Below are 144,179 nucleotides of genomic sequence, written 5' to 3'. Positions count from 1 at the left end.
ACGATGATAAACGAATGCAACTTTGTCAAACAATACCACTACTTCTACAGTAGTTAATATCTATACCTACCTAACCTAGTTATTAATTACGTTTTGAATTTAATTTGCATCTTCTAACTATACCGCTGGTACAAGTATAAAAGTAGGTATTTTATGAAAATGTACATTCGACACTTACTGACTTACTATAATACAGCAGACTCGCTGAAAACGTTTCTAAGTCAGTCGCGCTTCTCCCAATTGGCTCACTCAATAGGAAACCTTGTAGAAATGAAATTTAAAAATAAAACGTTGTGGAAACATTGTAGAAACATTGTAGAAACATTGTGTAATACACTAACCGCGACAGATTAGAATACTTGTAACAGGAACGTATGCTGTTTTTGTGATAGGTAGACATTGAACGAATGACTACTGAGTACTAACTAACTACTGACATACTGCCGCCCGTTGAACCCGAAAAGTATTGACCGTATAGTCTATGCGACCCTGGTACCGCGGACTCCGTAACGTATAACCCAGCAAACATAATTTGACCACGGACCGAAAAGCAATTTTCGTACTAAACATGTGACGAGTAACGACGACGTGATGTAAACGACAAACGTGCTCGTCTTTTTAAATTTTAAACATGAATTAGAAAAGTAATAGTCAATCGAAATAATAATAACATAATATTATATGTAACTATATAAATTAAAAATAATATGTATGATTAGTTAACAAATCACATTTTTAGTATAGTCGAGAAACCGGAGAAAAAAATACCAATACCGGCAATACCAATGGTATGTGATATAATTTTATAAATTGTAATTGTGTATATTTTGAGTGAAGCAGTTTTATGTATTGATGTGTGTTTTTTTTTTAGTCTGAACGTCGGAAAACTAATTTTAAAAGTAAGAAAAATTCTCCGATGTTCAACCTTGAGAGTAAGCCAAATAAGCTGAATCTAATTTGTATTTTGGGCGATCAAAAGTAGAAAATGACCAATAAAAAAATAAAAAAAAGTAAAAAACATAAAAAAAGTTACGAAAAACTGGGAATTTAAAAGTACTAGTTACCTATTATAAAATCGAATTTGTTTCATTGTTGTAAAAAAATATATTGTTCAAAATTCAAAAATAAATAACCGTAGACTAAAAATGTTTACAACATTTTAATATTATTATATTTCCTATTCAAAATAAGGTTTTCAAAATATTTTGGCTTTTTTTGACCGATGATGGTCATTTGATATTTTCGACGTTTTCACTTTTTCAGTTCTTATTTTATTTCTATACATATACATGATACAATTTTTATTTGTTAGTAAAAATCTTATAAATATATTGTAGTTGAAATGTATTTATTTTTTTCAATTTTAAGAGTTTATAGTCTTGAAAATGTAGGCTTATGGGCTTATCATAATTCATAACTAGATTTGTCATACCTTTTTTCATTGCAATTAAAAAATATTATTAGTGTAATGTCAAATATATTTTAAATGAACAATTGAAATTAACATTTTTATGACAAATTAAATTATACAGGTAATCAAACGTGTAATAACGAATTTTGTTATGATTAGAAAAATATTAATTGCATTAATTGCAATAACTCATACCGTTTTACTGTATATTGACTTAGACAACATCAAATATGAAATAAAAATTTAATAATTTTGTAATTATTATTATATTATTTGGTATAAATATAACTAATACAGTAATACGTCATGCAACCTATATCAGCTACCGTATAACTAGAAAAATATTATATAAATTAGGTACTAACAGTAATTTTCTAACAAACTTCCAGTAATTAAACATGGGTTGTAAGATTCGTTCCGTTTCTTAATTTTACTTTCACGTTTTAAACGTAATTTAATATTTAAAATTTTTTGGATCAAACTCAGAATCAATAAGGGTGTAGTTGGATTAGGTTGGTTGTAAACTGTGTTTAAAATGTGAATTAAAAAAAGGTGTGTAATGGGTATCGTTCTGCTGTACATTAGGTGTCTAGTGGGGCATGGCAATGGATGTGATAAATTTGAATTTAATTTAATATGTCATTCAAATACTGAAATATTTCATACTTGAATAAAATGCTTTTGAATAAATTAAAATAATAACATCGCTATTCATTGTTAAAGTACGTAATTTAATCTAAATTTGATTTACAAAAATAAATATAAAAATAATTGTGACAATAAGTAAATAATTGTTATACAATTTTTACTACAAAATAAATTATATAGTTTGTAAATTTTTGTGATTTTGATGAATTACGCAATGACGACGCAACGGTATGTCATCTTGGTAGTTACGGATGAGTATATGGACAGAAAACAACTAGGTAACTTTTTCTATGCATCAAGATAATACATAAAGTTAAAAATTTTAAATCACTACGTAATGATGATGTGAGGCGAGAATATTTAATGCCAAATGTTATAGATATAATGTTTAAATGCGTATAGAATAATATGTATTAAATTTAATGTATTAATATTATTAACCTATAGAATATATTATTTTTTTATTTACCTCCAACTTTGGCGTACAAGTTAAAATTAAAATCGTGTGAATTGAATTGATTTTATAATAAATATTAAATCGAGTACATATTATTGATATATTTATTTAATTTAAAAATCTTGCTAAGTCTATACTCACTAGTCAGTAAAGTCGTCAAGAACTCAAGACGTGTAGGTACTCACCTCGTTGACCGTTGTTGAACATTAGGTATGTCACTATTGTCACTGTAATATTATGTTCAATTCGAATTGATTGCATGAAAAAAACGATTTTTAGCTGTCTCATTTTCATTTCTATCATTTATTTCCGGGGATATTTTAGAAAATTCATTAATTTGTATGTTCAATTATTTTCGTTTTCATAATTGAATAGTTATAATAAATAATAATATTTCGTATGATAATTTATTAAAAATTAAAATTACAGTTTGCACTACTGCGTATGCTGGAAACTCACTGGTTACAATATTTTGTCGCGCAACGTCTCGCAACGTAGTACGATCTGCATTTTTCGTAGAATCGTAGAAATAAGGCACATTGCGCACTGCATTTAACTCTGACTCGCAACGTTGCGTAGCGTATCGCAACACGAAGACAATGTTACACTACCAAAGACCTCTGTATTTAACAGTTTGTCCGTTTCTTGACTTCTTGAGCGTTTTGTCGCAACGCCCATAGATTTTAGTCGTATTTTATGTGTCTCGCACGAAGCGGATGTAGAAATTAATAGTGTTTGACTTTAAAGTTTAAAGTTTAAACTATTGCAATCATATCGCGTGTACGAGCATTCGCTACGCGTGAAAATACATTTATCATTTATATTATTATGTCTACTATGATGGCTTTCAGGCCGATAGCGATAAACAACAATATTTATCACGGGAAATTAACTAGTACCTATACTCAACAGCGTCCATCGCCAACATATTCCAGAGTCAACTTGAAAACCGGAAGCTATTTTTTGAATCTTTGATAATATAATTAAATATGTAGGTACATCGGATGACGTAGATATGCCAAAACATTCTTTAATATGTAACATAAGCTAAAATATTCTGAAATATTTTTATTTCTATTAGGTACATGATTATAAATTTAATTAATAAGTGTTAAAAATTTAATATTCTATTCTATTCGTGCTCAAAAATAAGTAAATAAATAAATTAGAACAAGTGTGTATAAATAAAATATTTTTTACGTAAAAAAAAAAAAAATGACGTATAATTTATGTTTACTGATTTTTGTCGACGTATCAAACCTTGGTCTTTGCGCCTGTTTCATAGAAAACGGATGTTTTCGTCCGTTAATTTTTGTTACTAAATCGTTTATAATACAAATTATACAGTAATACACCGTACAATGGTGTAACTACGACCGCCTTATGAAACTTTGTCTTTATTTCGTATTTTCGTCTTCCGTCGTTTTAAACGTGAACAAAAAACCCGCCAACATTTCAAACGATGTCGGTTAGTAATGGTGATAGTACAACACGATAGCGACGACGTTTCGTGGAAGAAAAATGGCGCCTGTACGCGACGTGATGTCGTGACTACGACGTTCGACCGCCAACACAGATCGTGATTATTATCACTAAAACTTCAAACTGTTAAACCGTTCGAACGTTACGTTTTTCTGATAAGTTATAATTTTGAACATAGGTATTTCACAAGATGCTGTTTAATTAAAGCGATAGCATAGGTAATTACTCGTAACTGTTAAATCTCGTTTTTTGTTTATTCGCTACACGTTTTAAGAAACTAGGTCATTGATGTTTTACCGCATCGTCATCAATAGTTGTCTACTTCCGAGACGTGAAGTGGTTCAGTCGAAATACTTTTTATTTTTATAATAGTGCGAACAGTAACGGTTTCGTGATCTTCGATTCCAATCAGTAAGATTATCATAGGCCCGATCGCGTTTCGATTAAAGTTGTACATATTTTATAGACACATCGTTGTTGATACGACTGCGTTGACCATGGCAACCTGTGATGTATGCGTTCATTTGTCTGACATCATGACACCACTGTCATTTTCCAGCTTAATCACAACGCTAATAAAATATTTGGTCTATGAAAAGCAACTGATTCCTTATCCTTACGACCGTCTGAAGTTATACGTGCAAAAATACAAAGAACTGAACTTTGAGGTAAGTTGTATGCAACAATATTGTGTTACTGTGACTGCTATCAATAATTACAATGTACTATCCAATACAGCTTACAGAGGGTTAAATAATTGAGTTGCTCATTTTTGTTTGTTAAAGCAGGAAAACAGTCGCTGTAATCAAAAAAGTAAATACAGACTGGAGTCTGAGAAATATTATAAAAAAGTTTCAGATGCGGTACAAAGTCTTGAAACTGTTTTCCAGGTAATCATCACTACTTACTATATTTTATATACTTATAGTCTACACCCTATATGATGATAAACAATCGTTTACCATCAGTTGATTTTATTCCGATAACTTTACTTACTAAATATATTACAGAACTTTGTTAAGTTGTCTAATATTTATTAATTTTTCAGTGCATTGAAAATGAATTTCTTAGTCATGTCGAAAATCATATAGAATCAGTTGTAATATTAATTGGATCAAGTGTACTTAATCCTTTGACTGTATTTAACATAAATGTACCAGAATTAAGTTATTCACATTGTGAAAAACAACATTCTTCTAGGCAGCACATAGATAATGTATTTAGGTGAGTGTTTATTATTTATATATCATGTTATTATTATTTATTATACTTATTGTTAATAAAATGTATGGACATTTTAAGATCAAACTAGATAAAAGGTATATTAAAAATTGATGATCATATTAGATTTTAAAATAATTAATAACACTGGGATTGACTTTAGTGATGGGCATAATCAAATGATTAGTAATCGAGAGTCTCTCAGAAAATCACTCGAAATTAAAATCATTTATTCATTTGATAAAAATAATTGAGAGAATCGAAAAAATTACCTACTCGAATATAGTTATAAACCATTATAGTAAATAAATAATTTAATTTTACTTTTTTATTTGTAGATATACTCGTAATATTATTAAATTATTATTTAATTAAAATAATTTTAGGACCATATTATATATTAATAGTTAATAGGTACGTGTTTTAAAAGACAAATGTTTTATTTTTTTTTATTAATAATTAATGTCCTCAATTTACATTAATAAATCTATTTGTCTAAAGTACTCTAAATTATTAATTATAATTAAAATATACCATATTTAAACAATAACAAATTAAAAATATCAGATTATTCAGATTAAATGACGACTATCTCAATCGTCTTCCTTGAATTGTTAATTGTGCATTGAATTGGTCAATAATTATATCAAAATCCAGCCAAATCCTTTAGCCTTTCTTGGCCAATACTATTTTTGAGAATAAGTTTTAAGACGGCGTAACGACGAAAATTAACACTCTGATTAAGCCACTCATAGGAATTGATAAAAAAGTTTGAATAGTTTATATTAATATATAAATTATATATATATTATAGACATGTTCTAGAAATTTTAAATGATTATGTCACATTACCACGGCCTTAGGATTTATGCCACAAAAAAAATATTAATAAACTATTATATTTAGCCGTATATGTGTAGCAAATGAACATAATATTAGGTACGAGTGTGCTACGTGCCTCAGAACAGCCTGCAATTAACTAATAGTATAGTTCAGTTGGTGGGGGGGGGCAATGCCACCACCAACTTTTGGTCGTGGGGGCAGTTGCCCCCATTAGCCCCCCGCCAAGTTATGCCTATGCACATAATAATATTTGGTTATTGCATTTTTGAATAATGTAATTTAATTTGTATGTATAAAAAAAAACTTTATAATAGTAAATTTTATTTAAAAAAAATGTTTTATAAGTTTTTTTATCTGATATCTGACATAGGTTTATAAAATCTGGTACTTACATAATTATAAACAAATGTTCTTAAACTTAAATCCAAGTTATTTCATACTTGAAAATGTCATATAAATAGTCAAGTTTAATAAAAATAAAAATATGTTAAGTGCGATGTCTCATAGATTTGAAAATTTTTGAGTATAATATATGTAAGCTTCCAAATTTCTAATGTCTTTGTTTTAATTAATTCTGATATGGTTTAATTATTTCTTAAAAGTGATAAATATTATTAAGTTGTATTTATGGCTTTATGCTAATACATATAATAATACTTAAACAAAGATGAAAATAGGACTGTATATTTTTCTACCATTGATTGAGGCCCAAAACCAAGTATCGGCCCCTGAGCCCCAAAAGCAGAGCCGTACCGAGTCATTTTTTATCCTGAGGCAGAACTTAAGCAATGTGCCCCTCTGGTTGGGGGGGGGGTTGACACACTCACAGTTTTTAATATTTTTCAATAAAATAATAAGATTAGGAAAATCAGTAAATTTTTAATTAGGTTTTGAGCTAAACAAGAAATAATATTTTTAGCCACAAGTTTATAATTCTCAACCTTATATTATAGGAAACAAATCAATTCGAATTTTACAAATTTATTTATAAGGTATTTCAAAATAATAATTAATAATAATAAAAATAAAATAATCATTATTTATAACGATATTGCTTTTATGTCGGCAAATTTGTCAATAACTTCTTCGTAATCCAATTTACTAGCGATTTCTGTTTCTATTGAAAGTATGGCCATGCTTGATAATCTCTCTTGAGCCATTGTAGATCTTAAGTATGTTTTTATCAATTTAAGTTTGCTGAAACTCCTTTCACATGAAGCTGTTGTAACGGGCATTGAGAGAAAAATCCTTATAGCAATTTCAATATTTGGATACGATTCTTTAAGCTTATAATCGTGAATCGTTTGTAATAAATCTAAAAACATAACTGATTCAATACTTGGCAAAATTGATAAAGCTGCATGTTTGAAATCTTTAATTTCTTCAACTATTTCCGCAGTATTTATATATTATTATATTATTATTATTATTATATTATTCAATTCAAAGTTAATACCTATTTTTGTATTGCACAGTAAAATTATAAACCCCTGTGATCATTGTTCTTTTTAACAAAACACTTAAACTAATGGGTAAAAATATGTATATAAACACAAAAATGATTAAATAATTGGAGACATATTTTAAGTGTTAGTTCAAAATTGTTTGTTCTATATTTTGTTCATATAAAAATCTTACTTTATAGTCTTAATTCGGGCTTGATATTGAACAATTATAATTAGGGAACAGATTTCATTGTAAATGCATATTTTTATAGGAATGAGATATTTTTAATCTGATTAAAAATTTGCATAATTTTTGTCATTTAGATCATTCTCATTAAAATGTTCAATTTTTTTTATATATTTGGGTATTATAGAATATAGATAATATATTTTTACATATTTAAAAAATATTTTAGTAATTTTTGATTTATTCTGATGTATCCGTCAAATTTTTAACGATGACATATATATTTTATGTTATTTAAATGGCTATTAATTTGATGGAAAATTTTTAATTTGAAAAATAATTTAACTTACATTTCTGTAAATTTTGTCTTTTTTATTTGTACTATAAAACCCATGGAACTTCAAAGTTCAAAATATGCCTTTGTCAAATAATCCTATGTATTGTTGAATAGGTAATCACAAGTTCACATCATAGGAAATGTAGTTAAAGAAAAATGTGCATAGGTTGTATCCTAATAAAATTATGAACTAAAATTATAAAATAAATCTGATATAATTATTGTACATTGGCGATGTAGCTAATATGAAGTATGCCCCCCATTACATTGTTTGATGTGGAATGTTCGTTCAGTCGATACAAAAATACGTTGCGACCAAATCGTCATCACTCACAATTTTTAAATCTCAGAAAATATGAAGTTTCACATCATTTTAAGAATTATATTTTAGAGCAATTAATTCAAATTATTTTGATAAGCTATATTTATGTATATCGTTTTTTTTACATACGTCAATACAAATAAGTACATATTTCGGTTTTTTTATTACATTAAAATCCGTTTATTATAATGATAATATATGAATAATAATTTGGCAATAAAACATCAAATCTCTGATACCTGTGTATAATTGTTGTCACCGTTTCTTAGTTTTATTATTTCATATTAATTTAAAACTTAAAGATTTCTTATGGGTCTGTTTATTATATATATTCTAAATGTGTGTGTTTTATTTATTTTTTTAAGGAACATATTGAATAATGACAAGTTTAATGATATATTAACATCAAATATAATGGTTGAAACAAACTTGTATGTGATGTTCAAAGTAAAGAAAGGTGGAAAAATGGCTACTAATTGGTGTGTGCCCAAGGAGCAGTTTCGTAGTTTCCGAGGGAAGCAAGTAGTCCTGAGATTTGACCAACCACAAAATGAGATCAATTCGAAGAAATATGAAACATGTTGCATCAAAGATTGTTTGAATTTTGAAGTATTTGTTGATTTTGACAATCAGGAGACAAGTGTACAAACATTGCAAACATTAAATAATACATTCACAAACAGTGTTGTTGATTGGTATTTAGGAAAACATCATATAACTGGATTTAAAAATTATAAATACAATGGAATTCCTATATCAGATACTTGGTTGAATCCAACTATCATTGATCGTTTGGTATCATAACCTAATGGTTAAAGGATAGGAATTTTTTAGACAATTTTATTTTTACATAATTATATACTTAAAGTTGTCATGTATGAATTTTGATATTAGTTTAATTATTTAGTTTTTTTTTTTTTGTATGTATTGTTTGTTTTTGTAAATTCAATTTATAAACAACTCATGTATTAAATTATGTAATTATTGAAAACTTATAAACATATTTTTTCTTACCAATACAAAAATTATTGACAAAAATAAAAATAATCCAAGATAAGTATCATTGTTAACAAATGTATATACCAATTAACAATATTTTAATTTTTCTTTTCAATATATTGCATTATTTATTTATTGTTTTTTTTTTTACAATATTTTTAATAAAATACTTGCCGACTACTTTTTTGTTTATAAATTCATAATTCAAATTATTTGTTTTTAAAACACAATTTGAAATTGTATACTTAAATTGTAAGACTTGTGTAATATTTAATTCATCAAAAATAAAATTATGTTCATGTTACATCAGTTTCTGACATTTGTTTATTTCAGGAGTGGTAAACTGAGTCCCAGGATGGATATTGGGGCTAGGTAAATTGATTCCGGAAAACTTTAACGTGCTAGGTAAACTGAGTCCCAAGTAGTAATATTTTTCGAAAGAATAATTTATAAATAATGACAATGTACCTACTTAAAAATAAAAAGTCTCTACATTCAATAAGTACTGTATAGTGACTATAGTCATCAATTAGTCATTATCGATTACCGATTTGCTTACTTAAATACATTTGAAAAGATATGTATATATAAATACGTAGCATCAAGGTAGGTAATTAAAATGAAAAAAATAACAATAGAAAACAATTTTTTTTGAAACAAGAAATGTTGAAAGATGAAAACAAAAATAGTTCAAGATTTGAATTTGTTAAGAATATATCAAACAAATTTTTACCATGTATATAATAACAATAAATAGTAATGAATAAAAAAAAAATTGACTTGAATATGTATATTATATATTTAATTAATTGTGATTTTTATGTACAACGTAGTGAATTTATATTAGGTATTAAAAACAAAAAAAGTGGGCAAGTGGGTATCGCTCTGCTGTATAGTAGAGATGGAGAGTAGGTCACTGGTCATGTGGATGTGTTAAATTTGAATGCAATGACGAGTATCATTGTATACGAAAAACGATTCTGAACGGAGATGATTTGTCAGTCAATGATAATTAGTTTGATATATTATATTATTATTATACTTATATTTAAATTGTAATATATCGTTATTTTACGCGATTTGGTAAAAAATAAAATTTCATACGCTCATAAAATGTTTTCTATATTGACGCTGGAATTTTTTTTTACAATTACTTAAAGGAAAACTTATGGATAACCTTGTATTGGATTTTTGAACCTTAAGTATAAATCACAAAAATTTTATGAATTTTCAACTTCAAAATTCTTTGCAAATTTTCGTGATTTTGATATATTTTGTAAACATTTGAACTTTAAATGCTTATAACCAAAAATTGTGACTAACGATTTTTGATTTTTTTTTACTACGATAAGTACAACTTATAATAAACTTTGTATTAAATTTTAAAGATTTTTTGGATAGCCAAATTTTTTTTATCGGCATTTTAAGAAAAAAAACTTAAAAATGTCGAAAATTTCAATTGTCTATAAGTAGCTTAAAAAAGGTCAAAATATTTTGAAAATTTAATCGCAAATAGAAAACCATAATATAAACATTTTGTGAAAATTTCAAGTATTTACAATGATTCGTTCTTGAGTTACAGCAAAATCAAAAAATCGATTTTGTCAAAAAGTGGTTATGTGTAAAAATTCCCGTTTTTCCGTAATATTTTTTCAGGGTTTTTCCCGACGCTTTTGAAAACTATTGGAATTTATTTACTTTTGACCCCCCAAAGTACCAACTAGATGAATTTTTCTTTTCAAAGAGGGGCTGAAGTCAAAAATCGAAGCATTATTACTACTCCAAAAAGTGATGACAGACAAAAAATAAAAATAAAAAAAAAACACACATCATTGTAAAATCAATACATTCATCAAAACAATAAGATTAATTTAAAAAAAAGAAGAAGAAAGTAATTACAGAACAATTAATAAATATAATAAAAATTGAATTCATGCATAAAATCTAATTTTATAAAATATTTTACGTTTCACGATAACAATGGTTGATAAAGCCTAACAACTAATGGGTTATTCTTGGTAATTTCGTCCGAGGGTGTTAGCGATAAAAAATAATTTAAAATATAAATAATGAATTACATATTATTCAAATAACACCATAGCTATATAAGGCCTAAGACTAGCTAATATAGTAATATGTTTATACTCTATACCATAATACTGCCTCTCTTAATCCAGACGCAGTGTACCTAAGCAACATTGTAATAGTTTTAAGAAAAATGACTTTTTATGAATCATCTTGTTATTTTTATCACATACTCAAAATTAATTAATAAATAATTAATGATCCTTAAGTAACTTTTTATGTAAATTCTAATAAAAATCACGGTTAAACACTATGAAACTTTTAATTACCTCAAAATATATATGCATAATTTTAGTTGAAGAGTCAGTATATGAGACATCAATAATGTTGTTTACTAAGGAAAAATGCAATATGAGCATTTATATACTTTTTGCTTATAAATACATAGTTTTTTTAGTTTTTTTACTTAACTAACTTGTTAATAAATTACTAAACATATTTTAATAAAACATTTATTAAATAAAACAATAATTAAAGTCTTCTGAGTGTATAATTTTTAACAAAATAGGTTTTCATTAAAACTTTTATGAAAACCTTATTATGATTATTATGTATCAATTCAATATTTAGGTATATATAATATCTTAAAACTTTTAGAAATACAATAAAAAAAATAATAAATTAGGAACATAAATAATTAAGGAACAAGTCAAATAAAGAATTAAAAAATGATTATAAACAATAAAAAAAAAATGAAACAAAATTGACATTTTTCAATAATTAGGTTTAAAATTTTTCTAAAATTGTTTTCTCATTCAAATATCATTTTATGTTAAAACTTTTCGAATAACAAGAATAAATTATAAATGATTGCTAGTTTCTGGCTGTTGGCAGCTATCTTGTAATAATTTCGAAAAATGTGCTTTTAAGCTTTTGATGTTAAATGGAATCAATTTTGTGGCTAAACATTAAATTAAATAATTTATTAAAATAGTGAACAATATTACAAGTGCAGTTTTATTAGTTTATAGACTTACTTGTATGGTTTGTCACAACCATTAAAAAAGTATCAAATGTTAATTTATGTATGAAAATTGTTAACCTCGAATGTCGAATTTCAAACATGTCATGGGATATCCTGTTTCGGCTGCAAAAATACAGTTTTTAGTATAAGCATATATTTATACTCAATTATGAACATTATATATTATCAGGGCCCAGGGGGTGGATTCAGATTTATTTAACGGAGGGTGAATATCACATACAAAAAACAAAATTTGTGTCAAATATATGTATTTATATGTGTGTTAATAAACAATAACATAATATAATACAATTATGTTAAATACGACATTGACATAAATTAATAAATACCAAACAGTATTTAACTTAAAACAAATATTAAAAAAGAATAAAAACATACATAATCACTAAGTAAGTCTAAATTTTTATCGCGTTGCGACTCATCGTTATCGTCAATTTCAAGAATAGCTCAGAACGTAATTACTAATTACATTGATTCGTGCGTAGGTACAATGTAGGTACCTACATAAATATAATATTATTAAGATTACACTGTAATACTATATCATTAAAAAAAGATTTTTGAGTTTTTATTAGGAATTTTTTCTTAATATTATATTTTTATATTATAAATAAGGAGCGGATGTTTATGCATTTATCATATTTTTTAATAACATCTAAATTAATGCGGAGTACGATAGAAATTTGTTTCATCACTCAAAGAATTCAAATTTATCAATTTAATTTTTCATATTTTTGCATATTTGTTAAATTTTCATCATGCTTTTAGTGCATATTTGAGGTTTTTCGCATTATATTAAGGAAATTGGCACGACTAATATTATTAGATCAAAATATTCGCGGCTGCAGGCCTATGTAATACTCGCGCAGTCGCGCCAACCGGGAATAGCCGGTTTTCGCTCGTATCAGTCCTTGGTTTCTAATATATACCTATGTATATTATTTTCAGATTAACAAAAAATTCTACAGCAGTTTGCAAACATCTTTATTAATTTTTTATTTTAATAATAATAAATTTTATTTATTTTTTAAATTATTAAGAATTTATTATTTTAAATTTTTAATAAATAAAAAATGTTATTGATGCATATTTTTATACTTTATAGTGCATAAACTACATGTATATTTTTAAGTTGTTTAGAGCATAAGCATTCGCTCTCTAATTATAAATGTGTTGATAAAGCATTAATCAATGAATAATAAATTGCTTGTTTTATAATAAAATATTACACTATTTTCTTTTATATTTATTAGCAAAATTAGGTATACCTAGGTAGGTATAAATGGATAGATGAGTAGATAATTACTAATTAATTATAGTAACATATCATGCTATTGAGTTATTATGTAAATTTTTATACTAATATTTAATAAAACAAGATACTATTGATACTAACTCCAATTTTGCCTTGAAGATTTTTATCGTTCTTGAAACCTTTTGAGTTCTATTTACGTCATTATGAGGTACACGTAAATATTTAGCTATTACAAGAGCAGTAGTCCGTTCAAATAGTATCACCTCGTCGCATTCCATTTCCTCGGCAAATAATTTCAATGTATTTTCCAATATCTGAACATTTGATATTAATCCGTATACAATTGAAGACCAAATCTAAAGCATGAAAAAATGTCAATAACAACTGTTGTGTATATTTTAAACACATTAAATGTAATTAATTACCCCATATAATGATTCATCCCAAATTGATGACATAAAACAAGAAATCTTTACAGGTTTGGAAATGTTAATTAGTTCATTTTCACGATCTCTGAACAACTATTGAACAAATATTGTTGTAGTAAATTGTTTTAACTCAAACCAACTTGAATATATAATAGAAGTATCAAGTCTAAAATACCTTTTCCTTTTGGTCAGGTTCTACCAAATCCATTTTATGCATTAGACAAAACACGTTGACAAAAGGAGAACCTTCGCAAATAACACTTAAGAGTGATTTGAAGTGTTTCAGATCTTTTGCAAATTCATCGTCGCGGTTATTAACTTCAAACAAGTAAACAAAAACATCAACGTTGCGAAATAGATGCTTTCGTTTATGATCAAAGTAATTGTTAACACATTTGTCTTGTCTGTAATGTATATAAATAAATTATAATTTTTAATACTAGAATTTTTGTACTTAATTAATTAAAATATAAATATTATAGACAAGTACCAATAAAGTACCTATAAAAAACATTTGATTAATTACAATTAAAATTAGTAGGTAATATGATATAGGTAGGTATGCATAAAGTTTTATGTTGTATCACTTATTCACTTGTATAAATTGTATTAAAATATTATAATATTGTATTAAATTGTATATGTGTTGTGCAAAGTCGTTAAATTATATTAATATTTTTAGATTCTGAACGAAGCGATGAATGTATTATTTTTACAATGGTGTGCTTTTTTTATGTTTACACGATAAGTAGTCGAAAAAGCGGTTAGCAAATTGAATTATGATTTATGTTTATACTTTAGAGCTTTTCGGTTAAAATTAAAAACTATTTTAGTATATAGTATGATATACTAATGAAAAATATTTTTCGTAATAATTGGTAAAAACAAACAAAAAATCCATAAATAATAGGAATTTTTACATGAATTCAGTTTTTGACAAAATTTCATTCAGTTTTTTTTTTTGTAAAAACTTGAAATTTTAACTACTCGTATCTAATTGTTTATATAAGTATAATAGTATTTTATATGAATGGTGTAATTATCTAAATATGTTGAGTTATTAATAGGCATTTGATTATTTTCAATTAGTTTTGCTTTAAATAGCTATTGTAAAAAGTTGTTGTTCTGTCAAATAACTTGAAAATTTAAATCTAAGTTTAAATTGTGTAGACACAATTTGGTTTTAATATAATCAAATGATTATTGAATAAATGACCATTTGAATTAAATAGAAATTCATAAAACAATTTTTATTTTTTTTATCTAAGATTTGAAAAATTGAATACTAAGTTTTTTATACATTTTGAAATCTAAATTTAAAAAAATTTTCGACCAGTCAAATTAATTTTTTATGACTGTATGAAATTTAAATTTTTATAATAATGAATATTCACTCATGATAAAAACTATTCATACGATTTTGGGTTATTGTTGTTATTCAAAAACGAATAATCAGTTACTTGAAATTTTTACTAAATATATAGGTATTTGTATTATATTTTTCCATACATGGTTTAATTTTTATAATATTTTGAATTTGTTGAGATATTTATAGACACAAGAAATTTTTAATTTTTTTCTTTAAATGTCAAAATTCTTGAAAGTTTAATTCAAAATCCTACATATAAGTTGCTCTTAAATCTATATAAAAATAAAACATAATAATAAAAGTAAAATAAATAATTTAATAGTTATATCAATAATCATAATATGAAATATACTATAGTGATATAAGTACGACACTCCGTTCATAATCGTTTTTCGTATACTATAATATATCATTGAAATTTGAATTCAAATTTAACATAATCATAACAATGAGTAGTTAATGCCCTGAAAAAGCAAATGCGTCTCTTTTTTTATTTTTATATCCTAAGTGGCTGAGTGCGTTTACAGTGATACTAGCAAATTATATTGAATAGCTCATAGCTATTTATTGTGTTATCGGTTTGAAGCTGTAGATTTCTATGTAATTAAGAAAAAGTGAGTGGTTAAAAACTTTAAAGATACAAGAAAGACTATTAAGAGGACGTCATACCTGCATATGTTGTCTCTGTCTTACGAACGTAAGACATAGCAAATTTGTGTTCAACAGATTCAATTTTATGCTGTTAGCTTTAATATTAGAGCCAATTTACCAATTATAAAACTTAAAAGTAATAATATTATCTAGGGAACCTCATAGGCTTTTATTGATATCTTAATTTTTAAGTGAGTTATAGTTATGTAAAATATTAAAATTTTAAAATGCTCGTAACTCACTTAAAAATTAAAATATCAATAAAAACCCATGAGATGCCCTAAATAATATTATTACATTTAAGTTTGATAATAGGTAAATTGGTTCTAATATTAAACCTAACAGCATAAAATTGAATCTACTGAACGCAAATTTGCTATGTCTTACGTTCGTAAGACAGAGATAACACATACGGGTATGACGTCCTCTTAATCAAAATATTTCAAATGTAAATCTTTAATATTATAAATGTAATCTGAACAATAATGACTGATGTGACTGATGTGAGTGATAGTGAAGAAACCAGAATACCAGATTTTATTACTCAAAATCAATATTAACCAGGGCTCGGGACTTATAACACTCAAAATCATTAAAATAAGTGCTTAAAACATCATTATAAGCATTTAAAAACTTAAATTTGAGCAAAAGTATTTAATAAAAAAAAAAAAACTTTCTTTTTACATAATTAAGTAGGCACTAGACATAATTTGTAACTGTGCTAAAAATAACATAATTAAAGATTACAAAAAATATTGAAACAAAATGATAAGGAAAAGTTTCTAACTAAAAAATTATAATAATAAATGTTTTATTATAAAAAAATCAAACTTCACTTTCGAGACATTTTGCCTTATTGTTTATTGATTGTCCGAACCATAAAACCATAAAAAGTAGAAAAACTGGTCAAAAAAGCAAAAATAATTAGAAAAACTAAAAATAAGCATCTTTTTAAAAAATTGTTTAAAAAAGCAAAAAAAAATACTTTAAAATTTCATAATTTAACGTGTTGTAACATGATATACACTTTCATAGCACTCTGCTACATTTAAAGTCAATCCATAAAAAAATAAGCAAATGCTCGAAGTCCTGAGTCCTGATAATAACTAAATTTACTAAACGCAATCATGACTCATTTAACGTCAAAAAGTGTAAGCGAATTTGATTCGTAATAGACAATTCATATTATTAATTTAAAAAAAAAATGTTTGCTAGAAAACGTGTTGTCTTAAACTAACATGATGAGTAAGTTAATTAAAAAAAAAAATAAAACGTTTTTCTAATTTAAAAAAACACGATAACCCAATGATCGGGCTATGTAAAAAACTAAAAAATATCACCTTTTTTTCTTTGAATGTATTCCGACGATACCTTATTGTCTTATTCCAGATGCACTTAGGACATTAAATAAAGGTCGTTTCGGAAGAGCACTCGAGACTTTCTTGTCTACAGCGCATTCCCGGTAGTTAGTCGTTACACACCCTAATGACCAATTCGATGCCGAGTTTGGCGAGTTTTATAGTTGTTTTATTGTTATAGGTTCACTGTATCATTGTGTATAGTTTATGAGTACATCTTCCACGAGTTCATTGCCACTCGCCGTGGTGACCATTATTGTATATAATATTATTATAAAGTATTTACTATTTAGTATTACAACATGATTGTTTTATTTATTGAATGTTACTTGCACACGTTGTAATACAAAGTTCTAATGAATTCGGTGTCATTTTTTTAAAATTTTAAATAGTTTAAGTTAAGATAATCGTACGAATCATCTATTAATAAATTAAAATCTAACATCATATTTAACTGGTCACTAGTCAGATTGTTTGAGAAAAAACTTACCCTCCACAATCCTTAATGTTGAACAGCATATGTCCGAGGAATGGAACGTGTGTTGTTTCAACTTCATCTAAAAATTGTTAATTATTATTGTTTAATAATATATTAAAACATTCATCCATAATATAATATTACTTGTTGCACATAATCTTTTGGTATCAATGGGTTCATAGTTGTCAAAAATTATGGATCTCATGCTAGTTTTCCCGGAACTTCTTCCACCCATTATCAAAATCTGTTAAACCAAATGAATAAATTCATCTTCATATAAGTATCAAGGTAACAGTTAATATTAAATAAAAAATAAAATTATTATTTGTATTTGTTCTTGTGATTTTAGTTCATCAATATACGACGTTTGGAGTGTTTTGGGACACAATTATTACGTACATGTAAAAAACTCGAAAAACTAAAGATGAAATAAATAACGAAATATTTTTTTAAAACAAATCTTTAGTAATTATTTACCTATATTTTAATATAAATGTGTATTTTTTCAGAACATTCAAAATCCAATTTTTAAAGATTTAATTTTAATTTTTTGAAATTTATTAATTGATAATATTATAATTAAATTACAATTTTTTTTTTAATATTTATATGAAAAATCCTTTTTTTTAATAATATTTTAAGTGCTTTTTTCATTTGTAGTGCATATTTTTAAGTTTAACGGGTAAGCGCATATTTTAGTGCTTTTTAGTGCTATAAGTCCCGAACCCTGCCTATAAGTATTACTGTATTAGGCAATATTAAATATTATACTATTATAACATAGTTATGATTTAATTATATCGTATAATATATTACTTATGTTGTTATTACTATTATTAATCAAACTGCGGAATTCACAAATACCTAGTCCCTAGTCTGTAAAAAATAAAAATTATAAGAAAAATTGATCGATTGATAAAATATTGCTCAAACACATCGCGGATTGCAGAATATTATAAAAATTAAAAGGTGTCCCAACAACTACACTGAATTTTGTATAAACTCTCCCAAATCATTGAGAACCAACAATTTTATTATATGTTTTAGGTGAACAAATTAAAAATTAAATTATTATCGATGTATGTAAATAATAACTTATATCAGCGGTCCCTAATTTGTGCACCGTGATCTCATTTCAGAGGCACCACGGCTCATCTGACTATCTGAGAATGAAAAATAATTCATTAGACATTAGTTATTAGTTTTTCTTATTCATTTTTCACTTTTAAAGAAATATTTTAGTTTACTTTAACTATAGTATTCATTTTTATCACGTTCCTCGTTATATTTGCAGAAGATTGAACTAACCAAAACGCACTACCGGTTCAAAAGGTTGGAAACTGCAAATCTATATAAGTCTAACTATCAAAGCGTACCGAAAAACGGACCACGAACATTTTTCAATGTCTCCCCATGACATTTTAAATAATTATATTTTTAATCATTACAGATATTTGTATTTATAATCCGAGTAAAAACAATTACGAATGATTTGGTTTTTTTTTTTAATTGTGTTCTTCAAAAATATTTATAATTAGTATAGGTAATAGGTATAAATGTACAATGTATAGGTACATATTGATATTATAATATATTTTATATCCTACATACATCATTTATTATGATACTAGTATATTATGTATAGGTAAAGATAATAATGTAATGTATATATTATACCTATTATTTTTATGATTTATATAGTAATACATCAAAATTAAAGCATTTTGATATATATATACTAAATAATAAGACGTGTTCAAAAGCATTTACCGAAGTCCCATTATCAAAAAATCGTATTCCAATTTATTACTGTTGGAATTTATATTTACTATTTAGTCGACAATGACATTTACTTCACCGAATTAACGGACCATGTTGAATTTATCAGTGGAATACGATTGCGCGCAATGCTGAAATAACAAAGAACATTTTGACTATATTTAAAGGTGTACGATGGCGCGTGAAATTGGGTGCGACGTTGACAATTTTTTAAATCATAATTATTTTAATATTTAAATACAGGTACAAATATATCATTAAAAACATTTAAATATTAAAAAAACCTTCATTTTGTAATTACCTTGAATTGTCACAAATGCCATGTAGGGTTAGCTTGAAGTTTAATTAATAATATAACTTTATTTAAATTTATTAGCCGCTAGATACGGAACTTGTAGCTTTACGTTTGCAACTTTCTCGTAAAATTTGTCTAACAATTTATTTTAATTGAATCTAGGAACAGGGTGGTTATAATGTTCACTGTAGACGTACACTGTCTTGTACAGCATTTTCATCGGCCCGCTGTCTGAAGTATCGAAATTAGTGACCATTCACTACTAACAAATCACTTTCCTTTTCCGAAGTTATATGGCGAATTTAATAATCCATTTAAAAAATGAATATAAAATGTTTACACTGCGAAAAAACGAACGTAGGCTGATACAGTTTAAACGCGAACACAACTGACAGTAAATAGGTAAATAGGTATGTGGTGCGTGATTATAGTTTAGGTATATTCGTACACATGTATGGGAATTTACATTAAAACTGTTGTAGTATTAAGTATTTTGATCCAATATACAAGTATCAGTATATGTATCTAAAATATATAACCAATTATTTTTTAGTGATTGGAAGCTTGTCTGGTAATAAATAATCTACTATAGTAACGTACGGATTTACCGTAAACTTATATACTTGACAACGTTGATTAGAAGTAAAAATAATTTATAGCGCGCGTTATCGCACGCCTAAAAAGGTACCGCCGATAAGGACCACGCGCAATCATATTATTGCGAATTTGTTATTCAACGGCATCGTCGTATTCAGTTCCCAATTATTAAGATTTAATTTAACTTTTCATTTTGTCAATGCCTCATTAGTCATTTTACTGATTTTTTATTTATCAAGTAATTATAGTATTTAATTATACAAAGCGGTTTTCAGGTAAAAACATTTGCATGTATAATTAAGTTGGTACTTACCTAAAAATCAAGAATAAAAATAATTCAAAATATCATTACAAGTCAAATGAGTCGATGTTACGGTATTACATTATAATTTATAATAATTCATTTAATAAATTTAAATTTGTATAAACATATACTTAGCAGTGCGTTTTATAAGTACCTATTACCATTATCAAAATTGATCGCGTTGTACCTACTTGTACCTCACGTCATTGATTATAGAATAATAATTTAACTGAATATTGATGCACAAAAGGTGATAATAATATATAATTTTATTTGATAACATAAAAAACACACATGTTACTATGTTAAACTGTTAGATACACATAGTCTTAAAAGTTGGTGTCTTGTCAAAAAAACAGATGCACATATTTACTCAAATTGTTTTCGAAAAAAAGTGTTAAATTAGTAGCACAATTATTGAGCTATTCCATGACAGCATCGATCTGAACATTCCGAGCTTTATACAAATAATTGTATGGACATTTTTAAACTAAACTTCTTCAAATACCTTGAATTTTATTGAATTCATCAATTATTTATTCGATTGTCTTAATAGCAGATCTTTGTACAGACATAATCTATATCTATGTGCATTAATTAATTCATCAGGTACTGTACGCAAATTCTTAAATTTACAAAAATTAAAAAAAGAAAGATTAACCGCCCTTTTTAAAGGTTTTACACAGACAATTGTATTGTAATTTTTCGAAGAATAAAAATCTAATAATATTATATTTTTAATGACTAATCGATTAAATAAGGACATGTTAGAAACATTTTTTAGTATTTTTCGACAAAATGTTGGTTAGAAAAAAAACCCAACAGTCAGATCAATTAGGACTTTTATAAAAAGGAATGATATTTTTCCTTTGTGTACTTACATCTTAAAATATAAATTGTGTGAAGATCATAGGAGATGAAAATCCTATAAAATTTAATTTGGTAAGATTTCTATAAAAAATTAATTCTAATAGTTCAACATTGTCTTTTTATTATGTTATTCTGACATAATATGCATTTCTATTTTTTTTCTATATCATCGGATGAGGAATCTATTAATAATGATTATAGGCTATAAATGTATGAAAAAATTTAAATGTGACAAATTGTCAAAATAAATTATTTGTTGATAAAAACGATAAAAATCAACTGTATCTATTTAAGAATTAAAAATTATACTTCAATTGAAAATAAAATTCGACAGCATCATCAATAGTTTCAATAATACAGTAAATAAAATTTTAAATATTTTTATTAACTAAATTTACATAAAAATAAAGTAAAATTTCTATTAACTTAGCGCGTAAAATATAATAATACACTTAAAAAATGGTTTGATAAATTATTGAAAAACTGTGTAAGAGCATAAAATGTACATAAATCAACAACTATATTAATGTTAACTATTAAAACCAAAATATTTAATAAAACAAAATTATTTTCAACTACCTACCTTAAAATTAGCATTTTTTTGAACATAACTCTTATTTTAAAAACTATTATTAATTGAAGACTGTTAATTTTTTTAGCAGCAAGGGGGTGAACAAATTAATTACATTATATTATACGTATATGTATAAATATAATCAAATTATAAAATGAAATCAAACTTTTTGTTCTTATTAGTTCAATCAATCCCTGTTGAGGAGTGAGAAACCCCATAACTCCTACTCCCATAAATACACCACGGATATTATAAGTAGGTACAACGCACATTACAATATTATATTAGGAATATTATATATTCTAACTATACGTCATACACAAGTCCGATAATCTACAACTGAATAATAATAAAATTATGAAATATAATGATTAACAAAATATTGTAGGAAATAATCCAGGCGGGAAAATAAAAAATGAGATGGTGGGTCGGTGGCAGCGGAAAAAAAATAAATTGGCTGCGAAATGAAACGGTGGCGAAACGGGATACGGCCATCATTGACTACTCGTTAGTCGTTAAACAGGTTGTAGTACACTTACGGTCAGGACCTTTTTCGTTCCATTTTTGGTTAATTAATTTTGATCTACCTACGCATTGAATTAAGGTATGTAATATATATAATATATAGATGCTGTATTCCTTTAAATGGATTTAAAATTTTCCTTCGTATTTTTCCAGATTTAGAACTGACAGTACTTATTTTATTTAATGGTTGGTTTATTTAAACATGTTTTTCTGTGAGAAACAATCTGTCTACTTTTAATTTAACATGACCTATACAGTATAATAATTGTATTTTAATTTTGATCATTAAAAGATAATAAAAATCTGAAATCTCAATACGTGTAGTATTATCTGCCCTTAAGTTTCCAAGTGATTGTAAGTACAAACGATTAAATTGGAATTTTTATCACTAGATATATTCCTGATTTATTAATGGTATAAACTCTTGAACAATTGAGTAAGAATTGTATTAAATATTTTGTATATAACTATATATTAGTATTAAATATACAAATTGGACAAGCAATTTGGTTGAACTCAATATAAATGTCGTAAACAATTTTACAAGAATTTGAGTTTTGGTACTCAGATGTAATTATCCAATGTATAGTAATAATTAACTACTAAAAACATACTAATTCAGATAAATAGCAACACATTTTTATAAAATATTAACTATATAATCTATAATTATATAATATATATAACACTTAAATTTGATACTCAGATAGATTGAAATGAATTGACTGAGAATGGCACGAAAAAGGAGCTGACCACATTGGTGCCGACAATGGTGTCAAAAACAACCTTTGTCTTAGTCGAAGACGTGCATTATAAATGAATCCATATTCTCAACGATTCAACCCCATCCAATACAATCGAGTAAATATTTCTAAATATAAATGTGACATTTATAAGCTATATGAATATTTCTATTAAATATGTTTGTTTTTATACTTTTATCTAAGATCTATGATTACAATTAAACTGATGTTACCAACAATCCAAACACTGTTAAGCTAGTCAACATTCCGATAGTTTGTATTTAGCTTTATACAAATATATTTTTATTTTATTTTAAATATGATTATATATTTTTAGGTTATTTTATGATTAATTTAAGTAAGAAATAAAAAAGCAGCTATTTTATTTTTCAAGCCAATATGTCTATGACAACTGAGTAATTATTTATTTTTAAGCCCCCCTCCCTATTTTAAAATGACAGCGTACGAGTACGCCACTACAGTATAATAGTCGATATTGGATATAATTTACATCATAAATACTATTCCGCCAATGTCAACTTAAACTGTTAAAATCCATTAATTACCCCTGTTTAATAAAACAAATATGTAATTCTTCTATAGCCAGAATTTAAGTCCTAGCTGAGATATACAAACCTACGAAAAAGTCAAAACTATTATAATAATTGACATATGATGGTTATTCAAAATTTAAATAATGATACATTATAGATAATATAAATACTTACGTTTACTTTTCGTTTTCCTAATTTACGTAATGAATGTGTAACTGTGCCTGACATTTGTTCAGATATTTCGCCGTCTGATGTGTATTCAACTGCTGCGCCCTTTAAAGCTTCCATTTTTTTTTTAGAATTGCACGGATAGTGGATATTCTGTGCAAAAAATGACATATTAATAATTTTTTTAAAACATATAGTTTAAGTTTAAATAACTACATACAGTTTAATTTTCAATTTGCACCAGTATAAAGTTTAAAAAAAGGTTTCATGTAAATTAAAATTGTTTAGCAAACATTTAATATATCAAGAACACAATGCGGATCATTTTTTTTCTAATTTATATTTTCGAAAAATAATAGTTCTAAAAACCTTATGAGTACCTATGTATTATTTTAAGAACTACACAAATACAGTCGAGTTGTGATAACTCGAATTTTTTTTATTTCCCTAACAATATAAATTAAATATAAATTCGAGTTAAATTTATCGAAGGGAATTTTTAGCTCCCTCTTTTTCGAGTTATCGCAACTCGACTGTATGTGATATAAAATCAAAATCGTATAATGTATTTCCTTATATACGAGGGTACGAGGGTAATATGTCTGTAACATATGCATTAAATATGGTTTTTGGTGGGGGGGAGGTAATATTTTTTTACATTAGTACATATTTTTATAAAAACATTTATATTAGTATAATGGTATTTTAAAATATATTATTAATTTTAATCTATTTTATAAGTGAACGCCTATAGCTTTCAACTTTCAAGATTGACTTATAAATATAAAGTAAAATTTAATTAAATATTAAGTATCAAAACAAAATCAGAAATTTTAATTTTTTGTGATTATAAGTTTTACGTCACAGTTATATTCTTACACATCTTATAGGCCATAGGAAGGCAGGTCCATCTGGCCCTCTCCTTAAATCTATCACTGTATGCAGATATACCGTATAAACTGTATATAAACTTATAAAAGTGGAATTGGGATTAAACTACCACAGAGCATAATCTATAGAGTATACACTGTATGGATAGACACTCAACTGAGAAGAAGTTAGTAGTTAGTACGTACTTTAGTAGTCACCATGGCACAAGCAATTGAAACTTTCCGTGGACATGAACAATTTGTACACGATGGTTATATGACATATACTGATATACTATATGTATATTTTTGATGCATTTAATGCAAATAAATTAAAAAAGTTTTAGCGATGTCGTTAAAAAGATTCGTGTAAAGCGTTATAATTAATTTAATTAAATTATATTATATTATAATAAATAGACAAAAGAGAAAGTTTTTTTTAAACTTTTTGACAATTTCTTGAAATGACCCTACGCCAAAATGGTCACGCCGAAATGACCTAAACCGGATAGCTTGCGAGAACCAATTCGTATGTTACCTGTTGTAGACAACCCGAGACCAACTCGTATGTTACCTGTAGATAACCCGGCAACCAATTGGATAGTCGGGAACCACCTCTAGTTGTCCGTGGTTAATTTATTTCGATCTACCTGTACATCAAACTTAAGGTACTACATAATATTATAAATATATATATATAAGTAATTAACAGCGGTGTTTATCTTAAATTATGTATGTATTATGTTTAAATATAAGAAATTATTATTTATTAATTCATTATATAATATGTAAAAATGTAAAATATAGGTAATTCTTTATCTTATTACCTATACACTAAAATCAATTTTTTTATTTTATGGATGAAGGAGTAGTTAAATGAAAAATGTGCGAATAATAATTTTTAAAGGATATTTAATTAAAAAAATATTTTAGACTAAAATTATTACAAAAATCGAAAACATTCTTCTTTGAATTTCAACCCTCTTGAAACACGCAGTTTGAACATTTTATGAGATATAAAATTTTGAAATATTTCAGTACTTATATTTTAATAAATGCTTATATATACATTATATACTTATAACTTATATGATTTAAAATGATAGTACCATCGTGGCATCATTGCATCGCCAACAGCGATAAGTCGTTCTTAAGAAAATAATAAGATATAATGAATAGATAAAAACAAGACCCTAATAAAGAATTTTTTTGAATATTGTCAACCACTATACACATAGCATATTAATATTAATGATTAATGCTACAACAATGGACTATATTATTACTAATTAATAAATAATTATCATCAATATTTGTATTGCAAAAAAATTCAATGTTTCACGTCTTTGTGGAATATTTTAGACTTCAAACACTACTTAGGGTTGGCCAATTATTTTTAAACTTTATATATATTTATATTTGGAATCTCTAGGTGTAATATAATATCTGCCCTTAAATTTCCAATTAATTTTCATCGTCTAATATGATTTCAAGTTGTTTGAATTGATGAGGAAATTGGAATTTCGGTCACAAAACCTATCCCTAATTTATTAACGATGAAACTCTTTTCAAAAAAAAATAAAAATAGCGGAAATTGAATGTACCTATTGATCTCGTGAAAATAATAAAATTATTATAATGTGTATTATATCAGTGATATTATATATAATACAAATCAAGTAAGCAATTCGTTTGTATTCGAAAAAATAATCATACAAAATTCAACCTAAATTTGAGTATTGGTATATGCAATTTAAAGTTTAAACGTTGGATACAAAAATTAACAACATATTTTTTTCTGTAACAAAATAAATCCATAAGGTCTATGAATCCGATTTATTCATAGACCTTATGGATCATTAAATAGGAAGATAACAGATAACAAGATGGTGTAGGACATATTTTATTCAGTGCATGATCTGTCAAGTTCTTATCTATGCGCACGTACCAATTTACAATAGAATATAATTAAGGAAATTCAGGATTCGGCTAAAGAATATTAATCTATATATTATTCAATACGAAATGGTCCAAACTATACTTAAATATTATCTTAATATCTTATGACTTTATTGATCGTTAAAATATACTTATTAATATGGAAAAACATATGTATTCGTGTGTACCATATGGTTATTGACCTGCAAACTTAAAGGTCCCAAAAATTAAATACATTTCCGGTACAATATGAGAACACTGCTGTTAAACTATAAAATTGTAGTAGATAAGTTACAGTATTATATACAAACTTTTCTAGAAGAATTCATCGTGAATTTAAAATTTTTATTATACAATAATGCATACGATATAGTGCATACACAAAATAAATCAATAATTACCCAGTATACAATAATTCATTTTTCTACATTTTATAACACTACAAGTGTTACCCACTCAAAAAGATATTTTTAATAATTATTCAGTTTATATTTGCATTCTTACTTTTATAATTATAGTATCATTTTGACAGAACAGTTAAATCAAAAGTTAAATTATGTTGAATGTTGTATGTATGCGATGTATTATATGTGAGCGCTGAAGCGTTATTTTACCTCAATCAACTATATTTAATTTATTGTAATACAAAAGATACTGATCCTGGAAAACTTTTCACCATTACGTATAGTATTATTTTCTTTGCATGAATCCATTTTCAAAATATATGGACAAATTTCTGTTTTTTAACATTAAACATATTATTTTAACAATACATTTTTAATTAGGTAACTACTGGCTATATATATATTATATATAGTATCAGAGTATCGATTAATTAAAATAAATTAAATTAGTTTTGGGTGTTGAACCCTCCCTCCCACCTTCGGCCGTATTTTTATCAAAAATATAGGTAATAACTAATAATGTTTATAATATAGGAATATAATTATTTGGTCATGGTAAAATGTAGATATTCTGTTATGCCGTATTCACGTTGTCGACTACAATGGTGATAATTAGGGCTAGGGACTTCATTCCCTAAAAAACCTTAAAATATGTATGCATTTATGCCTTTAAAAATTACCAAATATGCTATTAAAATATGCACTAAAAAAAATAAATAACAGTATTTAATAAAAACCTTTTTATTTTAATATGAATACATAATTAATAAAATTTTAATTTATAGTAAAAAAACTTGTCATAATAAATAATTGTCATAAAATAAAATAAAAAAATTAAAATTAAAATAAATAGATTAAATATTTTTAATAAAATAAAAATATCACAGAACGTCCTGTCTACGGGATTATAAATATATGTCATAATTTCATAGAATGTTATTTTGGTAATATTATCGGCTATCGCCTATCGGAATCACTTGTGAAGTATACCATTAAGTCCATAAATAACAACGGGAGCGTTCGGCGAGAAAAACAACAATACTAATTTTATATATATATGTATATAAAACCATAAAATTAATATTTCTGGTCTAGGAAATCGATCTAAATTTAAAATTGTTTGTATAAAATATTTATTTAATTATAAAACTACCATTTTCATATTAAAAATGCTCAAATATGCACTTATAATTAAAAAATGGTCAAATATGCAAAATATGCAACTATAAATTTTAAATATGAACTCGTATTACCATGAAATAAATTTCTATATTACTTAGCTATGTTTTTAATGATTATTGAAAAACATGCAAACTCCTAGAAGTCCCTAGCCCTAGTGATAATCATTATCATTCAATTATTTTATTGTTTTACCACGGTTGTAGATTTATTTAATTTTATTACAAAAAAATCCTGGCTACGCCACTGGTCTTTACTGCTACTAATCTATGCCGTAAATACAATAAACTTCATTTATACCAACCAATTTTATAGTACCTATATAATATAATGTTTATTGACTTATAAATTATAATTTATGTTATTAAATCTTATAATAAACAATATTATTTTAGGGGATTAAATAACAGCAATATTTATGGAGTTGAGTATGGATAATCTTAAGCTAACTTTAAAACTTCTAAAAACATACAATTAACATAGTCCTATAGTTTTCAGGTAACATTTAACAATATAATGCAATATATAATAAATCGCATAAGCGTCTGTGTATAATACGACTAATATTTTTTTCAAAACTGTATGATATCTCAAAATGTTAGGTTTTTAGTAAGGAGTTAAGATTTCAGTAAGGTTCCAAAATTTAAAATATTGAATTTTTTTATACATTTTATATTCCTAAAATTATTTTTCTAAAAATATGTCCCGAATTTACACGCGTCTAAATCACCACACTAAAACTATGTATACCATGCATGTCTAATATTTATTATAAGTTCTAAAATTGTTCAATAATATTTATAATAATATGATACACTATGTTGAAATGTAAGTATTAAAACATATTATGAATAAATTGGATATTACACGGCTTACAACAACCAACAGTAGAAGAATACATTATTTTAATGTGCACTAGTATAAAACAAGATGCTGGTGTCAAAGTATGTACCTACAACCTACATATTTATATATGTCTAAAAAATGTTTATATTTATATAAAATTAGTTATATTTCGTTTCAGGCTCGACATTTGTATATATTTCATATGAATTTAGTTTTTCTTATTACTTTAAATGTATTGTAATTTTAATGAGAATATTTAAATCTCATTAGTTTAATTAAGGAAATAGAAATATCATTAATATCAGTTTATGCACCGTTATATATATATATATTATATTATAGGATAATGTATATTATGCTTAATGGTGTCTGAGGGTATTATATTATTGGTAAAATAGTATACTTTTTAGTATCATATATATTTTTAAATGTGTAGGTTATATTAATAATACATTTTGTAATATATAAATGTATATAAAGACACATTAATTCGTGGTATATTAACAATATCATTTGATATACTATAGAGAAGAATGTGCTTCTTTCGAACGCCACCATTTAGACAGGTGCAAATTCAAAAGGAAGTAAGGAATTCGCGTTGTGAGATCTGTAAGAAAATATGAGACTAAAATATTAACGATTGTATACAAGTCAGTTAGCGACAACCATGTTGTTAAACTCCAGCTGGGATTATCAATACTAAAACGATTATTTGTTATTTGCGATTAAAACTGTATACATTTTTAATGTATTTTTATAGGTACCTACCGAAATAATACGATTAATTCGATGGACACAAAAGCCTATAAATGGCATCGTTAGAGATTTAAGACTTTGTCTCGAGCAATAACACGACTTTTTTCAATTTATATCTCAATAAATCTGAACAAGATTATTTTCATATACTCCACTTATAAAATTGTATGGAATAGTAACTACTTCGTTTTACTTTTTTTACTATAAAATTATTATCTTTGTGAGTCGGCATGTCAAAGGAATCGACTATGGTAAATACTAAATACCAATTCTGAATCATAGTCACATCAGAAACATGTGGCTCCATTTATAAATACATCATAAGTATTGAGGAGTATTAGGAATTATGGCCATACGTAAGGCCGTACTTCACCGTTAATATATAATATGTATATTATTTATACAAATGTTTATGATGTATTATGTGAATGCATATATTTTTCAAATGGTCAAAGATAAAAGAATATAAAAATCATTGCTTAATCATAATTCATTATGATTAAAGGATCATTATAATTATGAATATGTGGAGATGTCTAACTAGAAAATTCAAAAAATACTTAGACGTCGATCAATGACTAAAAAAATCTAAGATAAACTACAGTAGTAGTGGTATTTTGTCTTGAGAAGTATCGAATACAATAAAATATAATACTTTTATATCAAACATATATCATTAAAATGATTAAATTGACAAATAAGGTTATTAAATTATGATTTTGTACCTAATCAGTTAATGTATTTGTCACATTTTTGACATTGTGTGTTCTATAAACGAATGATTTTTAATTTTTAATTATTACAATGTGTATAGGTACAGTTTATTAATTCATTATCAAAACTAATAATTTAATCAACTAGTTATAAATAAGTTTTAAAATATATTCATTACAAAGTATTTAATTACGTTCTTATACATTACTCATATGTATATACTTTTATGATACTAACTACATCGTCTAATTAAATAAATTGGATTTTTTTTTTTAACAGTTAAAAATGGTTATGTAAAAATGACGATACCGAAAATATTTCACGGTGAAAAACAAAGACGTTTTGTCTATGTTCGTACTTAAAGATATAACTGTATAGGTAAACATATTTCAATAATATAAACGGTAATAAGTTTTTGTTGAGAATATTATTTATTTTTATCGATAAAAGATTTAAATTAAATAAACATTGGAGTTAACCATCATATTTCAAGTTTGAATTGGGACAACTTTAGTACATTTACATTATCTTAAGGATTTTTATGATTTTGAAAAATATATTTGTAAGTGTATTCAAATAAATTTTTAACTCTAAAAATCTGTATATATTTATTTCTAATTATATATTTATACTTAACAAATTCAACTTAAAATCAATGAAAACAAATGTTTGTAATGTGGATATAAACGGTTAAATCTTTTGATGATGAATGTGAATTATTTATGATCACTGGCTAATATATTATGTCTGTAATTGTGAGGAGGAAATATAGTAAAGAAGACGGAGATTCGTCAAAACGATCTTACTATGCCTAGGTTACATATCTAGTACTTGAACGCTATGTTTCTGAATTATATACAGTATCTCTGTTGTAGTAAAATCGATTTTTAACAAATTTAATGTACACGAGTATAAACAGTAAAATGGTACGTTGGTATATACATAATCCACCACAGCGATAAAATAATAATGAAAATGCATTACCGGTGAATATATTATAATGTCGTTGTCGTCAATCGCTGTTTGAAAGTTCTCGTTTCAAAAGTCCCACGATCGGTCTCGAACGGGAAGCGGTTCTATCATCAATGCCCAACTCAAGACGGCGGCGAAGTAAGACGTTTTGTGGACGCGTCAGGATTCAAAGTGTCGGTGGGCGGCGTAACCTGTTCGACACGGCCGCACGTTTATACACTCTTTACGGTCGTGCTCATAGCGCCCCACACGACCAATAGGCCAGACGCGGTATTATAATATTATGACGGTGTTCTGACCCTTTGGGTAATGAAGGTCTTTTCGGGGGGCGAAGGGTGCGCGCTTATATCTATCGCAACTACCCGCGGCCCACCATCCACGACGACTGTCTTCTCACTTCCAAAATGCATTGACCATGTAACACGTGTAACAATGTAAATAATGCGTTACCCGAGAGAGCGTATATACTTATTTGTATAATATAATATAACAATACAGATCGTCGTTATAACAATATTATAATATAATGTATGTGAGTATCTCCGTCACGTATTGTAATGCGTATTGTACCTACGTACACGGTACGATGTCTGTTGCGATAATCATATTGTTTACATTTAAAAAAAAATGGTTCTTTAGGGTTGTTCTAAATCCGTCAAAAACCGGTAATATTTTCATTATTTATTTATTTATTTTTTTTTGTTTGACAATTTTTGTCATTCAATTGATAGGTACAATAGTTTCTTTGTATAAACTATAAACATATATTACCCACGTGCCGATGGTCCTAAAATATAGTTTACTTTTTTCAGTAAGGCTTGGTGGGGGGGGGGACACGCTGGAGAATCCTGGTTGATGCTGTGACAACATATTTTTTTTGGATTTATTTTACCAAAATTAATAATCATAAATTAGCATTAACAATTAATTATTGTTTAGCTGCCAACCGTATTTATTAGATGAAACATATTATAAAATATAAATTTATTATATATATAATACCTTTTGATAACATATAAGTATACACTGTCCAGCGCTTTCAGCATTGATTCATCAGTCCCTTCAAAATCTAAAATAGCAGTCCTAGAACCGTGTTTTAGCATATTGAAATATTAGTTTTATATTATAATCACAAGTAATATATCAATCATTATGGACTATGGTTATAGGCGTGACCACAAAAGATTCAGGGTATGCACCTGATTTCAGATGACACCTACCACAAAATCATCTAATACAGATTTACAATATACATTTACATATTCGTCATTGCCTCATAGTTAATAAAATAAAATTAAGCATACTTGTAGTTCTAGGTAGTAATTGTACTAATTGTAGGAACTAGCAAATATTGCGTTTTAAACTAAGTTTAAACTATATTTTCCTTAAACTTAGTTTAAGACCAAAATATATATTTACAAGACCAGCTAAACTTAAACCTACCTAAACTTATATCTAGTTTAAAAGCAAGTTTAGTTAAACCACCGATATTTATGGTTAAAAGTGTTTAAACTAGGTTTTCCAATATTTTTGCCAAACATCCATATATTTTGGCAGTCATGATACTGATAATTTGTGATGAATTCAAACGAGTTTTATTTGACCACGAGCTGTTTATCAGAATATAGGTCTGTGAGATATTACAGCTACGATGGCGTGCGACGCGGTGGTATGGGATCCTGGTTGTTTCGGACGCAAAAACAACCTACTTAGTCAACGTAACTATAAAATATAGTTGGGATTTTAAGAGGACGTCATACCCGCATATGTTGTCTCCGTCTTACCAACGTACACAAGCAATTTTATGTTGTTAGCTTTAAAATTGGAGTCCATTCACCTATTGGCTAGTATCAAACTTAAAGGCATCTTATATACTTTTTGAGTTTTAAGTTATGATAATATAATTAAATTATAAATTATTTGAGATAGTATGATAAATTTTTCCAATTACTTACTAATTGAGCTTATCAACTTACAATTATCCTGGTTAAATCTGGACTAGATTAAAAGGAGGACTTGCTCAACTATATTTATTTGATTTTCATAAGTATTTGTTCTATACTAAAAAAAGTCAAAAGTGGTTATTAAAGTTACACAAATTACATTATTGTAAAATCAATTGGTACACTGATCGATTTGCTAAGAATCTATATGTGCTCATATTTTTTTTTATATAACGGTAAAATTTTAAATTTCTTCGACATTCTATATAATCATTTGGACAGAGGACTTGTAGAATTGTAACATTTGTATATTCGTTTTCACAACCATAAAAATAACAGAGTAAGAAACAAATACATTTAATGCTGAAACAAAGCTAGTTTTGAAATTTTATTTTGCTTATAAATGTATATTTCTTCTATTCTATGATATTATATTATAGATGCATATTTTAAATAATTAGACATTTTATCAATGTTCTGCCGTCGACATTTTTATTTCATTTAGATATTTAATATATTAAAACCAAAATAATGTTAAATTTAAAATAATTTAAAGTTTCGTATTAATATGGTTGTGGACCGTCCCAAGATGTATATTTTTCTTAGAAACTTGTCTCGAGTAGTGGCTAATTTGAGTCATTTTCCAGTTACGGAGATGTCGGTTAGACATCAGACATATTCATATTTCAGTTATCTCTGTGATTTTTAAAGTTTATCCATACGTGTTTTTAAGTTTTATTTAACATATAAAGAAAATATATTCATTAAAATAATATAGATACAAAAAAAATTATCATTTTTATTCAAAAATATTAATTTTGAACTGCATATTCTGTATACTTATATATAGTTAAATGCATATTTGGTAATATTTTAGAGCTACAAGTCCTCTACTCTAATAATAACCAACATTTGTAACACATTATATATTTAAAAATATATGAAATATTTTAAACTTTAAGCTGAACGATAAATGCATTGATTTTACAATATATATTTTTATTTTATATATATTTTTTGTATTATTAACCACTATAAAAAAGAAAAAAAAATTCTAAAAATGCTTCAATCTTACAATATCTTTTCTTATAGGAAAGTGAAACTTCAGGTTTCCCATAATTTCTTAATACTGAACATAAATCTATAGTAATTGTATATGGGTGTCTCCAGTTTAAATTTTGACAAACTTAGATAATTACGAGTAAAAAATGTTTTTAAATTTTTTAATATTGTAATGAGTTAAAAACGAGTTAAAAAGGTTCTAATCTAATATTTACATACAAATTAATATATTGTATTTAAATTGATATTCTCAACAAGTCATTACTTTAAATATATACTAATTAATATGATATCTTAATACGGAAAGCGAGTGAGAGAGTTTCCCTTTTATATAAGTAATAATTGTATGAATAGGATTAAGCGTGATGTATATATTGAAATAGATATTATATCACCTTACGTTTTGTAGAACTTGCTGTTTGAAGTAATCTTCTTGAATTGTTGAGTGGATCGATAATTTAGGAATTAACAATATACAAAAATTATACTATGAATAATATTTTTAATTTTATGAAAGATGCGTTAACTAAGAACGTGTACAGTAGTAGTGGAATATATAAACTGGGTGTGTGACTGAGCCGCTAGGCCACTGAATGGCCGAACGACTGTACGTCTGTGTATAGTACCATTAGTATCTATGTTTTTTGTGCTCTTATAAAAGATATTGTGTCCAAATGTCATCTTATAATATTTCGTATTAAGCTGTGTATCGATATTTTTTCAATTTGTCTTCTTAATTCTAAACGTTACAACTAACTAGATTATAATGTCAAAATGTTATATTAAATTATATGTAATTTCTAATCTTAAAATAGCTAAGTGTCAAATATTTAAAAATTTATAATTAAATTAAATTAATAATAATAATATATTATACATATAATTACAATCTAACTCAAAGAGTATTAATCGTAGAGACTTTAATCAGTAATCACTCCAATGCGTTATTTTAATTATCATTTTTATGACAACAAATCGTTATTTGTGTTACCTACATCATTTTTTATGAGTAATACGTTACAGCGCATTTATAACGATCAAGATTGGGATATGTTTTAATAAACGTTTTAAAAATACATAAAATTGTATCGTAATTTTTTCTTTGAAATATACATTTTGTTTGTAGACCATAGGTATATTATACATTTCTACAATCATGCAAGCGTTGATAGTATAAGAATTAAAGAATGATGTTACTTTTTAATGTGCATATTATATATTGTACTTGACAAAAAGCATCGTTATAAATTAAATTTGCTTGTAGAGGAACATGGGGCAAAGTGGGGACATTGTAATATATATTTGTTTAACATACCATTTAATAATATTTTTAGATTTATAACTTCGTTGGTCGTCTGAGATTGCGTGATAAAAGTTTTAAGTAAGTACCACAATTAAAATAACATAATTATATTATATAATTAGGTATATTAAACGTATAGCTAAATATACTGCAGAGTGCAGGTATTCGTTTTTTTTATATGTTAACAGCTGTTCATCTATAAACGTATTAAGCTTTGGGTACTTATTATATTTATCTTGATATTATAAGGTATAGATAATTTATTATGTTGTGAAAAAATTTTCCGTGCGTTTTTAAAACATAAAAAAAATCATAGTCAGTTAGTTAAAATGTCTTTATTTTGTATTTTTTATCAATATAATAGTATTCAAAAACAAATATACTATACAAATGTAGTGAAATGCAGTTAAATGCCAAAAAGTATGGGTTATGCGTACCTCACATTTGTTTATCATTATAGCATTATATCTAAGACATTATAAGGTTAATAATTATCCCTGCCTGCAGCTCACAATAATATTGGTTCTGGAACATTTGCAGTCGGCTCCTTTATCGTGCCGTTTGCGGTAACCGGTAGGTGTTAGCCTATCACACCAAGGTTAAATTTTGACTTGAAAACTGTTAGGTATTAGGTATGTTATTTATTATGTAACAATTTGCAACCACAAAAAAAAATTTTGTAACCACATCAATGATTCAGAAAACGACGTTACAAGTTCTGAATTCCAGGGTAACGTTACCCCAGCATCCCAAACATTAAATTTTTAAAGTTCTAGGTCAGTTTATTTCTATTTACCTGAATATCAAATTGAAGGTGTAAATATATACATATATACTCAATTGATTCTATATCGTATACACTATACCGTATGGAATGTATTTAAACTTCCATTCACACCTTTCCAGGCTTAGAACTGGCAGTAACTTTTAGACAGTAACTACAAATTATTGTTATTATTATTACATTACTTATTCTAGTTTCTGAATTTTGGCTATAATGTTCAAGCATTTTTTCAAATTTTTGTGACATTTAAAATTTTATTACCTGTTGTTCTTTTTTATTCAAACATAAACAGGTTAATATATATGCATTATTGGTTTGATACTTTCTATATTGATAACCATCGTGTACCTACTGCTAATAAAGCATAACATTTAGTAGTTTCCAACATTTCGAAAGAATCATTCACTTTAAAAAACTATACCTAACTATACAAAGGTGTATTCCAGAGAGCTTTGATAATAAATTTAAATTTTATAATATTATACTATTATTAAGGCTCTCTACAGTGTATTCTATACTTAAGCCTAAATAAATGTTTTCGATGATATTTAATTATATAATTGACATAACACAATTTTGATTTAATACTTTCAACACATAAAAGTAAATATATACTAAACTTAATCTATAATAATACTCATAAATAATAAAATAACCAAATAGTAACAAATCGGTACCTATTTATAATAATAATAATCTTTTAAAATCTCCAGTTCATGGCAACACATTTTTTTGATAGATATATTCCCTACAGTATAGAATCAATTTGTTATAATATAATATATTATATATAATACATATATACATGTCAATTTGATATACAGGTAGATAGAAATAAACTGACCGCAAACGGCACGAAAAAGGTACCGACTGCAAATGTCTCGACCACATCGGTACCGACACCAATAAAGTACTACAAAATTTAAAATATCAACAAAAGAATAATAATAATATTTTATTAATAAATAATATTAAACCTACGTAAATGCCTATATTTATTTTTATTTTTTCACGTTCCCAGTACTCGTAAAATATAATGTTAAATTTTTAATTTCTACAAACGTATAACCGTGTAAGGTATTATTTATTATGTAGAATTTATTAAACGATGAAAGTAATATAATTGTTGATGTATCATGTAGTTAGATATGTAGGATTATGTGTTAAAAATAAATCTAATTTAAAATTTTAATTGAATTTTTAATTCGCATCATTATTATTTGAATTAATTTAACAATATATTTACTACGTTATATGTCATAACTATCATTTAAAATATTAGAATAAAGTTATTAAATCTTCTTAATAATAATATAATATAATAAGTACATATATTTTTGTTGTAAGAAATGTCTTAAATCGTGTATTAAAATTAATTTATTCAAATACATTAGAACACCTCCTAGGTCACACATTCATTCACTATAGATGTATTAAATTTGAATTCGGCGGTAAATCATTTCGTAGTTACAAAAAATGAAGTTGGTTTATCGACCTCTATTTCTATGGATATTTTATTAATTATTTTAATTAAGGTATAGGTTTAACTATTTTTAACCAAACCATCGTACCTATATACTATGTAATATGATATAATAAGTATTGAAAATAACTTATAACTTTTAAATCAATACCAACTTACAATATAATAGTGTAAATAGGTACATAGTAGAAACTATAATGGTTCTTAATTTTTTTAGGACTACGACCCAAATATTTCCCTGAAAATCTATCGTGACCCGCGTGGTTTCACTTTTACAAAATTAATAAGTAGTTTTAAAAATATATAATAAATATATGTTATATGTATATATAATAGTATATAATTTATAAAAATGTTCACGATCCACTAAAAATTGACTTGCGACCCACAGTTTGAAAAACGCTGGTATAAACTATACATTTAGTCTTTATGAATAATAATTAACAATACAAATAGAGGTGGAAGTTTCAAGGCTCTTAAAACAAAATTTATATTTATATTACCCAATAACCAGAGATAGGATTTGTATGCAATAAAAATTTGTAAAATATGCATTTTATTTACTGCTATTGCGCTTATAACAACCTTTTTTAGAGCTAGAAGTTATGAGCCCTGTTTATTAATATTGTGTTTATCTTTCTCCGTCAAACTCATAGATATATTAATAAAATTTTAATAATAAATTTAAAAATTATAATACATTTTATTAATATGTCTATGGTCAAACTATTCAATCGTTTATCGTATATTGTACCATAAAGGTCGTCTTTATACAAAATAAAATTATTATTTGACAAAAAAATAAAGTTACATATTTTGATAAGTTTAATTACTACATGCTCGAATACAATATATACGATCATACTAAATATGTATAAAGCTCAATATATGCAAAATGAAAATAGTACCATTTTCATCAGAATAATATAAATTGTGGAAATTGCTTACTAAAACTCAATTTGGACGTAACAAAAAAAAACGGCTTTTGCATACAAATTCTAGCCCTGCTAATAACTAAAAAACCCGTTATTTTTCATTTTAATATTAAACTTTGTAAAAAAAAAATTTAAATATTTATGAAATAAATGCGTTGTGTAATTCATTTTTGAAATATTTAGATAACTATAAAAACAATGAAGAGCTTTGCATTATATTGTCAAAACTTTAACTATTAAAAACTGAAAATTATTATGTTCATTTTTTAAATTTTAAAAACAAAATAATTTATCAATTTGGCACATATAAAAATAATTTATTCAATTATTATTTTTGAAGCATTCATCAAAATTTAAAGGTCATAGTTGATAATTAAAGCTAAATTAATAAATAAAACTATCGATAAATATAAATTTAATTATCCAAAAAAAATATAAACACGATACACTCCAGTCCCTTGAACACAATCACAATTGAATATTTTCAAGAATTTTATTTATGGTAAAGTGATCACTGATCAGTGTATTCTCTATAGATCAGCGTTTCTCAATCGGTGATCGCGTAGGTCAAAAATAATGAAACACCGATGTACAAAATGAACCTTTTCATTCAAAATTTTTCACTGAAGAAAAAAAATACTTAAAATTATAATAACACAATTTATATTTAATATAGATAGAGAGGGGGAGTCGTGAGGTGATTGATCATATTTTATACTTCTTGGGGAATCGCGAGGCGGAAAAGGTTGAAGAACGACACTCTAGGTAACGCTATCAGTCTATCTGGGTTTAATCACGGCCCTACGCGGATGTATTTTGGCCCCTGATGTGCATAGTGCACGGTCAATAAATAAACATGTAAATTTGATTTTAGCCTAGCGAGTCTGACAAACTCCTGAAACGATAGGCCACCTTACGGACACGCATGTCTAGTTGGATCAAAAACGGTTAGTGCGTGAATCAAACATGAATGACAATACGTATTACATATAGGTACAGTACTACATTTTATTTAACTATATAATGGAATAGACGAATTCGATTTGATAGGAACGCAGGAGGTCTTTCCTGTTTATTTTTATAAAGAACTTTTACTAATTATTTATAAAAACGAAGGTACAGTAGTACAGTACATATGCATATTTGAAAAATATGTTTAATATTTGCATAATAATATAAGTATGTACGAGTATACATGTAATGTCAACTTGGATAAAAAAAAATATAAATTAAATTAAGAGGACGTCACAGATACATTTTATGTGTGTTATCTCTGTCTTACAAATTTTCGACATACCAAATGTGTGTTCAGCAGTTCCAATTATGTGCAGTAACCTTTAGAAAATTAAAACTGTTAAAAACAAATGCGCAATGTTTACGGGCAGTTTACCAATTGTGCCTAAAAGTACCATTTTATATACCAACAATTGCGCTGTAAACATTTTAGGGCGGATAGACTTATTATTACGCTCAAAACATTTTATACTACCTATTAGTGAATTATAATTATTATATAATAAATGAAAACACTAATCGATTTTTTTGTGAGTATTAATACATAATAAAATATAATATAATATAATATAAATCATTTTTTTTTAAATTAAAGTTACAAGTTACATTTTTTTACAATAATAATACCTAACACACTAATTTAAAAAATTCTTTCCTGGTAATTTCCCCAGTTTTGAATTTCTCAATGATAGAACTGATTGTTAATTTTTTTTGTTAAATATGCTTTAGGTATTTGAAATAAATTTATCATGTTCTGTACTATTATTATTGTAATATACGTACTAGTCTGTGTTTCGATGGTTGCTTTTACAAAGACAAAAATATTTGAATGGAAGGAATAAAAGTTTGAAGAAAATGAAGAATGAAAAGCTTCACACACGTTAGCTATTCGTTCAGAACTTATTGTATTAGGCGCCGATAGCTTCGGAGGGAAGGTAGAATTAGGTGAAATATAGTTTTCTACGATATAATCGGTGAATATGGTAAGATTTGAATTAATTGGTTGAATTGTAATAATTTCTTCTATAAACACATCCTCCACTTCTTCGCGTGGAAAAGCGATAAACCAAAAATTAAATACAGCCATTTCCCTATTTCAGAATTAGGATCTTTATATTCTGTTTGTAATCCGCAACTTTGAATATTTCTCCACCAATCTTGTGATAGATGAAATCTACATCCTACTAGAATTATTGAAGGCCAGACTTGTTTAGCTGCAAAATGTATAGCTTGTTCGAAATCGGCAACAACTATTTTTGGATTAAAAATTAAAATCAAGATTGAACGTTGCACATTTGCTAATCAAAGCTTGAAATAAATATTTGTATGTACTTGACAATTTATTTGGAAGTAAAGAAAATATTAATGAGATATAGTGTCCATTTTGAAAACCGTGTACTGTAAAAAGCTGATAAAAATATTTGGGACAAAACTCAAAAGTTCCATTGACAAATATTTTGTTACAACTGCAAAACAATTTTAAATTTGTTTTGTAGAAAAACATATTATATTTAAAATATGGTAATTTATAAGTAATACATTTTCACCTTTATATGTATTCGTATTCAAATTATTGAGTGCTGTATGCACTTTGGCTATATTTTTCGGCATCGGTCATCGGTGGTAATGTTTTTCTACGAGTACGATAAACGCTTCGTGGTATGAATACACATCGTTTAATGTTAAATTTAACGCACTTCATTTCGAATTAATTTTAGTAGTAAATATTACGTTTTCTAGTTTACACGAGTTCGACGCGCTAGCCGTGCAGCCTATGCCCTATACATAGATTATTAAAGTGCACCACATCACACAAGTTAGGGTTCCGAGCCCTGGTTATAAAATATATTATACCTAGTCACTAACCAGTAATAAATTGATCAATAAAAAAGTTTTAATTTTCAAGCCTTTCAGCAAGTGTTATACAAGCGCAATTGGTATATTGACCCAAAACAAACATTTTATGTTATGCGCAATTGGTCTATGCCCGTTGTATGTTTGTAAGACAGAGACAACTTATTCAGTTTTATCGTCCTCTTGATAATCAAATAATTAAAATTTGAAGTGATCTTAACTCCGCCGGAGATGCTCAAATATACAACATATACTGATTGTACTGTGTATATGCTCCCTGAAATATATAAAGGTGGAAAGGGATATATACAGGAGCGGCGCTACACGGGGGGCCAGAGTGGGCAAGTGCAACACCAACATTTGATTTTGCCCCTCTATTTCCCCCCTATAATTTAATGTTTAAAATATGCAAGTAAATAAAGAAATTGTAAATTAGTATTAATAAAGAAAACGGAGGAAATTTGAAGTCTTACTGTAGTACATTTGTAGTGTGATAAAGATAATAATAAGTTGGGTATATTTTTTGATTATTTATTTAGAAATATAACATATTACCAAAACATTTTTAACAATACTTTCCTGAAAATATGGTACCTTAGGAAAAAACGAAACGGTAAAAAATGACAATTAATGCATTTTACTTTAAAACTCCAAATATTAGTTAAAGGATAAACAATAATAAATTAATATCTAGGGGGCTTAGTCCCTTCAAGCCCCCTCTGATTCCCGTCTATGTTAAACTTAAGTGTCATTGCATTAACAATTAATATAACTTACATATTGTTACTTATTTCATAAAGGTATTAACTATTAAATCAAAACTGTAAGTGCAAAAATTAATATAAATATAAAGTTTATTTTCAACAAACGTGCTTTCGAATTTCTATATAATATATTTATTAATCAATTACTTGAATAAATTTTAACACAAATTAACGTTTTTTACCTTGTCATTTATTACTATGTCGTTTTTTTCCGTGTCATTTTTAACCGATTATCGAGTAACCCAGTAACCATACATAAATGCCGCATCGGAAAAAAATTTCACCCGGTATCGCCACCTTAATAAAAAAATATCTGGCGCCGCCATTGGATATATTATATAAACCATTTTGGGGGCTATGATTGATTATGAGGAGGCTGAGCCCCCCTAAAATTGCGCTTATGCTTATACAGTTATACAGTATAAACAGGTACATAGTAAATATTATATATTTAATCAAAATTTGTTTTCAAATGATCATAAACGATAATTGTACATATATATTATTATATTTATCTGTGACTGTATACAACCCTAAAAAGTAAAAACCATATAATTATACTCTATGTGGTTATGTTACAAAATTATAAACCATGAAGTAATACCTTGTTTTTTTTCTTCGTGTATTTCATGCATTGACCTACGAAATAACGTATTTTTCGATACCCTCAAACCGAGTCGTCAAAACAGCTGTTGAAGTTGAACTATTGACTGGCGCCCATCTAGCGGAGTTTTGATTGAAACTGAACAATCCAAATCGTATTGTTATACATTATACAATATTATATACTACAATATATTGTATACTAAATACTAATTACTAATACTATAGTATATATTCTACACGATTGTCACGATTTAAAATATACCTTTAACCATTGATTTTAGAATATACTATATAGTATATTCTAAAATCAATGCTTTAACTAGTTTAACTTATACTTCTATATTATATCTTGAATCGTGTTGGTCTTGGTATAGCATAAGTAATACCATTTTACTTGGTCATTTTTTGATTAAATAGTAAATCATAAGTTAAAAGTTTAGGTATTTATTCAGCTACAAGAAATGAGAACTACTTTAGGTAAGTGACATGATTTTTGACTATCAAGTTTTATTAGTTATAAGTTTATAACAATTTTATTAATTTTTAACATTAAACTATTATGTTCTAACCAATTTAGACAACTGTTTTTTTATTAGATTGAATTGAATCTAAAAATAACTATACTGCCTCGTATGCATAGTTATGTAATAAGAAAAAATATTTGTAAGCATGTCTGTTTGATGTTGACGATTGGCACATGAACTTTTTAAATTTATATTTTTTTGGAAAAATCTTCAAATATTTTTTCAAAAACATAATTTTAACTGGCATGAATGGCAAACCCAGGGGCGTAGGTAAGGGGGGTTTGGGGGTTCAACCCCCCCCAATTTAAAAATCCTAATCGGTTAATAATTAATAATAATAATAATCAGAAAAAAATTACGTATTAGATGCTAGGTAGTAGGTTTTATGTAGGTACTACAAACAACAAAAATGACTTTTTAGTTAAACATTAGAAAAATAATATATTGCTAAATTATAATGAAGATTGAAGATGAATATTTATGTAAAACAATTTTACAAGTACGCGTTTGGTTCGAAAAATATTAAATAATGATTATCTAAATTGAAATCTAATGTTATGTTGTAATAGTTATTTATATAAAATATTGACTACAAAATTGCGTGCCCGTATCTTATTTTGACCCACGACGCACACGGCCATACCAGCAATACTGCTAATAATATTTATTAATAGTATAAGAATTTATCACATTATTTGAAATTACGAAATTACCGATTTACATAATTACATCAAGTCATTTTTCCTCGAGCTGTTACGCATTGATGTTGTGTCAGTTTGCGTGTAATCTAAGTATTATTTGCCAGCCAAAGCAGGTAATATATTAATTTTAATAATTTATATTATATAAATACAATCAGAATTATTTATTTTGAACATCAAATTGTTATTTGTTTTTTCATTTATATTTAAAACGTTTACTGCCGATGTCAACATATAGTTGACATTCGCAATCTTGCCACAATGACCGACGTCGAAACAACACGTTGTTGACACTATCCATTGTTTGATCTATCCATGTTAATCATTGTTAAGTTGATTTTTTTTATATTACTATGATATTGATATTAAATTATTTCTTATTATCTGCACAATCGGTTTTATGTTACGACCGTCATTTCAACGTTTTTTTTAGTTTATTCCCGAAACACGTATTTTATAGGTTTTCCGTTTTTTATATTACCGTTTAGAATAAAAATATTTGTATTTGTTTTCTTTTCACGTTAGTCTATTACTAATATTTAAAGTCCAATCCCCCCCTTTAATAATCTATACCTACGCCCCTTGGCAAACCATTCTTCAATGTGTTTAATTATAATATATAAATTACTATTAAGGTAAGTAAAAAAAACCTTAAATCTTCATATTAATGAAATCTGCTTCTTTCCCAATTATGTTTTCTGGAGTATTAAGAGTTTTCAATCCATTTTTTCCTATTAACTGAATGTCTTGCTATATACCTATTATAAAATAATAATAATAACTATTATTAAATTGTTATACTGCTTACATATAAGTAAATTATCCATCAAACATTTATATAATTTAAAATATATAGGTATATTTAATTAGTAATTACCCACCTAAAAAATACAACCAACTCAAGTACATTAGAATCGGTATAGTTATGTTCTAATAAAATATTATCAAGGGCCCAACGACCATCCTCAATACTTTGATTTATCCAACTTTTTCTATTCTCTTAGAAGTGTTTGCAGCCTTGCAGGATCATGATCGTTATAGATTCTAAAAACAACAACATACGCATAATGTTAAGTATATTGTATAATGTATATATTAGATAAATAACAATAATTTTATTAAAAAAATATTAACCTTCATTTACTATACAATTGCCTGTTGTAGGTGGTTTTACAACAGTAGATAGCATACGGTACAACTTACTGCAGGAAGGATGACGCCGTTAGGTGATCATTTGGACCAGAAATTTGCCTCATAATAAAATAGTTTGATACTTTGTTGATGATAAAATCTTAGTTATTACATTAATATAGCAAAAAAATAATTTTTATATGTGTAGCAAATACCAAATAATCTTGGTTATCTTAAGCGATTAAGACATACTTGAAACCACATTTGTTTAATAAATACTTCACTACCTATATATATTATAGGTTGTATTGTCATTTTGAGTCCTTCATATGTTTGACGAATTAAGAAGTATTTTTCATCAATTAATCCTTTGGATACATTTGAGTATTTGACTGCCGTTCATCTAACGATACTGATACTATGGCTTCACTTACAACCAAAAAGGTCGATTATTAATTATTTAACATCTTAAATCGTGAATTTGTGCCACAGACAGTACAATTACCACTATAAAGAAAGAGCCTACACCTATACGGGCTATACGTTATCTATGGCCTTTACATAATATTATATAAGCAAATATAAGACAAATAAATACTTTTTATATATCTGTGATATATATATGATGTTTGAGATGTTTCCATTTTAATCAAAACTTGGCCATACATTGGATTCTGATTGGAAATATGGCGGGAAGTTAATTTTTATTATTATCTTGGTGCTAACTTCATCTTTTAGTATGAAAAATTCTATAGAAGTCTGTGGAAAATCGATTTAAATTAGTATGATTGGCGATTGCCCATAGGGCCTAGGGCATAGGCCATAGACCACGGTAAAATGGCTTATACGACGAACATGGACCATCAAAATCACGAACCAAGGATACTAATCTCTAATTCTATGGGTCGTTAGGGAAACGAGCGAGCCAAATGTACGTAATCCGCCATTTTTACGTAATGTTTCAAAATTTCGTATTCTCGAAACTTGTCGAACGAATATCTTAGTCAGGTACTTTTCTGTTATACGAGACTAGTGAGACTATACTATGATTTTTGACAACATCACAATCCTGTTATTTAAGACTACCAAAATGGTACATTCCTGTTATACGAGACTACAGCTATTTTCGTGACTGCCCACTACCACCCAAGATTACCTCCTTTATCGCAACTACCACAATTAGCTGTACGATATCCACGCGCTGCGTTCTAGCGTAGCAATTCACAATTATTATATTATCTATTATAGTATTATTGTATATATATACACAGGGTGATTCAAAATATATGTTACAGCCATTTCAACACATCGATATTCAAAATAGAGAAAAATGTATGATACAAAAGTTTTTTGATGTAAAAACATCTAAAATGATTATACGACACTAATATTATTACATTTTTTTTTATATATAATTCGTAAATGTGGCAATCATTATTTATTATTTTATTTGTGGATTTACCATTTTTTACCACTATTATTTTTGTATTTACTATAATTATTATTTTATTGTTTTTAGTGACCGTACACCATATATGTAGCGCGTGTTGTGTAATACATAGGTATACATTATACATTACAAATGATTACTGGGTATTTAAATCCTTTTTTTGTATATATAATTTGAATATAGCCATCCCAACAATACCTACTGATTAAAAAAATATCAAAGAATTAAATATGCAGGTGCATTATGCAAATATAAATATTAAAAAAACTAAGGTAGACTGTGATAATAGGAAAGTGTGCAAATTTTGGTAGTCTTAGATAACAGGATTGTGGTGTTTCACATGGGTTTCACAAAACAAGCGTGGTAGTCTTATATAACGGAGGTAGTCTTGGGAGGTAGTCGCGAAAATAGCCGTAGTCTCGTATAACAGAAAAATACCCGTAGTCATATACTATGATCTAAGATCTTAGTTCGTGATGTTATCGAACATCGAAATGAAACATGATAAGGTGATAACACTCCGTCACGGGAAAAAACTAAAAAGTATTTCCATTTTGACGGCGGTTTTGTTGTTCAAAATTCAAATAAGATTTATCGGAACTAGAAGCACAATACGCTTCGAACTTCGAAAGTCGGTCTTTTCAATAACGTCATTAGCCATTATGCATTATTATTTATTACCAGGCCTCAGAACTTCCATATTTTATAGGAAGCTGCATATTAAAACTCTGACTCGATACAAATTCGTTTCATAGTACATACAATTTAAATACAAAAATTGATGTTACATCTTTAAATGATTTTATGATTTTGCATATTTAAAGATTTTAAGCATATTAATTATAGCTAGTACGTTGAGTGAAGAAAACAAAGACTATAGACATAGACACTTTAATAAATACCCAACTTAAGTTTAAAAACATTGCAGAACCATGATTTAAGATATTTATAAATATTAAATAAATATATACTATATTAGTATAGGTAATAATATTTAACATATTATACTATTTTAAACTTATACTCATTATTTGTTATTACATTTTAAGAAATGTATTTTAATTAACCACATTTTAATGTTTATGTTTTGAAATATTTTATAATGTTTTTTTTGGCTCTTTCAAAAATTTGTTTTTATGTTGTACATAGGCACAATTTGGAGGAGGCTTGGGTGTGCTTGGCACTTTCAATTTTGAAATTAGCACCCAAATTGTTTCATGTTCAATGTTCATTTAGATTTTAAAATTAGGTAATAAGTATAAGTATCCATTATCCATAACGATAAAATAACATCATGAAAAAAAAAATTGAAAGGCTTCAGCATGTAATTATTGGGAGTGTTGGGTGTGCAATTCATAGGGACCCGCGTTTTTGAGGAGCCTATAGTACGATATTCATACTATAATCTGTAATAATTTATACACATATTATATTATTTGTTTTAATATAATAAGTAATCATGTATTTACACTTTTGAATTTAGAGAATAATTAAAATTACAAGTACCTATGTAAGAAACTAGTTAAGTGTATCGTAAATCGTAATACAGACAACACATTAACTTCTTTTATTATTATACAAAATTATGTTGTTGTATGTACTGTGTAGTGTTGTAAGTCAATAAGTCATGACTCTTAAGTCTTGACTCAATTAGACATAAAAACTATTTATCTATAGAATTTTTGTATAACTATCTGATAATCATAAATTGGGTACAAACTAAGTTATTAATGACTTTGCTGCCGTAAAAACAAGAAGAGTTAAATTTTATGTTTGATTTTATAAAAAAAATACTAATAATTATATTAACTATGACATGTGAAATTGTGAAAAAACAATATTTTTTAAAGTTATATAAGGTATGACTGTTTTTTATTTTTATTATTAGGTAAGGGCTCCGTTCCGGAAATTTTCACATGGACACCTTATTATCAAGCTGCGCCACTGAAAAGGAAATAGAAGGATAAGGGGAAAGGTTGAGTTTGATCATTGTAATGGTAGGTACATTTTTTTATATTTAATTGTTCACCTAATTTTATTTTTCCAGTTAGACCACTAAAGATAGAATAAACAGAGTAAGTACGACCAAAATAACAACTTAAGGTGTAAGGAGAGTCTTAACTTAATAAAATGTATACACAAAATTAAGGCTATTGATACAAACAATTTTATAAAAATAAAAATAATATAATTTATAATTTATAATATAATTTTTATAAACATAAAAATTTAACTACTCGACTATTATATGTAAATCAAAAGGTTGAGTTGCACTTATGATTTATATTAATATCAATTCCAATCTTGAACAAATAAATAATTCTTATATTCATTGGCAGATATCAGGGGGAACTTAGAGGGGCTCAGCCTCCAAGTATTTCAATAGCTCCCCCCACAAAAAATAAATTGAATGTAATATGTTAACTTGTGTATAGAAAGAGGGTACGTAGTCACGTTTCATTGGATTATTATAGCCCCACTAAAAATTCACTCAAGTGTCAGTCTATGTTTATATTCAAAGTATACTGATAAAAAAAATCACACTCCTGTCTTCAAATCTACTATTATAGATATTACTTTTTAAGTAAAACTTATATGCATATTACATTTATTTAAGTTTATTATGTATTGTGAATGAGTAAAAATATTTAAGAGGCTGCTACACCAGAATTTATTATCTCTGTCTATCTTCCACATAATATAAGAACAAAGATATTCCGTATTTCCATGATTACGACTATCTGGTTCAGTTTAGGGCACCAATTATATATTTTATAAAGAAGAGTATTTCCTCGTGCATTGATTGGATAGATTTTTAATATTTATATTTTTGAATAAGTTAAAAATAATTGAAATTATTTTAAATTAAAACATGCTTGTATTTATAAGAAATTTATCCAGTCAATGCACAGGAAATACTCTTTTTTATAAAATATATAATTGGTGCTTTTGCCCTAAACTGAACCAGAGAGTCGTAATTGTGGTATCTTTGTAAATATATTAGGTGGGAAGTAGATAAAGAAAACAAATGCTGGTGTAACCCCTTAATTAAAATGTGAAAATGATTAATTCAAATAATTTGTAATTTAGTGTACTAGTCAAACAACTTAATGATGATAAAACATTTTTTTTTTATAAAAATATCCACAAAAACCACAGTTATTATTTTTAATATTAAAAATATGAATTATTCTCATAAATTATACATACAATATAGTATATACAAAACTAAGTTAATAAGATTAATGGTATATAATTAATGAAAATTTATAAGAAGTATCTCATTATAGGTAGATAACACAAAGAATAAAACATTTTAATTTTAAAATAAGTAAGAAATTATATCAAAGTAGCAGAAAGTGAATGATTGAAAATTCCAGAATTTGGCTGTGATGATATAACACATGGCTTACATGGTAATAACACATAATTATAATCATTTTATCATACTAAAAAAATATTCAAGCACATGATTTGTAAATATTACACTAATTACTTCTCCTTTTACTTAAACAATGTACATATTTTATTTCCCTAAATTCTTAGGCATAACTAGATTTCATCCGCACTGGCAGCCTAGCTAATTACTGGTGCCACCTTAATGAATCAAAAAATGCCCAATTCCTCTCTTAAATTGCTATAGGGTTTTTTTCTGAAAAAGTTGTTAACTACTAGATTTAAAACTCGGTTGATTAGCATCTTTTAAAAATTGCAGCGGCAGCCCAGCTACCCTAGGCTACCACCGTGGACACACCTATGCCTTAATTATATGATCTGTTCTTGAAATAAATATAGATATATATTTTTTTAATTCTCAATTTATAAATTTAAAATATTTAAAACCCACACAACATTAAATAAGTTTAAAATTATAAAATCGATGATTATTGAAGCTCTAGCATACTATTAAATATTTGTTTAGTCAAGTTGATATAAATAAGTTTAACATTTTTAATACTAGATACTTATAATAAAGGTGTTGATCATTAAAAAATAATTATTTTTTATTGTAATCCATTATTTTCTTTACATTTTTATTTTAAATATTATTTTCAGCATTTAATTTGGATTGTATAAAGCACTTCAGTGTAACCAGGCAGAACCTTCTATTATCTAATTCACATTTTAAAATGTATTTTATTATGGTTATTAATAAAAAAAAGAAAATTGTTTACAAAAAAATTAAGTATAAATATAATTAATAAACTGCTTATTTATTAAATATGAACAATTTCAGCTGAAATATTGGTCTGAGTTGACCAAATACCATCTTTTGGAGAAGCTATTTTAATATGGCCATATGTTCCTGGTACTACTTGTTTTTGGGAGTTATGTTTGACTAACTGTCCAATGTTAATAACCATACAACCATCAACTACCTGAAATATACAGTGATTTAGTCAAAAATGATTAGACATATTATTACTTTTAAATTACAAGAATAAAAAAATTAATTTAATATGTATTTAACATAAATTATTACTCTTATAAATGTCCGGAGTTGTGAAGATGTCAATATAATATGTGGAGTGTTTTGTTGCAACGTACAATGTTCCAACCACAATAGATGGTCCACAGCGACATTAGGGTTAGCAATGTATGACGGGTGTAAACATCGTTGCCATATAATTTGTCTTGCTAGTTTAGTAAACATTTCTTCTCTGACAAAAAAAAAAACCATTAGAACACTCAAAGCTTAACTAGAATGAGTTTATCAGTGTTGGAACAAAAAATTTAAAATACAAATTAATAAAATATAAACATATTGGAAAAATTAAAAAGCATTATATAATTTTAAGCTTTTTAAAATTTAATTTAAAAAATATTGGGTTGTTAACCACGTGCGTGAAGTTGGCTCGTGTTAACCTTTTAAATATCAAGATATATTATAAACTACTGTTAAAATTAAAATATATTAAAATGTATAAGAATATTTGAAAATAATTAATAAACTAAATGGAAACTTTAATTATTATTTATTATTATTAGAGACATGTTGCTAATTTAGAAAATTAAGTTGAGATATAAACAAAAAATTTCATAAATTAAAATTATATTTTATTTATTTATCAGCTATTTTTTTCATTTAGAATCAGGTATAAAAGAACAAAAAAAAACTGATTTTATATTTATAACTGCTATTATCTTAAAAATAAATTGTGTTTGATGTTTTTCTAATTTAAAAATGTTTGTTATACACAAACACAAGACAAGTGTTTATAATAGTTCATAAATTCCAACTCTGATTTAGGAGTGCTAAATATATAAATGCTCATGAAACTAACTTAGTTTGGTTGATTGCTGAAACGTGTAGACCCATAAGAGAATCGCTTGAATTACCGGCAAATATTATGTCATTGACAGAAAACACACTTGGATCAGATAACATGTAAACATTGTTAGGAAACATAGTTGGCAAGACCGACTCAGTATTTGGAGGCGTTGGGTAGAAAGAATAATTTTCAGAATCTTTCCATGAACTTAACATCAACACTTTTAGGTTTTGAGTTCCAGGATTGCTAAAATTGGATAAAAACACATTATAATAAATTTACTAATTTTATCGCTGTACACAAATATAAGTAACAGACTTAAACAATGGTTTCAGAGTAGCTTCTAACACTTCGTCATAACATTGTTGAATGTCTTCTGATGTCCTTTTGTTTAACTGCATTCCAAAATCTCCATCAAATATTGGGCCTAGCAATATCAGCAACTGTACATCCACATCGACTGATTTTTGTATCAGGGATTTCAATAACTTTCCGTGTGGAGACAATTCAGTAAAAAAAGGTCCCGCGGCGGCCATTAAGTGCAAGTTACCTGCACAAAATATTTCACGTCACAAAATATCTTTATATATTTTAAAACGGGTTTTAACTAGAAGTCTAATTATTCTAAACACTATGGCAAATGCATTTTGCCAGGAAAATATACTATAACAACAACCTTTTAAAAAACTTGGTAATTTGTTTGACAATGGCAGCGAAGCATCCGTATAAAATCGTTTGACTTTGAAAACTTTAGTATTAGGATTGGTCCCGGTAACGACTAAAATCTGGTTCACAAATAATGATTTTATAGGTTGTTCGGCTTCGGACATATCTAGTTTTATAAAACCGTGCAAAGAATCGAGAAACAATTCTTTTTTTATTAACCGCAGACTGCCAGAAATGGTTATTTCTGTCTGAAATATAAAATAATATATATTAACTATTGTTTATTATAATATTACACTGTATACTGACATTATTGACTATTGTTGAAGATAATTATATTAATCCGCTTTAGTAAGCATTATCATTATTCATTAATCATTAGTAATTCATACACATACATAGTTTTTTTCCAATAAGGGAAATGCTATTTGTATAATACTTTACAAGAATCCTTATACTAATTGTTTCATCAGAGCGAGGGACGGCATAAGACAACTTATTATTACTTAATTATTATTTGGTACTGCCATTAAAATTAAATTAAATTTTAAATTGGAATTCAATGTAAATTAACATAAATTACAATACATTTTTAATTTCATATTCTGAATCAAAATTTACTTTCAAGTTATAACTTATAAGTAACTTCAGAATTAGATATATGCATCAAACTATTCAGAAACATATTCTGATTAGGAATATAAAATGTATAATATAAATGTATGATATCACTCGTAAAGTAAAAAGGGAAAAATTATAATACTATAATAAAATTATATATATATTTTTAAATTTTCTTTAATATTTTATCAAATTATATAAAAAAATATTTTCAAGATATAATCAATGATTACTGTTAAAATAAACACCCAGTACGCATAGGTATAGTATAAAAAATAATGCACGAAGTAGTATGTACTTACATTGTTTCCACAGTATAATCCAGACAAAGATGTAACAGGTTTTAGGTCATTCTTTTGGACGATATCATTCACTAACTCCTGGACATGTTCATCAAATTTTTGATAATTTACATGACCGAATACGAAGTTCTCCCATAAGTGTTGTTTCGTTAAGCACAATTTTTCCACGCAAACCGGCGGATCATTTTTGTTAACATTTTCTAATCCAAAATTGCACGTGACATCTCCAGTAGTAGAAAATTCATTTTCTCTAAATTATAATAGCAATATTAATGGTTTTACATTAATAAATCTATATTTATTTTGATTTTGTTTATTGAATCGGTATTACCTATTGATTTTGTATTAAGTTGGGAATTAGGAGTTCTCATTAATCATAAAGTTATCAGTTATCAATAAGTATACCATAAATATGACGTCATAAAGCAATTGTCTATATATTATATATTATATCATATTGGTAAAGTAGAAAAGAAACTTCTTGCAATATGTACAGCTGTTTATACTACCTAGAAGTTTTGTTTTAAACTTACCGGCAAGTTAACAATAAGGAATATGTTCAATATGTTTATCAATAAAATGCCCTTCGTGAAAATACATCAAAAGTTCAGAGCAGTAGTAATACGCAATTATAATGACACATTTTATAATATCTAATACAATTAATACATAACAATATTATGTGGGTACGGGTTAAGTAAATGAACACTTGTACCTATATATAGCGTACAAGTACATCATGAACATCGTCAGAGGACAGATGAAACATGATATACAAATCAGCTATAACAACTTGTCATTTAGAGGTCTAATGCCAGGTACTTGTATATTAATCAATAAATATTAGGTCATATAAAGCAATTATTATAAAGTAAAAATTATAAATCAAATTCAGGTAAAAAACTATATTAAAAAGTGAAATTTGAATAAAATTTTAAACTTTGGCAAATGACAATAACTTTAAAATATTGATCTATCAAAACATTTGTAAATGTTCGTGATTATGACGAATTCTATCAAAATTTAAACTTCTAACACCCATAAAAAATGCACAAGAAATCTTGCATTATACCTAAAAAAAACAAATATAATACCTCATACGTATTAGAATATATTATATACACTGTATATTATACAAGCATCTATCATGCTCAAACCAATTTTATCCTTTAGTAAAAAATGTAAAAAATTTCTGTTTTTAGAATGGAAACTACCTTTTTTTATTGTAAATTATTTAGTGGATACATTTTTAAAAATCCAATGTAATTATCTACCTAGTTTTTCAGTTATTGAAATTTTTATACCAAGGAAAATAGTCTTTAAAAATGATTTTATAAAAATATAAAAATATAAAATACGTCATATTAGATCTAATATTTATTAAATTATAAATTTTGATATCATTATAGTTCCCTTATCTTTCAAACCCACTTTAATGGACCTATTAACCTTCATACACAAAGTTAAGTAACTCAAAAGCTACACGTTCGAATTTTTATTTAGTTTTACGTAAACATTTTTAGAAAAATTATTAATCAAATAATTTACTGTAAAAAAGAGTTATTTGAAAAGCAGAAGTTTTTATGTTTGCATATTTTAATACTCCTTAAATAGTACAACAAATATGAAAAAACGGTATTAAGTGGGTAAGTAAATTTCAAAATTTCAAAATTTCAAAAGTCAAATTTTGATTAACTGTATTATTGAAAACAGGAGACGAGCGGTGAATCATTTTGTGGATAAATAGTTCAAATGATTACGAAACTTTAAATTTCAAAAAATTAACTTATAACTTTTATAAAGAATCTGGTTAAACAATTTCAAATTCAAATAATGTACATAAAGTTGTTTTTCATTTTACAGATAGAAATCCAGACTTATAATCACAGCCATATATATATATATGCGCACATATTTACGGCAGCAAATATTTTGTGTAGCATTTGAATAAGTAATGGTTATTATTTACGCAACTAATTAACATAAATAGCAATATAATTATTAAAGCTTTAAGCACACTATGTCTCTAACCAAATTAAATTCTAAACTTGCAAATACGCATTTATTAAAATTATTATTAGTAGCAAGAGAGTTGTACTACTTTTACTTACATTTAATACAAATGTTGATACTTATACATATAGCCGACTAGGTTCACCTTCCAACTATACTGGCTATAGCCAATATATCGGACCAACGTAAAAAATGTATTATTTAAATAAAATAAAATAATAAAAGCAAAGTACTTAAACTATCAATAATAATAAAAGACAATACTTAAATAAAATTATACTTATAGTATACATACTCTTTTATATCATCTTCATCAATAATGTCAGACACTTTGAATTCGTTTTCGATTTGTATAATATTAGTTCCATGTGTACTCTGAAACGTAACAAGCATATTTGTCAATTCAATATAGATGATGACTTTTAGAAAGTATAAATCATACATTATTATTTATTATTTAAAAACAAATACAAATATAAAACGAGTAAAAATTATAATATCATTCAATACCCATATTATTTAGAAAAGAATTCAATTTAGTAGGCAAATAAAGTCATTTGACTATGGCGTATTATAATACTGTAATTGTCATAAACATATTTTTTATGTATTATACCTAGATAAATCAGAGTATTAGACTGTCTCAAATCTATCAAAATATAAGTTGATTTAAAACGAATTAAAGTTTTTTACAAAACATAACTTACTAAATAATGTAGTTTCCAAATTATATAAAAAAAAAATTAATTGATTTTTTAGAATTACGACATTAAAGTTATGACAAAATTAAATTTAAAAGTGGTAAAAACTACACATTTTTAACATTTATTTTTACGCTGTATTTTATAATTAAACGCCCATGCAGTTTAAACATATTAAAAAATTGAATATGTTCAAAATATAGTATACATAAAATTTGTTTTAAAACTGAAGATAATTTTAATCCGTAGATCGTATACTGAATTCATTTATAGTGTTCACAAAATAGATCATTAAGATGTCGCATTTTATACTATGATTTTATTGGTTTTATTGAAACACATTTACCTACAGAGGTATGGTGTATCTATAGTATTTTTTGAAATTTCAGTTTTTCGTGCTAAACTATTTACGAGTATTCTTAATTTATTCAGTAATAATAAAAGCTATAACATAACACATCTAAAAAATAAATAAAAAAAACCAATCAGATTATTTTTGATTATATGCACGCGATACAAATCTCGTTCAAAAGGCACAAGTTCAATAAACTCATAAATTATAGTTTTAAAATCCTTGACAGTTTTGTTATTTTAAAAGTATAAGCTGTTTATAGACAAGAACATAAAATGCGAAAATGTACAATTGTATGATATGATCATCTCCACAATATTATTTGCTGCAGAGGGATAACAAGAGAAGAACACATCAAATTGTTGAGTTAAATCAAAACCAGTTGATTCAATGAATAGTTTTTTTTAATTATATCATAGGCGGTCGGATTGTGATAATTGGTTGAATTGATTCCATAAGAATAAATTATAACTCTTAACGAACGTGGCATGTATATCTCACAGTCACAACTGTTAAAAGTCGTTAACGAATGAATAAAAAATATTATTATTATTATTATTTAAAATGTCTTGTTGCGCAGTATTTATAAAATTTTATTAAATTATTGTATTTTTTACGCACTTTGTAAACACCAAATTAAGATGATGATAAAATTGAACATTCTTAAAACCTTCACAAGATATTAAAAATATACATCGTCGACCTTACGTACTGAAGTCTCAAATCAATTATAAATCATTAGATATTGTAGCCTATTATATTAAAAATATAAAACAGTAATGTTTTCAACTTTAATATACTTAAACAAAGAGTCTTTGTAAAAAAAGGTTCTTATAGTCAATTTCTGGTTACATAGACTAAATTATAATATTTTTAACACACATTAGCATATTATAGTTGTCATTATTTTTAGCATATTGTTCCATTTTATTATTGATTTTTATTAATATAATACTACCAAATAATAACAAAACTAGCAGTCCGCTAAAAGTCATCAAGATTTATCACTTTTAAGTATATACATTTGTATATTATGTATACGTATACGTACATAACTTAATAAGGATTTGAATATCAACATACACGCATTGAAAACTAACAGAACTTATACAAGTCATTATTAACTTATATATTCAAATATACCTCTAAACATTATAATATAATCTACATTTGAATATCAATAGGTTAATTTTAAATTTTAATTATTCCGTAGATAATCTAAATGATATTTTACCGAATAGTGAATATTAATCAATAATCACTATATAATTTACTACAAAGTTTTATTTAATTAATGTTTCATTTTTCATTATTATATTATAGTTAAGCTACAAAAACAATAACAAAAATACGATATTAATTTTTCTATATATAGGTTCCCATCAAAATATTTTAGACCTTATAGACCCTAGAAACAATGAGAAGTCCTATAAGGTATATAAAGTAATTTAGATACATTCTATAGTCCTTGCCCAAGTTAATTTCATTTATATTACAATTTTGTATACGTATAATTATTTAATTAAATATTTATTATTAATATTAAATTACTGTAGTTTTCTTTGTATGCCGAATCAAGTTTGTAATCTAGAGAATGCCGAATAAACTTAATAAATATGTATAATTTATTATTATATTCATACTACACACGATTTATGGATTAGGATTATGGCATCATAAACGTTTGCGTTCAATCAACTCACTCCAATTCTTTTTAGTTATTTGTGTATATTTAATTTAAACGACATAATAATATTAAGTATAATACAAGAGGTATAAAACAATAATAAATACATAAAACATTTTTTTATCATTTGTTATATTGAAAATATCAAATATAAAACATAATATTTGATAAAAATAATAATTCAAGAAAGATATCTTTATAGAGAATACATCATAACAATAAATTACAACAATAATAATTTATAAATAAGTTTTGAATTATTTTCCACAATCTACGTTATATTTTTATTTTACACATGCAACTGAAAAACGACACCGTACAAGACATAACGTATTACGTAATAAATATATATTATGTACAAAAATGTAGTTCTAAGAAATTTTCACTCACAAAAAATATACACATAATAATTGGAACGAAATACACAAGTATAATGTTAAAAATTATATATATATAACAAGGTGTATACCCAATTATTTTACAGTAAAGTGAGCGGAGTCACAACTGCAGAAAAATAACTAGATGCACGTAAGTTGTCATGAAACAGGTAAGCAGTTGATGAGTGTAGATCTAGTCACAGCTTTGAATATTCAGTGTCGACTAGAAAAACACCCACGGACCGTCTAACCATTGTACATTACGCATCGTTTACATCGCAGTCACACGATGGGCGGCGGCATGTATCCGTGAAAAACAAAAACCGTTTACGTCACACATACATTGTATTGTCATTAATCATTATACTTACACACTACAAAAAAAAAATTGGTATTACAAAAGACTAGGTTCTTGCGAAAACGACATCTTTACATACACCCGGCTTAACGTATCGGTAGAGAAAGGCGTGCAACATAAATACAAAACGAAACAAAAAATGGTAATCACGTAAGCAACAAGTACAACGATCGTAGGTAATAACATTTCTACACGTGTTAATGTAATAATAATACTATCATTAAGTTAATAGTTACACGCGAGTCGTAACGGTTATAATAACGCGACGAAACTACGGAAAACACGCACACGGCAAAGGTATCTGTTGAAATGAAAAAATATTGTTTTATTAAATCAATAATTGAACCGGGAGCAAAAAGATTAAAAACAAAACGACATCATAATCGTCTATTTGGGTTTCGATCGTGACACGACGATGTTATATCGAAATGCAGTGGAACTACATCGAGAACGAGACCGGACGACGGAAAAAAATCGTGAATCGGATTTGAAAAAAATTATAATATATCGTACGCGAAAAGAGAGCGGCGGCCGAGAGTTCTCGCTCGTTACGTGCGTGAGATACTGCGACGACGTGCGCGCGTCGCGTACTGCGGGCGAACGAGTGCCGGACGCCGGTGTGGAAAGAGTCATTACGTGTGTGCGTCGTACGAATTAAATAACAACAAACAACGTTCTACTTTCCCTCCACAAACGACGACAATTATTACTATAATAATAATTATTATTACCGACTGGCGTGTGTGGCGAACGGGTAGGAGAGCCGGCGGAACGGCAATTGATTGCGGCGGCGACGATTACGAAACGTACGGGCCACAAAAAGGGGAAATCGTTATAGCTCGTCCTATAAGGGGAAACGCTGCGACGGCAGCAGCGTCGTCGTCGTCGTAGCGTTTTCGAAAAATTAACGAAATATCGTTTAGCCCGCTGGAGCGGATACGAGCCGGGAAAAAAGAGAAAAATATGTATTGTGCGTTTACCGTTAGTAGAGACGTGCGGCGATCCAGAAACAGCGGCGCGGACGACGAGGCGGACTTGATACCGACGGGAAAATGAACCGCAGAGACGCAGACGCCAAACGGCCAACCGGCAAACCGGCGGCGACGGAGGGAACCGACATTCGACGCCGCCACTGGAAGGAGTAGTTACACTCGCGCGCGCGCGCACACACTCGGCCGAGCGGGATAAAACACAACCGACTCTCCGCGGCGTTTTGGCCTTGAACGATACATACACAAAAACACACACACACACACACACGCATACACATGAGTGCGCGCGCGCGCGCAAAGACGACAACACACACGGTAGAAAGGTAGAGAAGAAAAAAAACCGACCGACCAATCGGGTGACAAGGAGGGGACCGCCGCGCAAATGCCGTCAGGTAGGATGTGGCAGCGGCGGCAACCGGTGGATTCCAGTCGGCTTTCCAGCATAATAATAATAATAATATAATACATTATTGTAAGCGCGCGCGCGCACACACACACACACACACACACGTCACAAACACTACAGAGTTCCCCATTCCACGCACACGTTATAGTACACCCGAATCAAATATCCAAGTACCACAAAGTATAATATTATACTACAACTGTTATTATTTGGCTAATTATCCGGTCGAACTCGGTGGCGCGACTAGCGGGAAGTCGGGAAAGTTGGGTATGTGAATCTTTCGAGAGCGCCGAGGTACACAACACTACATGGTAAAACAAAATGGTAGAAACCGAAATGAATAAAAAATTGAAGATTATAAAATTACTTCAATTTATTACCATCTAGTAACCTAAGAGATGTGTTGTTTACACGTAAATACGATGCATGACGATAAATATACAAAATTACGTATTTCAAAAATATAAGTTGATTTTCTTTGATACTTTCAATTGTATATTTTTGTTTATTTAAAAAACAGCCAAGTAAACAAATAGCCGTAAGTATTTAGGTAGAATATAGGTTTAGTAAGAAATCTGTTACTTTTTGAATTTTTAGTTCATTTACATTTAATAATATTTTGTGTAAATAAATGAAATACCACTGAATCTAACTAAATGGTTAGTGAAATAAACTACACCAAGGAAAAAAAATAGAACATGCACTCACATGTCCTATATACTACTTCTATTATGATTTTGAGCAGAACTATAAAATTTGAATTTAAAGGTAAGGGACACAATAGACATAGTTGTGCCACACCACTGCCAGTGAATTCTGACCAGGATGATGATCACCCTGCGCACCGGAGCGTTTCTTTTCACGGCCCGTTATTTTATCGTCAACATCGCCATCATTATTATTATTCCGACGCACGAACGAACACCGCGCACACCGTTCACCGCGCTTTTGTGTTACGTATACCGCCACCACCGGGCCCAAACACCCGTCTTTTTATATTCGTATTTCCGAACACGATTCAAAATTGTATACAACAAAATATCGTACCGGTGTGGCGATGTGTTATATTATACGAGGACGATACACGCGGCGAATACGCGCGCACGCACTCGAATGCCGATATAGATAATAATAATTTAACCTTCGATCGATTTCGGTTTCTCAGATTTCACTCAGACAAGACAACCACCAGCACCACTTGTTGGCGGTGGTTACGGCCCGCTGAGCCGGGTGACGTTTTTCTCGTACCGGTATCTCCACGCGCGTAGTCAAAAATAATACGATACGATTACTGACATACTGTACACTGTACAGTGTACACTATACACAGTTTTATTTAGAGCGCGACTTTCATTAGAATTCCAAACGTTAAAAAACCAATAATATTTGTATATAACTTATTGTTTTGTTAATTAAATGTGCACCAACGAATTCTGAACATACGGATCTAAGCTCTATTATGTCTTTGTAATCGCGAGACAAAAATCACATTCATCTATTGATTTATTATACGTAAAAATAAGCAACATGACATCAGTACTCAATTTTCGTAATACGGAGAAATTAATTAATGAAAAGCCATAAAATACAATCAGTTGTCACCAACCATTTGAATAATTTTGCAATTTACATACCTATCTTGTATTATTATAGAAATAAATTGGATATACCACTAGATACACCACAACTCCAAGAAAGAACATTTGTATCTTCTTGAAGGCTTTTTTTCTTAAAGAACTTAAAATGTATACATTTTAAATTTTATATTCAAAAAATTGCTTGGTAAATAAATATTATAGAAGTTGTTATAAGTTCAAGTTTTAATAAAATAAAATAAATTGTATATTTTGATCACAATAATTTGAGATTCTTTTACTAGTGGAAGAAGACCAGAATAATTGTTTTAGGGTTTACATTTTACCAGTGAAATATAGACATGCCTAAAGCTTACATTATAATATAATCGAATCTTCAAGTAAAAATGTATTAAAAATAAATAACACAATAACATTTATACTAGCTACAATAATAATATATATATGTTTTGGGAAAAAGATTATTATGAATATCAATAATCTGAATAAAAAAACACTAACATTAATACTTTGAAAAAATGATAAACTTATAATAATTTAATCAGAAAATCGAATTTAAAAGATCTAAAACAAACCGAAAATAATTAATTTAATGCTAACATTTCTCGGAGTATCCTGTTTTTATCCTAAGGGCACGTGCCCAAGGCGCCTAACTCATTGGATTCCCCAACCAACGGAGGCTCTAAAAAATATCGTTTATATCTTTGCGTTGTAACATATTGGCGACTGAACTAAATAATAAATATTTGACCGTCAAGCTTAAATAATAAATTATGATTTTTTTTTTTTTTTTTTTACTTTTATTTGAATTATACAATCTATACAGTATTTAGCATAATAAGCATAATAGAGAACAGAAATAGAAATAAAATGAACAGAGGGACTTGAGTGGAGATGCCGCCCACCGACGACACTCCGGCAAGTTATGATTTAAAAATAATATTAAATAATATTTAGCTTAAAATTGAAATGCTATAACTACGATGATTACTTCTTTAGCGATAAAATTGATTAACAAATTATCAACGTACAGTGACAGGCGGTTACAAGGTTATTTATTATTATATTTCCCGTATTTCCGTAATAAAATAATATCGCTGATATGTTTTAAACAAAGAGGTATGTCTAAAAATATAATTTAGAAACCCAAATGTTTGTTCTAATTTGGAAATCAGTAAAACCTTTAAAGTCGATGTAAGTTAAATTTAATATGTATTTGTATTTTGTACATAACTATTTGTGAAAATAAAATAATTTTACGAATAACTTATAATCTATACATTGTTTAAAGAAAAATAGTTTAATAAATCAAATATATATAAATTACTACGACTTTAATGGACTACGTAATATGTAATAATAATTTTATAACAGATTTTAATAAAAATTGAATAGAGAAATATTCATTACTTATTTAATTTGTAATTACGAAATGACTTAATTTTTTTTTATTATTAATATTTTTATTTTCTTAATATGTTAAATATTTGAATTAAAAAAAAAATAAAGTAATCAAACAAAAGTACATTTTGATGTTTTCATTGGCATTTTTTTTTTGCTCACCAAAATTTTAAACACTTAAAATTACTCGTCCAAATTTTGATTATTCTGCATCTAAATATTCCGAAAATATTTTGCTCCAGGTTATAAAATTAAAAATGTAAGTCATTATTCAAAAAAGTAAAACCTTAAAAAATATTAAAAAATATTTTTTTTTTTAATTTTGTTTTACTTGTAAATTATATAAAAAATAATATTTTTAAAAATTTTAATAGTTTTTTAAATAGTAAGTGATTCATGATAAAAGGTGATTAATCACCTTGCATATTGTTAAAAGAACAAAATGTATTACATTGGTGAAATTTGAATATAAGAAATTTGAAAAACATTCAAAAATTCAAAAAATTATAAAGAATTATGCATAAATAATTTAAAACCAAAACAAAAAAATTAAAATTTCACAAATATTAAGTTATAGTAGAGAAAGAGGAATGAATAAAGTAAAATATCTAATATAAGTCAATGTACTTCATTTTTTTTTATGAAATATAGAGTATAAATTAATAATTTACACTTATTTTAATGTAGTTTTATTATTTTCTATCAACAGTATACCAGTGAATAACATAGTTAAATTAAGCAGAATCAGTGGTAAATTACAATACACTAAATAATATTATTATTGCTTTTGTTATTGTATTATTAATTAAATTTTGTTATTAAGTTAAAAATAGAAACAATCAAACATGGATTAATATATTATTTAAGTTCTTATTAGCAATATATTTTTACTATAAACATAAATATATAAGAAATTATAAATTTATTGAATAATAAATGATATAGTATTTAAACTCTGTAATAGGAACATAATTTCCTTTCAAATTTTTTCCTTGTACTTTATAAATATTAGAAATAAACATATCACTTTTATGTTGTATATTAGGTACTACAGAGAACTTAACTTTACATCAGTGATGAAAAAAAAATTTAATATTACACAATTATCATGAAATAAAAACTTTCAATACTGTACTTTATATAATAATTTAAATTTAAATTTGTTATAAATTTGACAAATGGCTAAATATTCCAATGATAATGAAAGGTTATTGGTTATTACTTTTTTCGTTAAATAACAAAAAAATTCCTTCAACATCTATTGTATTTTTGTGTTGTTTAATGTTTTAAAATTAAATTTTACAATATTTTCAGACAATCATTTACAGATTAATTAAAAAATTGAAAGAAAAAAAATTAAGATATATCATAATACTCACAAATAATACATATTTAAGCTGGGCATTAGTACTTAAAGACCAGCATTATTGATGTCCATGAGGAGTTTTATTAATATTATATGACAAAAAAATTCTACTTATTTGTTAAATCATATTTTATGATAACAACTACAATATTATATACCTACTTTAAAATTTACCAAACTAACTAAATATTATTGATTCATACAATTGTAGATTAAAGCATTTAAAAAATATACTGTTGCTGAAAAATATCAACAATCTACCCCTGTTAGTACTTACACGGTAAATATAAAATAAATGTTTGTTCTATATAATATGTATCTACTTATCGGCATTTTAATTTGATGTATAAAACAATAACATTGCTTTTTTATACTCATTAGATTAGTAAGTTCTAAGCATAAAAGTAACATGATATATGGTAAACAGTTAATATGTGTTTTTTCATTTTTAACATTTAATTTTATTTAAAAACAATAAAAACTCAGTGAATATATGTATATAATTTTTTGTAGCAATATCATGTTATTTAGTATTTAGTGATGTTCAAGATGAAGTACTTTAATTGAATATTTTTAATTTTAAAACAAAATAAAGATAATGATTTAAATTAAATACATTATTTTATATATAATGACTAGATAAATATAATAACTACTAAATATCTCTATATCTCTAATAAAATATTTCAAGTGCCACTATCAACATATTTAAAATGATAATGGTTCATTCCAAACAATGTCTCCAAGTCATTAATAATATACTAATTAATTTGCGATACGACTAAATAGTTGCATGTCAAGAGGTCAATAAAAATAAAAAATATTGCAATTATTCTATGCCTTCATTGACTAAGTATAAAAAAAAATTAAGAGTCCCATAGCCTGTTACCATGGCCAATCAATAAAGTTTAATAATAAATTAATTACTTACTTTCAATGATGATGGACTACCAACTGACTGTGTATGAGTTGCTGATTCATTTAAATTGGATTTATTTTCAATCAATTTCCTGTAAATAATAAATATATTATATTGTTGGCACTTAATATTTATAACATAAGGCAAAAAAAATGTATGTTTTCAATTTAAGATAGAATAGAAAAACCTTTGATCTATACGTATAAAATAAATTTAAAAAATATACATATTTTGTCTACTAAGAATAACTAATTAACTTAAAACTACTATTATAGTACATTAATAAATTACTTGTCATTGGCTTTTAAATTGTCATCCTCCTTGATGGATTTAACTAATGTAGCAAGCCTTTCTTTGTTTAAATCATTTGAATCGATTTGAGATGATGCACAATACGCAATCCAAGATCCAACTAAATCTGATGCAGATATTTTATGTGTATGACATACAATGACACCTAAAAAATAACAAAAAGTATTAGGTTTAAACTTTTGTTAAGATATGACTTATAGTAAACTTTAAATATTATAAGTATACTATATAAAGTATAGACCACAATAATTTTATAATATTTTTGTTACACTTATATAAATAGGTACTTGGTTTTTTTTATTTTTTAATAACAAATTTATTCATTCTTTTTTTAATATCAATATTTTAAAGTTAATTAAAATATATTTATCAATTTGATAATTTAAGCTTTAGCGTGTGGTATCAGAGTAAGGTAATTCTTTTCCATTTAAATAACAATAATATTTTACATTTTACCAAGTGTTTATTATTAATTTATTATGAAAGAAATTATAAAACATTTTTTTTCTCTATATTGAAGTTTATTAGTTGTTATAATTAATTAGTTTTTAAATTTTGTATATTATAAAAATACATTTTTTTGTAATTGTTTAATCTGTCATCTATAATCTATATAGTCATGTCTTGTATCATGATTGGCATTATATTAATATTATGCTAACATTATCATTTTTTTGATCCTGCAAATTATTTAATGAACTTAGAATAATAAAACAAAAATAAAAATATTTATCTAATTATAACCATATATATTATATAATAGCAATTGTAATTCAAATTTTTATATCAAAAATTAAAAAAAATAAATTATAAAAATTAAATAAGTTAGACTTAATATAACCTAGCCGGGACTCGACCAGAATATTTTTAGAAACATAGTAAAATTTCAAATTTATATATAATATATTTAATTATAACAATATGTTCGTGGAGATCATGAAAATTGTATTTGTTGTAACAGTGAAATAAAGTTAAAAATATTTGTGTACCATTACATACATTTTATTGATTTATTCATCTAACAAATACATTGTGCACAAAAAATGTACTATGACTAATAACTAGACTACGGCCTATGGGAAATAAAAAAATTCATAATCCTTATTTAATTAAAATTATTACATAATTACACATTTGCTCATACATTACTAAGTTTATACATATATACATATATGCATTATTAGTTTTGTATTAATGTAATATGTAATTTTATTTTGAACTTTAAAAATATATGTCTAGAAATTAGCACATTAATATTGTGTGAGCATATAATTTTATTTTATTTATACTTACACATGTTACACAGTTTTTAATTTACAATTAGAGCATATGTTAATGTGTTAAAAAAAAAATTAGGGGCACTGTCCAAGTATTAAGGCACTAATTGTTCCAGACTTAAAAATATATTCATATTATATGACAATTAATAAATTAAATATAAATATTGTAAATACCAAAACAATGTATTACAAGGGTAAATATCTTACTATATTACTTTTTTTTTATTGATAATAAAATATTTAACACAGAATAGTAGGTTAATTTTTGAAGTTTTTATTAATTTTAATGAATAAAACATTATTGATATACACCTCTTACTCTCTTAATAACAGCAACTTTTTTTTTTTACTTTTACAGTTTTGTTACATCATATAATCATTTAATATATGTATTTTACAAATAATGAATAATGTAAGAAATGCTAATTCATAGAAACAAGAAACTAAAAAAAAAAAAAAAATGTATCATGATAAGTAGCCAATAAAATATTGTCAGCAGGAATCCTAACCATTTATTAGTTAGTATAATGTTGTTTTTTGTGTTGACTTTTATGAATAAAATAAAATGTTATTCTCTTACAAGCTTCCACAATCGTTTAACAAATAAAGTAGATAAATAAAAATTTAATTTAATAGCTATAAGTATTGTACCTGAGAAACATTTACAGTTACTAAATTTGTAAGTATAGAAATATAATATTAATAAATTATAATAGTTAGTTTGCACAATTAATATATTGCTATCAATGGTAAATTGAATAGAATGTCTAACATTATATTATAATTTATAATATCATCAATGGATCTATATATATACATATCAGTGGTTGGCAACTTTTTTGGACTCTCAGGTCATTCTTTAACCACAAGAGTTCGCAAACGAGATAAAATAAAAATTTTATATTCTTCAATTATTTACAATGAAAATAAAAATACTGTCAACAAATGAAATAATGAAATATATAAAAAAAATAGTTTTTCTAAAATTTGAAACGGGCTGTACACAATAGCGGTGCAGGCTGCCAACCACTGATGTGTATGATAAAAATTAAGATATAAAATCTAACTATATGTAATTAGGCTTAAGTACAATTTTAAAATTTAAACTTATGTCTAAGAACTATTATGTTATAATATCACCAACGCAATTTACTACCACACTAGAAATACTATGATTGTAAAATAAATATTTTTTAATTCTTAATAGCTACTTGCACTATATTTTTGCAATATCTATAGGTTTATGTTCTCAAGTCTAATCAATATGTACCAATGAAATTATGAATTGAACTTAATGTAATTTAAAAATCACATAATAATAATACAAAGGTTTTTTAAAGAAAATATGAAAAATCAAAAAAATCTTTACTTAGTCTTTAACAGTCGGAATTATTATACACCCTCACAATATGAAATTACAACTGCGATCAATTTCACCAAGATCATTATAATCTCATCAGTCATCATATTTTAATCGATGATATTGAATTGAGTCCATGCTACTTTTATGTGTTTGAATTGAGTCCAGCTTTTTATCTTAATATCTTTAAATTGAGTCCGTATGGATAAAATGTCATAACTACCTCTACACAGAAATATTCACTCAAAATTAAATGTTTTTTTTTCATTCGGGACATCCAAATATTTTTATTCTTGTGAACACTCTTCTGGAAATACAGTCTGATATATATATATGTTACGGGCAAAGTAAATAATTTGGGCGTTTTATACAATGCCCGGTCATTTTATACAATGCTCGGGCGTTGTATATAATGGCCTTCGTATATTGGGCAATGTATATAATATAATATTTAAAAGAAAAGTATTGCCAAAATATAATGAATACTATATATTTATACTATAATATTTTTTATTTATATTATTAGAAAATAAAATTTTATTTTTTATTTTTACATCACTTATTTTCGCAGGTACTGCATTTGTGGCATTTTGATGTGTATAGTCGCATAATTTTTCTTTGGAGTTATTCTTTCGGGTGACTACAAACATTTTACTTGTATTATTAAAATTTCAGATAAAATAATAAAATAAATTTATTATATATTTGCAGTTAACAATAATATGTACGATATTGGGACTAAGGAAGGTCATCTTTCGACTTTATACAGTAGGAACCAATTTGTGATTTGCAAAAAAAAATTTCTAGAAGTCGATAATGTGCCACAAACCAAAATTTCACTCCGTGAGACGGCACGGAAATGTTCTAATTTGGGTGGTCAGGGCTACGACCGATGTACATGTGTACAAAAATGTAAAACACGGAAGTGCAAGTGTAAAGCAGCTGAGCGGCTATGCACATCTAAATGCCACCAAAGCAGTACTTGTGAAAATAAGTGATATAAAAATAAAAAATAAAATTTTATTTTCTAATAACATAAATAAAAAATATTGTAGTATAAATATATAGTATTCATTATATTTTGGCAATACTTTTCTTTTAAATATTATATTATATATATTGCCCAATATACGAAGGCCATTTTATACAACGCCCGAGCATTGTATAAAATGACCGGGCATTGTATAAAACGCCCAAATTGTATACTTTGCCCGTAACATATATACATAATTAAGAAGCAAAGCAGAAAGACCATGTAAAGAAACATTAGAAAAAGAAAAATGTTTATGAGAGCAGACAAACAAATAAGCAAATTTGGAGATTTAACATTTTAAAATCTGTATCGTTTAAATTTTTACCAGCCACTATTTAATTATTAACATTATTATTAAAAACAATGTAAGCAATCAATATATATCAATAATGGCTGAAGGGACTCAACTTGAACCACCTAATAATATTGATCGGACTCAACTCCGATAACCCAAAAGTATTTGCGGGACTCAATTCAATATCAGCCATTTTAATATTTATACTATTTGTCATTTGGTCATAAATATGATGTAGACAATATACACTAACATATTTAAAAAAAAAAGACATTATGCCGAATGACAATTAACAACCCAAAGCAACGACATTAGATTTGTATTTTATTACTAATACTTACATTCATCAATGATGTCGTCGGATATGGACATTCCCATGTCTTCAAATTCGTTCACTAAAATCGGACGGTCCATGGCTCTGCCGATAGATCCTAGGAAAATCGTATAATGTAGACGATTATCTTGACATCAAGCTCAACATAATATTATTAAACCAAAGTGAATGTAAAAATTGAATAATTTGTTATCGTTTTCAAATCCAATTGTTGAAGATGTAATTCAAAGCAGAATTTTGTCGATTTTGCAAACGTTAATTCATCAATTACGTGTAGAATGAATAATTTAGTAAATACCGTTAAAAGTTTTAAACCAAAATAATTCTCTGAAGTTCCAAGCAAAATTACTTTATTCAACGACAATCTTAGAATATCGTTTATCTGAGAAACTAACGAAAAACGAACGTCGAACAGCCAATAGGGCATTTACGATTTACAATTCAAGCGAGCGTAATCACAACGAAAACAAAAATCGGCGGTATAACCTAGAAACCCATCGTTTACATAGGTAACGGTGGGAATGTGAACGAGGGAGTGAAGTTTTGTCGTGATTTCCGGTGCACAGACAATAAGTAAATTTGATAATAGTCCGAAAATATACCTTCGTAATCTGTAATATTTTATTTTTTTTTTATTAATAAACAGTCACTATAGTACTATACATTACAACATTTAATGAAACATTAGACAATAATAAAGTAACGATAGGTAACTTAATATGATAATTAAATAATATTATATAAATATAATACTAATAATGATTTAATATATTAAACAATAAACATGATTTGTCCAATACAATCATTACATTTTGGTGAACTATTAATAAATTAATATTTTAATATATATTTATTTATTTTTACACACTTAGTGTAAGACCATTAAACAAGTACAATTTTAAATTATTCATATTTTTTGTTAAAAAATTAAATTGAATATTTATTAAATAAACATTTTATATACAATAGATATACGTATTATATTATATTATGGTGAGCCAAATTAATGCCTATTGCCTAGAAATCTACAGAATAATTTTTTGAATGCATAAATTGGCACACCTTAAATGTACAATAAATTTTATAGGTAACATTTATCTCTACAGGCTGCACAGCCTACTTACATTGTAGGAAATAAATAATAATAAATCCTTACAATTAGGTATTTAACAATTATATTATATTTATTAATATAATTCTGTTCCTGCAAGACAAAGAGTGAATCAAGAGATTTTTATCCTGTTTCAATTTTTAGTAGATCTAGTTATAGTTTTTATACATCATTCTTATTTTTTTTATTTTATCTTGGAACTTAGATTACGAATATAATCTTAAATCTATACATATAAAAAGGTAGGTACCTAATTCTGTAACTTATGCAAAATGTATATTATGTAACAATTACATTTTTTCGTGGAAAGAAAAATTGCTAATGTGACATTTTTTAGTACGTAGTATATAGGTAAGACACTATGACGATGACGCACAGTAAGTACCTATCTAGTAAAATTTTAATCAAGAAAACGTGCTTATGATAGTTACGAAAATCACTTTAATATATATTTTTATTGTTATCAATATTCATAAAAAATGTTATTACATACCTACCCATTATATTGTGTTTTAATTAAATTAAATGTGTATCAATATTTTATGAAAAAACATATGTAAGCAGACATGCAGTATAAAGTTGCCAGCATTTGTCTAATCTAACCCTAAGCTCTTTTACTCCTTATAGTATTTAAATTTTAAATTTAAAGGCTGCAAGTAATAACCTAAATTAATTTTATCAACTTCGATATACTCAAACAGAAAGGTAACTATTTATAACATAATATATAGAGCGACTAAATTAAGACGATTATCAGCTTATTACCCCAAATTGGTCATTGTAATAACTTGGTCGCACTCTAAGTATTAAGGATAATAAATTAATAACTAATAGGGATAAACAAAAATAATTTTCCTTAAATAAATGAATATCAGTGTACCACCATATTGTTGTAACATTTGTAACATATAATTATATTATATGATATTATTATATCAACTATATAGTAAACACTTATATGCATTATCCGTGTTATTAATTACCATATATGTATTATATATCTTGTCCAATAAATACAAAAATAATATGCTAATTGTAATATACTTATAATCGGTCTAATCAGCTGTATCTATTATGTACTAATTTATTATATCTATCTACATTCTATATTAATACATAAACGAGTAATACATTATATATAGTGGCATAATGCACTAGTGCAGTCTGCAATAGGTACTGCAGAAGTATCATAATTTTGAACGAATTTGTTTTTAGTTTTATTTTTATATGTGAATAGAATACCAACCAAGTTCAGTCACTAAATACCTTTATAGACTACACATAGCCATATACCATATATTAATATTGCTAGTGCTTGAGTATTAAATTTAATAATTTTATTTTACTTGATTAGATATTGATTTTATAATTTGGTTGAGTGTGTGTGTGTGTGTGTGTGTGTGTGTGTGTCATTGTCATCATCTTTTGAAGAGCAATAAAATGTATTTAACTTCGATATTTGTTCTGGAAAAAAAGTGAATCAAACTGTAACTTGGGGAAAAAAATTACAAATCATTTTCTTATTCATTTTAAAAAATAAAAAAAAGTGAAAAAATCCGGCTATTTTTAGGAAAACTAAATTTTGAATCTTTTTATTTGGAACTTGGTTGTAATTTAAAAAAGGATGGGCAAGTGGGTATCACTCTGTTGTATAGTATAGAGATGAAGAGTAGGTCACTATAATGGATGTGTTAAATTTGAATGCAATGACAGCCGACAGGTATCATTGTATACGAAAAATGATTCTGAACGGAGATGATTTGTCAGTCTAGGATAATTAGTAGGATATACGAGTATTATATTATTACCTATATATTTAAATTGCAATATATCGTTATTCGTAAAAAATTAAATTTTATTGGTCATAAAATGTTTTCTATATTGACGCTGAAATTCTTTTTTACAGTTATTTGAAGGAAAACTTATGGAAAACCTTGTATTGGATTTTTTTAACCTTATTAGGTATAAATCACAAAAATTGTATGAATTTTCAACTTCAAAATTCCTTGCAAATTTTCGTGATTTTGATATATTTTGTGAACATTTGAACTTTAAATGCTTATAATACAAAATTTGTGACTAACGAACTAAAGTAAAAAATTTCTAGTCGTTTTCTAAAGCGTCAGGAAAAACCCTAAAAAAGTAACGGAAAAACGGGAATTTTCGCGCAATATCAGTTTTCGACAAAATCGATTTTTTTATTTTACAGTAACTCAAAAACGAATCATTGCAGTAAATACTTGAAATTTTCACCAAATGTTTATATTAGCGTTATATATTACGATTGTAATGTTCAAAATATTTTGACTTTTTTAAGCTATTTATAGACAATTTTAATTTTAGATATTTCTAAATTTTTTTTCTTGAAATGCCTATAACAAAAATTTGTCCAAAAAATCTTTAAAATTTAATACAAGGTTTATTATAAGTTGTATTCATCGTAGTACAAAAAAAAAAATTGTTAATTACAATTTTTGTTTATAGGTATTTAATAAAGTTCAAATATTTACGAAACATGTCAAAATCGTGAAAATTTGCAAGTAATTTTGAAGTTAAAAATTCATAAAATTTTTGTGATTTATACTTAAGGTTAAAAAACCCAATACAAGATTCTCCATAACTTTTTCTTCGCATAACTGTAAAAAATAGCTCCAGCGTCAATATAGATATATTAATATAATAGTTGTTTATATACTTTAATATAATAATGAACACAATTTTTCGTTAAAAATTAATTCAATCTACCATATTAATGTAATAATAAAATAAATACATAATAAAATATACTAGTACCTTATGGCTTATAATATACCGTCAGACCGTCTTAGCTTAGAATCTTTTTCGTATTCAATGTTTTATTGCGAAATGACAAGTATTTTTCAAAATAATTGAGTAAAACTAAAATAAAAATTTGTAAGAAACCAGTGATATTTACGAACACCAATTTTTGAAAGAAAGACATTTATTAATTATTATATAAAAGTAAGAATGCTCCGATCTTTGAGGAATTTTTATAGCAATAATTTAAATCTATTTTTTTATACTTTAAAAGTAAAGTTATCAAAATCTAATTTATAAGATAATTAGAAAAATAAATAATAAATAAAAATAATAATAAATGGGAATATTTAAGTTAAATCAGTTTTTTAAAAAATAAATTTATTTTTTTTATTGTAATATTTTCAGTTCATGTGTGAATACGGGTGGGCTACTTTTTGCTGGTGTATCTACCGCACATGTAACTTTTTTGAACACACGACATTAAACTGATAAATTCTAATTTCTTATTTAAAAATCTTGTATTATAATATTTATAATAACGAATAGACAAAAAGAGCGTTATTAATTACTATTCTACTGTTGATTATTATTTAGTAAATTTATTATTATATTACTTTTTTTTATGATGACACGATATACCCACTAAATAAGGGGTTTAATGTAGGCAATTGTCATGCAATTTTAGAAATTTTAAATACTATAATTTGTAAAATGTATATGCGTTCCGCATTTGTAAGACGAATACAATCCATGTAGGTATAATAATTATTCTTTATAAATAAACCCTAAGGTAAAAATGTTCATCTCTATATTATTACTAAATAAGCGATAGTTCAAATTTTAATAATTAAAACTTTTTGAACTTAATATTATTTCAATTTCTTTATAGACTACAGCTGAAAGAAGCATTATCAGCTAGTGTATGAATTAGATAGTCTTAAAAATGTTCTCTAGAAACATGGAAATATACCAAACTTTCCCTCGGTAAATTTAAATAGGAATAAATGTAAGAAAAAGTTTTCCATTTAAGATTTTCAAAACAGTAACAGTTGCAAATATATAATTTGGAAAACAATTAAAAGCTCGAAAAATTCAAATAATCCAATTAAACCTTGTTCATTAATAGTTGATACAATAATGAATTCTTTTGAAAAATTGATGTACTCGTGTACCTGGATGAATTAAAATATAACTTTTTTTTAAATTTATCTCGTTTTTAACCTATTCAAATCCAATATTTATGAATATGAATAGTTATTTATTAGATGTTATTATTATCATTTATTAAATTGAATTACTATGTGACAAACCATATTGTCCTACTATAAATAAAATTATCTGAATTAAAATAAAGAATAAGCTGTTGATAATGTTGAAACGCAGGTCAAATTATATACATATTTGTCATATTAAGTATTATAAACAATTTAAAATTCATAACATGCAATGTACTTAAAAATAAAAATGAACGTATAATAAATTTAAAAATATATAATGAATATGATGAATATTCAATATTCATATTTATTCGTAATGTATATATAGGTATTATTACTATTATTATCTATTAAAATATGTATTAATGTATTTTATACGAATACAAATACAATTTTGAGTTCTACTACATAGTCTTTGTGATATAATATTTATTAGTAAATTGTGCTGTTACGTCAACAAAAAATGTTATTATGTATAATAATGTAATTATTTACTTGTCGAAGATATTATTACCTATAAAAATATAAAACAGTATTAGTTATTCAATATAGGATTTTTAGTATATACCTATAAAACTATAATTAAATCATTTTAAATGTAATAAATAGCAAAATGTATTATATTTTTATTATTTATTAATATTTATTATTAATCCTAAACAAATGTCCACACTAAGTAAATAAATGCAATATAAAGTAACTTAAGTAACTAGTAACTAATATTCTTTTGTAAAATTAACTTATTACTAGTTATCACAATATACATAATATAAATACTATATAGCATTAAATTAATTAAAATGAGTCATACAAATTCTTTAGATTCTGAATCAAACAAGGAATGTAACAACTATTAGTTTTACAATAATGTTTTTGTATTGTATTTTTCATAAAATCATTACATTTAGGACTAATATTTATTTTCAAACTTTTGCATTGAATGTGGTTGCTGCTAAAAAAAAATATATAGTTGATACTTTGGTTATAAATTAAAAATTAATAGCCATTGATACTTACATTTTTCGCCAAATACGATTTTCCTGGTTTTTTTTTTTTTATAGTTAATAATTAAATATTATACACTTATAAATAGTAAATAAATACGGTAGCCATAAGCCCATAATATAATTTTCAGTTTTTTGTGAACTAAATAACAAAATGATTTTATTAAAAAATGCTGACCTACTCAATAACGAGATACGCTTGACACACAGTAACTTCATAGCTCTACTATACATATATAATATGTATTGGTTTTACAATAATTTGTATGTTTTTAAAAAATACTATTTTGTGTATGAACTACTATGAAGGCACTATTATAGTCGAAAATAGGATACGAACTTTGAGGGAATTTTCTATTTTTCAATAGGATCTAATGAAGTCTACGTGAAGTTAGCCAATGCCCGAACGACCTCCGGGTCAGCGCTAATATTTTATAACTCATTTGAGATTATTTTATACTTTCTCCTTTAGTGCGTTCAAATTAATTCTTTGCACTATTCCCATTATTTCGTAAAATTGTATTTGTTTTTCCTATCATTTACAAAAGCATTGTGAATTTTTAGCACCAAATTAGCAACTTAATTACATTTTCTACCAATATGATATGATATAATATATATATATTATATAATATAGTATATAACAATCATTAATATAATAAATGCTATGTTTTTGTAAAAATGTAATTTAATATTTCAACATACTGCGCACTATAGTAGTATAGTGTGCTACAAGCCTACAAATAGACAAATGAATTGCTAATAGTTATAAATTAATTATGAAATATTTTTGTAAATTGAGTCTATAAATGAAGGAGACACAGCTTAGAATCGTTTTTTGTATTTAATCGTTTATTATTGAATTCAAATTCAAATTTAATACATCCTAATAAATTAAGTATTTAGGTTAAATATTCAACTATGAGGTACATCTTGATGACTATATTGACTACCCACTGACTAATGTGAAGTGGCTACAGACTCAGCAGAGTTACTATTGATTTACTACATTGATTATAGAATAGAGTGAAATAGTCAATGCTTCACTAGTTTTTTTTTAAATTATAATATTATGTTACACATATTAATATATTATTAAATTGATACAATTCACACGCTTTTAACTTTAATTTGTGCAACGAAGTGGTGGTGAATAATGAAAATATTATTCGTGATTAATAATGTTATTAATAATTGAAAAATTATTCACCACATATTTCATCTAACATTTCGCATTAAACATACTATATACCTGTTTCACATTCTTACCGGTGTCCGTATACGGCGTACCGCGTACATCTGTTACTTCTTTAGTCAATAGTAATAACGCGGTTTTATGATTTGACTTATTTGAATTACTATCGAAAACTGTCGATTGCCGCCGGTTAGCCGGATTTTTTGTGTTCCCGACTAACTGTTGGTTGTTTTTCCGTCCGAAACAACCAGGATTCTATGCCACCGCATCGGGTATCACCGCCGTTACCGTACTAGTTGCTATGTCGGCTTCCTCTCTCAAAATATGACCAACTAAGGAACGACGGATTTTGATACTTGATAGCATATGTCGGGACATATTTGGCTTATAGATTCAACCATTTAGTTCAATTTTACACATTTTCATTAGTTTTTTTTTCATGGATATCAAGTATATATTTGTATGGTAGCTGTTAAACAAACAAAAAATTGAAGAAACATATTAAATACATAATTGAATTTCAAAAAATATTTTGATTCTTTTTGAACTATTTATAGACATGATAAATTACCAGAGGTTTTTTTTATATGTTCTTAAAATGTTTACTAGACCATTAAGCTAAAAAAATGCAATACGATATAAAGCTCCTTATAACTTATAAGTTGTTCTAATAGTTAATTATAAACATTAAAGATACTCGTACATAGTCATAATTTATTTTTATACCTAAGCATTTTAATTTCAAATTTTAACAAAATTTTACAAGATCACTAATATTTATAAATAATTATTTTGTAATTAAAAATGCATACAATTTTAAATATTCATACTTAACATTTTAACATTTAATAATATACATGAGTGTTTAATTTTAAAAGCAAAAATTAAAAAAAATGTTACGCCTGATTATTTGTATAGACATTTTTTTTTATTTAACATTTATTAGAATATATACAATCTGTAATAGTAGTTACAAGAGCATATGAGCGGGAAATACAAGTTGACTGTGAAAGCATGAGGGGAGTAGCTACCCGGCAATAACACTCGACGATTATAGACATTTAAAATTAAAATTAAGACAAAAATAGATGTTTCAATGAAGAATAACATTGTTTGAATGTCTATAATATTTGTTATTATTTAAAACTATTATTCGTGGGAAATATTTACGTATATAACTATAATACTATCTATGTTATATTGTTATGAATGTTACTATACGCATGGCATTTAAAAAATAAGTAGATTAGTTTTAACTTTTAAGATATTACCCAGTTATATCATGAATTCATGAATCTAATATTTACACTGTTTTACAGTAAATTGGTATTGATAATTGACTCAAAAGTTAGTAACACTATCATAATATCACAATTCATAATATGGTTTAATTAAGTATTAATAATATAATCAAAATGTAATATGTTTTCATGAAAAATTAAATCAACCTACTATAGACTGTAACACTACTAACACTAATAGTAAAATAAATGTAAAAAAATATATCATACTTCACATACTTTAATACTTTGGCACTTCGAACTTAGACATTTAATAGTATGATATAGCTAGTGGCTAGTCTAATAATCCTCTCGGCATCGTTTTTTTATACGATTATAAATCATTGTATATTTGTACCTATATCAAAGTGGTACCCACTTGCCTGCCTTTTTTTTTACATATAGGTATTATATGACAGTTAGATGTTATAAACACAAATACAAATCATAAATAAAAATGAAACTATCTTAGAAATAGATACTATAAATTCAAGGAAAAATATTAAGAAGAGGGGTCAAAAATATTGTAGGTATCCTCTGAAATAATTCAAGTCTGCGCACGACTATGCTACGGACAACATTCTAAATTTAATTTAACATCGCTCAATTCCCGCCGCTCGCTGGCGTCGGTGTAAGTAGTAGTAATATTAGTGTGGTATTAGTGTAGGTATTTCAGTGCAGTCGGTTGTTTTTCCGTCCCAAACAACCAGGATTCCATACTGCCCGAATCACGCAACTCGTCGTTGCTGTATTTCCCAACAGCTAGGCTACAGAGTCGACAGTATTTCCACGGCTCGCGATTAAATAAAAACCGACTTAATTTTATAATATGTGTTTTTTCTTTAAACTCGAATCATTACTTTATTGGTATTGGTTTAGTATTGGTCATGTTTTCATACTAAAAAATTATGTGTGTAACGTCCTACTAATAATAATTATAAATTTTAATGCTGTATAGTATATATAATACTATAATAGTATAATGTATGTATATTGTGTATAGTAAATATATCAGAGCCGGTCTTAAGATGAAGCGATACTTGGGTCAATTTTTTTAAAGAACCCCTGTCTAAGGCCCGCTTTGTATAGTATATAATGTATATTTATTCACAAAAAAAAAATGTTATACTCGTAAAACAGGTTCATAGTAAAAATAATGTATAAATATTGTATGTATATATAAATATTAAAAATTAAAATTTTTATTTATGACAAGTATGACAATAAGTTATTAAGGTTACATAATAATTATGTACTGAGTATGACTGTAACGTTGTCATAGTGATATCGCCATGTATATTGAATTGTGCTAAGTCGTTACATTTAAAAAAAATGTCATATGATATACCTATTGATAACATTAGTTCACAGCCTATCATGGTATAATGCTAAAAAAATTCAAATAAGTCTTATATTTGGAGTTAAAAAGAAAATGTACTGTGGTCTCACAATTATTTTATAATTATGTTATTATCTACGACTTAGATTAAATAAGAATTTATTTCAATCTTCAAAATTGTAGAAAATATGATATATTAGATAGGTACTTATTTTGGAGTTAAAAATTAGAAAAATCTAAATAATTTTTATAATTATTCACCACACTTATGTATACATTTGTATACATAATGTATTATAGATACATAGGTATACATTTTTGATTCTATCTAGTATCTTAAATATTAAATCCATAAAATATCATCTTTTTCCAATTATGTAAGATAAGTACATTGAAAAAACATTCAAAAATATATTTTGCCCCTGATATTAAACCACTTTTAGTCATATTCATAATAGAATTATTAATATATTCTATTATGTCTATATTTTCAGCTAATAAAAATTTATAAGTATAATGAGACTAAATCAACAGAAATGAGTTATGTGTTTGAAGTAAATAGGTACACGTGGTATATTCTGGCTGTACCGAATAGGTAATGAATATGTATTATTTCGTACTAAAGACATTAGTAAAGAAAAATCGTTGGTAAATTTCTGTTAATTCATGTTTTTATAAAAAATTAAATAAAAGAATGGATCATAGGGAAATTAAAAAAAATAAAAACATAAATTGATTAAACAACGGTTCATTACTAACTGAATTTTTACATTTTTTAAATCTCTACTAAAAGTACAAATATACTCAACATAGTAACCATCCGGCATCTCGACACTTTTACCAGGTATATAGTAAAACGCGCTTACTCACTTATTGCTCTGTGCTCATCTTTTATTTATAAATTAAAATCATTTCAATAAAAAATATGTATTTGTACGTTATTCTATGTGTATCTTAAGATCATTCAAATACTGACATGTACTCGGATACTTTAATGGAATACGTGTTGGTGAACTACCGATGGGTGTTTGTAGTATTCTTCCTCTTGCCTTGTACCGTTTTGGGAAAGATGTGGGCTGCCTTCGAAAAAAATTCATGGTCACGCCGCCGTTGTACCGGAATTGACCACGATAAAAAAGTTGAAAACATTCAGCGCGAGGTGAATACGCCATATATATATGTATATTATAATATTACATTTAACATTATCTAATTATAATCAAAACACTGTGCTATTATTATTATTATTATTAAACTTACTTTGAATGTCAACTCATCGTTACTTGTTTATATTTTTCTTCCTCTGCAGATACAGCATAGAAATTTATATGCTCCAGACCGTGTAATGTGTACGGCCAGACCTAGTTGGAGAAGCATGACTCTGGCTGAAATGACGTACAAGAAACGCATGTTCAACATAAACGTCCATTTGGATGAAATGATTTCCATCGATAGTCACAATCGAGTAAGCGATTATCGTAATTGGTGTAGCCATGAATTATAATTTATAATCAATAATCATTGGCCTTATTCTATTTCTAAAATATATTGCAGTAAATGTTTACTGTGTTAATTTACCACTTTACTAGGCTTACGTCTCTATTCTATACTGACCGATTGAATAAGGCCTGATCATTGGTTTAAAGTAAAAACAAACTTTTATTTAGTTACCTCGATAATCGATAAATTTAATTTTTTTCTATTTGTTTTAATTATTATGAATATATTTATAGACAGTCAGGGTTGAACCGAGTATTACAATTGGTCAGTTAATTCCAATACTGATCCAATCGGGGTGGACAATACCCGTTGCCGTGGAATTGGAAGATTTGACTATCGGTATATCGTTTATATGTATATTAATATATTATAGTATATTATACTTTTTACCATTAGAAATATTTTTGAGATAATATAAAAATGGTTATAATACCTATAAGTGGTATAAGCGTCATGAGTGACATGAGTATTAATATTATGTTGGATTCGTGTGGTTTAGGTGGATTAGTTATGGGCATAGGATTGGAATCTTCGTCTTTTAAGTTCGGGTTGTTTCATAAAACGTGTACGCAATACGAACTTGTCACAGCTAACGGTGATTTGATCACATGTACAGAGGTATAACGTCCTTACATTAATAAATAAAATATAGGTAGTACCTATCTACTTTATTTCGTAGTATATTTTGTGGAAAATTATTTAACACATACTTATATTGTTTATTATTATGTATTGTAGTCAGAGAATCCAGACGTTTTTGAATGTATTCCATTTTCATATGGCACACTCGGATTTTTGACCGCTATCAATATCAGAATAATACCGGCAAAAACGTAAGTATAATTGACTTAAAAATAATACTTTTAAGTGTGCCCGGAAATTTTCGATTTCTTATATGGGTATATGGTAATTTTTATTATGTACTCATAGTATCATACCTAGTATCGTCAATATATATTATTTTGAACACTGTTGAACATTAATTAGTGTACAACTCAAACGTTCATCGCAATATATAATTGTTAACTACGTTATTGTAGATATCAATAATTTTATTATTGCAGCACCATGAAATATAAATAGGTGAAAATTATGTACCTATTACCTACTTGGTGATTTACTAAGTTAATATTTATACCTCTAGATATTTATCTTATAAAAAATGTTTTAAAACCACACATTTATTAATAAATTTAAAAATGTAATTATATCTCGTTGTACCCTTGGGCCAAAGATAAATAATTATCATAGAAATAATATGATTTAAAAAACTACTGGAGGCATTTACGACATGGAAATTAATACTTGAAATATATTGAGCGCAATTAACAATTTTTTTCTTTTTTGAGGCACAATTTAACGTTTATTCATTAACGCCCAACACTATATACAACAATGCAGATGCAGAATAATTCATAAATTTGGCGCCCCGTGGTGATAGTTTAGAGGTAGGTAGTAGGTACCTACCTATATACTATTTCCGTATTTCATGGGTCAATGTTCTGCAGTAAATATAAGTTTATTATTATTGTTAATGAGAAAAAAAAATATAATTATTTTACACAATATGTTTTATTATTATATATTAATTATCAAGTAGTTGTGCTACTTGTTAACATATAACAAAAAGTGATTGTTCACGCCTCCCTTCTTGCGTACATAGGCGTAACTAGGGAAGGGGTTGGGTGGCTTCAGCCCCCCAAAATTTTATGGGTAAATGTATGTGCATATAAACATATTAATATATTATAGTATTAACTTTATTTTTGCCTACAATGTAAACAAATATATAATGTTTCATATAAACGAATAATCAATAATCATTCAAATCAGTTGTAAACACCAATAGAAACAATAAATAATAATAAAATTAAAAAAAAATTGCCATAGAATTTTTTTTAGGAATTTAGCCCCCCTAACTTAAAGGACTAGTTACGCCTATACTTACCTACGTATAACTACAGACTATACAGTACTACACTACAATATAGCACCTATTTATCTAACAAATCGTATATTGAAACTTGTTTAGATATGTCAGACTTAAGTATCGTCCGATTAGTTCTTTGGAAAAAATTCAATCCAGCCTCATCTCGGAAACACTTGATGTAGAAAACAATGATTTTGTCGAGCTATTAATGTTTAGTAAAAATGATGGCGTTCTGATGACTGGAAAAATGACAGACGCCAATCAAGACTCAGTAATGAACCAACTACATATTATACATGTTTACCAATATACATACGATATAGTTATCGTATTATTAGCATATAGCTGTGAATTTAAAAAGATTTTAAATGTCTATGCATTTTATTTTAAATTCAATATAAAATATATTCTACATACACGTTTTAAAAAAGACATTAATGGGTCTATAAGTGCGCTTTATTATTTTACACATTATTATAAACGTTAGTGCAAAGGTTAACATACTACGGGTTATAAATTTTTTATATTATCATTAAATATTTAACATTTGAAAAAAAATAATACATACCTACATTTTACGTATATTGGTAAATATGACTTATGAGTAGGTATAATATGATAAAGTAATAGTAACTAAATTATACATATTATAAACATTTTTGTTGATGTCCATATTTTTTTTAGTTTTAACATTGATAAAAGTTCACAAACCTTAGGACCTATGCTAAAAAAATAAAAGAGTATTAGCGACATTAGCGTAGTTATTTAGTCTCCTGCATCGATTTTTCTCTCAATTCAAGATCAGATTCTGTTAAAAAATTATTTTTGTTTTTAAGTAATCTCGTGACTTATGTAGGTACCTATATTTACTTATTTTGTTTGAATACATCATATTATAAATAATAAGTTTAAATATATTTGTAAATTATTAACTGGATCCTTTCAACCCACATATATGTATGTGATTGTGAATATATATGGCAGCAAATTTATTTTGTATAATTTTACAAATTTTGGACATCTCAATAATGTTTTCATTTTAAGTGCATAAATTAATTTGGATTTAAATTATGGTTTTTAGTGCGTTAAATTCACAGCCCTAAATATTATTTGTATTTAATAATTGTTAATATGAAAAAACATTTATATTTCTTAGAAAAATGTCAACGAAATTGGTCGATTTTATAAACCATGGTTTTTTAAACACGTCGAGTCATTTTTATTATCACGGAAGAATGCTGAAGAATATATTCCTTTAAAAGATTATTACTTTAGACATAATAATTCTTTATTTTGGGAAGTACAGGTAATAGCTGTTATAATAACATTTATAGTATTTAATATTTTTGTATGTACCAACTAGAATGTAAAATGTAAATATTATATCTATGCACAGGATATAATACCTTTCGGAAATCATCCAGTATTTCGTTATCTATTGGGATGGATAATGCCAGCAAAAGTGGCACTACTAAAATTAACACAAACAGACACTATTAAACGATTGTATGATGAACATCATTTCATAGATGACTTCATACTACCTATTTCAAATTTGAAAGAGTCTGTGGAAAAATTTCATGAACATTTGAATGTAACTCAACACTTATTATCATAATATGAACACGATAATAAAAATTAAAATCGTGTTTAGTACTGTTTACTGTTTATTGTAATTTTAGATTTATCCTATTTGGGTATGCCCAACGGTTTTAAATCCAGGCCACGGTCTTGTACATTCACATGCGCCAGTAGACAAAATGTATATTGATATTGGTTTATATGGAGAGCCCAAAGTGTCCAATTATAACTCGGGTATCGCGAAGGATTTGGAACTATTTGTACTAAAGTTGAAAGGGTAAGTTTAATTTTACAAAATATGTATAATTAAAATAACGTTTTTTTTAAATTTAAATTTAGGTTTAAAATGATGTATGTTGGTACTTCTTTGAATGTATATGAGTTCAAGAAAATGTTTAATCATTGTTTGTATCAGAGTACAAGAATGCTGCTTAATTGTAAAAACAACTTTCCGGAAGTCTACGACAAAGTGAATAAGAAAGTTAGAAGATAATAGTATCTCAATACTCTTTATGAAATTAAAATCAAAGAATGTTAAGAGAATGTTTGTGCACTGTTTGTTTTATTTCTCTGGCCCATGCGCAACATAGACAAAACACATTTACGCAGAATCATTTTTTTAATGTTTTTGAGTTACCTTATCATAGAGTAAAATTATTCAATACAAAAACGATGGAGAATAATATTTTGAGTGTATGACATATCGATATGACTAAATATTGTCTCAAAACAATTTAAATATATAAATTTTTTTTTATTTTGAAAGTCGTATACACAATCAAATACAATAAAATATAAAACCGATATGTCATTCCCTCAAAAAGATATCCTCTATAATTTTTATAATAGGTGATGTTACTCTAAGATTACTCATAAATCATAAAAAAAAAGAAAAGATTTTAGGTGAGTGTTTAATGTTTATCTATGTTGAGCGTGGGTCTGAGTGAGAAAACTAATATTGCGTAGACATCCTTTCAACATTTAAGATCATCTCTGATATTCAATTAGATAACATTTAAATTTTCATTATGTATCAAGTGATGTAAAGTTACTAATTTATTGAACATAATTTATATTTGTTTTTTACTGAATAAAAACTAATGTCAAACAGTAGATTGTAAAGCTTATAATATTTCTCAATGTTTGAAATTTCACTATACTTACTAAATAATTGGATACTTAAATATATTGTTGATAGCATTAAATATAAATGAGTTAAACCACATAAATAATGTATGCTTTTAATTATTTATTAATCAAGATCATTATTTTACCTATACATAATGACAATATTTAAAATATAAATTTTGTATTTTGTGTCTTATTCTTAATCACAATTGGGAAATACAATTCAATCAAATTGATTATTTTTAATAGTTGAAAAAAAAAAAATAATAAATGAACTGTAGAAACAAAAAAATTTAATCATTCAATATTGAAAAAAAATCACTTATTATAGTCAATTACACACAATGGTTTAAAAAAAGTAAAAATAATAATAAAAATAATATACTCAAAACAAATTGATGTAAATTATAATTTGAACTAATTTATGTAAACCAAATTTGGCAATTAAAAAATTATAAAAAAATATGATTACAAAAAAAAAACTTAAATTATATAATACTGATTGACCCTAAATATCTAGTGATCAATGGTTGAACTCAAATATATTTAGTAAACACACCTTATGGAATACAATTTGGTTAACTATTCAAGATGACATTTATACAGCTCAAAGGTTCATAAGAAAAAAAAAAGTTTTTTCTGAGGATAGACATTATTTTGAATGGAATTCTTTGATGCACAATTTACAACTCCAGCAACCTTCAGGCGGTGATGTAAGTGGTGGTGTTAAGCAATACACATGATAACCACGGTCACAATCATCACAAAACAAAAGTTGATCCTATTGATGAACAAAAAAAATGATAGCTTTTAAAATATTTTACAAAGTATAAAAACATTATTCTTACATCATTATCTGATGTTCCACAAATTGAACAACATTTGCACTCGATGCACTGCCAACGATATTTTCCAACAGAAATGATCATGTTTGCAGTAAATTGAAGACAGGTTGGATGGCCTAGAAAAACATAAAAAGTTTAGTATATTTAATGAAATAAAATGCAAGACACTTCTACCTGAACGACCACAGTCTGAACAAGAAATCAATATTTCTGGTTGACCAGATTTATTAGATACTTCATCGCCCAAACAAAAATCACAATACGGTGATGGATTTGCAGATTTATTATTGCCTCCAGATTTTGTTTTCGTATATCCCTAAAATATAATAATAGTTATAATACTTTTTTTTTTATTTAAATTTTATAATACAAATTATTACTTCTCTTGAAACTGCTTTATTATGTGATGTTTTTGCTGGAGTAGTAGTTGATGGAAAAGTTGAACTTGCAGTGCTTGAAGCTGCTTCATTTGGGTTTAACGTTACCAGCGGAGAATTGTTTTGATGGTTTGACATTCTAGCTGAAACCCGTTTTGAGTGAGGAGCAGGAGAAGCCACTGGAGTATTGTTGCTGCCTGAAGCACCTGAAACATATTACCATTGATTCGGTCCAATTGTACCTTGACCAAACCGTGCATTTGGGTCTACAAATCACAATGCATACTTCAAATAGTCTTGTAGTAGGGAAGTAATTATTCCCAGAGGTGTGATGCACTGCAACTTGCACAGTTAACTTTATTCCCTACTCTTATAATTTATTATTATTTATATAAAAATAATAATAAAACAATAATATAACATAATAATATAATAATAATAATAAAATTCTATGACTAAATAAAACCAGCTGAAAAACTTAACTATACTAAGTATAACTACAAAAATAAATATAAAGCTATTTTATCTTGTTCCTCCGTCGTAAATCAACATATTATTTTTATATATTAATACACATACACAATTGATGTAGCAATGAAAATATAATATTAAAAATATTTCAACAGTGGTTTTTAATGTTTCACTACTATTGAAAGTTTAATAACTTCAATTTATTACAAATTTAAATAAAAAATTTCATTACTAATTTATTGTAATAATACAATAATAAATAAGTATGAAAAAATTATTCTAAAAAAATACATAATATGTACATATTTAAACATTTTAGGAAGAAAGAAAAGGATTACTATAAAAAATAAAACAATAATTATTTATAACTTTATGGTTTATTTAGATTAAACAATTTGTTATACATAACCCAAAATATGTCCAAGTACAGCACCCCTTGCCTTAATGAATTATATGGACTTAAAATAATCAGAGTATAACTCGGAACTGAACACAAAGGGACAATTTCCAATTTTAAGACAACTCTATAATGTATGATAATAAACTTAGTTATTTAATTTAACTAAAAAAGATATGTGTTTGAAATAATTACTTTATACTACACAACTTTGAATATATTATTTAAAATAAAGTAGAAATTAAACTCGGAGCACTTGCCTATAACAAGTCATCTTAAAAATGGATTTTGTTCAATGAATTATGATTGACCAAACATAATTTAACTTATTTAAAAACAATTAATGACAAATTCACATTCATTGCTCATAACATATGTTTACTCAAAATTAACCACTACCAGGTACGCAGACAATTGTGTTAAAAACAAAAACATATTATGATGTGTATATATATAAATATATTTATGGTTTTAATTATTATTATAGTATTTGAATAACTAAAAATTGTAACATGAAAAATTTAATTATATACTATAAATATAGAAATAGAACTGATTAATTAATGCTTCTTAATCACAAATATTCATCTATTTTATATTATAATTGATTGGTTTTTTTCTCATAAAAAATAGGTGAATTAAAATCACTCATTGGAATAAAAAGGTGACCAATTGATAAAAATACAATTTATAATATTAATGATGCAGGTCAGGCAAATAATATTTTAGTAAAGATAAATATTTATTTTAAAACTTATTTTTACTATATAGACTGTACATATTATTCAAAAATGTATGAAAAATAGGTCCCATTTAAACATCTGTATTATCAACAGTTGAGGTATAATTTTTTTTTCAAATTTTGACTGAAATAAATGATAAAAAAAATATACCCAAGATATTTTATAGGTAATAAGTTTAATTCATTTTGTGAATAAATTATAAATTAATTTGACAAAAGTTGTACTATTCAATATGTAAATATAAATTTCAAAAATGGTAAAACAAAATAAAAATAAGATTGCAAAAACCGACTAGAGAAAACAAATATTACTTAAATAAACAATAAATAATACATTTGATGGATTTAGAATGTATTCATGTTTTACTTTATAAATTAGAAGAAATTGTCATATGAATAAGTAAATTTAAAAAGGAAACTTGTGTTTAACAGATTTGTCTGCATCTTAAAAAAAAATAAAAATCACATTTGTTTGCTATAAATTATATAAAATTGCTTGTAGATGTTTATAAATAGTCAATAAGATATATTAATTTTATTGCTTAAGTTTCAATTTTTTAAGTTTTTTTATTTATTTTATAATCAAATTTAAATTGTTTAAGTTGAACCAATAAAAGATTCAAAGAATTCAAGTATAATGTAACATAGTAAAATAAAAAATTCCGGTACTAAATAAATAATATAATATACTTTTATAACATTTTAACTCTTATGAAAAACTAAGCATCTCATATGCTCTAACGACGATAACATTTGTAATTAAAGAATTCACTATATTCTTTTCTAACTTGCCAATAAATAATAAATAGATGTTTCTTTATCATATTGTAAATTTAAAATAAATAAAAAGTCAACTGCCTAGTTAAATGATTGGTGTAGTTATAAAATATCACATTTTTTTTTTTTTTTAGAATTTACATCATTATAAATTACATAATTATCTATATATTATAATAAATTAAAATTCATATTTGACTGTACAATGGAGGGAAGCTCATGATTTGTCCCAGATTATTTGTGTAATACTGAATTTATAATGTGCTACATATTAAGCATTTATATGCTGATTTAACATGTTTCATAATAAGGCAATAATTATTTAGTAGTACACAAGGAAATATTTATACAAAACATCTATACTAAGTGATTTAATTCAGTACAATATAGGGTTAAAATTCACTAAAATAAGTAGGAATGTCTGATGTCCACAAAATAAAAAAAAAAAAAAACATTTAATTTTAACAAAATAAAACAAATTATAGCTATTAGAGTATTCTATGCTATTGTGATGTTATTATTTTGGTTTAAGGACCGTGGTTAAGTCACTGCCACCAGCATTATTATAATGATAATGTTGCCATAAATTGATGTACACAAGGTATGGCCCAGACCTTCACCACTAAACCCATAAATAATATTTTCTGTCATTCGGGACGTCTGCCACCTCCATCTTATCCTTCAAACAAAAACAAACAAAAAGAGGGGCTTTATTTTATTTTTATTCCTTGAAAATTAATTATGAAATATATGTTTTTGTTTAACGTCACATTCAAGCGCATATGCACTCGCCACACATGCATACACAGAGCTGGGACAAATCATGATTTAAATTTGAAAACAATTTGTATTAATTAGACAAACAAACCAATCATCAACGGACAACGAAATATTCTGATTAAAATAATGAGTTAAATCCTAAATCAATTTGTATTCATTACCAAGGGTTATCAAAGTCGCTGGTAAAGCATTGTCGTTTTAAAGGTTCGATAACTTTTCGAAACATTGTTGGTTCGAAGAGACGGAGCTTAAAATCACAACCCCTTATCCATACAATCAAAGAGACTTTAATATTACAAGCCCACTGAACACTTGTATTAAAGTCTTTTTGATTTTAATTCATGCCCAGCTCTGCATATAAATGAGAGGTACAGGGAAAACACCCCATATCTATAAAATGTTGAATTGAAATTTTGAAAAACTATTAAAATTTTCCCAGTATATTATTAAATTAACTAAATAACTTAGAAGTTATAATAATATACAACAATATGTGTATAGGAAATAATTTAACAATGTTGTTAAATATTTTGAATAAACACAATATACGAATTAATGATATTTTATGTTCATCATTAATATTACTAGTTTCCATGTACCCCTCATAATATGTATACTGTTGATTATGTTGTTAATAAGCAAAAATTACAACATAAATTACAAAGTACAAACTACATAGAAAAATTAAATACTAGTACAAAAATGTTTTTTGTTTATGGCATAAAACGACTAACGCTTACCAAATTTAAATTACATTATTTCTGTGTATGATTATATTAATTGCCTTAGATTTAATTGAATACATATAAATACCAATAATAGCCCACAAATTAAGTATTTGGATAATACAATATTCATAAATATATGGTAGTCATATAAAATACAACTAAAAATAAATTTAAAAGCAAGTCATAATTGAGTTTGTTGAACTATAAAGCCAATCAAAAAACAAATGTATATATATATTTTTGAAAATTAGGTGGTATTATTATGGGATTCAATATAATTGTTTACCATTTAGTTCAGGTAACATCATAATTAGTACCAATTTAAATTGTATACGTTGTTTTAAATCAAACTAAAGAAAAACTGAATACTATTTTAAAATTCAACATTAAATCTTAAGCAATTAAATATTTTAAATAAGTATGTCAACAATACAGTTTAATGCATTAAATAGCATTCACATGCAGTAAAACTTTAAGGTGGTATTTAATTTATAAATACAAAGTTGATTAAGACTCAATAAAATCCAGCTTCAAACTTATGGCCTTAGTTTACTTCACACTACCAATAGAAATGCAATACTATTATTACAATGCTCAAGAAGTCTATATTCATTGTAAGCAAAAACTTTTTATAATTTACTAAATACATATTCAATAGAAAATAATTGTGACACTCGTAAGGGCTAATCACATAAAACAAATATTGGACTATGATCTATACTCAGATTGCATAACATAAACAATATGAATAGAAAGGAAACCCACTGGTAAACAACTAAGAGAGTTATTGCATGCAAAGCAAAAAGCATAAATTATTTTTTTATTTATTTTAATTTATGAAAGTAAATATTTGTTTATCAAAAAATTATGAATTTTTAGATATTTAAAAATAAAATGTTAGAAAAACTCAAAAAAACTAATAATATATTTAATATTTTGAGATTCTATAGTGAATAGTAGATATTTGGATATGATATAAATTAATCATTGAAAACTAATTTTAATCTTAAATGATAAAATTTGAAGAGAAAGGTCTTGTTAAGAATGCGTAACATAACAAATTTATGCTTAACAGTTCATGTTTAATTTTGTTAGTTTTGATATAAGTATAAATTAACTTATTATATTATTATTTAAAACTTGATGGTATAAAAATTATATATGTTGGTATGTCAGTGTTTTACGATAATTGTTTTTGAGCAAGTTATGAGTAGACATAATAAACATTATAATTTTCTTTTTAGCAAGTCACTAAAATATTTAATTATCATACAAATCCTACATTCAAACACAGATAAAGTTCGTACCATTAAGTTTTATAAAAAGTCCATTCTCACTCTAATATTATTAAAAACTACTGAAACTAAGTGTGAACTGTTAAGCCTAGATTTGCAATGTTATGCACTTATAAGACGGCGACAATAAATGCAAGTGTAGCAATCCTCATAAGATAGTATACTAAAATAAAATAAAACCCATGTTATTAAATGTCCTATTATCAAATAATTAAAAGATTTAAAATAACATTAAAAAATAAATAAATGAATCTAACTGAAAACATATGTTAAAGAACATTATGGTTAAAAAATTGATCAAAAAATCACTTAAATAAGATCCAAATTTAATGAAAAACTATTCATTAGTACTTAAATTATAGAATTATTATAGCAATTTTTTTTTAACACTTGCATGAATATGACTAATATTCATACAAACAGATAAAAAACTTTTTTAGTTTGTTCAACAACCATTTTAACTCCAAATATTATAAAACTTCCAACAATAATAAATAGTTTCAACAACCTATTTACAATTATAATGTTAAATATTTCCTATCATAATAACAATATTAAATATTTTTATAAATCATTTTAAAAACAAATAAAAATGTATCAAATTTAAACCACACTATTTTTTAATAAATGTATTAATTATAACATAATAAGATGGGCTGAAGTTACAATCTAGCCTAACTAGGATAAATTCGCCATAAGCATATGTTTTTGACATTGTCAACAACAATGTTTCTGACTATAACTATACCCTAAACTATAACATATCAAATATCTGTAACAATCTTGCAAACAAATTTCCTGACAAACGTATTTTTGGTCTAGATGTCGCTTAAGAATGAAAATACTTAAAAAAATGTTCTAGAGCTTTATATTAAATTAATTTTTTTTTTATAATTCTCTGTAGTACAATAGTTTAAATTAAAAAAAAAATTTTTTGCAATTAATAAAGAAAATGAGGTCAAAATTATTTGATTCTTATCAGATTTCAATGTAAACGAATGCTTATAGATGTTTTGATTTTATTGAAATTTTTTTTTTAAATCAATATGAAAATAGTATAACAAAAGCTAGGGCTAAAGAGCGTGCAGCCAGAAGAATGTTTTTATTTTAAGCGATTTAGTGATTACCAGGGGCATTAAGGAAGGTGACATAACTGTCCTGGAATTTGCTCCAACCTGTTGTAGTTTGTTGTTGTTCAAATGGTTGAGACTGTTGTGTTTGTGGAGACACAGGGGTTGATACTAAACCACTCTCTTGACTGGCCTCTTCATCTGCTACAGGTATATTGGCAGCAGGTTTTTCCTTGTGTGAATGAGTGTAATGATAAGTAAGACCAGGTCGAGTCTTGTAACGAGCTCCACATACTGAAACATTAGCATACGCTAACACCCTCATACAGCCGGAATAATGGTCACGACAAACAAAAACACTCAAACGCAAACAAGTTAAACTAGAGTACTAACACGGTGTGACAACCGCAATACAAATTACAAAATCATAAAAAAAAATCCAAGTAAATATAAAATAATAAGTCTTTAAAATAAATTAAGAAAAGAAATATTTTTTACATAAATAAAACACCATATTTAAGTAAAAAGAATGAACTGTTTATAAAAAAAATGTAACATTTCTAAAAAATAAATCTATAACTCTTTTTTTATTAATGCTCAACCCAAAATACTATTAAGGATAATGACTATAAAACTTTGTTTATGAATTTTTAGACCCTTAAGACTAATATTTAAAATGTTTTTAGTTAGAAATTTTAATAATAATTCTTAGTTTAAAGTTACAATAAATTCAAGTTCTTATTTTATTATACCTGCCTAAAATCAAAGTATGAATCATATTTGTATGAATAATACCACCTCATTGTGCTTTGCTAACACAACATGCATTATGGTATAGTATGCTCATTTGACATAATTGAAATAATTAGGGTAAAAATAAATGCAATAATTTATTGCAAGTTAATGTTTAGGTTATGGTAAAGTTTGTGCACGACTATAAAAATGTTAAAACCACAATAGGTAATAAAAATGACTTAAATAGCATTAACCAAATATAACACAAATGCAAAAATGTACTTACGGTCGCATGCATATGGTTTATCAGGATCTTGAAGATCGATGAAACCACTCATTCCTTTCTTTCTTCCTCTTCCAGATGTTGAACCCTTAATAATAATAAAAAAAATATATAAAATATTAACAATGGCTCATGTCACTTTGCCAAAATTAAAAGCATTTGGTCATATCAATAATAATAATTAGGCTTATATGCAATAAAAATGGTAAAATATAAAAAAAAAAAACAGAAATTTATTAATTTTAATCAGTTTTTATATATTGACATAATAGGTTAAATTTATAAATTATTATTTTTTATGTAAGATATAAACTACAGGCTGTAATTGTGTAGCCTAAATGTACTATAAAATTAAAAATATAAAAAAAAAATGATTTAAATAGCTTAGATAATATGATAAATAGAAATCAGTTCCCTAGTTGTAATAACTTATTATCAGAATAATAATTATTCTAATTTTTTTTTTTTTCTATCAATTTTATAAACGATATACATTATGTTCTAGTGGTTATTATTAAATGTACTAAAATAAGATTTTTATTTAATTATAGATTTATTATATTTAACCTGCCATAAGTCGCATCATTGTTTGTAACACGTGTGGTCGCACACGGTGTTTTTGATCAGTGGTTACGGACTTTAAAAAAAGCTATAAATTCGACAAATAATAATTGACTGTTCTAAATAGTTTTTAAAAATTGGTTAACATGTACATTAAAGGTAACAAAATGCATTAAATAAAGTAAATTACACACAACGACTTATTAGTAAAATAATAAACTCATGGTCTTTAATATCGTGATACGACTCATGGCGGGTTAAACATTTTAAACCTTGGTAAAAGTCAATACATAAATCTGATAAATTTTTTTATACCCAGACATTGCTTCAAGTGGAAATTAATATGATATTTTATATTTAATAAGATTTTTAATTACAATTATATATTTTTATTTATTAAAAATAAAAAAAATATTTATATTTATTTATTGTCAATAATTAATATTTTCTCACTTTTGTACTGCGGCGACCACTTGTACTTTCATTATTTGTACTGTTACGACCAGGCTTTCCACCTTTTCGTCGTTTTCGTTTAGTGTAACTTTCTTCATAGTCATAATCTGAATCTGCATCAGGTTCTTCAAATCCTTCGATTTCTTGCATTTCAAATTCATCATAGTACCATTCCTTAAACAAAAAATGAAATATTCTAATAGCTTTAAAAGAAGTATTTGGATGGTTTGGACCTCAGAAAATGACTGTTTCTAATTTAGTTTCTATCATAATACATAGAACAAATTCTTTTTAATACTTACAGAAGATACTTTAGTGTTTGAACTGTTTTGGTTAGTCTGATCATCTTTAGATACTATAGTATTTGTTCCAAGGCTATCTTTACTATCTTCATTGTTTGAAATTGCATTTTGACTATCCCCAGTATGTAAATCGATATTAAATGAATTAGTTCCATCTCCAGAATCACCACCACTTGCTAAACCTTTTAAATAAAATAATTTAATAATATGAATAAACTATTAAATTATACATTATTTCACAAATAAAATTAATATAGGCAATATTTCTATTTTACTAACCAGATTCTTTACGTCTTCCAGAATTGAATACAGAGGAATTTACAGAACTGGTATTGCAGGTATTTAACAAATATTGTCTTCTTTTCTTTTTCCATCTTTTGGAAGGATATGTATAAACTTGACCATTATTTAACCCGGGCATACGTTGTCTTTCTAGCATTAATAGACTTGAATGTGTTTGAGCTACACCTAATAAATAGGTAATTATAATCATAATTGATTAAATGCATAGTAAATTTTTTTTATTAACTATAGTCTGTTTCATGAGAGAATAAATAATTTTCCGACCAATTTTTGTCTGCGTTCACTCATGCCACTCCACTCTGGGACCGCGTTCAAAAGGCTATAATGGTATGTTTTGACTCAAGTTGGCAAGTTTGGTCATGTTTAGTATGCTTAGAGGAGGAAATAAGGGTTCAGTATTGGCAAAGTCATCAATCGAGATGCGCGAAATGTGATTATCCTCTTATGGAACAGACTATAGAACCATATATTATAATATTTCATAGCCTCATAAGTACCTGTTTGTGTATCTAAAAATGGCATTCTCAATCGCCGTTCTATACATAATCTTGTATTATAATTCACAGAATTCTCAACAGCTTCACGGTACGATAAATCATTAATAAAACTAAAATAATAAATAAAATACTGTATTAGAAAAAATAATTCTTATTTTCATAAGTTATCATTAAATTTTTTTTATATAACATAAATAACTTTGAGATTAACTTTTAGGTACTTTGAAAAAAATATATATATTTTGTAGGGACGTATTTTAGATTTATATATTATTAGATTTCTAGCAGTGTAAAATTAATTAAAAATACCATTTAGCAATGTAATTATGCAAGTTCATTTTAAGTTATACAAGATAAAAAATCCCCTAATTAACTAAAATGGAAAATAATAATCCTTCTAGATCAAAATATTTAATACTAGACATATTAATAAATACAACGTAAACTCTATTATAACGAATTTGAAGGGACCAAAATATTTCTTTCGTTATAGTTTTTGTAATAGAGAGGGTATAAGAATTATATAATAGGTTATCAAGCCAACCATTATAATGTAATATTTATGTTATATAGAGTTTTTTGTTGTAACGAGTTTTGTTATATAGAGTTTTTACTGTATAAATATTTTACATTAGATTTAAAAGTAGTTACAGTGAAAAATTTAATAATTAAAAAATATTTAAATATTTAATACAATTATATTTATTTGTGAACCTAGTAAACGTCAAACAGTGAGGAGTTTCATTTAAAGATAAATTTATAATATTTTAGTGTACTAATTTGTTATCATTAATTTTGTAGGTATGGTTGGTACGGATATAAAAATAAGACATATTAAATATCAATTGATTTTCTTTTTCTTAAAGAGGACTTATGAATTTTACATTGTCATCTTATATCTTATATTACAGTGAATTGACTTATAATGAAACTTAAAGGTAAGAATATTATAATTAGGTATATTTTAGAATATTATGCGTCAGAAAGACAGAAAAACACATTTAGGTACAGTGTCCTCTTAATTGAAAATCAAAAAGTATTAGGTTTCCTAAATAGTAAAATAATTATACGTATTATAATATAATAGTTAATTAAATACCGATTGGTTATTTGTACTAATTAATTGTATGCAATATATATTATAGCATTGTTATATATTATAATATTACAAAATCTATTACAAAAAGCTTGCTTCGTTGTTAAATAAATAAATAATATCCAACTGATGTGTTATAAAAGTTTGGAGTTAATAATTCGGTTAAAATTATTTGCTTATGTAATACTAGGTAATTACATAAAATAAAACTGAATAAAAATTGACGGTCGACTAATTCCTTCTAGTTGTTTACATTTTATTGAATTTTTTTTTTATATACAAATCTTAATGGTTAGCATGTCAAATATAATGCCTTTAATCAAACATAGTAAATGTAACAACATAGTTAGTACATGTATACAACTAGAACAAATCCTTAGCAATAGCGGCCATTAAACAAAAAAAGGTTAAACAGTGCTATAAACAACACTGTGTACATCAAATCATTGACAACACCGACGTTCTTTGTTCGGCGTGTAGAAAGGTAAACACAGATTTTTTGATCCTTGTTAACAAAAACTAAAGAGAAATAGAATATGATAGTTTACCAGGAGACGCTTTTCACGAAATTGGGTTTCATCTCGACGACCGCCATGGTGATGTTCTGTTGTCCCGGAGTGATGGCCACCGCGACGCGTTACGACAGTGGCATATGTGTTGGCGGTAGCTGAACCGGACGCTTTTGGCAATGGCGGGCGTGCAAAGTGTTGCACGCGAATGGGAAAACAATCGGAAAAAATGCAGTTACGAAATCACAAGAACGATCGATCGGTCGAACGGCAAAAACGGAAGCGCCGAACAACGGACGATCGGTGAAGAGGGGGGGGGGACGAGAATCGTGTGTACGTCGAACGCCGAGCGATGGCGTATTGGCCGTCCAATGACCAATATATATGCTGCTGGGCGTACCGTTCGTACGGCGTTTAGGCGTCGGCTTCCTGCGGATCGATCGGCGACGACGGCGTCTGAGCCTGCGTAGTGCGTATAGCTGGTTTAGTGCGTCCGCGTCCGTTGTGACGCGGCGTACCAACATGACGTACAAGAGGCGACTCCTCCGTGACGAACGGATCGTCGTCGTCTTCGTGCGTGCGCGAGCGAGTGCGTGCGTGCGATCTACCTCCAACGAAACACGGCCAACTGGCCCGTTCTCGCTACACGTAGTCGCCGTGTCTCGACCTCACCTCCTCAGACCTCGTGTATACAGCGCATGCCATATTATGACTACAATAAAGTTCTTTAGCCGTGGTACAGCTCTACGACACTCTATCACAGGTCATATAGCTACATAATAACGATTATTAGATACCTACCTGTTGTCCACCGGCTACATAATCCGACTACGTTTATCGCCTACGTATCGCGAGCTGCATTAAAATAATACCCAACAAACACCTAGGTACTCGCACATAAAAAGTCGGTATGTGTATCTAAAATCTGAAAATCATAAACATTTGTGCTTAACCGAAATTTAATGGATAGCTTAAAAAAATTGATCGAGGAAAAATGCACTCATATGTTGCCCAGGTGGCTAGGTACAATTAGATATACAATGTCTACAACACATTTTTAATTTTATAATAAAATAACGTAAGAAAGCGACAAAGCGTAGTGGGTAAATAAGTAAGTTTAATATGTTACATGATTACATCGTTTGACAAAAATGTATAGTTTTATTCATTCAAAAGGTAGAAATTGTATTATTTAATATTTTAAAATAGGTATATAAGCGTCTGAACTGTTTGGAGTTAAAATGTTGACGAAATTGGATATTAAAATGAAAAATAAATCGACACCTAATGATTTTTCCTGAATCGATTTTAGTTTTATTATGTTGTAATTCAAAAAATAATAAACAAAGAGATTTGCGAAATATCTTACAACTATATACAATAATACAATATACCTCTATATTCTACTTACTTACATCACCTATATATGGCTATATATTATGGGCTATTGCTATATACAGTACTTAATGTCTTAGTGCAATTTTTATAGCAAATATTTAGATTAATTTATTTTAAGCTATAGCTGTTGATACTAATAGGCAATAATATACCTACTATATGAAACTTATTCAGACCATTCTAGTCTACTACTTTAACGGACTAGAATAAATAGTTGGTTAACATAAACGTGGTTTTTAATTTTTATTTTAGCCTTTAGGCTATGTTTAATACGTACACAGGAAAATCCATTTAAGAGTGGACAGTGAATGCAAAAATGTGTTTGGTATAAATAAATAATGATGATCAAATTATATATATGTTATCAATGTTCGATGACGAAAAACAATTTCAACTTTCTTTTTTAAAATCAGTTTTATACAATGGGAAGTTTATCCAAATAGATATGTATAAATTGTATAATATATTAATTTATTATTAAAGACCGCATTCGCTATACTTTAGTTTGGAAACATAATATGTGGACAATATTTTTATTATTTGAGAAAAATAAACAAACTTACATCAGGTTAGTCTCTGACTCAAAGAAAATTCAGAAATCTGAGAGATCTAGCCATAATAAATAGATATAGAAAGATATTATTATCTAATAATATAATTTATATCAATATATAATGATAATTAAAAAAAAACATTTGCATTTAAAATCTGGCGCACACATAGTTATAAAATCTTTAGGTATTATACGTACTTATTTTAATGTTAACAATTTATTTTTAATGTCAAGTGGGGAAGGGGTGCTTTGACTATCATTTACTTTCAATTTTCATTTTACTAGAATCACTATGATACATACTAAGGTTTTTCTTAGATATCGCTATATCGGTACACCCACGGGGCCACGGCCCACACGCACAAATTTAATACAGACTTTCCCCTAAAAAAATTAGTCATATAGATATAGCTGTTGTACGCTAAAAACCTCACTGTTCAAAATGTTCAGGAATCAGGATCATAACTAATTATAAGGGTTAGGTATACCACCCAAAACACACGAAACAATTATTTGATTTTAACTAGTAATAATAATAAAACAAATTGGTGCTTCGAGTTACTCCACTCAATACACACACAAATACAAAATACAAATGTACTTCACTTTCAAATAAAATTTATAAATGTATATTTTACACCCTTTTCACATATAATAATAATATACTTATGTATTATGTTTAATATAATAATATTGACATTTTCGGTTTCTTCAATCCATCGCACCTAACTCTAAGTCTCTTCCGAGTCTACCGTGTATCAGTGCAGCCGAGATTCAGTATATACATATACACAGGTATCCATATACTGTATGAATGAGAATTAGTCTAAACTCCCAGATTTAGTGGCGCCAAATTTGGAATTTTTTTGTGAAGCGAAATCTAACATTTTTGTCTATTTGACTTCTAACTTCTATAAAGACATTAATCACATTTTTATAGGTATCTCATGACTCATAGGTCATAGACATATAAATTGTTTATGATATTTATATTCCTATAATACCTATCAAAATATTTGTAATTGTATAAATAGTATAATGAATAATGATTGTATACATCACAACTGTACTGTGTACTTAAATTTATTTATATAAAACGGGCTTGCTATAGTTATTAGTTTATTACTATATTAGTAACTACTAATAGTTATGATTTCATAATTTTATAGTTCGTTATTATTTACTTATTTTTATGTTTTTTCGTAGTTAATTTGCATTTAATAAAACAATTAATAGTATTATATCAAGTTTAAAAAAATAAAATAAACGTAGAGCTATATTACATAAATGTTTACAATTACAATCAAAAACTAATAATCCTTATTAGTTATTACTATTTGCATTTTTTAATTCTAAATTTATTTAAACTATAAATCCTTATGGTTATTTTAATTCTCTGTCAATTAGATCCCGCTTGCGTCAGTCACCGAGATTTATCTGTCGAGAGATATTCTATGTGTTTGTCGATTCAAAATCTTAACATTAAAATCAGGTGATTTCCGTATGTATCTAATCACTTTCTTATGGCATCGCTGTATTATCTATGATGATACGGCAACGAGTTATCAAATATAAAGAATCGATTACAATGTACTATTAAATACTAATACTTATATCTGTCAAACGATTAACAGAAACAAAATTCGTTTCTTTGCTTTTAAATATATTTTTTTCAGGAGTAACTGTATCGATTCTCATTCCTATCGACTATAATAGCTTTATATACATATATTGTATCGAGTGGACTTCGATACAAGCAAAAAAAGCCATTGCATTTTCACAATGGTGATTCAAAAGAAAGAGCTGCTTGTCTTACTAAAACCTTATTATTGGGTTAACATAATACTTACGTGTTCATATGTGTTTTGCAAAAAGACTGATATATTTTGTCAATATTTATTTTCACCGACTGAAAAGATTTGCGAACTAGACGCTGTAAGTAACTTTTTTGTTGAACAATCAATTAAAGATTATGATTTTCAGTTTCGTATTGTTATAAATTCTTGTTACTTACAGAAAGAATTGGAAATATTACTATTCCTAATGATTGTTGTAATGATTCGGACAAGAAAAGCTGGAAGTGTCACAATGTTAGCTTATCTTTCATCCAGTTTCTTGTATACTAAAGGAGCAAATGTATTATTATGGTTCTATGCAGACGTTCGATATGGTTTACTCTTCACTGCTCTTATTATTGGTATGCTGTTTTTATATTTTTCATAAGTGGTTTGTTTGCTATCAAAATTCTTTGTATACATTTTCAAAAAATACGGGAAAACTAATAAAAAAAAAATCTAGATTGGTCCATGTAATTTCTCGAAAAAACATTAATATTTTTTATACTCATTCTTATACAGGTACCTAAGTTTTCTCTAAATTTTACATTTATGTTTTTTCAACCTATATTTTTTGTGATCATAATACTTATTAAACAGATTTAATAAATTCATTGTATTATTGATATCTTATGACTACCGTGCATTAAAATATTGGCTTCCATTTAAACATATTATTAATTTTGTTTTAAATTGGTATTTAATTTATAGCTGTAAGTTTGTGTCTACCAGAGCCAACATATTCTGGCCCAGAAAATGTATTGTACTTCAGATCATTGGCCACTTTGGAAGAAGCCCTTAAAGAAGATAAACAGCATAATGTATGGATTATTTGTTTTTATACTGTTTGGAATCCTACGTGTGCTACTTTTGCTCCAATATTTTCAAAATTATCTGTTGAGTATGTATTAATTATTAACAAAATTAATAAATAGTATAATAATAAATTATATATAGCATATGATATATATACAGTCTATAAAGCTCTTATGGTTATACAATGGATATCATCACAAGTATATCTAGGAATGAACCATGCCTCGCCTAAACAAATAACATCATACTTAAAATCTACAGAGTCAAATAATATAGTTAACTCATTAAAATTTGCCCTTATACTTCAAATATTTAAAGAAAAAAAAGCTAGATTAATATTATTTAGAGAAGAATTAATTATTACATTATTTAAAGAATCAATATCTAACATACTTACTACTTATGTTATTAGTTAAATTTTCAAAATTATGTAAAATTATTTAAAGTTACTTGGTAAACACTAAAATTAAAATAATTATTTGTAGATAAGGATAATTAAAATTCCATAGTTGATCAAATGATATTTCAGTATCTATAGACATTAATTAAGATAAATTACTGATTCATACACCATGAATTCCTTCTGTTTTTTTAAAAGTTACTCTGCTACCATTGGTCTAAACACAATCATACTTGTATTTTTTCGATATTTGTTTTGCAAGCCAATAGCTTAACATTACCTTTTTTTAAAAAACTGAATAATTAAAATATTTATTTCTACTCTTTGGACATACTAATAGTAGGTTTGATTAAGATATTAATACAAATAAAAAAACATTTAGTAGTAAAAACTTAAATTTTAATAATTACTGATCGATGAATAACCATTTAATTTTTCTCTACTTGTGATTACTCAGGTAACAATGGTTATAATTGTTTTTGTCGCTAGGTTGAGTATTTATTTTATTATTCTTATTTTTTTGACTAAAGTAAATTTTATTGTAATTATATTAACATCCCTCACATTTACCAGAAACATTTTATAATTTTATAATTTAAAGTGTTAAATATGTTACTTTAAACACATCAATAAAAGTTCATTACATAGGTACAATATTAAAGTGAATTAAAAATATAAAAATAAAAACCATAGAATACTATTTATTTTTGATAAAATTATTCTTAAGCTTATAATGAACATAATAATTATTTACAATAGTACAAAATAAATACAAATTTCCCTTTTAAAGCTAAAAAAAATATAAATTATGGTATTTTTTAAATATAGAAATGGGTTTGTTATCAAACAATTTACTTTTAGAAAATAAAAAAATGTATTAATTACGAATTTCTATCTTCTGGAGCTTAGTAATAAACAATAAACCATAGATATGTACATTGTATACTATACACATAGTATACACCTTATACTAATAGACTGGCCTTTTGTACACGAAGAATGGTCTTAAATATAGGGCGCTTTTCGGTGACTGAGTGACTGTAAAAGTATCGTATACCATAAAATATATTATGTTATTATAATATTATGCCACAAGAAATAAAAAAGAAATAATAATAGTACCATATTATTGTACGATTGTACATTATACTTAACATACAATGACAACATTGATGTTATTATACTGTACATAGTACATCACTGCCGTATGTCTGACCGGTTACTACCACAGCTATGCTATAGGCAAGGCCAGTCTATTAGTATAAGGTCTATGACTATACAGCAGCTATCTTATATCCCAGTATCTTCTAATTATTTTTAAAATTAAGTACTTGGTGTTTTAATTTTTTCTAAGTCTTGTTCTAGTTATGAACTTACTGTGTACAGAATGTTATGATCATACTACCATTTGTACTATTTACAGTATTGTCAATACAGTCTAACTGTAACCATAATTTATTTACATACTTTAGTACATTAAATAATATATATGTTACAGTAAATGATGTTAAACATTAAAATAACGTTATTTTCAAGTAAATAACAATAATTACCTAACAAACTAGTGATTATCGTGGTTTATTATTTTTTGGGTTTGATTATTGATAATTTCTACATACGATGGAAAATGTTGTTATATAATGTTATCTTAATGGTATTAGATACCTACTAGACAGTATTACAGCCGCAGTAGATAGAACTTCGGACTTAGATATTCTGTAATATATAAATAAAGCATAAATAAGCTTAGTGGGGCTTACTAGTGTAGGACTTTATTGTAAATATAATAACTATTATAGATAATATTTTTGTCAATTTTTCACGGTACGCATCGGATAGACATTGCTATTATATCGTCATATTATTTTTGTATGTTAAAATATTTGTAAAACATTGTGTTAATTTTCTTTATTAATAAAATTCAATATGGATGAACTTGAAATGGAAAACAAATTTAACAACATTATATCTGATATAATTAAAAAAAAACGTAGTGATAATAACTCCTTTCTAACCATTGATGAGTACAATATTCGTATTGAATACAACCAATAAATGCACCTGTCGAGTGGTTGGGAAATTATGCAATTCTAAATGTCATAGTTCATTATCATGTGAAAATAAATAATAATAATATAACAGTTTAAATACAAATAACATGATTAATTAATATTGTTTGAAATTAACGTAAATCCTTAGTAATTAACGTTATAAACCTTGTAAAATATTCAATAATATCTAATAACGTTAATTGCTAGTTAATAACGTTAATATAAATTTAACATCTTTTACTGTAACATATATATAAGACATAATCATTGAAATAGTATTCAATCCCATGGTTTTCTCTTGTATTATTTCATGCATACCATTGTAATGACTAATGAGTTAGGGATTTTGAATATCATTTTAATTTGTTATTTTTAAGTAAAATACATTTAAAGTATTTGATAAAAATTGTATTTATATTTTTTACATTTCATTTTTTTATTTTTTATACATATTATATTATATACTATTCTGTTCCTTTCTTGAGTTTTAGATTTAATGCATGATGTTTAATCTAAATATAGTAAATAATTTACATTATTTAGTGATTTAAATTATAAACTATTTCAGGTATGATACCAAGTATCTTAAATTTGGTAAAATAGATATTAGTCGATATCCTGATGCTGCTGCTAAATATAATATTAGTGATTCATCTTTAAGTCGACAACTGCCAACTGTGATAATGTTTAAAAATGGAGTAGAAGAAATTAGAAGACCAACATATGATAGTAAAGGAAAAATATATAAATTTTTTTTTACAGAAGTATGTATATTAAAAATAACTATAAATAGATATTGTACAAGAAAATAAATACATTTTTTTATATTCCAGCCTAATTTCAAAGCAGTTTTTGATTTGAACAATGTGTATGGCACTTGCGTGTCAAATAATAAGAAAAGTAATGTAGAAGAAAAATTGAAAACTAACAAGAAAGAAAAGAAAACATAAGTAATTTTGAATAACAACAAAATGTTTTAAAATTATATTGACGTGTGTTTGTGTTTTGATTTTATTATCAGTATATTATTGTCATTAATATTGAGTTAAACTATGTGAATGCTCTGTTCTTGAAATGCACTTGTTCTTTGTGCAATTGATGATGTACTGAAAACAGTGTTGAAACTTTTGAATGTAGTTGAGATCATGGGATTATGAGGAATTAGCAATTTTTTTTTTCTGTTACCTAAATAAATACAGTTTTAAGCTTGTCACTTTTTCAGTTAGTTATCATAGATTTATATTAATTTATAGTTAGAATTCAATATATTTAATAAATAGTTTACTATTTATTCTATACTTTATACTATTATAACCACTTGAGAAATATTGTATAGGTAAATCATGAAAATTTTATTTAAACTTTTGCTTGTATTAAACCTATTTAATAACATTTTAAGCAATTTAAGTAATGTACAACATATGCATTTTTTTAAGAATATGTAATAAATAACAAAATTTGATACAATTAAATAAGATTGCAAATTTTACATAAATAATCTATTTTATAACTTATACTATCTATAAAAATTAAAAAATATATTAACTGACTTTATAACAATTACAGTAAAACCTCTTTATAACGGACCCTCTGTTAGACGGAATCCTCCTTATAACGGAAAATGTCAATAGTCCCGGTTCAAATAATATATAAAATTGAACTCTTTAAGACGGAACCTCTACAAAACGGAAACGGAAAATTTTCGTAATCCAATTAGTAAAAATACCCTCTGTTAAACGGAAAATAGAATTATTTAAAGATAAATTACATACACTTACATAAGTATAAACTATATGTATGTATATAATATATATGTTTGGTAATTAGATAATCTAAACTTTATCTGTCATTATCTGAAATATCATTCACGATTGTCATACTATTGTTTATTATTAAAGATTAGATATGTACGTATGTACATACCTTTAATGTATGAACTGCCCAGTCGTCTTTTTTCTGTTGAATTGTTCATATCGTTTAGTAAACGTGCAGTCCTCACCGTCTGTTTTATCGTTGTGATTTGGTTTGTTTTCGTACTGTTTTTAGTTTTTACTCGCTAATATGCTAATATAAATTTATTTATGTAGTTCTTTGCATTCAATTTGTAATAATAAATAAAATAGGTAGGTACTTAAATACTAAATAAATTAAAAAGCACTAATTGTATATTGCAATAGAAATTAAGTTACAAAAATATTTAAAATATTATGGTAGGTATGTATTTAGATTATTAAATAATACACAATAAATACAAGATAACATATAAAAAAGTTTGGTTAACCATTTTTTATTCTTAAATGCTATTGGTAAGTGCAGGTTTTTTTAAAGACTAGTAAGAGGACTTCAAGTCAACTAATTTATTATATTTTTAACTAGCTGACTTAAAAATTCCGAATACTAAGCTCTGAGATATATGATGAATGATGATCAATGGTCAGTTTCCATAACAAATCCATGGCATAGTATTTACATGGCATAATTATTATCGTCCATGCCCAATGAAAATGCTAGGCCTTGAATTGATTAGATAGTAGATACACATCCAAAATTTGAAGACAAGTAAACTGGAGCTTTATAATATTTATAATAATATAACATTAAGACTAAAGGATTTGATATTATTCATGTTTTTTACCAAAATTTACCAATCTTATTCCAATAAATATATCTAGACACCTAGTTGTTACACAGTACACACTACCATAGTACCTAAATATTGTATACACCTTATAAAAAGATTTATCTTGAAGTTTATATGAAAATAACTTTTTTACTTTTGAATTTAAAATCATTAAGACTTTTTTTGATTATTGTCATACTTATTTTAGGGCTCGGAAGTTGATGACCATAAAAATATTATGTTTATAGTATGCATACTTCTAACCTATAATGAGTAAGTATGTATTCTGATGTATAGTAAACAATATAATGAGTGTTTAGATGATGAAATAATACAATAAATACAATATGACAATATATTTCTTACACGTAAAGTTTGGTTAACCATTTTAATTCTTAAATGCTATTGGTAAGTGCAGGTTTTTTTAAAGACTAGTAAGAGGACTTCAAGTCAACTAGTTCATTATATTTTTAACTAACTGACTTAAAGATTCCGAATACTAAGCTCTAAGATATATGATGATCAATGGTCAGTTTCCGTAACAAATCCTTGGCATAGTATTTACATGGCATATTTATTATTGTCCATGTCCAATGTAAATGCTAGGCTTTGAATTGATTAGATAACTTTAAATTATTTATCAGAAATTTTATTAAATAATAGGTTATTTAATTTAAATTGATAAAAAATTATAGTTGACAATTGTATAAAAAAAAAGAATCCAAAATAATTAATATATGTATAATGCATTATAAATATGAATTATTGATCTGCGAGAACACTTTCCGATTTTTTGTTTATTGCCATACTAATGATTAAATGACTAATCAGTAGGGCCTGGAAGTTCATACACTAAAAACTATCAAAATATGCACTTAAAATCATTAAAATGTGGGAAAAAATATAAACAATTTTAATATGATATAATATGCTATATTTACATCAAAAAATAAAATTTACAATTAAGGATTTTTTATATTTTGATAGGTTTTCAAATACAAATGAATAACATTTATCAGCCCGACCAAGCAACGACCTTTAATTTTAATCAACCGTTTATTGGAATCAAAATTGAAAATCCCATACCAGATCTTATGTTACTAATGTTAAAGAAACTTTTTATTAGAATCACCAAGTACCGGATAATTAAATCATTTCTAAGAACATTCTAATCATTTTAATGGTATTACAAACTTTCACTAAAAAGAAACAAAAGTTGTTTTGAAAAAGTTAGAAGGAGGTATTCAAAAATATGTTGAAAATGATGCTTTCAAAAGTTATATATGTATATAGTTATACAAATGCTATATATAGGTACAATGTAGGTACATAATAATGATTATTCATTTAATTTTAAATAATTAAAAATCATGTATATATTATATTAACTGAATATGGATTTTAATTTCAGGCTAATATGAGAAAATTACATTAGTAGATTCTCAAGTACAATCAAACATAGATAGTTTTTTTACTTTATTTTAATTTAATTTTAAACATACCTACTTACATATAAATATTAACTCATCAATAAAAAAAAAAAGGTTTTATGGAATCAACTGGTTAATAGAATCAAAATGATCTGAACCAATGTGATCACATTAAGAGGAACTCACTGTGTTTTTAAAAAACCGCTAAATATGTAAAATATGTACCTACATTAAAATTTCATTTTTGAACTCGTTAGATTGTGATTCAAATTTTTATCTCATCCAGCAACTTTTTGATGCACTCAGTAAAAACATGCTAATGCATGAATTTGCAGGCCCTACTAGGCTTACTAATCAGTAATCACTTATCTAGTAGGACTAGTACACACCACACACATTCACACAACTTGCACACATGCACTAAGAATAGTCTATATCAAATCCTATAAAGTACAGTGAAAATGTGAAATTAATGTTAACATAATTACGTAATAATGTAATATACATAGTTGATAATATGCAAATATGTGATCGTTATTTTTAATATAAACAAATAATTTATAAAATGTATTTATAAATATTTATTTACTGCTGCAAAGTTATAGGTAGGTACTAACAGATGACTCTATTATTGATATTAATTTAACATGTTGATATTCCATGTTTTTAAATAATTGGATATAGGTCGTAGGTACTTACCTAAAAATTACTAATTAAACTAACAAAGTAACAACTAAGCAATAAGTTTTATTAAAATAATATTACCAAAGTTAATCATGCAACACTTCTTGTAACATAGGCATATTGTAAATTTGTAACATTTGGCATAATATGTGTTATAATTATTATAATTACCATTTACAACCATTATAGTTCAGAAATATTTCTCGAAAAATAAATTTAAAAAAATGTTCATTGTAAACGTAAATAGTTTCAAATTGGCTTACATGAAAATGTTGTAGAGTATCTCATCCGAATTGAAAACAATATTTTTTTCAACCTGTCAATTGGTCTACAACTCTAATTATTTCATACTTGTTGATTGCTCACTTTTTATTATAGGTTCTTAAAAGTTTTGACTTTTACATAATTTTTTTAATTTTTATTGTTTAAGTGTTTTGAGCCCTGCAATTCTCTTTCTCTATCATACTTTCTATAATTATATTAAATTATATTATGCACCTCTTCTGGGTGTAGGGTGTTTCAGGATTAGGGCAAGTCTAAAAATGTTCTCTTGTCTTATTCTAATCGCAGCCACGTATGATTTTCTTTAACAGTACTAAATAGGTACCTCTTTGTTTTATTTCCCCATTATTTAACTTATTCTTTCTGTAGGCAGTACTCAATTTTAGTCTTTACTTTTTATTATTATTTCTAACCCATGTTTAATATTCATATTCAGTTATATGTGTTATGCCATGGCCATGCACATGTTATGTTTTAATGAGTTTCAATTTAATAATAATATATAGCTTCATAAAATCGTGGGAACGTTTTATCGTTACATAAAAACTTTACATTCAATTATGGTATGTATTAATTAAATGTGATTTTTAAAGATATTTTTATCTGAAATAGTAGACATTAGACATAATTAGGTGATTATAGATTTATACACACAACAAAAGATATTTTTAAAATTAAATACACTGAAAAACTAATTATTTTCTATTTTATCTTAATCTCTATTAAATTGATGTGATAATATCATTGCAATGAAAAGTTAATTATTTTAGAATTGAAAAGCACTAAAATAAAAAACTGTCCACAACTTATGATATATCATTTACTTAAATTTATTTCAACTATAATTAAACATTAGTTAAATTAAATATAAAGTACCTATACACATATTACAATGATGTGCATAATTATTAATTGTTTACACATTTTTTTATTTTAAAATAAACTAAATGTTTTAGATTTTATATATTATTTTTATTAATACAAAGAAAATGGCAGCACATCACATTAATCAAACAGTTGAAGATGAAAAAAAGTTTATTTTAAAAATAATGATAAATACTACCTACACAGTATACATATTATATGTCTAAATATTATTTATATTGCATTTAATTACAAATTTTAGATGGCTAAATTTTTACGTAAAATCAAAATAATTAATAAATACAATTACAATAATACACGTCATATATATCTAAATTTTAATCGTAATTAAAATCAAAATTAATAATACACATAAGTCAATACTACAAAAATTAATTAACTAGTTACAATAATAATATAGTTGTTATAAATCGATTTTCCGAAATTTATAACAAATTTTTTTCAAGTATTTTACTATATTTAAATGTTTTTCCTTGTACTAATTCCACGCTTCATATAAGTAAATTGTATTCGTTTTTTTTCGTCTGTACGTCTAGGTTCACCTGTATTAGCTGTATTAATATAAAATATTTTTTATGTACCTATACAGCGTCTTCATACATTATTCAAAGAGATTGGAAAATATATAATTTGTTTACAACTTATTAAATTTATTTTTATCAATAATTTTATTTACGATTATTTATTTTGGTGATGAATGATGATTATTAGGGCTGGGATTAATATGTAATAAAAACCAAAAATATGTACAAATATATGTAGTTAAAATGGCCAAAATATGTAGTATAAAATAGAAAATATGTAATAAGAAAATTTTTAAATTATGTTGATGTATAAAATTAAAATTAAATTCTAAATAATTTTTGAATAATATCCAATTAATTGTTTTTAGTTTCTAATAAATTTAATTTAAAAAATATAAAATATTAAGGTTTTTTTTTACCACAACCATGCGAACTTAAGTACTGACACTGTTGAAAACTCGTAAATATATTTTGTCTAATAATTGTTTAATATAAAGTATAATCTAAGATCATTAATGTATGGTTATCGAGCAGAAACAAATAAGATAAACTATAATCAAGTTATTAATATTTAACTAATACTTATTTCCCATATGCATACACTTACAATTTTTACGAGTACTATTATCAAAGTATAAATGTATAATACTAAATACTACTAAACTATCAAAATTGTCAAAATTTACGAAATATGTAAAAAAAGTAGAAATTTTACAAATAATGTTAAAAAATGTATTTATAACGAAATATGTAAAAACTTGTAAAATAAAATATGTTTTATCTTATTGCAAAACCCGTGAAATGAATTTATCATTTGCAATACTTAATTTATCATGTTTTAGTAAAAATATGTATTTACATACAAATCCCAGTCCTAATGATTATTATAATAATATAATAATAAGATGCACTATTTAATTATTATTTAAAAAAATTATATTCATAAGATAAAGTATGTTATGTCAACGCATAGTCGACCGGACATATTTTTGGCTTTGCGCTGATAATACTAGCGTAGCTCAGTGTTAATGGAACTTTAAATTCCTAAGATCTACACTAAAACTAAAAATAAAAACGTTCATTTTTAATATTTGACAGTGATTAAATTGAAAATCGTATTTTAATATATTCTACTGAAGGAAACATGAAATTTATGGAACAATTTTATCATTGGTTTGCAGATGGAACTTTTAAAAGTTCCCCAGTCTTATTTTTTTAAGTAATGTGTAAAGTGAAAAAAATGCAAATACTAAAACCAAGCGTAATACCATTAATAGTATTCTTTAACTGGAAGACGTGAAAGAAAAAAAAGTAATGAAATTCGTTTAAATCAAAATGCATTTAAATTAAGTTATGTTTAATTTAGTTAATGCGCTTTATCGCATAATATACTATATAGTTGACGTTACTTCCTATATAATTTGGGCAACTTAACATTTTAATGCAAACATTGTTATTTGTTACACTTTGAGTGTGAAAAAACGACTAGAGGACATTTTAGTTTATGTTGTGAAAATATGTACGTCAATATAGTAGAGCGATGACATTTATCTCTTTTCGTCCTCAAATAATATTAACATCTGGGCATGAGCTTTATTGTTTTAAAAAACACAGTGATTTATATCATCATATTGATGCTCCTTTTATTCTATAGTTCTGGCCAAAACCCATCGTATGGTCAATCTTTATCTTTTATTTTTATTTATATAAATAAAAATTATTCAACTATCTTATTTTTTTCACTGTAACACGGCATACACAGATAATTCAGCTGGTAATTCAATAAAAATCAGAACAATTTGATAATAACTAATTAATTATAAGCCTATAAGTCATATAATGATGTTTTAAACAATAAAGCAATATTTATTATATATTTCCAAGGAGTACTTGTCCTACCTACTGTATTGAACACAAAAAATATACATCGAGATTATTATTTTAAGATGAAAAAATAAAGAAAATATTTTACCTATTGTCTGTATAATACAATAGATGACTATAAAAATTATTTGAATACAATAAAACATTAAATAAGTAATTACTACCGTGATATATAAATACTTTTAAAACAATTATACAATTGAAATGTTTTTAACTGTATAGCAGAGAAGTTCCCAAGTGGGGGATTTCGTGTTCAGACCTCTCCCAATTGAAATTTAAACGTTTACATTTTTTTACGCGATTAAATTTAATCTAATGAAATTTAAAATAAATTAATATTAATATTATAAACGTATTTTGAAATCTAAATCATTTGTTATTTGTTATCGTATTTATCATATTTATCGTATTAAACATAATTAATATTATCCATTTTGTCTGTTGTAGCCGTTAACCCGAGAACTGTTTAACTTTTAAGATAACCACGGACTACAAGTTGTAGTTCGTGATAATAACTATCGTTATTTTTATAAACTTTAACTATATAACGAATAAAAATTGATTTCATATTATAATATCTATATTATATTATATAGTAAGCCCATATGTTTGTATACTGTGTATTTAACTGTTATAACTTATTATTTATGTTATATTTTATAATAATCTGTTGGTTATAAATTTAACTATGATCATGGGTGCCCATAAGTAAAACTTTAAGAAGAGCCAATTTTTTTTTCAAATTATGAGTTATATATTCTCATAAAGGTAACACTTATTAAATTTTAAGTTTATATTATTTTTCCAGAACGGGGGCAAGTACACAGTCTTGCCCTCCCCAACGATAGCACATTAATATGATTATATTTAGAGAACAAATTAAGTAAAAATTTTAGATCCGCCCCTTAAACGATTTCTAATTATGCCAATGCTATATAGTTCTTTGCATTCCATTTGTAATGATAAATAAAATAGGTAGGTATACTTAAATACTTAATAAATTAAAATGCACTAATTGTATATTGCAATAGAAATTAAGTTATAAAAATATTAAAAATATTATGGTAGGTTTACTTCTATAATAAGTAGGTATGTATTCAGACACATTATAGTAAATAGTATAATGTGTATTTAGATTATTAAATAATACACAATAAATACAAGATAACATATAAAATAGTTTGGTTAAACATTTTTATTCTTAAATGCTATTGGTAAGTGCAGGATTTTTAAAGACTAGTAAGAGGACTTCAAGTCAACTAGTTCATTATATTTTTAACTAGTTGACTTAAAAATTCCGAATACTAAGCTTTGAGATATGCGATGATCAATGGTCATTTTCCATAACAAATCCATGGCATAGTATTTACATGGCATATTTATTATCGTCCATGCCCAATGTAAATACTAGGGTTTGAATTGATTAGATACATCTAAAATGTGTAGACAAGTAAACTGGAACTTTATAATATTTATAATAATATAACATTAAGGCTAAAGAATTTGATCTTATTCGTGTTTGCTACCAAAATCTACCAATCTTATTCCAATAAATATATCTAGACACCTAGTTGTTACACAGTTCACAGTACACACTATCATAGTACCTAATTATTGTATACACCTTCTAAAAAGATTTATCTTGAAGTTTATATGAAAATAACATTTTTACTTTTGAATTTAAAATCATTAAGACTTTTTTTGATTATTGTCATACTTATTTTAGGGCTCGGAAGTTGATGATCTTAAAAAATTTTAAAATTACATAAAAAAATATGTAATTATGACATAAAAATGATCTAAAAAATTGACAAATATTTGTTTTAAATTAATAAAAATAATTTTTTTAACAATTGTTCTCTATTTTACTATAAAATTCTATGTAAATTTATTAAAGCTTACAAATTACTCAAAATATGACAAAAAAATAATAAAAACGTCCTTAAAAATTAAATGAAAAAATTACAAATAGGTATAGTAGACGTAGACGAGCACTAACCGACGTTTTAATTTTCGGCATTTCGAAAATATTACGAAAAAATAATAAAATTTAGTACAATAATATTCACTACAACACGACAAAGACGACTGTAATCGGTGAGATAAAATTGGATAGGTGCTAATCTTAGTACGTGGTAAAAGTTTTAAGTATGTTATCGGCATAATATCGACAAGAAACAATAAGAAGTGAACTAATGTGAAATCAGTAAAAATGACTAAAAATGTGGTAAAATGACCTAAAAATGTCAAAAATTGACTTAAAAAGTAATGAACACCAAAAAATGCAAAATAAAAATTATGTGTTCAGATATATATGCTAACGAAACACATTTGTGGCCAGGAGAGCATCGTCTAAAAAGTTCCAAAAAAAAAAAATAATCCAAAATGCATCAACTTCCGAGCCCTACTTAATAACTAGTGCCTAATTATCACGTGGCTCTCAAACTTTGTTTTCATCGGACACATTATTATTAGTTATTATACCTATGTCACAGCACACTTAGTGTTTTTTCCACTTAAATTTTGAATTGTCATAGATTTATTAGCAAATGCATATCAACTTTTCATTTAAAAATATTATTAAATGAATAATAACTAATAATTATACTGTATAATATTAAATTATTTTAACCAATTTATAAAAAATACTTACTTAATTTTGGTCAATATCATTAGGTGCTAATTCAGATGATCGAGAAATAATTTTATTATTATTGTCATTAAAAGTTGTGTAGACTTTAAAAAAATAACACATATATATGTGATTTGTGTGAGACGCTTTTTTAAAGTATTTGAATGCATTATAGCTACACATGCTAAATATCTTATAAAAAGTTAACTAAAAAGTACTTCGTGGATCTTTAAATACAAAATTGTGAATGATGTCAATTATATCATCATCAATATACACTTTGAGCTTGAACACTATACCTACTATAAAATATGTACCTATTATATTATATTAAGTATTTATTCAGTTAAAAATATGGTTTGAAAATTTTTTAATTTTAGAATATACTAGAAATTTTTATATTTTTACTTTGTTAAAGGGGGGGGGTTAAATCCTCTAATGTTTAGAGATTTAGAGTCTTAACCAAACTATATACATTCACTTAGAAAAACGCCTATATCAAGCTTTTTAAAATAAGTCTATATCAAATCCTCTAAAGTACAGTGCAATTAATGTTTAGCTATATAATTAATGTACATAATATGTATAAATTTGTGATTGTTATTTTTAATATAAACAAATAAATTATAAATATTTATTACTGCAAAGATATTGTTATACTTAAAAAGTTAAAAAAAACTCTATTATTGATATAAAATTATTATTTGATAGACATTTTACATTTAAAAATATGGTATGATACACACGTGTTAACACAAAATCTCATAAAAAACTAAAAATAAAAGTTAAGTTTTAGCGTAAATATATAGATTATTAGCATTATTTCCAATATAAATTTTAAGTTATTTAAAAAAATATTGTATGATATTGTTTATTTTTATATTAATCAGTTGGATACATTTTATATGCTAGGATTATTTTAGTACAATAAAATATTTAAAAAATCATTAATCCCGTGATGCCTAATGCCTATACATTGATAGATGTTTTTAAAATAATTATATAATTTAAAACGTTTTCAATTACCAAGATCAACTGTATAGTTATTTACACTCAATTTGTAATGATAAGTTAAATAGGTAGATACTTATATAATTAATAAATTAAAATTTACCAGAAAACAGAACAGCTTAGAAATAATAAAGTATCTTTGAACTTTGAATCTATACATAATATACATATACCTATAATTTGTACAGTAACATACTATCACAGTGGCGTTAAATTATGACGAATAAATATGCGACGTATTTTGTGCATTATAATAGTAATTAACAAAAATATTGTGTTTATGGTATGTATACTTCTAACTTATAATAAGTAAGTATGTATTCTGATGTATAGTAAACAATATAATGTGTGTTTAGATGATGAAATAATACAATGAATATAATATGACAATATATTTCTTACACGTAAAGTTTGGTTAACCATTTTAAATCTTAAATGCTATTGCTAAAGTTTTTTAAAGACTAGTATCAGGACTTGAAGTCATCTAGTTCGATATATTTTTAACTAGCTGACTTAAAGATTCCGAAGACTAAGCTCTGAGATATACGATGATCAATGGGGTCAGTTTCAATAACAAATTCATAGTATAGTGTTTACGTCCATGTAAAATGTAAATGCTATACCTTGAATTGATTAGACACACTACACACATCTAGAATTTGAAGAAAAGTAAACTGGAGCTTTATGCTTGATATTTATAAGTTAATAACAATTTTAATAAATCAAAAAGTTTTGGTTAAAACTTTCTATTTAATTAAAAATTTAGAATAGGCATTAAGAATTTTAAAATGTTAATAATTTGAACATTTTGAACTCAAATAAATTAATGTTTATATGTTTTAATCATAAATCATAATCAATAGTAATTTACAATATAATAAAATAAGCTACCTAGGTACTTATACAGTTATACCTACAAATGTATAACTCATAGGGCGTAGTATACGCCTTCAGGCTATAAAATATAATAGGTATGTGATTAGATTATTAAAATATAGGTAATACTTACAATACATGCAATATACTTGTACAGTTGTACGAAAAGTTCGGTTAGAAATATAATTTATTGAATATAATACTAAACGCATTTTTTAAAACGGCTAGCATGACTATTTCAAGACATCTAGTGTACTTACATCTTATTTTAAATTAGTTGTCTTAAAGCTTTCGAACACGTTCTGCGCTCCACGATGTTCAGCGATGAGTTATCATAACAAACCCATGGTGTAGAATTTACCTGGCATATTTATTATTGTCCACACCATAGTAAATACTGCACCTTGAGTTGATTAGACAAATAAAAAATGTGTTGACAAGTAAACCGAAGCCTTATAATATACAATATTTTTGGTTATAAACTTATAACTATACAGTTGAATAGATATATAAATAAAGTTTGATTTGAATAGAAACAACTAAATAGCTGTGTTTTATCGTTTACTAGCAAAATTGGTTACCTTTTTTTAAGTATCATAATTATTTTGAAGTGAACCTAAAATTACGAAATAGGAATAAAAACTTTAATTATAGGTATTAACAAGCTGAAATAGATATTTTATATTTTTATTATTGAAATTTTAAACAATTAGTTTTTTTTTAAAATTATTATGAATTGACATACAAAATACTTGTTATAAAAATTGAAAATTTTAATTTTAGTTGAAAGCTTTCACTAGTAATAATTAGATATTTACAGATTGTCTTAAAAAAAAAAAAATCAGCATTCCACTCGAGATTTATTAAATCATACAATTCATGATTTGCTAGGTAACTACGTGGTAAATTTAATTTAATTTTAATATTGTATTTAACTATTTTAAAAACTCAATGAACAAATTGGCTATCTTAAATTTAAAAAATTTAATTGCATAAAATTTATTTTTTAATTTTTAAAAAAAAAAAACATTAATATTTATTAATATTATGTGCGCGAATGCTCTGCTATTTATAAACTGTATAGTTATACACTCATAATATTGATAATAATACAGTATTTATAATAGTTACTTCATAAGTATAATTACTCATTTTATACATTCACACTATTTGTGCTCGCTTTTTTTAGAAAATTGACAATATTTAATGCCGAATGGATGATATCGAATGTTCTTAATTATTATAATACGTTATTAATTTATTTGTTTTTAACAAATACTTATTATAGTTCTTCCTTAAGCTTATGTGACATGGGTAAGGGGTTTTTCAAAGCTAAAGTTAGTAATATTAAAAATATTTTCCACTATAAATTGACAAATTTTAGTCTCATCAACGCCATCGTCTGTTAAAAAAAAAATTGAAAAAATTGAAATTGATCCGAAAAATTTGTCAATATTGCATTGCTATCTAGTTTAGTTTTAGAATTTTGATATTTAAAGAGTTCATTAATTATACTATTTAATTTAATATAAGTTTCTATTTTAATTTCTTCTTCACTTATATAGTTATATATACATCTATTAAATAATTCGCAAATCGTGTCACTCTTTCGCAATCAGGTTTTGATTTCATTAAATAATTTACAAATTGCTTAGATACACTTTTTGGTTTAGAATTGGTGTACTGTAGCACTGAAGGGCGCAGCTTACATTATACTTTTTTGACATAGATAAAAATTCGGACACAGCTTACAAAAAAAAGGTCGCCTTGCGTAGTTTACGTATGTATGTTCAAAGTACTATACACTGTATATTTGTGGAAGATTTCCCTTTAGAGTTCCAATTTAAATGTGTTAACGGTGAGACAATTGTTATTCATTATAGTTTTAGTATTTAAATGTACGGAAAGAACAAACTAAATGTTTTCCTTTCTTTTTAAATTTTAAGAGAAGCCACTGTTTAAACTGATTTACACGCCTTACAATTATTATTATAGCCAACGCACCTATCTACTGACTGTAATCACTATTTATTAGAATTTATACGGATTTCATTGCGGTTCAATGCGGATTCAAATTTGCATTAGTTTAAATTATAAATATTACAGTCCATAATAATTATAATAACTAGCATAATATTATACAGAACCACCAATCTGCTACTTTTGGCAGTCGGAATTCGCTACTTGGATAGTTTTTATATTTATTCGGTCGGCATGCGATTGTCTAAAGACCTATAAATATAAATAATGTGATTTAGCTTACGTTTTTCCTAAGTTTAAACAACATTTGTCGTCTGCTCTCATACTAGATAAAATAAATTTATAAATAAAATATTATAATAATCATGATATAGTAAGTTGTTAAAGTAAATATACATTTTTTAAATAGAAAAAATGATAAAAAAAGCAATATTGAAATTTATGTCCTACCTACTTAGAATTGCATCTCTGGCCTATGTCCTCTTGCTTTGCCTTAAATACGGCTCTGTGAGTGGGTGGGTAATGGTAAACTGATAGTTATGTAGTATTAATTAGTATTTATTACGATAGGTAATTAAATAAAAAAAAAGATGCCTTCATTAAGTTTTATATGAGACATGTGGGTGTTGGTAGAATATTAGACTATGGTCTCTGAAAAATTTCAAGTTTAACATGCCAATGCTACAAGTTATGTATACATATTACACCTAATAATATAATATTATTTATTAAAAATAAAAATAAAAATAGCATAATAAACTTTATATATATACAAAAATTATGGTTCGTTATTTATTATTGAATTAAGAAATCGGAAATCAAAAATTAGATTCTATTGCTGTAGAATAGAAAAAAAATATTTATCATTAAAAAATAATTTCTCATGTCAGTAAATATATGCATTTCTTATTGAAAACCGACTAGGATACTAATTACTAAACGATTACATTTCCATTTACTTAATTCATAAAATAATACACCTTACCTGAGATACCAATTGCAGCAAGGATGAAGACTTCCAATATTATGTGAAAAAAAAAATGATAAAAAAAACGATAATTTTAACTGAAGAACAACTTTTGATTTGGAACCACTTTAGTTAAAAAAAGAAAAGCAAATTACTAGTAGCTGCTCACGAGTGCTGCACATGGTCCTTCTCTTCGAAGAGCTCGTATACAAATGGAGTATATACTAACGTTCGCGAATACGAGTATCGATGTTTGACTCAACTGTCGATGAGTTTGTCCACGCGACCACGCACACTCGTCAATGAGGAGGCGTCTTCGGTTTCGTCAGGTCTCGTCTGATAGGACCAGCCGGTCCTATATACGGTTTGTTTTTTGATCGCATTGTCATATTTTGAGTAATCCTTCATATGCTATATTATTAAATTATTATCATGATTATATCCCCGTCAGAGGTTTAAGTATTATGTTGATTTACAACCAAACATGACAGTGCGATATAAATTGTATACATATGTATATATATATATATATATATATTTATAATGCTCTTTATTATATTTATACATCCCTTTTTCATTCGGTTGTTCGGAAATTATTGTTGTATTTGTTTTATGATAATTGAAAAAACGCCTATTAAACATAAGGGGACATCACCGACATGACTATAAATTATGTGACAATTTTTTGTTTTGGGTGATAACGTCGTCATGACGAGGATATCGTGCTAACGCGTATATTGTATACCTATATATATATATATATATATAATATAATTAGGTAGGTAGGTAGTTGGTACCTACTTAGCACTAATGTCTAATGTTAAATTGTTATAATATTATATAATACTACCTATTTCTATCAAATTAATTAAATAATTAATAAAAATTAAATAAACTTGTATAGTTTATATTGTAATTTATACCTCGGGAACTAAACAACAGGTATTTATATTGCGTATCAAGAAGAAATGCAAAATGCAAACGATTAATATAGAGGAGAGTTGGGTAAAATAAAAAATACTAGTTTATGTACTTTAAAATATTGAACTAAAACGTTGGTAGTCGGCTGTTAGAAAAATTATTCTATTATATGTCACCTAAATGCAAGTGTGTATATTAATTAATAGCCATTTTTTTGGTTTTTAATTGTGCTTTTCTTCATTTTAAATGGTACGCTGGATAAAATGAGGCAGTGTTATAAATTTATAAAAAGTGGGTAGAATGGTAGATGGTTATCATACTATATTATTTAATAATATTGCAATTAGTTTGTGTAATAAATGATACTATATTATGCTGTTGTTTGTCAGCCATTAGGTAAAAATGTCATACATTTAGAAATTCCATGTACCCGCAAGGTAGAAATTAAAATAGATTACTCCAATTTATTAATTACTCTTATCTACCCCATATTAATCAAAATTGACTAATCGCATAAAATATGTTTATAATAATTTAAATTTAATTATTCAATGAAAAAGTTTATATAATATTAAAAGTGATAGTTTTTTTTATCAAAATAAATAATTCATTTGTATTAATAAAAATAAAACGATGTGATTTGCTCTAGTACAAAATAATATTACAATATTACTTTACGAAAACAAAAAATTCTAAAATTGTTGAAAACATTTGTACATAGTAAAGTATTAATGCATGTACATACATTGTCATATTTATTTTGTTTACAATACCGCATTTCTTATAAACCATAAAACATATAATATATTTTATTAATTAGTTAGTTTTGTACTCGGATGTCGGATATGCCCAAATTGTGATCAATTTCTCTTTAGAGAAATACACAATATTAAATAATGAATTGTTTATATTGGTGTGAATATCGATTTGTTAAATATTTTCTCAACGTACGAATATTTTCCACAGTCAACTTATACGCGTATTATATGATATTCTTATTTAAGTTTTATAGTAATAAGATATTTTTTTTGTAAAAGTGAGACAGGTATTGCAATATCAAACTTTAAAAATATATACTTATCTTTATACAAAAATTAAATCATATGACTATATAAACACCATACAATTTTTGTACTTTTCATTAATATACTGCGAAAAAGCTTTAAAGATATCTCTTTATAATATTTATTTTGTATTCAATTTTATTTATTTATAAATAACTTTAAAAAATTTATCATCGCATAATATTATGGAATTTTAAAAATCAGCTTTGAAGGTATAAAGGCATTAAAGTGCTTACTACACAAAGTGCTTAATATTACACTTATTTCTGAAAAGTTTAAAGTTTTTGAATTAAACCAGACACCCACCCTTATTTTTAAGTTATAATTTGAATTAAATTACATTTTTTAAGTAACTTTAACTTATACAGTTGTTTTCTGTCTTAAAAATATTTAAAATACGTATTATAAAAAGATTTTTGCAAAATTACATTTTTAATATAAATTACTAAATATAGTATGATTGATTATCCTGAATTACTGCAAAATATAAATTTTAAAATAAATCCAATGAATTGCCGCGATGTATTTTGCATAAAACATTCAACTAAAAATTATATGAAAAATTCTCCAACTAATGTTTTAATGTCTGCGGGTAACTCTACAAGAAATATTGATTTTTTTAGTTAATTATTTAATGTTTTTATTGAAAATGTCTTGAAAAACACATAAAATTTAAATTTAAAAAAAAAATAAAAGCCTAATGAATACGTCTCTTTTTTTTTTTAGTTTGTTTTTTTCTTTTATAGATTTAGATGTATTGTATAATATTGATAACTATTAGTACTTTTACTTTCATTTATTTAATAATTATTATTGTTATTGTTATATTTAAATTACTGATAATATATATTTAGAAAAGAAAAAAAAACACAAACTTGTAATTGGAATTTATTTCCTTAATATAGAAAATGTCATTATTATTATTATTATTTCATTCAACAAATTGAACAAATTTAAGACATTTTAACAATTATATTGATATTAAAATATAATATATACGTGCATATTTTAGTTTACATACCAATATCATGGTTCCCTATTTTTTCCACTTAAATTATAGTTGCTTATTTTAGAGTATAATATTCGATAATTTTAATTACAATCCTATACTGAGGAAATACTATATATAGGCATTACGAATGATCCAGTTTAAGCTATAAATCTATGTTATGTACATTTCGTGCTATCCAATTATTTGTTCTGCAGTATAGTAAGTCAAGTATTAAAATGTGTCTAGCAATATTGTATAACTGTTAACAGTGTTAACGTATTAAAGTTTGATTAATATTGACATAGCAGAGTCGCAGCTTGCCGTAGTCCTACAATATAATGTAATAATATCAATTTTTCATTAGTTTTTTTTTATTAAATCGTATTCACATGGGGCGTTGAGCAAGTTTTATCAATAAATAATAAATCAATATGGCCATAATCATATTATATGATGAAATACTCGAATGACAGATTTAATTTTTTTTCTCGTTGCTATAACTGTAATTACATAATAAATAATTTTGTTTATTTTTTGATAATATTTTTAAATTCTCTATTATTTTAAATTTCTTATTAACTAACGAGGAACAAAAAAAATTTGGTTTTAAATATCTAGACGTTTGCATGGTATTAATTTACAACGATAAACATATACATTATACATATATAAATGCAATGTGCTAAACATAAACCTTAACCTTACAGATAGCGGGTAGTGAACAGACCGTACAACCATACAAATAGCACTTACCGTTACAATAACATATGTTTTGTCATGTCATGCAATGTTTTGCCATGTTATATATCATGTACAAAGCCAATTTTAGAACAATAATATAAAATAAAATTGAAAATAACTTGTTCATTTAACTAAACTTATTTATTACGCACGTTTCCGTTTCATGATGTTCTTATAATAATAATTATCCGAATTTTGTTTTCGATTTCGCAAAACCGTTTGTTTAAGAAGTTTTTGAATACTTGAAGCGTTTGAAATTGTAAAGGTGTTAGGTACATTTTTGGAATGAGTCCTACTGGTTTTGTAGCGCTTGGTTTGGGAACTTTTTGATTGGTATATCAAGTTTGAGTAGATGAACCCAATTCTTTGTATGGCTCCATCGGTCATGGTCCGCGAATGCGTTGAGTGCTGTTGGGTTATTTTTCATCCTTTTTAATATTTCTTGTTTTTGAATCATGAAGTCCCCTAGGCTTTATTTTATATCATCTTACGCGTGTTGTACTTATGGAGCATAAATCTATCTTAGACTCTTTAGAGTTATCGAAATATAATATTCTTCTTGAATACTTATAATTTAAATATATTAATAGAATATGTTACTCTCATTATGCAGTATATTTATGGTAGCCAACTGATAGGCTATAAACTATAGTGAGATGTCCCTCTAGGTAGGTACCTATCAATATTTGTATATGAATAACGAGAGGAATATAATACGTGTTGGTTATACTCGTAGTAGGTTATAGGTAAAATCAAAATAATTGTATCACAAAATTGAGGATTTTTGTTGAAATAATTAATTTATTGGTTAAATTCAACAATTCTTTTTAAAAATATTAATTCAATAAAAAAAAAAAAAAAATATATATATGTATATTAAATTATTGATGAAGAATTCTCATATAAGTATTAACATTAATCTGAATCATGAATATAAAAACAAATGCATTGAGTAAAAAAAAGGACCATGGACGTATAATAATAGTTATGGATTTAGGGTAGGTATACGATACATTTATCATTATTGAGCTGTCAAATAATGAACTAAAATATTATGTTAAATTGCCTTATTTAATGGTGTTTTCCTTTTTGTATTTTAGGAATGTGAGCAAATTCAAGGGTTGATTTTAAACATACTATATAACATAGATGTTATTGGCTACTGAAATTATATTCAAATGTCAACATTAATAAATAATACTTATACATCTATGTAATAATATTATATAATATAGATATCACAAATGCTTCATATCAGTATTACTCAATATATCCCGTAATGAATTAATTTAAATGCAGTTTTTCAATAGAAATCTATAATAATTTATACGAACATTATGAAAGATAGAAATGTATAAATTTTAGAAAAAAAAATTACAAATGGAAAAATCATATTAAAATATTTTAATTTACCGGAGACATATTTAGGGCGATGAGTCATTTTCGAGATAATCGCTTATCTCTTATTTACATATTTTTTACTTTAATAACATTTCTTATTATATTTATAAAAAAAAAAAATAAATATAACGATTATTACTAAAAATGAAAATAATATAAATAAAAAAAGAAATAATATCTTTTTCGTATAACCATAGAATATGTAATAAAATTATCAGGATGGGTGTATTATGTACAATATTTTGATACATTAATCTCTATGGTAGATCATGCTTCCCTTTAATAACACCACTGAGTTAGGTGTATAAGATGAGGAACAATATTATTGAACTTAAATATCTAGTTAATTGTACAGTATTAATTTATAACGATAAACATAAACATAAAAGTGTAATGTGCTAAACATAAACCTTAACCTTATAGATAGCGGGTAATGAACAGACCGTATAAGTGTACGAGTGTGTCGTATAACCATATAAATAGTACCTACCGTCTTAATAATATAAAATGTTTTATTATATGATGCAATATTTTGCCATGTTACAAAGACAATTTTAGAACAATAGGTACATACGTTTCCGCTTTATGATGTTTTTATTATAATAACTCAGAGTTTTGCTTTCGATTGGACGTTTCTTCCGTAAATCCTATTGTTTATGTGGTTTTTGAGTACTCGAAGCGTTTGAAATGTTATTGGTGTCAGGTATATTTTTGGAATGAGTCTTTCTGGCTTTGTAGCGCTTGGTATCGGAATAGTTTGGGAACTTTTTGATTGGTATATCAAGTTTGAGTAGGTTTATATGAACCCAATCCTTTGTATGGCTCCATCGGCCATGGTCCGTGGGTGCGTCGAGTGCTGTTGGTTTCTGTTGATTATTTCTTTCCCTCTCTAACATTTCTTGTTCTCGATTCATGAAGTCGGCTATGCTTTTTTTATAAGTCATCTTACGAGTGTTGTACTCGCGAGGAATAAGTATATTTTGGAACTGCCGTCGCTTTCGTGAACCCTTCGCAGATGGAGGCTGTGATGATGGTGATGCTAGTTGTAGTTCATCATCCATCGGAATATGTTCCTCTTCTTGAAGCTGTTCAGTCATTGGAACAAGTTCTTCTTGTAATTGATCAGCCATCGTAATATTATGGTCTTGTGCCTTAAATTCTTGCAGCTCATCAGCCGTTGGAATTTTTGGACAATTTTCATCTATTGGATCGTTATTAAATAGTAGGTCAGGAAACAACTGTAGATTGTCCACCGACAAATTTGAAATAGCCTCCTCAGTGGTGAATAGAACATTTTCGTGTACAGACAATGGTGCTGCTAATGATGCTTGTTTAATTTTGATTACAGAATCTTTAGTTACAGGTTTCTGTAGATCAAACAGTTTATCATCGAATGTGGCAAAGGAATCATCAATAGCGTTGAATTGGTGTTCTACAGCGTCACCAGATTCCTGAAATGCGTTGAAGGTTTCATAGACAAGAGGATCTTCAGATGAAATCAACATCAAATTTTGGCGGTCAACATTGTAATTAGTTTTTAAATCCATTGTTTGTAGTGAATAACAACCTTGAAAAATTCTTCAGTTATTTTGAGACTAACAGTCGTTCAATTCAACAACACAGTCTTCGTGATTTATGAAACATCTAACGCACTAATCTTATCTACCAATTATTATCAGTCATGCTCATGTAAGCTATATGCAGAGGGTTACCGCTGTTTTTAAATAAAAATAAATAAATATTTATTTAATTTTATAAGTCATATAAGTAATTCTAAATAAATAAAAGACTAAAAATAATACTCACGTATGATGTATAATCACCCCTATATTGGCGTGTATTTTCTAAGATCAATGTCTTGATTTGATCTTTGAATTGAACCACTTCAGATATATCTTGTGCTGAAAAAAGACATAGCACATAGATATTATAACAGATGTTATAAAGAATATGTTTTGAATAGAGTACAATTATTTACTATGAATAAAATAGTACCTGTTTTTGTAATAGGTATGTACGAAATTACTAAGACACTATTTAGTTGTATAAATGTTATTATATAGTTTAATATAATTAAACATCTTGTAAATTAGTACTGATGGATTTTTTAAATCTTTTCTATGAATTATAGTAATTGTGTGACTCTATTTAAAATAAAAACGGTCTATACGGAGCGGCTGTATGAAATATTTACTTAATTCTCCAATATTCCGTTTAAAAAATGTATTTAAATACATTAATTTCGCGTAAAACAATTGTCATTATTATAACACGATTTTCATTTATTTACTATATAACACAGATTTTTATGAGGAAATTGAACAAGGCAAAAAGCCAACTTCGTGGACATAATATTATATATTTAATATAATAAAAAAAATGTGCTTTATATATTCTACATATTTTATACATCGTATGAATTCGTATCATTAGCAATGGTTGCATGTGATAACAATATACGTGATTTTTATATTTTTATAATATGATGTGTATGTATTTATGTTTAGTGGTTTGTGTACTGTGGTTGGTCGGTATAATATAGGCGTAATATTATAGGCGGTAACGTGGTGCCCAGATTTGAAAGGAAACGATAAAAAACGTACGCCCTAAGCCCAGGACAACGTGTGCCACGTCATGCATGAAACAGCTGTTAAGTGCTGGTTGTTGCATTAAACGTATATTATACGTGTTTAAAACAATAACAGAAGCGTCGATTGAGTGGGTGGATGGGTGGCCACACACCGCTGCGACACGGGCGAGTGCAACAGTTACGCGGAGGCGTAACACCTGTACCTATGTAGACACGCGCGAGTCAAGTCGTACGCTATCCCAGCAAAAAAATCGATTGGTTACAGTGCGATGCCCCCGTAGCTGAGCGATACTGCTTATATTCAGGACTGGATTGAGACTTACGGAGCCCGTATAGGCTGGTATTAGTTTAGTTCCCTAATATTTTACCAATTTTTTGTGAAAATAGTTTTTAATATTTGATTTGTGATTATAATATAAAAATACAAATGTATAACATTGTACGAACTCTTTACATTTTTCAATTAAAAATATATTTAACTTATTGGACATTTATGAATGAATGGTCAAACAATACAATTATATGAAATTTGTTATATTTAAAATAAGATGTATTACTAATTACTATAGTTAGGCTTACATATTGTATAATTTCAATTAAACAGCAGTACGACAACTACACGGTTTTAGCTGGTTATGATATAATTTAATCTATTAGTACTACTTATAAACTTTTATATTTAATTGAAAAACAATTAAAAGATTATTTGTGTTTTGTATATAAAAAAAAAAATTATAATTCTTGTTTAATTATTTATATACATTTATAATATTGATTAAAATACTGTGCGCTTAAAGATAACAGTAATATTATGGTAGTAGATAACTATGCCGCGTTTAATAAAAAATGCATTAATTATTAATGATTTACTAAAATTTAATAAACAAATTATTAGCTATTAAATCATGTTTAAAGTACAATTAGCTTATTATTAATTAATTCATTAAATGTTGATTGACTTTTTTTATGTAACTCGGTATTAGTATTTTTATATGTCAAGAACAGTCTAAAAATAATTAAAGTTAATAAAATTTAAGTTTAAAACCTTACGTCTAAAACATAAAAACCTTATTCTTCTAATATATGCTGACAAAGTGTGTATTCTTAAATGCTAACTACTGTATAAGCTATAACTATTAAATATGTTAAAAAGATTCTCAACAAATAAATTAACCCTCTGCTGTAAAATGTATGTATGGTGGTACTTGTAGGTTCAAATTACTTAAGAAAATTAGGGAATATTATGGCAAGTTACATGTACTGGTTGGGTACTTAACTTAATCTTTATGAGTGTACATCCATATCATAATATACTTTATATATTCAGTCTATTTATGACACACCGTTATACAAGGTAAATACATTAATGTTATAACATTATATATATTCTTAAAGATTTTGTTATATATTTATATGTCCTGTAACGATGTACACGAAGTTGCCCACATCTAAGCATCTAACCTTTATCTTATCGACTTAATAATTGTAAATTAATTGAACATTTTCGAGATTTGAATACAATTATTTTTTACATTGGAGGTTAACTTCATGTACATTATTATTATTGTTTCCTTTTTTCCATTTACGTTAATTTTACTGTAACTGATAAAAACTGTATAACAGTGAAACCTATAAATAGCAGACACTCTGGGGAGGAGGGAGAGGGAGAGGTGTTCAACAATTAGGTACCTGCTTATGAGGACAAGGGACATTGTATTAATTATTTAAACCTTACCTAAAAAAATTGAAGATAATATACATTTTTTACTACAAAATATTTGTGGTTTGTAAATTGTCGTGATTTTAATAAATGTTGAGAATTTCAGATGCATATAAAAAATTATGCTTATATATTTTTAATATTGTATACAAACACCAGACAAATTTAGTGGGATCTTGTATTTTTAGGAATTTTGACGTAGAAAATAATTTTTAATAGACATTTATAGAAAAAATATAAAATGTTTATAAATATTAAATAGCTTAAAAAGAGGAGAACTATATAAAAAGTACACGATGTGTCGAAAAAGGTAACATGACAATTCGATGAAAGTTTTAAGTATCTACGGTTATTTGTTTTTTAAATACAACAAAATATTAAAAGTTTTATGAAAAAAATTAATTATAACTTATAATTAATAATAATTATACAGATGAATATCCATGTCCTATAAATTTGAACTTTAAACAGTTATAAAAAATTATGTGATTTTTATTTTTGTTATAGATAGAAAAATTAATGAGGAATCTTATTAAATTTTAAAATCTTGGATATAAAAAGAAACATTTTCATGAATTTAAACTACAAAATAATTTGTAAAGTTTGTGGTTTTGTCGAAATTTTAACTACAAATGCTTATAAAATTAGTATGTAAGTATAAGTTTTCGATATTTTTAGCTAGTAAATAAAAACTTAGGAACTTTTAATATGAATAATGATATTTTCAAAATATGTTGATTATTATTAATCAATAATTGATTTTAAGATATTATAATATGAACCTATTTATACTGTTTTACAGTATTTACAGTAAATCGTTATTAACACAAAATGTATTAATAATAATATAATATGGTATAAATATTTAATATATATTTTCATAAAAAATAATAACATAATAAATGAATTTAATATCAATATCGTGAAATAAACTTTAGTAATATACTTAAGTGATGTTGATTGACAGACCATCTGCGCTCAGAATTCACTTCAATTTTAACACATCCATTATAGTGACTAAAGTCTAAAAATAATATAATAATAATAAAATATTGAGGAAAAATATTTATCTCGAAGTTAGGTAACATTTTTGACTCCCTTAAGTACAAACTAGATCTAATTTTCTACCAAAAATAAACACTGATTACATAATATGACAACAGCGAAATCAAAATTATTACCACTAAGTATATTATACTCGTAATCGTACATAGATTATAGATACAACTATTGATAATTAATTAATTATAATAGTATAGTTACAATTGAGAAAATAAAAAGCAACTTATTTTGAATTTATTTAAGCTGTAGGTAATAATGAAAACAGAAAATATAGGTACATTTCACTAAAATATATATTGTAAAAAAAAAAACATTTTATCAACATACAAGAACTTAAAGTTCTTAAATATTATTCTTTAAAATACTGAAAGTAAAAACATGTGGTTTATTTTCCCCAAAATTCAAAACTTTAATAAAGACTACTGTCTACTGCAGTACTGCAAGTAAAATGTTTTTATAACTTTCCCTTTTAGAGATTTACCTGTAAACAATGTTTAGATTATATATGTACTATGTTATATAAAAGTTCAACTTTATAATAAGGAGACTATCCGTTTAATATTTATAATTGGTTAAAATTATGATATTCTAAAAGATATACTACACAAACGATTCTGTTTTACAAAGATTTTTTTAAATTGCATTTTATTTAATCCGGTAGGTATATTAATTAACAAGAACTTTGGGCATAAGTATCACTTAGTTATTCGCTTCAGTGTTTGTATAGTTGCGAGCAAACTTTGGATTCATACGGTTCTTAAAATTGTAACATATTTTATTTTTAATTATTTATAAATTATAAACATTAATATTCCTTAGAACAGCATAATATATTGGTTACCTAAAATGACCACGAAAAAAATATTACTCATAAGAATTAACGTTTAGAAGTCTATATAATATAATATTATATTATAATATATATGGGTGTATCGTATATTATATATTATATTATAAGATATTATAATATGAACCTATTTATACTGTTTTACAGTATTTACAGTAAATCGTTATTAACACAAAATGTATTAATAATAATATAATATGGTATAAATATTTAATATATATTTTCATAAAAAATAATAACATAATAAATGAATTTAATATCAATATCGTGAAATAAACTTTAGTAATATACTTAAGTGATGTTGATTGACAGACCATCTGCGCTCAGAATTCACTTCAATTTTAACACATCCATTATAGTGACTAAAGTCTAAAAATAATATAATAATAATAAAATATTGAGGAAAAATATTTATCTCGAAGTTAGGTAACATTTTTGACTCCCTTAAGTACAAACTAGATCTAATTTTCTACCAAAAATAAACACTGATTACATAATATGACAACAGCGAAATCAAAATTATTACCACTAAGTATATTATACTCGTAATCGTACATAGATTATAGATACAACTATTGATAATTAATTAATTATAATAGTATAGTTACAATTGAGAAAATAAAAAGCAACTTATTTTGAATTTATTTAAGCTGTAGGTAATAATGAAAACAGAAAATATAGGTACATTTCACTAAAATATATATTGTAAAAAAAAAAACATTTTATCAACATACAAGAACTTAAAGTTCTTAAATATTATTCTTTAAAATACTGAAAGTAAAAACATGTGGTTTATTTTCCCCAAAATTCAAAACTTTAATAAAGACTACTGTCTACTGCAGTACTGCAAGTAAAATGTTTTTATAACTTTCCCTTTTAGAGATTTACCTGTAAACAATGTTTAGATTATATATGTACTATGTTATATAAAAGTTCAACTTTATAATAAGGAGACTATCCGTTTAATATTTATAATTGGTTAAAATTATGATATTCTAAAAGATATACTACACAAACGATTCTGTTTTACAAAGATTTTTTTAAATTGCATTTTATTTAATCCGGTAGGTATATTAATTAACAAGAACTTTGGGCATAAGTATCACTTAGTTATTCGCTTCAGTGTTTGTATAGTTGCGAGCAAACTTTGGATTCATACGGTTCTTAAAATTGTAACATATTTTATTTTTAATTATTTATAAATTATAAACATTAATATTCCTTAGAACAGCATAATATATTGGTTACCTAAAATGACCACGAAAAAAATATTACTCATAAGAATTAACGTTTAGAAGTCTATATAATATAATATTATATTATAATATATATGGGTGTATCGTATATTATATATTATATTATAAGATATTATAATATGAACCTATTTATACTGTTTTACAGTATTTACAGTAAATCGTTATTAACACAAAATGTATTAATAATAATATAATATGGTATAAATATTTAATATATATTTTCATAAAAAATAATAACATAATAAATGAATTTAATATCAATATCGTGAAATAAACTTTAGTAATATACTTAAGTGATGTTGATTGACAGACCATCTGCGCTCAGAATTCACTTCAATTTTAACACATCCATTATAGTGACTAAAGTCTAAAAATAATATAATAATAATAAAATATTGAGGAAAAATATTTATCTCGAAGTTAGGTAACATTTTTGACTCCCTTAAGTACAAACTAGATCTAATTTTCTACCAAAAATAAACACTGATTACATAATATGACAACAGCGAAATCAAAATTATTACCACTAAGTATATTATACTCGTAATCGTACATAGATTATAGATACAACTATTGATAATTAATTAATTATAATAGTATAGTTACAATTGAGAAAATAAAAAGCAACTTATTTTGAATTTATTTAAGCTGTAGGTAATAATGAAAACAGAAAATATAGGTACATTTCACTAAAATATATATTGTAAAAAAAAAAAACATTTTATCAACATACAAGAACTTAAAGTTCTTAAATATTATTCTTTAAAATACTGAAAGTAAAAACATGTGGTTTATTTTCCCCAAAATTCAAAACTTTAATAAAGACTACTGTCTACTGCAGTACTGCAAGTAAAATGTTTTTATAACTTTCCCTTTTAGAGATTTACCTGTAAACAATGTTTAGATTATATATGTACTATGTTATATAAAAGTTCAACTTTATAATAAGGAGACTATCCGTTTAATATTTATAATTGGTTAAAATTATGATATTCTAAAAGATATACTACACAAACGATTCTGTTTTACAAAGATTTTTTTAAATTGCATTTTATTTAATCCGGTAGGTATATTAATTAACAAGAACTTTGGGCATAAGTATCACTTAGTTATTCGCTTCAGTGTTTGTATAGTTGCGAGCAAACTTTGGATTCATACGGTTCTTAAAATTGTAACATATTTTATTTTTAATTATTTATAAATTATAAACATTAATATTCCTTAGAACAGCATAATATATTGGTTACCTAAAATGACCACGAAAAAAATATTACTCATAAGAATTAACGTTTAGAAGTCTATATAATATAATATTATATTATAATATATATGGGTGTATCGTATATCAATTACCTATTTTGCACAATTTCGATATATTTATAGGAATTGTTTTTATTATTTTGAAGTATGATAAAATCGTTTTGCGTGTATATTTAAGGGGATTGGAAGTGGTGATTTGCTGTCTTTGTCTAATACATACACAATATAAGATTATAAACGTGTTCTATTTCCAACCTACAGATTGATACAATGAAGCGATAAGCCGATAACAATTCAGATCATAGATTTGAATTTGTCGTCTAGTCTACTTGATATCGACTTTCCCACATTTTTGATTTTATTTCCCTAAATCATAAAAACGTTATATTAAAAAAGAGTAATTAAAAAATTGATATATTTCAATTCTTGGAGAAGACGAAAAATTATATAATAATGTCTCTATAATGAAATCTCCCCTAACGTACACTTCCCAATTGCGAACTATTTCTTGGAGGTGGGAACGGTTTCATTACTTTTTAATGTAAAAACCTCCGAATATTAGACGCCAATTAAAAAAAAAAAAAACAATTACATTTTTAAATATTTTATTTTTGAGCTATTTATAGACATTTGAGATTTTCAATCTTTTTCTTTAAATGTTGATGACATTTTTACATTTTTTGGTTCGAGTTGCTTGAAAATTTAATATGGGAAATTCTCTCGCCTCCCTGGAATGACGTACCTCTGAGGTTGAAAACCGTTGTCCTAACTTAATATTTATTAATGAACACGTAAGAATTAATATTTTTATACTTGGCTTCGGCATATAGACCAGCGTACATTTTAATTTGAGTCTACATTATGTTATTATATGGTATCTATAATATTATTACTATTATTTTTAAATATAAATACAAAAAGTTGTATGCGTACTATATACCTTTTTACTTTTTAACCCAGTCTGGTTAGGTTATTCCAAATCCTTGCAAAAAATGCCGGCATGGGTTCAATATGTAAATTTATAAATTTATAACTTTATTATATTAACTGATCCTGTATGACTTTCCCCGTAAAAAATTAATACTCGTGGATTTATCATTCCTTAAACTACGTCAAATGTAAAACGCATAGATCTTTAAATCATTTTCAATGTTTTCACAAAAAATAAAATATGTATACAATGTATACTAAACATCTAATTATAAATACATTTATAATAAATATTTCATTTTCTATGCTCTACCTTGTCAATCGTTAAAATTAATTCAAAACTTTTAAACAATAACATGTTGTATATAAACAATAATACGTCAGTATACAATATGTACAATAATAAATATACATAACCTAAGTACTGAATTGTGAGGTGGATGAGCCCATATTTATTTATTTTAGTAGAGCACGAATAATACTATATTATAATTATTTATATAGGTTATAAACAATAGAAACTATTTTAATATCATTTGTTTTTATAATATAAAAATGGTAATTTTAAGAAGTTATGATGAATCTGTACTTTATAAATAAAATAAGACGTAGACCAAAGTGTCGAAATACTGAATAGTAGTATAGGCAGTTAGATTTATCAATATTTATTTATGTAAAGTTTTTGAATTTGTTGTTAGTAAGTACTTGATATTTCTAAGTTACTAACGTGGTCAAAACCCGTATTATTATTATTATTATTATTATTATTATTATTTACCACTTACTCCCCATCGCGACGATCCGTCATACCCGAAAACGAAACAGACACATATACCTACTATACACGACACAATGTACGCACAAAAAAAAACAACGTTTTTAAACTATATAGTTTATTATGTAATATATAGATACAACGATGTACGCGGTGTTATAAATGTAAATAGTATACTTTGTAGAATGTCTTGTGCAACGGGTTTATTGAGTGTGTATTGGTTCAGTATAATAGAAAAAAAAGGGGAATGCCATTACCCAGCCCGCACTAATCCTTATACTCTGTAGAGTATAGGTATAGACCGTAATATATATTATCCAAGAACCAGAAAACTAGTTATATATACGACGCATTACTACATTAGATTTTTTTTTTAGTCAAAATATCGTAAACCAAACCATTCCCTACGATCATTATGTAAATGATTTACAACAACCGAAAAATTTAGAAATCGTTAAGATATAGTGTATATATGATAATATTATATATATTATAAATATATATATATATATATAAATTGTAATACTTAATTGGAAAATTATATATGTGTTTTAGTTCCCAGATTAAAAAAAAAGATTTTAAACAACGACATTAAAATATTAGAATTGCCTACAGAACATATGATATAACTGATAGTTATTTAAATGAAGTACATTTTACCCAATATTACTAGAAAATAAAATACGAGACATATACCATTAAGAGGACGCCATACCCGCATGTGTTGTCTCTGTCTTACTATAACGTACTACATAACAAATTTTCGTTCAGCAGAATACATTTTATGATATTAGCTTTAATATTAAAGTAAATTTACCTATTATCAAATTTAAAGGTAAGAATATTATCTAGACAATGACATATGATTTTATTGATATTATTATTTTAAAGTGAGTTATAGCTATGTAAAATATTACAACTTTAAAATGTTCATAACTCACTTTACAATGATAATATCAATAAAAGCATATGTCATTGTCTAGATAATAATCTTACCTTTAAATTTGATAATAGGTAAATTTACTCTAATATTAAAGCTAACATCATAAAATGTATTCTGCTGAACGAAAATTTGTTATGATGTACTTTAGTAAGACAGAGATAACACATCCGAGTATGGCGTCCTCTTAAGTTTTTTTATAATTTGAAATTGCCACTATGGCACATGGTATTAATTATGGTAGTACAAGCGGTATTATTATATAGAGCTGCAACACGATAATTTACATAAATGGAAAAATAATATTTTTTATCAATAGATTAACGGTTAAGTTGCTCTGTAAAAAACTTCGTAGTTGCAAACAAATTACAAATAGGTAAATATTATTATATTACATGGAAAATGACATTATTCAAAAATTTACAAAATTGAAGCATATTATTATTTTAGATTCAGAGCGGTGATGAATATATTGATTTTATAAAGATGCAGGCACGGTTCCAATTGGAGGAGGGCAGTGGCAATAGCTCCCTCCAAGCCCCCGTAGACTCTGCCACTCTGGTGAATTATAGAACCATTACGAAATCATAACATTAAGTCAAAGGCAAAAACTAATATCAATGCAGCACTTAAATGGTCGAAATATTAATTACAATATGACCAAAAATCGTTAAGTGAAAAAATAACAAGCAGACGCAACCGAAGGCAGAAAGCCATTCATTGTAACGTTTTCGACTTTTCAGCTCCAGCATGTGAGCGTGTTATATTCACGTTTTAATAAATTAACTCATATAGCTATTAAACATTAAATTCCAATAACTGTAATTAAAATAATTATTAAATTCATATAATAGGAATTCAGAATGTTTTAGGGAGATATACATATACAAATTAGGTAAAATAAAAAATTGTAAAAATCAAACTGAATTCATCAAAAAAATAATAATTTAAAATAAAAACGGGCCATAAGAAATTCGATTTCAGGCTTTCATTTGGAAACACCCGGTCAGTAGTATAAACACAAAAACCAAATATGTACATTTTTTAAGAAAATTGAAGAATACTTATTTATCGATATAATATTTATGTATGTGTAAACATGTATACATATACACACATATAAATATACATATACATATCGTTATGGGTACTCAATACACATTAACGGAAATTAAGCTATTTACATACAACAATATGGAATAGGATTATATCAGTAGCGGGCCGCTGTCAGACCGGCCGGGCCGGGTATATGCTAGTTTTGGGCCGCAAGCTCGCAAACATGATTTATGACATTCATGTCATTGCTAAATAAAATTGGACCATGATTCGTGGCTCGTGCTAATATGTAAATAATTATAGGGTATCTGTATGACTGTATTTTTATTAGTTTATTGGTTATAGCTGTAGAGAAGGAAACAGCTTCACTATAATAGATTTAAATCAAGCGGTTTGGAGCTATGAAAACTAGAAGATGCCCTGTTATTCTGTTATTGCCTAGCATATAAGCAACTTTTGAAAAACATAAATTAATAATAAATACTTAATAATTTATTGTATGATTGTTTTATTTGTTGTAAACACCTTTATACTCATACTTAGCGCAAATAGGACATCAATTGGGGTAAAATTCCCTCGAAATAAGTCATCATATAGTATAGCTAAAAGCATTGAGCATAATATATACTTACTCATTACACAATGGTAATAGGTAATATTGGGTATCTCTCTACATAATATTATATATTTATTATTTAGTCATTGTTTATCTCTCAAAAAAATGTGTTATTTATGACTAGAGTAACCACGGTTACTCTCGGATATGTATAAAATTATGTAAGAAGGCTACTTTTATTAAGATAAAAGTATAATTGTAACGTAATTGTGTTAGTGAGTGGTTTTTTTTAATTTTTTTATTATGGGCCGGTCAAAACTTTTGCCTCCCCTTCTAAAAAACTGTAATGACGCCACTGATTATGGTATTTGCAGATAACGAAAAAAATAGTACCTAGTAGTAGATAGAGTTGTTTAAATGGTTAATCCAGATATAATCCAAAGTTAATATAGTGACACAATAAATGTATGGCTGTGACTACTAAAATTAATTATTTGAATCTATTTGTGGTTGAAATCACTATATAAGTCTATAAAACAATAGTTAAATTAAAACATTTACTATCATGATTAAGCGTTTATTTATATATTATTTATAATTTCTTAAATCTGTACATAATATTGAATTACAACTGTACAAACGTCAACAAAAAGAAGCGTCTGTCAATACAAAAGCAAACATTATCCTAATAATAATTATACTATCGGTTTAAATAAATTTAAATTTATGATAACAATTAATAATAACTGGACTATAAATTATATGTATATTTAAAAAGTATATATAATATAATAATATATTATTATTATAAATAATATTTTGTGAATATTTTCTTCAGACAATGCTAAATAATTAATTATTAATCGATAATTTTTTTTTTTTCGGCGTTTAGGTATAATATAATTCAAGCAATTACAGATTTGTTCAAAATATGTATTTGCTTGAATTATATTGCTTAATATAGCTTAACATTATTAAATATGTATTATAATACTAATATCACTAAATAATTATTATAGGTACCTAGTAATAAAATAATAATAATAATTCAAAATTAAATGTAACATTTAATATAGTGGCATATTATAAATTATAATATTATAATTATAAATGATAACGGCCCTTAACCTGATAAATTGATATTTAGCTATATCATAATATATAAAATAATGTGTAAACAAATAATAATTCATAATTATAATATACCTTAAGTGAATATAATAATTAATAAATAATAAATAATGATGAAAATTACCAATTTCTGCAGAATCCAAAGGTTGAGTGTGGCTGAAGGAGAAAAAAATCCCAAGATAATCGTGATGTCGATGGAACGTAAAGAGAAAAAAAACGGAATACTAAGACGTATAACGAAAAAGTTATTAAAAATAATTAAATTGTAATTATTACAATTAATTAAAGTAAAGTAAACTTCGTGTAGCGAGTATAAATGTTATCGGTCGTGCGGTGAGTATTAAGAGATACCTATTACACGCGAGTGAGGAGAACTCAACGCGGACAAGCGTCAACAAGGGATGCACACACTGGCCAGACTGGCTCCGACTCGGAGTGACGCTGTTCGGGACCGACCGACGCGCAGTGAAAGTGGGAGATTGACTGAGTAGCAGGTACCTTTAGTAGTCGTTGATCGCAAGAGGGGAATTGAAATTCGGTAATATTTCGATACCAACAACGCAGCACAATAATTAACTTTTTTTATACGTTTTGTACGTTAGGTAGTATTTATTTTATTTTATTCAATTACAATACTTAACAATATTACAACCTACCTAATTTCAATATTATAAATACACATTCGCTATACACACATTGCCTCTTTATTCGTACGGAAGACAACCATTGTTCTCTAATTGATTTTAGTACCACTCGAACATTTCCCTCTTCGAAAGGAAAATTTTCGAACAGTTAACATCAAGTATAATAAAATGGCCGATGACACATCTCAGCCTCCGGCCGTGGCATAAAGGAAATGCGCATGCGACGTTTGTGCGTGCGTGCGAGCTTGTGTACGTGTGTTGTTGTGTGTGAGAGAGGAGGAAAGTGCTCGAGAGATCGAACCGAACCGTCCCGTCTATCTACGCGAAACATTTGACTAAAATAATATTATGATTTATATTTATGAAATATATACGATATACATTGATTATGCATTATTTAAACATAGACATACAATAACACACTATCGTAAACTAATCTCTTAGTATTTTAAATGAGGAATAAAAGCGGACACGTTATTTGTACAATTTGTAATCCGTGAAATAATAATAAGATACTTTGAAATAGTGGCATTATTTAAATAGATACATTTTAATAGATTATCATTATTCATTATGTATACCTGTGGTATGCGAACAGTGCTTTACATCAGTGATTCTCAACCACCGGTCAGCGATTAAAAGGGTACCGGTCCGTATTGTAATGGAAAATTTATATTTTTATTGTATTGTGTCCTAAATGATCTGTAGTTCTACATAGTAACTCATCTGCCGGTTCGCGACCGCAAAAGATACAGTGTCGGCCGCAATTTTCCTCTGGGACCTCAATATTTTTTTCTTCAATTACTATGAGCAAGGTTGTTCTTAGGATAGTGGACATTATTATTTAAATCAAGTAGTACTAAATGAGCAATTCATGTAACATTTTATAAGACTTACCTATAGTATTAATAATTTGCATTTTCTGAATCTTGATATTTTTTTCAATCGCCATTAGTATTAAAGGTGTTAATAGGGCTAGGATTTATATGGGTTTGCATGTTTTTTTCCTTAAGTCCAAATTGATTGATTGTCAAATATTATGTACCTATGAATTAGCTTACTCTCGATTAAATAGAACATTTTTTTTTGCATATTTTGAACATAATGTATTAATGTATATAATTGCATATATATATATATATATACACATTTTTGAGAATTTTGTTAATTTTAAATGGTATTTATTTAATGGACGTCTATAATTATTGGATTATTTGCTAAATTATCGTAAATATACTACCTATCTAAACTAAAAAGTAAAATGGACTTACTACTAAATAAGAATAAGAGATTAAAACACTTCTAAAAATTTGTGCCATTATAAACAATGAATATGAAACGGATGAAAAATATGTTAATATTACTTTAAATCCGGGACAAATTGCGTCGTTAAAATACACTCGGTCACTTGTACGGGGCTCGGCATCGACGAGCGTTACCTGAATTTCCGCGAAAATAAAAATCTTTTTACTATTGCTGAAAGATATAGTGAAAACATAAATCAAATCGTATAAAAGTACCTAATTCTCAGGTACTCGTGTACTTCATTTTTAGATTCTGAACGGAGTGATGAATGTATTGATTTTACAATGATGTGTGTGTTTTTTTTTTTAATTTATTATTTTTATTTTTGTGTCTGTCATCACGTTTTGGAGTAGTAATAATGCTTCGATTTTTGACTTCAGCCCCTCTTTGAAAAGGAAAATTCATCTAGATGGTACTTTATGGGGGGTCAAAAGTAAAAATTTCCAATAGTTTTCAAAAGCGTCGGAAAAAACCATGAAAAAATTACGGAAAAACGGGAATTTTTACGCATAACCACTTTTTGACAAAATCGATTTTTTGATTTAGCTGTAACTCGAAAACGAATCATTGTTAATACTTGAAATTTTCACTAAATTTTTATATTAGTGTTATCTATTTGCGATTAAATT

General features: G+C 26.0%; 7 protein-coding genes across 11 annotated transcripts; 3 read left to right on the top strand and 4 right to left on the bottom strand.

Annotated features, from left to right (window-relative positions):
• Positions 1-4,106: 4,106 nt before the first annotated feature.
• LOC132927391 (MAD2L1-binding protein-like) lies at positions 4,107-9,658 on the top strand. Of its 3 annotated transcripts, XM_060991910.1 has the most exons (5): positions 4,107-4,409; positions 4,465-4,666; positions 4,784-4,888; positions 5,047-5,222; positions 8,719-9,658. In XM_060991910.1, the coding sequence occupies exons 2-5, from the start codon at positions 4,496-4,498 to the stop codon at positions 9,155-9,157; spliced, it is 891 nt and encodes a 296-aa protein (XP_060847893.1). In that variant the 5' UTR covers positions 4,107-4,409; positions 4,465-4,495; the 3' UTR covers positions 9,158-9,658. The 3 variants fall into 3 exon arrangements, with proteins under 3 accessions (XP_060847893.1, XP_060847892.1, XP_060847894.1); XM_060991909.1 differs by having other exon boundaries at positions 4,107-4,666; XM_060991911.1 differs by having other exon boundaries at positions 4,108-4,666; positions 4,787-4,888.
• Positions 9,659-12,237: 2,579 nt separating this feature from the next.
• On the bottom strand, positions 12,238-18,002 carry LOC132924793 (ras-related GTP-binding protein A-like). Its single transcript, XM_060989237.1, has 6 exons — positions 17,974-18,002; positions 14,281-14,509; positions 14,103-14,198; positions 13,819-14,033; positions 12,415-12,524; positions 12,238-12,338 (listed from the first exon to the last, which is right to left on the bottom strand). Exons 1-6 carry the CDS (start codon positions 18,000-18,002, stop codon positions 12,238-12,240), a joined length of 780 nt encoding a protein of 259 aa, XP_060845220.1.
• A 33,586-nt stretch (positions 18,003-51,588) lies between these two features.
• Positions 51,589-71,690, bottom strand: LOC132927764 (DNA polymerase alpha subunit B). Its single transcript, XM_060992355.1, has 11 exons — positions 71,544-71,690; positions 71,253-71,342; positions 66,923-67,088; positions 66,644-66,722; positions 56,773-56,852; positions 54,465-54,714; positions 53,552-53,789; positions 53,194-53,425; positions 52,888-53,121; positions 52,086-52,263; positions 51,589-51,981 (listed from the first exon to the last, which is right to left on the bottom strand). The coding sequence occupies exons 2-11, from the start codon at positions 71,323-71,325 to the stop codon at positions 51,820-51,822; spliced, it is 1,692 nt and encodes a 563-aa protein (XP_060848338.1). The 5' UTR covers positions 71,326-71,342; positions 71,544-71,690; the 3' UTR covers positions 51,589-51,819.
• A 1,177-nt stretch (positions 71,691-72,867) lies between these two features.
• LOC132927766 (delta(24)-sterol reductase-like) lies at positions 72,868-87,296 on the top strand. Its single transcript, XM_060992360.1, is given in 12 exon segments — positions 72,868-73,061; positions 82,132-82,331; positions 82,482-82,637; positions 82,906-83,011; positions 83,172-83,290; positions 83,411-83,505; positions 84,705-84,873; positions 85,759-85,908; positions 85,999-86,196; positions 86,285-86,460; positions 86,523-86,555; positions 86,557-87,296. Coding segments are annotated over 11 exon segments (1,485 nt in total). The 5' UTR covers positions 72,868-73,061; positions 82,132-82,148; the 3' UTR covers positions 86,657-87,296.
• A 116-nt stretch (positions 87,297-87,412) lies between these two features.
• On the bottom strand, positions 87,413-100,062 carry LOC132927765 (zinc finger protein ubi-d4). Of its 3 annotated transcripts, none has more exons than XM_060992357.1 (11): positions 99,572-100,062; positions 97,928-98,037; positions 97,407-97,595; positions 97,128-97,309; positions 96,826-96,999; positions 95,815-95,899; positions 94,851-95,087; positions 88,537-88,739; positions 88,331-88,472; positions 88,160-88,272; positions 87,413-88,092 (listed from the first exon to the last, which is right to left on the bottom strand). In XM_060992357.1, exons 1-11 carry the CDS (start codon positions 99,616-99,618, stop codon positions 87,964-87,966), a joined length of 1,611 nt encoding a protein of 536 aa, XP_060848340.1. In that variant the 5' UTR covers positions 99,619-100,062; the 3' UTR covers positions 87,413-87,963. The 3 variants fall into 3 exon arrangements, with proteins under 3 accessions (XP_060848340.1, XP_060848341.1, XP_060848342.1); XM_060992358.1 differs by having other exon boundaries at positions 94,899-95,087; positions 99,572-100,060; XM_060992359.1 differs by lacking the exon at positions 94,851-95,087 and having other exon boundaries at positions 99,572-100,060.
• Positions 100,063-103,059: 2,997 nt separating this feature from the next.
• LOC132927767 (thioredoxin-related transmembrane protein 2 homolog) lies at positions 103,060-108,145 on the top strand. Its single transcript, XM_060992361.1, has 5 exons — positions 103,060-103,418; positions 103,500-103,680; positions 104,030-104,219; positions 107,154-107,349; positions 107,419-108,145. Exons 1-5 carry the CDS (start codon positions 103,266-103,268, stop codon positions 107,533-107,535), a joined length of 837 nt encoding a protein of 278 aa, XP_060848344.1. The 5' UTR covers positions 103,060-103,265; the 3' UTR covers positions 107,536-108,145.
• An 18,858-nt stretch (positions 108,146-127,003) lies between these two features.
• LOC132926430 (uncharacterized) lies at positions 127,004-129,363 on the bottom strand. The gene is made up of 2 exons (XM_060990785.1): positions 129,285-129,363; positions 127,004-129,192 (listed from the first exon to the last, which is right to left on the bottom strand). The coding sequence occupies exon 2, from the start codon at positions 129,023-129,025 to the stop codon at positions 128,126-128,128; it is 900 nt and encodes a 299-aa protein (XP_060846768.1). The 5' UTR covers positions 129,026-129,192; positions 129,285-129,363; the 3' UTR covers positions 127,004-128,125.
• Between the last annotated feature and the right edge of the window lie 14,816 nt (positions 129,364-144,179).

Source organism: Rhopalosiphum padi, chromosome 3 (genome assembly GCF_020882245.1).
Source record: "Rhopalosiphum padi isolate XX-2018 chromosome 3, ASM2088224v1, whole genome shotgun sequence".
NCBI lineage: Eukaryota > Metazoa > Arthropoda > Insecta > Hemiptera > Aphididae > Rhopalosiphum > Rhopalosiphum padi.
Note: the sequence above shows the minus strand (reverse complement) of the source record. Positions and strands in the feature narration are given on the sequence as shown.

Bases quoted from the DNA above. Each gene is read 5' to 3' on its own strand.
- LOC132927764 (XM_060992355.1), bottom strand. From the start codon at position 71,325: ATGGACCGTCCGATTTTAGTGAACGAATTTGAAGACATGGGAATGTCC. The intron at 67,089-71,252 runs GTAAGTATTAGT...GTTATTTTTTAG, and splicing joins CGACGACATCATTGATGAAT to GTGTCATTGTATGTCATACA. The intron at 51,982-52,085 runs GTAATAATTTAT...TGTATATTTCAG, and splicing joins AACTCCGGACATTTATAAGA to GTAGTTGATGGTTGTATGGT.
- LOC132926430 (XM_060990785.1), bottom strand. From the start codon at position 129,025: ATGGATTTAAAAACTAATTACAATGTTGACCGCCAAAATTTGATGTTG.
- LOC132927767 (XM_060992361.1), top strand. From the start codon at position 103,266: ATGGTGATTCAAAAGAAAGAGCTGCTTGTCTTACTAAAACCTTATTAT. The intron at 103,419-103,499 runs GTAAGTAACTTT...TGTTACTTACAG, and splicing joins AGATTTGCGAACTAGACGCT to AAAGAATTGGAAATATTACT. The intron at 107,350-107,418 runs GTATGTATATTA...TTTATATTCCAG, and splicing joins ATAAATTTTTTTTTACAGAA to CCTAATTTCAAAGCAGTTTT.
- LOC132927765 (XM_060992357.1), bottom strand. From the start codon at position 99,618: ATGGCGGTCGTCGAGATGAAACCCAATTTCGTGAAAAGCGTCTCCTG. The intron at 95,900-96,825 runs GTGAGAAAATAT...ATTATTATTAAG, and splicing joins GTGGTCGCCGCAGTACAAAA to GGTTCAACATCTGGAAGAGG. The intron at 88,740-94,850 runs GTAATCACTAAA...AATATGTTTCAG, and splicing joins CACCTTCCTTAATGCCCCTG to GTGCTTCAGGCAGCAACAAT.
- LOC132924793 (XM_060989237.1), bottom strand. From the start codon at position 18,002: ATGCTGTTCAACATTAAGGATTGTGGAGG. The intron at 12,525-13,818 runs GTTAGTATCAAT...GTATTTTTGCAG, and splicing joins ATCTTCAAGGCAAAATTGGA to CCGAAACAGGATATCCCATG. The intron at 12,339-12,414 runs GTAAGTCTATAA...TTTAATGTTTAG, and splicing joins GGTTGTGACAAACCATACAA to CCACAAAATTGATTCCATTT.
- LOC132927391 (XM_060991910.1), top strand. From the start codon at position 4,496: ATGGCAACCTGTGATGTATGCGTTCATTTGTCTGACATCATGACACCA. The intron at 4,667-4,783 runs GTAAGTTGTATG...TGTTTGTTAAAG, and splicing joins ACAAAGAACTGAACTTTGAG to CAGGAAAACAGTCGCTGTAA. The intron at 5,223-8,718 runs GTGAGTGTTTAT...TATTTTTTTAAG, and splicing joins CACATAGATAATGTATTTAG to GAACATATTGAATAATGACA.